General features: G+C 35.5%; 10 protein-coding genes across 19 annotated transcripts; 6 read left to right on the top strand and 4 right to left on the bottom strand.

The window, feature by feature from the left end:
* Window positions 1-8,756: 8,756 nt before the first annotated feature.
* LOC109021703 lies at window positions 8,757-12,368 on the bottom strand. Its single transcript, XM_019004394.1, has 3 exons — window positions 11,475-12,368; window positions 11,184-11,321; window positions 8,757-8,909 (listed from the first exon to the last, which is right to left on the bottom strand). Exons 1-3 carry the CDS (start codon window positions 12,366-12,368, stop codon window positions 8,757-8,759), a joined length of 1,185 nt encoding a protein of 394 aa, XP_018859939.1.
* A 16,851-nt stretch (window positions 12,369-29,219) lies between these two features.
* On the top strand, window positions 29,220-33,421 carry LOC109021705 (metal-nicotianamine transporter YSL1-like). 3 transcript variants are annotated; one of them, XM_035687850.1, is made up of 8 exons: window positions 29,220-29,735; window positions 29,895-30,281; window positions 30,406-30,578; window positions 31,014-31,108; window positions 31,221-31,355; window positions 31,465-31,654; window positions 31,763-31,877; window positions 32,308-33,421. In XM_035687850.1, exons 2-8 carry the CDS (start codon window positions 29,915-29,917, stop codon window positions 33,231-33,233), a joined length of 2,001 nt encoding a protein of 666 aa, XP_035543743.1. In that variant the 5' UTR covers window positions 29,220-29,735; window positions 29,895-29,914; the 3' UTR covers window positions 33,234-33,421. The 3 variants fall into 3 exon arrangements, with proteins under 3 accessions (XP_035543743.1, XP_018859942.1, XP_018859941.1); XM_019004397.2 differs by having other exon boundaries at window positions 29,886-30,281; XM_019004396.2 differs by having other exon boundaries at window positions 29,879-30,281.
* Window positions 33,422-33,691: 270 nt separating this feature from the next.
* Window positions 33,692-46,784, bottom strand: LOC109021706 (protein HLB1-like). Of its 2 annotated transcripts, XM_019004399.2 has the most exons (14): window positions 46,325-46,784; window positions 45,186-45,308; window positions 44,905-44,974; window positions 44,313-44,426; window positions 43,790-43,873; window positions 37,607-37,657; window positions 37,395-37,424; window positions 37,152-37,214; window positions 36,924-36,989; window positions 36,675-36,803; window positions 36,409-36,444; window positions 36,100-36,219; window positions 34,973-35,161; window positions 33,692-34,005 (listed from the first exon to the last, which is right to left on the bottom strand). In XM_019004399.2, the coding sequence occupies exons 1-14, from the start codon at window positions 46,678-46,680 to the stop codon at window positions 33,895-33,897; spliced, it is 1,542 nt and encodes a 513-aa protein (XP_018859944.1). In that variant the 5' UTR covers window positions 46,681-46,784; the 3' UTR covers window positions 33,692-33,894. The 2 variants fall into 2 exon arrangements, with proteins under 2 accessions (XP_018859944.1, XP_035543744.1); XM_035687851.1 differs by lacking the exon at window positions 37,607-37,657 and having other exon boundaries at window positions 46,325-46,737.
* Window positions 46,785-49,539: 2,755 nt separating this feature from the next.
* Window positions 49,540-54,026, bottom strand: LOC109021715 (GTPase-activating protein gyp7-like). 2 transcript variants are annotated; one of them, XM_019004413.2, is made up of 5 exons: window positions 53,162-54,026; window positions 52,193-52,328; window positions 52,009-52,058; window positions 51,247-51,300; window positions 49,540-51,108 (listed from the first exon to the last, which is right to left on the bottom strand). In XM_019004413.2, the coding sequence occupies exons 1-5, from the start codon at window positions 53,356-53,358 to the stop codon at window positions 49,830-49,832; spliced, it is 1,716 nt and encodes a 571-aa protein (XP_018859958.1). In that variant the 5' UTR covers window positions 53,359-54,026; the 3' UTR covers window positions 49,540-49,829. The 2 variants fall into 2 exon arrangements, with proteins under 2 accessions (XP_018859958.1, XP_035543234.1); XM_035687341.1 differs by having other exon boundaries at window positions 53,490-54,008.
* A 13,436-nt stretch (window positions 54,027-67,462) lies between these two features.
* LOC109021701 lies at window positions 67,463-68,369 on the top strand. The gene has a single exon (XM_035687730.1). It carries the CDS (start codon window positions 67,697-67,699, stop codon window positions 68,162-68,164), a length of 468 nt encoding a protein of 155 aa, XP_035543623.1. The 5' UTR covers window positions 67,463-67,696; the 3' UTR covers window positions 68,165-68,369.
* Window positions 68,370-70,079: 1,710 nt separating this feature from the next.
* On the top strand, window positions 70,080-76,426 carry LOC108979798 (embryogenesis-associated protein EMB8-like). Of its 3 annotated transcripts, XM_035687451.1 has the most exons (8): window positions 70,083-70,603; window positions 70,696-70,824; window positions 70,971-71,102; window positions 72,319-72,461; window positions 72,556-72,653; window positions 72,743-72,837; window positions 74,222-74,275; window positions 75,935-76,426. In XM_035687451.1, the coding sequence occupies exons 1-8, from the start codon at window positions 70,163-70,165 to the stop codon at window positions 76,139-76,141; spliced, it is 1,299 nt and encodes a 432-aa protein (XP_035543344.1). In that variant the 5' UTR covers window positions 70,083-70,162; the 3' UTR covers window positions 76,142-76,426. The 3 variants fall into 3 exon arrangements, with proteins under 3 accessions (XP_035543345.1, XP_035543346.1, XP_035543344.1); XM_035687452.1 differs by lacking the exon at window positions 72,319-72,461 and having other exon boundaries at window positions 70,080-70,603; window positions 70,993-71,102; window positions 75,935-76,415; XM_035687453.1 differs by lacking the exons at window positions 74,222-74,275; window positions 75,935-76,426 and adding an exon at window positions 74,125-74,199 and having other exon boundaries at window positions 70,082-70,603.
* A 760-nt stretch (window positions 76,427-77,186) lies between these two features.
* On the top strand, window positions 77,187-83,950 carry LOC108979799 (embryogenesis-associated protein EMB8-like). 4 transcript variants are annotated; one of them, XM_018950562.2, is made up of 8 exons: window positions 77,187-77,712; window positions 77,804-77,932; window positions 78,112-78,243; window positions 80,930-81,072; window positions 81,171-81,268; window positions 81,525-81,619; window positions 82,812-82,865; window positions 83,064-83,948. In XM_018950562.2, exons 1-8 carry the CDS (start codon window positions 77,275-77,277, stop codon window positions 83,286-83,288), a joined length of 1,314 nt encoding a protein of 437 aa, XP_018806107.2. In that variant the 5' UTR covers window positions 77,187-77,274; the 3' UTR covers window positions 83,289-83,948. The 4 variants fall into 4 exon arrangements, with proteins under 4 accessions (XP_018806107.2, XP_035543343.1, XP_035543342.1 ...); XM_035687450.1 differs by having other exon boundaries at window positions 82,756-82,865; window positions 83,064-83,179; XM_018950563.2 differs by having other exon boundaries at window positions 77,627-77,712; window positions 77,808-77,932; window positions 83,064-83,950.
* Window positions 83,951-91,530: 7,580 nt separating this feature from the next.
* On the top strand, window positions 91,531-94,502 carry LOC109016663 (methionine gamma-lyase-like). The gene is made up of 2 exons (XM_018999110.2): window positions 91,531-92,448; window positions 93,682-94,502. Exons 1-2 carry the CDS (start codon window positions 91,671-91,673, stop codon window positions 94,257-94,259), a joined length of 1,356 nt encoding a protein of 451 aa, XP_018854655.2. The 5' UTR covers window positions 91,531-91,670; the 3' UTR covers window positions 94,260-94,502.
* Window positions 94,503-111,775: 17,273 nt separating this feature from the next.
* On the top strand, window positions 111,776-115,309 carry LOC118347698. The gene is made up of 5 exons (XM_035687728.1): window positions 111,776-111,982; window positions 112,115-112,556; window positions 113,059-113,477; window positions 113,568-114,539; window positions 114,695-115,309. The coding sequence occupies exons 1-5, from the start codon at window positions 111,776-111,778 to the stop codon at window positions 115,307-115,309; spliced, it is 2,655 nt and encodes an 884-aa protein (XP_035543621.1).
* Window positions 115,310-119,477: 4,168 nt separating this feature from the next.
* LOC108986127 (cytochrome P450 78A3-like) lies at window positions 119,478-121,770 on the bottom strand. Its single transcript, XM_018958651.2, has 2 exons — window positions 120,751-121,770; window positions 119,478-120,430 (listed from the first exon to the last, which is right to left on the bottom strand). Exons 1-2 carry the CDS (start codon window positions 121,717-121,719, stop codon window positions 119,807-119,809), a joined length of 1,593 nt encoding a protein of 530 aa, XP_018814196.1. The 5' UTR covers window positions 121,720-121,770; the 3' UTR covers window positions 119,478-119,806.
* Window positions 121,771-129,683: the final 7,913 nt, after the last annotated feature.

The raw sequence follows: 129,683 nt of genomic DNA, 5'->3' as shown, positions 1-129,683 counted from the left end.
TAAAATTTATGATATGTTATAAATAATTTGTGATGTTTATTGACAATAAATGTTCATAATTTATTGAAAGTAAAATAATTTGTGAGATTTATGAGTGATCTAAAATGTAGATTAGAATCTTAGATTTGTGATGTTTGCCACGTTGCAAACTAGCTGCTGTGTAATTGACAATTGTGGTATTTTTTGTTCTTTCTTGGTTTTACATGTTAGATGGATTCTTCGTCAAGTCCAATTGATCTCGATTCGAACTCCCAAATACCAAAACCCCCGACTTCAAGTGCCCTTAATAGTAGTAATTGTCAACTTCCTAAGAAACGGAAGGGGAATGATCCGTCAATTGTTTAGGACCATTTAACAAAAGTTGAGGGTTGTTCCGTAGATGATCCTAAGGCTAAGTTTAATTATTGTGGCAAGATATATACTTGCCCCTCGAAGAGGAACGGAACTTCAACCATGCAAAACCATCTATCTTCATGTCCCAAAAATCCTCATAAACGTGGGCCTTTAAATAAATACCAAACAACACTGGCAGGTGAGGTATCCTCAGAGGGGTTTGGAGAGACTGATAATTCTTTAAGAAATCTTGTAACCCATAAATATAGTGAGGAGGCTGTGAGGATGGCGCTTGCGGAGATGGTAATTCTCGATGAATTACCATTTAAAATTGTTGAAGGGCAAGGATTTAAGAAGATGATTTGGTTGTTTGAACCTAGATTTAAAGTGCCATGTCGAGTGACGGTTGCAAGAGATTGTATGAAACTATTTGCATATGAAAAAGCCAAACTTAAAAAAGTTATTTAAAGATGGGGAATGAGGATTTCATTAACTATCGATACGTGGACATTGGTACAAAATCTTAATTATATGTGCCTAACTGCTCATTTCATTGATAGTGATTGGAAATTACAGAAGAAAATCATTCATTTTTGTTTAATCCCTAATCATCGAGGGGATACCATTGGAAAATATGTTGAATCGTGCCTCCTTCATTGGGGCATTGATAAGATATTTACTGTTACTGTTGATAATGCTAGCTCAAATGATACTGCAATTGCATATTTGAGATATTTTTTGACAGAGAATATATTTGAGGGGAAGTATATGCACATGAGATATTGTGCTCATATTCTGAATCTTGTCGTGAATGAGAGTTGTAAGGAGTGTGATGATGCCATTACAATGGTTAGAAATGCGGTTAGATATGTGCCTCCTCCCCTGCAAGATTAGACAAGTTTAAGAGATGTGCAGAAAAAGAAAAAATTGATTGTAAAAAAATATTGTGCCTTGATGTGCAAACCCGATGGAATTCAACTTACATGATGTCAGAGGCTGCTGAGAAATTTGAAAAGGCTTTTAGGCGAATAGAGAGTGAGGACTACAATTTTCTTTTTTACTTTAAGGATGGAAACATTGGGCCTCCTAGAGCTGACGAGTGGGAGACAGTGCGGATTTTTGTGAAATTTTTGAAGATGTTTTATGATGCCACTTGTCGATTTTCTGGTTCTTTACATGTCACGGTAAACACAAGTTTTTTGGAGATTTGTAGGCTCTAAAAAGAGTTGGTTAGACTGTGTAAGAGTGCGAATACTTGTTTGATGAGCATGACCATTAGCATGAGAATGAAATTTGATAAGTATTGGGGTTCATTGGATATGATGAATTTGTTGTTGTTGATTGCAGTTCTCCTTGATCCATGTAGCAAGTTGGAGTTTCTTACTTTTCACTTGAAAATAATTTATGATCACAATTGGGCTGAATATTTGTTGTCGAGGGTGAGACAATTATTATCAGACATGTATGCGGAGTATAATGCTACGTTCGGTTCTTCCTTAAGTACCAGAGAACATATTTCCCCTCCGTCATCTGCCCTTCCAAATGATGCTGAAGACAATTATGAGTCACAACTTTTTTATGAGTGGTTGCTAGCATCGACTGCCTCTGGATCTACAGCTACAAAACAGAGATTGACGTGTATTTATCAGATGGTTGTGAGACATTCAGTCAATCTTTTGACTTGTTGAATTGGTGGAAAGTGAATGAGCCTAACTATCCTATACTTGCGAGAATTGCACGAGATGTGTTAGTCATGCATGTTTCCATGGTTGCATCAAAGTCCGCATTTAGTACGGGAGGTCGTGTACTTGATCCTTTTCGGAGTTCCTTAGCTCCGAGAACTGTTGAGGCACTTATTTGTACTCAGAATTGGTTGCGACATCCGTCAACGCCAATTGATATTCGAGACTCCATGGATAATGTTGAGAGCTTTGTAGTAGAATCTGGTAATGTGTTTTTCTCATTCAATTTCCATATTCATTTATTTTTATAATTTAATTTAATTTTTTTTTCATTATCCTAATTTATTAATATTGATTATTTGGTGTTTCCTTATAGAGTTAGGAGCATCATATATCACAACTATTGATGATTGAAGAGTTGAAGACTGCAATTGAAGAATGAAGATTTTTTGGGTTTTATTCAAGAACAATTGTTATATGTTCTTACTTGCTTAAGACAATTTAGTTTTGTTTGTAATGTGTATTAAACATGATCTAGTGGAGTTTTTATTTATTTATCTACTAATTAGTAATTTAGTATATAAGATAATAAGACTATAAAATATAAATAGTATATATGTACTAGTTATTAGTTACTAATAATATATACATGGCATGATTAAAATTAAAAAGAAATTGTACTAATAATTGCAAAAAGAAATTCTGCAAAAAAAGTCTAAATGTAGATGATCTTGAATAACCAATTGAGCCCAAAAAGAGGTTGAATTGGGTCTTAAAATGGCCCAACAGAGTGGTTCAAACCGGCCCAAAACCGACCAACCGACCTGTAATCGAACCGGCCGATTTTCCCCTAATGATCGGCCAGTTTGGTCTCCCCAGGAAAACCGAACTATCAGTTTCGGTTTGCAAAACCGAACCGATAGTTCGATTTTTCAGCCCTACTTCTAAGTCATCTGGAAGTAATTTGGGCTGGCCTTGGGCCCTTGGGCCCATTAGTTTTCTTTAAAAACAAAAACATCTGGGCTGGGCTATTTGACCCTTTTGTGTTTTTTTTTTTTTAAGAAAAAAAGGTGGTCTGGGCAATTTTCGTGCCCAGCATTGTTTGAGCCCATTTTTTTTAATACAAAATAAAATAAAAAGGGATGAAAGTGGCACCCCTGGCATTCGAACCTAGGAACACCAGTTAAACGAGGGCATTGTGCACCACTTGCAACTTTCCTTTGGTTTAAGTGGGAGTTTTAAATGTATTTATTATACATTTATTTTGTATTATAAAAAGAATTTAATTTTTTTTGCATGATTTAATATATGCTTAGATATATTGTTATATTACATGTGATCTTTTATTTAATGTTTTAGATTAAATGTGATTACATATGAATATATAGTTATATTCATGCTATTTTTTTTTTAATTTCATAATGTTATATTACATGTGATCTTTTATTTAATATTTTAGATTAAATGTGATTACATGTATGTGTGAATTGAACATGTAGATATATGATTATTTTATCATCTATAAATGTTAGGCTTGAATATTTAGACATTAGTCTTCATTAATTTCAATGTTAAAATAGAAAATTTCCACTAAGTAGTTTTAGTTAGAATTGTTAATGTGAATGATAGCTAAAAGAATTGCAGTGACTCCAGTAAGAACTGTAAATGTACTGTATAGCCAAAAGATTATGGTGGTCTCAGCAAGAACTATAAATACATAATATAGCCAAAAGACTATGGTGGCTTCAGTAAGAACTGTAAATGCACTGATGGAACAAGAAAAATGGACTGCAATGGTCTTAAAAAAACCATATTTATAGACTGGACCAACAAGTTTCTGTAGTTTGAGTAGCTATCATTGTAAACTGGCCCAACAGGTTGTTGTAGTCTGAGTAGCTGTCCTTGTAGACTTGCCCAAAAGGTTACTGAGGTTTTATTAGGTTATGTCTTTACATGTGACTAGGTTTAGATGACTACTTAAGATAGTGGGAGTATGGTTGAGATTGAAGAGGATTTGATCTCCCATATTTCTTTTAAATTTGAACGAGAATTAGATTAGAAATTTAATAATTGGATATTATGGCACAAGAGATGATTATGAAGTCTAGCGATTTTTCAATCTTGCGACATGTCTAAATTATTTTTTTTTCTAGCTTGGTTGGACGCGACAGATTTCTTAGGTGTGTGTGTGTAATATCTATTCTTTGTGTATTGTAGTGAAATGACATCCAAGAATATAGTTGTCAATTTAAACAAATGAGAGAAATTTAGATGGGGAGAACTACGACATTTAGCATCGTAAGATTCAATATGTCTTAAATGAGTAAGAGGTCTTAGAGGCCTTATCTCACTTACTGCGCCCGAGGAAAAGGTCTCAGAACAACACAAGAAAGATCATCTAGCCTATATTGAATGGGCCAAGAAGAACCGGTGCGCGCAAATAATCATGTTGAGAAGCATGCAGAATGATCTCATGTGTGAGTTTGAAATCTATGACACTGCCCAAAGCATGTGGCACGTTTTGAAGATGAAGTTTGGGGGGAACTTCAGCCATGAGGTTACATGTATTAACCATGAGGTTTGACTCCTATAAGATGCGCTCTGACTACACGATGAAGCAGCATCTTAGGGCTATGTCGATCATGATCCGCGAACTTGAGGCGGCAGGAAACAACCTGACTGATGAACAACAAGTCCAGGCAGTGATACGATCACTACCGAATTCTTGGGAGAATATGAGCCATAATCTGATGCATAATGAGAATATCAAGGACTTTGATGATGTCTTACGCCACTTGGAGCTAGAGGCTGAGCACCTAGAGTCTGCTAAACCCAAACATTCGACCTATATTGTTGAGTCTGGTTCGCCCAAGGCATCTAGGCCTAAGTGCAAGTAGTCCAAGATATGGGTAGTAGCTGAACAAGTTAAGAAAGTGTCAGAAACTTCTCAGCGTAGCAAGAGGGGCAAGCACAGGAAGAACAAGCCAAAATTAGAGTGATTCAATTGCGGAAAGAAATGCCACTTCGCATAGTCGAAGAAGGTATATTCTGACTTTTCTCGCATTGTTTTTGTAACTAGTCATGTGATGGTTGCTCATTCATATCCTGTATGAACTGTTGATTAAGGAGCGACCGAACACATAACGCGAGATTGAGTAGACTTTGTGAAGTATCGTCGGATTCCAACTGAGAGTCATGATATCAAGGTGGGGAATGGAGCTAGAGTGAAGGTGTTGTGACTTGGTACCTACAAGCTGGACTTGTGGGGTGGTCGCACTCTATTCTTCCACGATGTGTTATACGCTCCCGAGATCCGATGAAACTTATTTTCTGTAGTTACTTTATTAAGACTTAGTTTTCGGATTGTATTTTAAAACAATGGTGTTTCCTTTTATTTGAGCAATGTGTTTTATGGTTATGTTTTTTTTATTAGTCAGTTTTATGATATTAGATTTGGATTATTCAAATATGAATAAGTCTATTATTTTTTTTCTGCATCTGATAATTTGGATTCATATAAATGGCATGCTAGGCTTAGCCATATAGGACAAGATAGAATGACTTGGTTAGCTAGAGAAAGTCTGATATGCAATCTCGCTAAGGTCATCTTGTCCATATGTGAATATTGTCTTATGGGAAAAGTTAAGAGAAAACCATTTGGAAAAGCCACTGGGGCATCTTTTGCATTGCAATTAATCCACTCAGACATCTGTAGTCCAATAAGTGTGAGGGCAAGACACAGAGGTGTCTACTTCATCACATTTATAGATGATTTTTTTACATTATGGTCATGTCTACTTAATCTCTCATAAGTCTGAAGCATTGGAGTGCTTTAGGCGTTTGAGAATCAGCTAGACAAGAGGTTAAAAACTCTAAGAACTGATCAAGGACAAGAATATCTCTTTGAGCAATTTAAAAGGCTCTGTGATGAAAAAGGAATCAAAAGACAGTTGACGATGCCAAGTACATCACAACAAAATGGCATGGCATAAAAGAGAAATCGAATACTACTTGAGATGGTTAGGTCAATGATGACGCAAGCAAACATACCAAACTCTCTCTTTTTAAAAGGCCAGGAGTGTGGGGTGGACTATATATTGCCCCCCTCAGTTGGTTTTTTGGATAATCTGAAATACAAAACTCTCTCTTTTTTTTGTTCTCTCTTGAAATAGTATTTAGGTTGTGGATGTGTTAAGTATTACTCTAGTCTATACTACGTAGTATACTTCACGACACTTGAGATTTGCTAAACTGGATATACTTGTGGAACAACTTGGTAAGCTGTACTTGAGATAGTTTCCACTGTGCTTTCTTATAAAGGTCAAAGACAATATTCCAGCCATAGACAAAGCATATGACAATAAGGGGATCACTACTAGCGAGCGATATGATTAGAGCCATCATGTACATGATGAGCCTAACAGTCACGTACAATACTCATTTTATCAGTTTTCTTTTGAAATTTAAATTTTAAAATTCAAATTTTATAATTTTTAGCATATTAATAACTGAGACATGAAGAAATAAATTTTTTATAAATTTTTCTTAAATTTTTAGCATATTAATAACATTTTTCTTTGTATTTATCCAGACATGGATAAACTTAGTAATTGAAACGGCAGGTTTTGCATCAAGCCATCCCAAGATAATGGTACATTATAGACTAGTGCAGTTTATTCAGAAGTTAGGATGTAGAGAGAGGAATACTTTATAAGATATGGAGAGAGGGAAAATGAGGGTGGGTAATTAGAACTTAGAATCATGCCCAATCATTATCATTCTATACACTTTAGCTTACATTTTGAGTTTTAATGCTCTCCCTCGAGTTGGAGCATATGTGGTATAAACACAGGTAGTGACCAAGAAACTTCAATCAATTATGATGTGCATAAGGACATAGGAAATATATCTGGAACTTGCTCCATAAACTTCACAAAATGTGTAAAAATATTACCGCTCTATATCGTTTCTCAAATTCTCTATCAATATTTATATTCTCAATCATTTAATGAAACATAGATAAGAGGTTAAAATAGATCTAACATCTCACATCTATCAGTATAAATTTGATAGTTTTATTTTTGTAAGAACTTTTTGTAAACCTTACACTTCTCGTAAACAATTTTGTCATAGGAGAATAATCATTCACAAATGTTATAGAGAAATAATATTCATCATGATCAAACTTGTCATCTTCTGTTATACTTGATAATGTGACATATTTCAAAATGGCTTCTTGATATAGAAGATCTGGGTCTAGTGATGCAGATTTGATAGGTTCTACATTAATAGTGTTGGATTACCTCAAGAAGACAGATCAGTATAAATATGGCAATAAACGATAAAAATTCTTTGGATTGAGGCAACATTGTATATATGTTAGTATTTTGGTCATAACTCTAACTATGAGTATTAGAAAAATCATGCATAAGACTCCAATTTGAAAAGCTATTTTCGACATACACGTCATGATCAACACGCTATGCCTGATGGTGCATGTTTTAAGTTTCACCAATCAAAATCAGTCGTATTCCCATTCAAATCGTCAAATTTAAGTTAATTTTTGTCTTTTATGGAAATATTTCACTCACTTTTGAGATTTTTTTTTTACTCCAATTTGGACCAGATTTTTGGCAAGATTTTTATTTTAATACATACTTTTATTTTTATGATATAATTAGATTTTTTTAAAAAAAAAAAACTCATAATCTTGGATTTCCATAGCTATTTGTATGTACATATATATATATATACTACAAGAAAACTGCTTATTTGTGACCAGTTATTTTTAACAAAATGACTATTTCATTCTAAAATTAGTATGTTTTCGTCGTAAATAGTCATTCTCATTACAAATAATTAGTCACAAATACCTGTTTTTCTTATAGCATGTGTCCAGTTTGTAGATTTCATAACGAAACTTCGAATTTTATCCATAACTTTTACTCTCAAAATTTTATTTCTATTTGTATTTTTTAATCTCAACCCCTAATTTTTATTGATTAACCAACCGTCATAATAATTCTAATTTTGTCTGGCATCACTTTTTCTATCAACTACTTAAATGGAAACTATTGAAAATGTGACACATCACGAGTATAATTTAGTATAACTGAGGCAGACTACTGAACTTTGGGTTAAGTTCCTCCGACTGATAAGGTGATGAACACAACGGCCGACGTTAGGATTCCATCTGGCCTACGCGCTCTTAATAATTAGATACGCCTTTGGAGTCCTACCACAACATAACACAATATTAATTTCTTGCATGGTGAGAAATAACTGTAAAGAATAGAAATGGAAATGGAAAACAGAGGTGGAAAAATATAATTTGTATTCAGTAGTCTAAAGTATTACAAAACGTAGCCTTATATACACTTTAATAAAGGTGGAAAAAATAGTTATAAGGTTAGAAATGTATTTTAACTCTAATACACTCTCCTCAAGCTGGAGCATGAATATCAATGAGGCTCAGCTTGGACATCATGGCAGAAAATAGTGGACTGCCTAAAGCTTTGGTAAAGCAGTTAGCTAATTGATTTTTGAAGAAACATGCATTGTACGCAGAAAACCATCTTGAAGCTCATCACAAATAAAATAGCAATCGATTTCGATGTGCTTGGTACGTTCTTGAAATACGGGATTTGAAGCAATATGCAACGCAGCTTTACTATCACAATAGAGAGAAACAATTGTGGAGGTACTTGAAGATCTAAAAGCAACGAGGATAGCCAAACTAATTCACAAACTGTGGAAGCCATTGCTCGATACTCGACTTCTGCAGAGGATCTCGATACTATAGCTTGCTTCTTGGATTTCCATGACACAAGAGAATGCCAAGGAAAATACAAAAACCAGTAAGGGATCGTCTGCTGTCTTGACATCCAGCCCAATCTGAGTCAGTAAAAGCACTCAATTTGAGTGAAGAATTAGTAGAGAAGAAGAGTCCTTGGCCAGGAGCAAATTTCAAGTATTGTAGGACACGATATGCAACATTTAAATGAGGTTGCCGAGGTGAATCCATAAACTGGCTAAGGACATGCACATCAAAGGTAATATCGGGTCTAGTGATTGTAAGATAAAGCAAACAACCAACCAATCTCTATAAACTTTGGCATCCTCAAGAAGAACACCTTCACTTCGAGACAATTTCAAGTTTTGTGCCATGGGAGTCTTAACTGGTTTACTTCCCAAATATCCAGTGTCAAATAATATCTCCAAGGTGTATTTCTTTTGAGAAAGAGATATGCCTTTGGAGCTACGAGCAACTTCAAGTCCCAAAAGAAATTTCAATGGACCAAGATCTTTCAATTTAAATTTATCATCAAGGAACTTCTTGAGAGTGTTCACTGCAGCAACATCATTGCTAGCAATTAATATGTCATCGACATATACTAATACGGCAATAAAAGAAGAGCCTTGTGACCGAGTGAAGAGTGAATAATCAGCTCTTGATTAGACAAAACCATGTTGAATAATGGCGGAGGAAAACTTTGCAAACCACTGCCGGGATGCTTGCTTTAATCCATACAAGGATTTATAGAGCTTGCAAACTCTAGTGTCTCATTTTTCACCAAAACAAAGAGTTGTAGACATATACACCTCTTCTTTCAAGTCACTATGCAAAAAAACATTGTTGACATCTAATTGAATAAGATGCCAACCTTTAGTAGCTGCAATGGCTAATAAGGACTTTACTGTAACCATTTTTGCAACTGGTGAAAAGGTATCGAAAAAATCAATCCCTTCTTATTGAGTAAAACCTTTAGCTACCAGCCTAGCCTTATACCTTTCAAGGCTTCCATCAGACTTAAGTTTGACCTTATATACCCATTTGCATCCAATTGAATGTTTTCCAGGTGGTAGAGTTGTCAATGTCCAAGTCTGATTCTGCTGAAGTACAGTAATCTCTTTTGCCATAGTAGTTCTCCAATGGGGATATTTTACAGCTTGATGATAGAATTTTGGCTCAAAAAGTGATAAAATGGCAAAAGAATATGCTCGGTGTGATGAAGATAATCTAGAATAAGAAATAACATATGAAAGGGAGTATTGCTTACCTGATTCAGGACCAATAAAAGGATGTGAAGATGGGATGGAACAAGCATTAGAAGTTGCCAAATGACAGTGGTAATCCTGCAAGTAGCCAGGTGGTTTGTGTGTTCTCAATGATCTTCTACATGGAGGTAATGAATCTGGTATAGTGGGGACCGGGATAGAGTCGAGAGAGGAAGGAAAAGAAGCATTAAAAGAATGATTATGATTAGAAATATCAGGAATTGGACTAGGAAGGACAACAGACGATGATGGATTCATAAAAGAGAAGTTATCAATGTTATGTGGGATAGATTTGAAAGGAAAAATCTGCTCATGGAATGTAACATCTCTGGAAACAAAAATGGAATGATCATTAAGGTCATACAATTTGTAACCCTTAGAAGCAAGTGGATATCCAAGAAAAATACATCTATGAGCTCGAGGGGCAAATTTAGATTTGTTATGCGCAAGAGTGGAAGCATAACACAGTGAACCAAATACTCTTAAATGAGTATATGATGGTGATTTATGAAAGAGCAACTCATAAGGAGTTTCATTGGAAATAATTAGAGGAGTTCTATTGATTAGATACACGGCAGTGATGATGCAATCACTCCAAAAAATCAATGGAACATTTGATTAAAAAAAAGAGCTCGAGCTACATTTAAAATGTGTTGATACTTCCTTTCAACCACTGAATTCTATTGGGGAGTAGCTACACAGGACAATTGATGGATAATGCCTTTGCTAGAAAATAAATGATGCATAGCAAACTCATTTCCATGATTAGACCTAATGATTTTGATAATAGAGGCAAACTGATTTTCAACCATAGCAGTAAAATATTGTAAATGACTTCGAGCATCAGATTTTGATTTGAACATATAAAGCCAAGTACTATGAGAATAGTCATCCACTACGGTCAAAAAATAATGAAAACCTTCTATGGATGGAGGAGAGAAAGGTCCTGAAATATCAACATGGACAAAAACTACAATGTTTGGGATTATTATTAGAGGTGATAGAAGAGAACTGAGGCAGCAGTTTCATTCGAGATAAGGATGGATGTCCCATCCTTTGATGCCAAATAGAAACATATGCATTATTACAAGCACTAGAAACAGAACTAACAGTATGTGGTTTAACACTGAAAGAATCAACATCGGAAGATACATTTTGAGACACAAAACCATGAACTGGTGGAGGTTGTAGTAGGTATAACCCTTCTTTAGCTTGTCCCCTCCCAATCGTCCTCCAATGTATGAGGTCCTGAATAAAGCATTCATTATGAAGGAAAATAAGACAGCAAGATGAACTGGTTAGCTTGTTGACAGAAATGAGATTAAAGGTATAGGAAGGCACATATAGAACATCATGTAAGATGAGGTTCGTTGATAAGAAAATAGAACCTATATGACTTACATGAGCAGAAGTTCCATTAGGAAGCTTCAGAACAGTGTTGTGTACAGGTTGATATGAAGTGAATAAAGATATGGAGTGGACCATATGATCAGTCGCACCAGTATCAATTATCCAGTCATTATCAGAAAATTGTTTGGAAGGTTTATTGATGGAGGAAAAAACCGAATTATTAAAGGAAAATTTACCTGAGAGATGATCAGGAAGAGATGAGGTAATTGTATTTGCTGCCTGATGAGTAGGAGCAGGATTGAGAAGTGCCAAAAGTTGTTGACACTGTGTATGAGAAAGAGGTAGAGATAAATTGGAATCATTGGAGATTGCTTGGTTAGCATAAGGAGTTGAGGATCTGGCTTTAACACAACATCCTCGTGGATATCCATGAAGTTTAAAGCATTTGTCAACAGTGTGACCTTGCAATCCATAATGAGAACATAGAGGTCTATCCTTTCGAATAGAAGCCCTACTGCCAGCAGAAGGTTTGCCAATACTGCTTGAAGACAAAGCAGCAGAAGGAATGGAAGGGATCATGAAAGATCCGATGTCTCTTTGTCTTTCTTCTTGAAGAATAAGAGATAAAACTTTGTTAATTGGAGGAAGATGATCAATTAACAGAATCTGACCTCGAATGTGAGAGTATCGATCATTTAGTCCTATAAGGAAACACATAACGTAATCTTGCTGTTGGAGATCAGATAGGGATTGTAGAGCACCACATGAACAGGATGGCAATTGTATGTAATTGAGTAACTCATCCCATAATCCTTTCATTTGTGTAAAATATGCACTAACCGTGAGGTTATCTTGAGTAAGACAAGCAATAGTCTTCTGTAATTGGAAGATACGAGGTCCGTTGGCTTGAGAAAATCGATCTTTGAGATCGCACAACATTGCCATTGCAGAATCTTCATAGATCACACTAGCGGCAATTTCTTTGGATAAAGAATTAAGTAGCTAGGACAAGACCATACTATTATATCGAATCCAAGAGGAAAACTGAGAAGAAGAAGTGGAAGGTTTCAAGATGGAGCCATCAACAAATCCGATTTTGTTCTTCGCAGTTAACGCCATTGACATTGATCGACGCCAGGTATGATAGTTCTCATCATTGAGAACTTGTGTTACGAGCAATGTACCTGGACTGTCATCATGATGAAGGAAGAAAGGACTTGAAGAATCTTCATGAGGAGGAGTAAGAGTTGAAGAAACAGATGAATCAGACATTATTGTATTTTGCAAAAGAAATCTTCTGATACCATGTAAAGAACATAAATGGAAATGGAAAATAGAGGTGGAAAAATATAATTTGTATTTAGTAGTCTAAAGTATTACAAAACGTAGCCTTATATACACTTAATAAAGGCAGAAAAAATAGTTATAAGGTTAAAAATGTATTTTAACTCTAATAATAACCACGACGTACTTTGGAGGATGTCGGGAATGTTGATTGTATGATACTTTTGGCAATTTTTGCTACGTACTCCCTTGACAAACAAGCATGCATTGAACCACCTTCATGTTTCAACTAGTTACATATAGTACTATATATCTAGCCAATTGGACCACTCAGATTTTCGTGCACATGACTATAAAATTGGGCCAACCCTGTTAGCTCAAATCTTTGGGTATTGTCATCGATTTGAATAGTAATATTTTAAAATTTCTATTTTCAAATTGATATGCATGTACCTCAAACTTTTGGGTATATTATGTAAGTACTTTTTATTATGTGTTCAACATATAAGTTTGATAATAAAATAATGCATAATATTTGCGCATGTATATATGATGCGATTGATGTAATATAATTTTGCTATACCTAAAGAAAATGTGAATTTGTTCATGAGAAGGAATTAAAAAGCAGGGCTGAAGAAAACCAACGCAATTGGCCGCCATCGATGGGAACCGACCAGCCACATCAAGAACTGGTTGGAACTAGTGGAGAACCGGTTGGAGTGCGATGGAAAATGCAAGGAATCGACATTCAGCGGTTCGGTCCCGATTTGAAGCTAGGCCGGACTGCTAAACCGATCGATAAAATAAAACTATATTTTTTTAATATACACTAATCAAAACGACATTTTTTAAGTGGAACGGCTTCATTTTGCACCTATAAGTATACAAATCATAATAGAAACGACATTGTTTGGTACTAAACCAAACGACGTCGTTTTATTTAACACGAATGGGAAAAAAAAAGTATGTATGAAACGACGCCGTTCCACTTAAACTGAACGGTGTCGTTTCGAGATCAGGTCGTCTTCTTCCCCAGTCACCTTCTCCCCCGCGTTTTACACCTCTTCAACTCTCTCTCTCTCTCTCTCTCTCTCTCTCTCTCTCTCTCTCTCTCTCTCTCTCTCTCTCTCTCCTCTCCAACTCTCTCTCTCTCTTCTACAACTCTCTCTCAGAAGAGTCTATCCACTAGGGAAACCGAACTCCGACCAAGAACCGCAAGAGAACCGCCTTGATCGGTTTCCTCCTCCTCATCAACTGGTTACGGTCGGTTGCTCCACCCAATTTTCTCTCGTCAGTAGGCGTCGGTTTTGCCCAAAAACCATGCCGAAGGGTTCGGTTTTCACCTTTATTAAAAAGGATATCTCATAAAGTCCCTTGGTGACTCCATAGAGGTATAAGCATGCATCGACTAAGGCACTACACCTACTGTAAAGATGAATCAAGGAATGATGCAATCAACATAAGGTTCTCATAAACTCTTTTGAGGGATTTCTTTTTTCTAACAAAAGAGAAGAACGAACTCTATTTTGGACATGTTTTGTATGTATCAAGAGGTCTCATCAGACAACTAGGGTTGGATCAAGGGACCTGCAAACAGACAAATACAGAAGGGAGCTCGGGGCTAGTCAGAGAACCTTCTGATGCTTAAGTTAGTTTCCTTTTTAGGAAGTGTTTTCTTTGCCCTCAAATTCTGTGAGTTTGAACATACCTTGAGTGGGCTTTTATACTAGGTTTGGGGTGTTGTTGTCTCCATTCCCAAGGAGTTGTCCCATCGTGCCCCATGCTTTGTGCATGTGAATCAGTTAGAGGGCGTGATACCCTGGAGGAAATTATTAATGAAGTGTTGAGCTCTCACTTATGTCTCAGCGCCCTCTTAGTCAGGGATGACGAGTCTCATCTTTCTCTTTTCACGGAAAGAGCCATGGTTACTCTTTAGGCACGCATCCCCATAGTTGCCGCTTCATGACCATCATTTAGGTGGCTTCCCAACTTGCTACGGCGGTGCCCACCTTCCTTTCCTTAGTGTATGAGTCATGGTTACCTCTTCCGGACCCTTCCTAGCTGCTATTTTATAGGGACTTGAGGAGTTTGTGTCCCCTCGGCTTGTCTTGGTGGCACCCACCTTCATTTTTCCAGGGGAATGGTGGTTATAGCTTCTCCTACCCGCTTCCTGTAGCCACGTGCTAGTGATGATTCAAGGCAGTTGGCAGGTTAGCACACGTCACCCCTGGCCACTTATGTCGATGTCTTATTACTCTTGGGTCAGGCCGAACGAACCTCTTATTCATGGGACGAGCCCATCAAAAGCTGTTATCTTCACTTTGCCAGACCGATGGGCCTCCTTTGGTCTGTGGGTCCTTGAACTCTTAGGTTGGACCTTTTTTCCCTTTCCATTATCCTGCTAATTCTTATTGAACCAGTTCGATGGAAATTTAATTTTCCCTCTTTTTTTCTTTTCCCCTTCCCTTTTTTACGTTTTTACCCCACTCAGCCTAACGACTAGGCTCCTCAGACCTGTCTTGATGAGTCGTTTGGCTTTCTCGTGTTGCTTTGTATCGTGTGTTTCACAGGATTCAAACCCTTCTGTATCCCCCTTTTGACACATGGGCGTGGAAGGCCAACCGTCACTTCTCCCATATATAAACATGGTTCTACCCTCCTTTCTCCCTTTTACCACAACGTTTTATCTGTATGCTCCAATCTTTCATTCTCTTTGCTCGATTCTCTTCCTCCTCTGTCACTTTTTTCAATCTCCATTTCAATGGCTCCCTAGAAGGCCGTTCAACCCAAAATTCCTGGAGACCTAGATTTGCCCGATGTTCACACCACAGAGCAATTTTACATTAGGTAATAATGGTGTTTAGATGTCACCCTCGAGTTCTTGTTGTCGCTAGCTTCCACCTTTCGCGTCCCTAACACGGTGGTTTTCAAGGCTCCTAGACCACGCAAAGGGGCAGCCGACGACAAGGGTTATGCATTGAAGGTCGCCCTCTTTCCTAGCATGTTCTCCTACAGGTTGAGCCTACCCTACCCTACCCTACCCTTCCCTCGCCTTGTCCGTGACCTGCTAGATCGTCTCGGATTGGCCCATTCTCAACTCCACCCAAGCGCTCGGAGGATCCTGATGTGCTGTTGCGTCCTCTGGCAGGGAGCTTTGTTAGAATAAGACCCAGAGCATGCTGACCTTACAGGCCGTGAATTTCTTCTGACCCATAACCTCATAAAACGTGAGGGGAACATTTGCAGTTTCAGGGCGATGCACGCCCTCGACTCCTTGGAGCAATATTACCGCAAGGTCAAAGACTGGACTTCCAAACTTCTATTTGTTTCCAATTAAGGGTAGGAATTTTTGATCGGACAGGTAAATTGTCATGAGTTCCCTATTCAAATCATATGGGGGGTGGTTCCTGATGATAAAGTGATAAGGCCTAAGGCCTAAGGCCTTTTCTGAAGAGTTACGTGGTATTGCCCTTATCAAAGAATGGATGAAGAATCACCCGTCCGATGTCCTCTCAGAGACTCTTCTTAGGGAGGAAAATATAGAGCATTTTTACCTCCCCTCGGCCACACTGTTTTTGACAAAAGCTCCCCCCCCCCTCCCCAGCTCGGAAGCATTCCCCCAGTCTTCCTCCCTCAGGCAAAGGGAAGAAAACTGTGTAGAGGTTACTAGGGTCGACAATAACCTAGTGTCCCTTGTTCGATTCCCTTTAGGGTAGTCCCCTGTGCTGATTGAGGTACATTAGCCACCACCATCTATGGTAGCTCCTCTATTAGCCCACGCCAAGCGTCCATCAGAGCTGCCAAGGAGGCAAAGGATGGGAGTCCTGCCATCCCTAAAGTACCAGCCGCTTCTCTTTCTGCCGCAATTGTGATCATGGAATCTATCACTGTTGTAGTCCCTATAGTGCCAGTCACACCAATGGGACCACGCAGGATGTCCCAAGGGGTTGAGATGCTCTCAATTCATTTCTATGGGGCCTTCCTGGAACCAGCTCCTCGTCAATCAACTTTGGTAGAGACTCCTCCTGAGGTGAACGTGGAGATGATCCCCTCCCTCCTCTCCGTCCACAACGCACTTCACCTTCGGGGGTCAAGTCTTTGAGGGTGCTGCTGAAGATTGTGCAGGAAGCCTTGACTTAGATGCAGAGAGGGTATCTTCCCCTGAGTCCCCTTGTGCCCAGTCGTTAGAAGAAGACCTCGCTTCTGCCCATGATGCTATCGGGCTTGTTGTGGCTCCTGCTATGGAGCCTGTCGGGAGAGCTTTGGGAGGGGATGAGGTGGAGCCAGGGTTGGATGCGGTTCCTGACCTCGCTGCCAAGAAGACGACTACTCCCCTCTCTCCCTTACCTGTCGCGAGGTCGCCTGCTGCTAGAAGTAAGATCGCCATGGAGTTGAGGACTAAAGGGGAGAGTCTGCGTGGCCCTAGTAAGAGATGGGGGCCACAAAGTTTTGGCAAGGAGCTTCCTACTGTCGTTGAGTGCCATCTTCTTTCCCAACCTGCCATCACTTTTGAAAAGAGTATCGCGAGCGCAGGTGAAGACGTGGAGGCCGCTACTCTACCATCCTTTGAAGAAAGCCCAGTGGAGGCCATTCCTCTCTCCACAGGATCCAAAGCGTGAGCAGCTTGGGTGGAGTCTCTGGAATGAGTGACCAAGTCTTTGATGGAGCTCTTTTCTAAGGACTCTTGCACTTGTTTATATTTTCTGCCATGCTATCAATTATACCCTATATTAACTATTCCTATGTTTGCTTTTGTTAGTGACACGGTGCATCTCGGCTGGTCGCCTTTATCGTGGATGGCCAGGAAGTAGTTGAGTGGGAGAGCCAGACTTTTCGTTCATTGGCATGGAAAGCTTTGCGCTGTGCTCGGGGGGAGAGGGAGGAGAAGGAGTGTCTAGAAATGGATTTGGTGAAGGCCCAGCTCGCTCACAAAAAGACCCAGAAGCAAGTCAAAAAGCGTTATCGCCAGCAAAAGACATTAAAGGCCGAGCTTGCCTTGTCAAAGGAGCGGGTAGAGTTGGCTTGCCATAATGCCCTGACTGAGTCGGAGGCGAGAAGCTCAGCCATGGATTTAGTTGATTACCTGACCACAAAGGTGTCGGATCTTGAGAAATCGCAGAGCCAGTTGAAGGGGGAGAATATTGAGTTGAAGGGCCGAAAAACTTCGAGGCTCAGTTGCTTTAGCAGTTGGATAAAGATCGCTAGTCCCTTTCAGAGGCTTTGAAAGGATGGAAAGATTCTTTTAACGGCTTCCAAGGCCGCTACTAACCGAGAGAAAATGAGGGCTGACCAAGTGTTTGAAGAACTAAGGGGGGCCGAGAAGCAGCTAGCTACTCAGAATGTGGTCATTCGAGATCTATGGAGTGACATGTCTCAAGTTTAGGATGATGTTCCCCGCTTGGAGAGGCAACTGAGGTCGACCATGTTCATTTGCTACAAGCTTGGTTGCACGGATACATTGAAGGCCTCAAGAGGATGCGAGACCACATTCTGGAGAACCCTCAGGTAGACTAGAAAGCCCTCACCCCTGCGAACTCCCTGTAGACCTAGACGTGCTTGAACACGGTTTCACCTTGGGCAGAGAAATGATGCCCGACTCCTTCCCTCCTAACTTTGACACCCCCGATCCTGATCCTAATGCTCTTGATACAGATCCTAATGCTCCTACTCCTTAACTTTTGGTTATGCTTATCTGTTTTTAAAGTTATGTACATTATTTCATTTTCTTGTAAAGAACTCTGTCCGAGTATCTATAGGCATCATTGTGGTCATCTGCTCGTGCTTTGTATACGTTTAACTATCAATAAAATTAACTTTTTCCTTTGTTGCTTGACCTCATATGTTTGTCTCTCTTTTTGTTGTTTTTCCCTTTTCTTTTTCCTTTTTCGGCCTCGTAGATTGAGGCAAGGGATGAGGAAAGTTCGTGGAGACACGACACTTGGCTCCCCTAGTCTTCTCGTCGATCTTGTAGATTGAGCCAATGGATGAGGCAAGTTCGTGGAAGCATGGCACTTAGCTCCCCTAATCTTCCTGTTGACCTTGTAGACTAAGGGAAGGGTCGAGACAAGTAAGTGGAGATATGGTGCTTGGCTCCCATGGTTTTCTCATCGGCCTCATAGACTGAGGCAAGGAATGAGGTAGGTTCGTGGAGACACGGTACTTGGCTCCCCTAATCTGCATATTGGCCTCATAGACTAAGGCGAGGGATGATATAAGTCTATGGAAACACATTACTTTTCTCCCCTAGTCTTCTCGTTGGCCTTGTAGGCTGAGGCAAGTCCGTGGAGACTCTGTACTTGGCTCCTTTGGTCTTCTCGTCGGCCTCACAGATTGATGCAAGGGATGAAGCAAGTTTGTGGAGACACGATACTTGACTTCCTTTGTCTTCTCGTCGGCCTCGTAGACTAAGGCAATGGATGAGGCAAAGTCTGTAGAGACATGGTACTTGGCTCCTCTAGTATTCTTGTTGGAAACATAAAACAAACAAAAGCAAAAATAGAGGTAAATGAGAGATTAAAAGAGTTATCTAATATTTCATTCAACTTGATACATCCGTCTACAATGTTTTCAACTAAAACATTTCCGCAAATGCTCTACACTACAAGGGTGTGGTAACTCTTTTCCTTGTGCATCCTTGAGTCAGTCGGACCCTAGTTGACTACTAGTCGTGACTACGTAAGACCCTCCCCACAGCGAGCCCAGCTTTCCTTCATCCTTGGTCGTCGTTCTCGTCTCTTTAAGCACCAAATCTCCTATTTTAAAAGATTGGGGTTAGACCCGTCGATTAAGGCTCTGCTCCACTTTTCTCTTATGGGCTGCCATCTTCGCCTCTGCCTCCATTCTCCTTTCTTCCAAAAGATTGAGTTCCTCTTTCAACTTGGTGTCGTTGTTTTCCTAATCAACATGCTGGACTCGACACATGGGCATCCCTATCTCTACCGTCAAGACAACCTCTTGCCCATAGGTGAGGGAGAAGGGGGTCTCCCCCGTTGGGGTCTTTAATGTGGTTCGGTAGGCCCAAAGTACTTCTAGAGGCTCCTCGGGCCACAGTCACTTCCTTTCACCTAGCTTCTTCTTGAGGATATTAAGCAAAACCTTGTTAGTAGCCTCGACTTGCCCGTTAGACTTTGGATGTTCTGGTGATGAATATCTTACCTCAATCCCCATCTCCCGACACTAATCATAATAGTGACCACAATCAAATTGCTACCCATTATCCGATTTGATTATCTGGGGAATTCTGAATCTGCACACAACTGCTTTTCATAAAAAACGCATGATGATGTTTGCCGTTATGGACGCCAGGGGTTCTGCTTCCACCATTTTGTGAAGTAATCTTCTACGACCACCCCAAAATTCACCCCACCTTTGCGGGGTGGAAAAGACCTAATCAAGTCAATCCCCACTGCATAAAAGGCCATGGTGATGTGATAGATATCAACTCCTCAGGTGGGTATTGAGGTATCGGGGAGAACTCTTGGCATTTTTGGAAAATTTCTTCCACGTCCTTGAGGGCCCGAGGCCAGTAGTATCTTGCTTTTGTTACCTTGGCCACCAACGATCGTTTGCCAGAATAGTTTCCACACACTCTTTTGTGCACTTTTGCTAATATGTACTATGCTTCCTCCTTTGATACACATCTCAAGAGGGGAGTTGAGTAACCCCGCCAGTATAACACATCGTTCACCAGGGTGAACCGCGCTACTCTGTGTCTAACTTTCTAGCTTCCCCCTTAGCTTCTGGTAACTCGTCGGCCTCTAAATACCTGACCCTCGACACCTGCTGAATTTGAAAGTATCGAAAGTGGGCACTCCTTCTTTCGACTTCCTGTAAATACCTTCTCAGTCTTTCACTTTTCATTGCAAACTCTCCTTTAACCTGATTGACCACAACCTGGGCATCTACTCTCGCCTCTATTTCCTTAGCCCCGAGAGATGCTATGACTATCAACCCGGCCAACAGTGTCTCATACTCTGCTTCATTTTTGGTAGCTTTGAAGGCTAGTCGGATGGCATATTCGTACCCCACTCCTTCATCCAAAACAATATGCACCTCCACTCCCCCTCCAGCCCGGCATGACGAGCCGTCTACAAATACATGCTAGGGCTTTAAGGATGATTCATATTACAGCTCCTCTGGGAACCTAGTAAACTCTGACACAAAGTTTGCCAATACCTTCCCCTTCAAAGTGCTCCTAGGCACATAGTCGATGTCAAATTCACTTAGCTCCATGGCCTAATTGACCAATTGACCTGATACTTCTGGCCGCTGGAGGATTTTCTTTACAGGTGCTTCCGTGAGGATGCGCATGGGTGAGTCTAGAAGTATGGCCATAGTCTCTCGGAAGTGTGGGTGGAGGATCCCTTCCTCGTCAGCCTTTCCAAAGGTGATGACTGGAGTCGTGCACTTTCCCTCCTAGGTCGATGCTCCGCTACATATATCTCCTGAAAGCATGCTTTCCTCACGTGTGCCTTTCTTCCAGAAGATGTCAGCCCTCCTCTGGCTAACGCTACTACAATGGTTCAAATTTCTAGTAATGAAAGGCCCTGACATGGGGGCATTCACGATCGATTGTTTCCAAACCCTCCATCTCTCCTGCCTTCTTGGGATTTCGCTATTCCTTCTTATTCGATCATCCCGGCTTCGACCCTGCTCTTGATTACCTTGTCGATCCTGCCTGTTTGCCCACGGGGAGTCACCCCTTCTTCCACCTAAGGTTTTACATTCTGTTGTGTTGTAGCTAGTAGTCTTGTGAAAATGGCAGTAGCAATTTTCTCCTTCTTACGCTCTTACCTCCTGGGTTTGAAGGTCCTTAGCATCCTCTATCGTCAACGCTGAACGACCATGGCGAGGGCGCACCTTTTGTTGGTAAAGGCCTATGGCGCCCACTCTCTTGCCTATTCTGTCCACCTTTATCAACTGGCTTTGCTTGCGACCGGAGCCTTAGCCTTCTTGTCACCCTATTCAAGGTATATTCTTTTTTAAGGCAGTTAAGGCCCAAAGGATATCTTCTGCATTAATGAACCCGTCAGCCTGGTCCTTGAATTGTCTCAAGGCATTCTACACACCAAATCCGCCATGAATGGACTTCAAGGCCAAATGCCTCCCAAGAGGGCTACAAGTGTGATTTTTTTTGTTTGGGTCATCTATCGTCATACGCTCCTTGTTGAATCTGAACAGGTAAGACATCAAGCTCTCATCCTCCCGCTGCTTGATTTTCAGGAGATAAGCCACCGATCGTCGCCTCTTACAACTGGCCATGAATTGCGTGAAGAAGAGCTGCAACAGATCCTCAAAATGGATAACTGAGTTCGGTGCAAAGGATGCAAACCAGGCTCGTGTCGCCCCTTTCAAGTTCAAAGGGAATGCCCGACATGTGACCTCTCCTAGGAAACCGTGCAGGGTCATGTGTGCCCTAAAGGTGTCTAAATGCTCCGATGGATCTTTAGATCTGTCATACAGGTCTATCTGGAGGACTTTAAACTTTGGCGGTAGTGGCACCGCCATCATGCTTGCACTATAAGGTAGGCCAGTGTTGGCAACCATTTAGTCCACTAAGGAGGATTTTCCTACTCTTCTCGCCATTTCTTGGTACTTATCTTGGAGCTCATGCTTGATTTTTTTTTTATCTCCCTCGTCGTACTCCATTATTACTCTACATGACTCTTCCTCCTGGTTGTAACTTGGCTCTGGGTCTTCCGTTGATCTATGGGGGCTTTCTCGCAAAGTCTCGTTTTCTTTCTGAAGTGCTTCTACCTACAGCATCAACCTTTTCACCAACTCTTCTTTCTCCATCTGTGGTGTGTCCATGGTTATTGATGAGCCCACCAAGCCCAAGCTGCCCCGAAGTGTCTCATTAGTTTGTTAGGATTATCCCATAGACAGAGCCACTGTTTTGGACGTGTTTCGTACGTATCAGGAGGTCTTCTCGGACAGTTGGAGGGTGGATAAAGGAACTTGCAAACATACAAATACAGAAGAGAGCTCGGGGGTGGTCAGGGGACCCTCCGATGCTTAAGTTAGTTTCCTTTTTAGGAAGTGTTTTCTTTGCCTTCAAATTCCATGAGTTTGAACATACCTTGAGTGAGGTTTTATACTAGGTTTGGGATGTTGTTGCTTCCATTTCCAAGGAGTTGTCCCTTTGTGCACGTGAATCATTTAGGGGGTGTGATACCCTGGAGGAAATGATTAATGCGGCGTTGAGCTCTAACTTATGTCTCAACGCCTTCTCAGTCAGGGTCAACGAGTCTCATCTCTCTCTTTTCGCAGGGAGAGCCATGGTTTCTCTTTCAGTACACATCCCCACAGCTGCCATTTCATGAGCATCATTTCAGTGGTTTCTCAGCCTACTACGATGGCCCCCACTTTCCTTAGTGTATGAGTCATAGTTATCTATTATGCACGCTTCCTAGCAATTGTTTTCTAGGGACTTGAGAAGTTTGCGTCCCCTCGGCCTGTCCTGGTGGCACCCACCTTCTTTTTCCTAGGAGAATGGTGGTTATTGCTTCTCCTACACGCTTTCTAGTAGCCACGTGCTAGTGATGATTCAAGGCAGCTGGCAGGTCGGTGCACATTACCCCTAGCCACTTCTGTTGATGTCTCATTACTTTTGGGCTGGGTCGAACGGAATAGTTATAGTTATGACTTAGACAAAACTAATAGGCCTTCTTTGGCCCGTGGGGCTTAAACTCTTGGATTGAGCTTTTTTACTCTCTCCAAACTCTTTTTTGAGGGACTTGTACGGAATAGTTATAGTTATGACTTAGACATCATTGTTCTATTGGGTGATGAATATATATATATATATATATATATATATATTTATATATATATAGTTGTGGTGGCTACAATCTAATTTAATTGGTCTATTTTAAAGTCTCTTGTTTGGATAGTAAAAGTGTTTCATTTTAATATTATAATATTTTTAAATTCTCACACAAAATATAATGATCAATTTAATATTTTTAAATTTTAAAATAATAATAATATTAAAAAATAATATTTTAATAATATTTATTTAAATTTTCTCTAAAATTATTTTACAAACATCAAGTAATTCTGATATTCAAAGTTCTCACAATTTTTACGATTTTTTATCTCAATTCTTATCAATATGGTATTATATATTTAAGAATTTATCATTTAACATTATATTATAAAATAATAAAAAATAAATGATAAATAGATTTTCTGATTTCATTTTCTACTCGCTCCCGTTAAAAAAGTGGCAGGCAAATTACGTGATTGACCGACCTTCACTGCAGAGGGATTCAGATATAGGACTTGGACATCGCAGAAAGGATAAGTGTTGGCGTATATAATTATCGGCTGGAAATCATTTGAAATAATTCACGCACTTTGAAGCATTTATACGTTTTCTGTCTTTTTGTGGTCGATTCTTCTGCATCATCCACAACACCATCTGTCATGTCTTGGGTCCCATCAACGCCGTGCCAGCCACCAGCTTCGCCTTTGAATTTTGATCCATCTTTGCTAGATCGAGGACTCGCCAACCAAAGGTCATCCTTCTTGATTGGTTTTAAAGTTATTCTCTCTTTTATCTTATTCTCATTATTAATCATTATTAATAAGTAAGTGATCGTGATAATTAGTTTTTTTCCCTTAATTAACATATAAAGGAAAACTGAAAAATTAATCAGAAATGTTTCGTACAAATTTTATATAGATAAATTTTGCATAATTTTTTTTTAACGTGTTAGTCTCTTTAATTCTCACTTGAAATCCTTAAATTCAAGCAATAATTTGAGTAAATCTTGATCCAACACATGCAACTCACCAAAATATATAATTCATGACTGACATGAGTAATATTTATGGTGTGTTTATACGTGTGTAGTGATCAATTTGAGTTCTATGTAACATTGGCCTGTTGGGTGGTCTCACGTGTATTGTTTATTCATGTGTGAAAGGTCGAGATCTGAAAATTTCTTATTTTGATGGCAACGCGCATTGTTCAAGGTTGCTTTATACGTGATAAAATATAATTAATAAAATAAAATAAAAATCTATGATCACCCAAGGCTTGTTCGATCTTGTCAACATCCAAGGTCTCCCTCTTTATCTTGTTTTTTTCATGTGGTGCTTTGTGGAGCCTCTAGCTAGTTATTGATGACATTTATGAAAAATGTTTCTAAAAGTGTCTTTTTTAATTATTATATATAATTGTAGAATGTGTAAGAATCATACAGTGATTTTGAAAAAAACAATAAAATTTATTATTTAAAAATTAATCTTATTTTTATGTAGATTTCTTATTTATTTATTTTTTTAAAAATAATTGTGCTGTACTTGTTTATTTATAATTATAATTATTATTTTTCTTTTTATTTTGGGTTAAATTTTGTGAGGTTGAGAGACAACAAAACCGATTTCTGCAAGTTTTCGGTGATGGACGAAAAGGGTTCCGAATAGTGCAAATCTTGTGGGTTAAATTGCGTTACAGCTATCGAAAATGGTCCCGAATTTGGGTCTGAATAGTGCTTTCTTTTTTCTTTTTTTTTTCATGAATTTTTTTAATTATTATAAATATTTTAAAAAAAATAAAAAAAATTACAACATTATTAAAAAATATTTTTTTAATCATTAAATAAAAAATATATATCATTTAGAACACAAATTTAAATCTTAAATTTGAGACCCAAAACATTTCTCTATATTGAGAGTGGGAAATAAAAAGCAAGTAAAGCGGCCAACCGAGAGGAATGGTGGAGGGAAGCCATCCCATCAAATCGGAAGCAAGCAATAATCCTCAAAAGGAAAAGTAAAGGATCCAAATATGATCTTGCAGGGATTGTTTGTATATGGCATGCTGCATGGATGCCAAAGAAACGAAGTCAGCAGCTTCGAAAGCAAGTGGCACATATAGTGGCCTAAAAATCTGCATATATTTCATGAGAACCGTCGGACTAAAAAGTATTAATTCTGTCTTGCATCATTGCATGTACTGGTAACTGGCATTCTCGACCATCCAAGGCCAAGGTATCTTTTTTATTTTATTTTTTTTTATTTTTACTAAATTAATTGAATTGTTATACTTATCATCCATAGACTACATATTTATTATAGAAAAAATAAATTTTAAAAAAAATCCACACAGATGCTGCCACTCGATTTCTTCTGGCCAGGTGTATGCACACGTATGTATATATGCATGCTTTCTAAAAAATTATAGGAAAATCTCAATAAATTTTGTGTATAAGTAGCATTTTCTAGGTCCTATTGAAATTAGAGAAGTTGAGATGTAAATAATAGTATTTTATAGATTTCATTGAGATGGATTTAACTTTTTTAGGCTGAAATAAATTGAACTTTTTAAGTTGAAATGTATGAAGTATATTGAAATGAGTTTAACTTTTTTATGGAAAGTTGAAAAAGTAATGAGTTTCATTAATGATTGGTTTAAGATGTGTTAAGATTGGTTCAACAACCAAACAAATCCTTAAGAAAAGAGTTTTACTACTTTTCATCCTCACACACCACACAACATATTTATTTTTATTTTTTTAAGTTTTTTTTTTTAATTTTAATATTCTTAAACTAATTAAATCATTCTACTCATAGTTCATATACCACACATTTGATAAGAGAAAAAAAATAAAAATAAAAAAGTATAATGTGTGAAGATGATAAATAAATTTTTTCTTAAAAAAAAATACAATGTCTTGAAGGTATATTTGATAGGACCAATATTTCCACCTAAAACCAATGGGAATGTATTCAAGATCAGATTGTAGATCGTGACTTAGTCTAGAATATAATATAAATAGTTAAATCTACTTCTTTTTATTAGTTTAACTTTTTAGAATAAATAGTGATTTCAAATCATGTTATGATCGGAATAAATCTCATGAGTTGAACTCTAACTCTACAGTATATCTAATTTATCAATTAAATATTCTATGTGTTGGCCCGCTCATTAAGAAGTATCATTAAAAAAATTATCATTACAATTTTAAAGGTACCGGATTTAAAAGTCTACAAAATATAGAGAGAAATACAATTTGCTTAGTTAAAGCTTCGTTTGGATCACAAACATCTCTCAACTCATCATTACAACTTTTTCAAATTCTAATATAAAATATAATAAATAATTCAACTTTTTTAAATTCTAAAATAATAATAATATTAAAAAATAATATTCTAACAATATTTTATCATCTCAATTCAACTCAACTCAACTCACTTTAACATCCAAACGCAACCAAAGTGTCTTTCTTTTATCATCCTTGATGTGGTATCAAAATATTGATCGTTTAATACCACATCAAGAAATTGTGAAAAGATAATTAATATTAAAATGCTTCTAAATATAAGTTTTCAAATAGTTAATTAAGTTTTGTGCATAAAATTAATATTTGTTATAAGTTTTTGGAATGCAACAATTAACTGTTAGGGAGCTCACAATTCTTCTTCCCACTCACATTAGTATAGCATCAAATGATTTGAAGATTAATAAAATATATATATAATAATTAATTTTGTAATTATTTAATATCATATCAAACAAAATATAAAAAGATATCGTTGAAACTAATTAAAACACGTCTCTCCATAGATGTTACTTAGATTAGCATACAGCTTGTAAGATCCGAATTCATGTATTTCTGTATACCTTTAAGTCATATCCGTGATTGAAGGTTGCAATTTTGGACGGATTCAGAAATTTCAAGCTGCAATTTTGGACAGCCGGAAAACCAAACTTACTTGATGATGCATTGATGATGATATGTATATCATTCTGTTCCAAATCACCACGGATCATAAAATTGGTGTCAAAGTCGCACACACTGATTGTACTGAATGTGATCTGCATGGCCATTAATATCACCATCTCTGCGCGCATGTGATCTGCATTTCTTCTCGAGATGTCGGCATCCATCCTCTGCAGATATTCCAACCACAACTTGCGACACGCCATACATCCTTGCAAGCCTCTTCTTCTTTCCTGAATTTTGTGGTTAATCATCTCAATCATATATATGTGCATGCTGGTTTGCTGCAGCACCCTTCTTGCTAGCTAGCTGGCAACACCTTCCAAGGTGTGTGGTGTAAATTAGGAATGCTAACTAGTATAAAACTATCTTATAAAAATAACTTCACTTTATAAAAATATCTTCATTTTATATAATGTATTATAAAAAGTATTGTGAAGACTGATATGTGTATCATTAATCGTCTATCTTTTTCTTACTTAAAAATATCTACACAAGCAAGCTAGCAACAATGGATGGACAAAATATCGAGAATTTTTAATATCATCATAGCTCAATTTTCATATTATATTCGTCATGCAATTAGATAGCACATTAAATTATAAGCTTGGGTAGAAAATCAACACGATGATATGGGTATAAAAACTTATTTTATTTTTTTGGAATAATAACTAAATAAACTTTTAAAATTCGAATAGAAATTCAATTAGACGCAAACCATACATGATCCCACTAATCGGGATGGTGTATTTTTTTAGTCTAATATTTGTTTGATCTCCCTCGATCCCGGTCGGGCTCCCCTTTATTTTTGGTCATGTACAGTACACATTTGCATATGCTCCCTACAGTACGAACATCTATAATTATGATAACGTGTACAAATGGCGGCCGAAATATTGAAAGCATAAAATTTGTTATAAAATAGATTTTATATATATATATATATATATATATATCATATCAATTTATAAATTTACTTTTATAAAAAAATTTAACAACACTTTAAATAGGGATTTTTGGGATATTATATATAAATGACAAATCATATCAAGTATATTTTCAACGTTTAATATTATATACAATTATAAATTGCATAAGTATCATGTATTTTTTAAAAAAAATAATAAGATTTATTATTAAAAAATTATTTTTTTAATAAATTTTTTTTAATAAATTATATATATATATATATTTTAAATACATAATACTTATCCGCTCTATGAACACATATATATCATTTTTGAGATAACTTGGGAGAGAATCTCCTTTGACTTTTCGTGACCACAATTTTTCAAGGAACAACTAACAATGTTTTGTAACTTTTGTTGTGTTTTCTTAAAGAATAAATATAGATAAAAATTATTATTAGAAGTATCTATTTTATATACATGATGTGGTATCATCTAGACCATACATCTTTTTAAGTGAGTATTAGAAATAATCAACTAGAAGTAACCACACAATGAATATAAAATATGCACTATTATAATGACTTCTCTCTAACATTACTCTTTCGCAAAATTTCTGGAGGCATCATTTTCTACACTGTCCCACTTGTCTGCAGCCTGCAGCCTGCAGCGTGCGAGGAGGGTCCGAGTTAAATCAACTTCCACACAGAAAGAATCTCTCCTACCCAAACTTATCAATTAATAATTTAATAGCCCGCCTCATGATGGAGGAGAGAGAAAGAAAAATGTCAATGATAAGGTCAGCTTTCTAGTAACACCAATTCTTTGTGAAGTGTAGGCTTCAACAACAATCTGGTTATAAATATAATCATGCATGCATGAGTCAGTACTGCCATGCCCTCCATATCAATTACTTTATACCAAGTTCTTTCCTATGTTCATAAAAAAAAAAAAATGGGTTCTTTTCTATGCATCTTGTTTAGCAAATCTTTCTAATTATTCAGTTGCTTTTGTAGTGCATGCATCAAAAGAAATATATTATAACTGATCAGATATTTGCACAGTTAGGTGTCATTTTGGATGACAAGTTGAGCCCATACTGCTGCTAGTGCCAGCATATGTATATTATCTATAGAAGATATCCTGTCTCATAATTTGAGGGTCATTTGTAAGCTGTGAGCAGTAAATTGGTGGTGGCAGAAAAGACACAGGAGCTAGATTCTGGGGTTCACTAATTCACAGGAAGGTTTTTACTTTCTAATTATGGGTTCCAATTAAGAAGAAGACAAAGAAGTACCAATTGACAACTTGTGCTGATCTATTGCATGATAATTCTATGGTCTACCATTGAAGCTAGCTAGAACAACAGAAGTGCGGAAAGAATCCAGGTGAGTCTATGCATTAAAACAGCATTTCTTCTCATAAATCTGTCATTCTTGTCTCATCATTTTATACTTTGTTTCTAAGTTTCATCCTCTGGGATTATATATGGATTTTTCAAGTAATTTGGATCATCTTTTCACGTCGAAAGGTTTTAGAGAGTGCAGAGATAATTTATCTTGGAGCCATGAACATGGAATTAGAAGCCAAAGAAAAGAAAGAGATTGAAAGAGAAGATTTAGGAGGACAGCCTTTTGAGGAAGTAACTGAGGGGTCGAAGGCAATCCCGCCATGGAGGAACCAAATAACGATAAGGGGATTAGTAGTGAGTGTTATGATTGGCACCATGTACAGTGTGATAGCCATGAAGCTGAACCTCACAACCGGGATAACTCCTAATCTAAATGTTTCTGCTGCTCTTCTTGCTTTCGTATTTGTTCGGACATGGATAAAAGTCCTCGAGAAAGCTGGTTTTGTATCAAAGCCATTCACTCGGCAAGAGAATACAATGATACAAACTTGTTCAGTTGCATGCTATAGCATTGCTGTTGGAGGTTTGAGGCCGCTTTAATATTTCAGATTTTGAAAATTAAATACGCCATTTTTTCCCACTTTTTACTTACTTCCAATAATTTTGATGTAATCTAACAACTCCTCTTCTCTTTTAATGAACTGCAGGTGGATTTGCTTCTTATCTCTTGGGATTAAACAGGAGGACATATCTTTTGGCAGGCGTCAACAATGAGGGGAACTCCCCAAACAATGTTAAGGAACCTGGATTTGGTTGGATGACTGGCTACCTGTTTTTAGTCTGTTTTATTGGCCTTTTCGTCTTAGTTCCTCTAAGGAAGGTATATATATATGATTTCTTGTTGGTGGTAACCAATTAATTCAGTCCTCGTTTGTTTTTGCAGATGAGATGAGATGAGTTGAAATAAAAATTTAATAAAATATTTTTAGAATATATTTTTGTAATATTATTTTTATTTTTAAATTTAAAAAAATTGAATTACTTATTTTATTTTGTGTGTAAATTTAAATAAATTGTAATGATTAGATAAAATGAAATGAAAATAATTGTAAAAACAAACGAGATCTCAATTTCACGAATGATTCAACTCAACAAATTCAGCAAAACCATGATGATTTTTTTTTTAAAAAAAAAAAACATATTCTAGAAAATTATATATGCTATATTATTGAAGTAGAAATTCAATAGATTTGCTTGATCACACTGTTTCTCCTTTTTTGGTCAACGATTTTAGATCTCCTTTTCCATTTTGCAGATAATGATAGTAGACCTCAAATTAACATATCCAAGTGGCATGGCAACTGCGGTACTCATTAATGGATTCCATACTCAGGGGGATAAGATGGCTAAGTACATGACATGATCTTATAAATTTCTAGTATCTATCAATTTCTATGAACAAAAAACCATCTAAAAATCAAAACTCATGAAACTGATCATCAAAGACATGATTAATTTGCAGGAAGCAAGTGCGGGGATTCATGAAATATTTTTCAATCAGTTTCTTTTGGGGCTTCTTTAAGTGGTTCTTCAGTGGTAAAGACGAATGCGGATTCGCACACTTCCCTACTTTTGGATTGCAAGCGTATAAGAAAACGTATGCATGCATGATCTGTTTCTTCCTCTGCTGCTTTTGAGCTGATGATCAACATGTTAATTAGTGATTTTATTTAAATATTTGATCATCGGAAGGATTTAATTTGCAGATTCTACTTCGACTTTAGCGCGACATTTGTTGGAGCTGGCATGATTGTTTCCCATCTCGTTAACTTTTCTTTGCTTCTTGGAGCTGTGCTTTCCTTTGGAGTAATGTGGCCGCTCATTGGTCGGCTTAAAGGAATTTGGTTTTCTGAAAGTTTGGAAGAAAGTGACATGAAAAGTTTATATGGTTACAAGGTCTCACTTTTTCTATCTCATGGACTACTTCTTCTTCTGCTACCAATGGTCGCCAATTTACAGTATTTTTATTTTATTTTTTTTTTTTTTTGGGTTTGTTTTTTGCAGGTTTTTTTATCCGTTGCTTTGATCCTAGGTGATGGTATGTACAATTTCATTAAGATATTGGTATGCACAATCATCGAAATCCGCAGCAGATTAAAGAAGAAGGACCTCGAAATGGGTAATATGAACAGTAGCCTTGGAATTTGCATTTCTACATGTTACTTATAATTGGTTTCCTTAAACCTAGATCCTGGAAAGACTCAAAAGACGCATGATGTGTACGAGGAACCGGCATGTTAGTATGTGTTAATTTTCATAAAAATGTTATTTATAATCTTTGATATGTAAATATGTGTTTATATGAAAAGATAATAATGATAAATCACATGTTGACATATGGTATGGAGACGATAAGTATCACGTGTGAATCTAAATATTAACACATACTCGAACGGTAATAAATACGCATAGTGACACGTGTACAATTTTTTTATATCAGTAATCGAATTCATCAGTGGCTACAATCGTTTAATTGACCATACTAATTTGGTTAGTTAATTAGTTACTTCTTCTAACAATTTCTCTTCTTTTTTTTTTCTCCCATGCAGATGTGTATGGCCAAGAGAAGCCAATTGAAGTAATGAAACGGAACGAGATTTTCATTAGTGAAAACATTCCCATGTGGTTTGCAGCCGTTGGATATGTCATCTTTGCCATCATTTCCATAATTGTGATCCCATTCATGTTTCCTCAACTTAAATGGTACTATGTTGTCGTAGCCTATTTTCTAGCTCCATCTCTGGCATTCTGCAATGCTTATGGAGCTGGACTGACGGACATAAACATGGCCTACAATTACGGGAAAGTGGCACTCTTCGTCTTAGCAGCGTTGACTGGAAAAGAAGATGGCGTGGTGGCTGCGCTTGTTGGGTGTGGACTCGTCAAATCTGTTGTTTCTGTGGCTTGCATTCTGATGCAAGATTTCAAGACTGCCTACTTGACTTGCACTTCCCCCAAAGCAATGTTCTTGAACCAAGCCATTGGCACAGCATTAGGCTGTGTGACGGCTCCCCTTAGCTTCTTCCTTTTTTACAAGGCATTTGATGTGGGAAACCCGGATGGAGAGTTCAAAGCTCCTTATGCCTTGATCTATAGAAACATGGCAATTCTAGGTGTGCAAGGCTTCTCTGCTCTTCCTCGCCACTGCCTGCAAATGTGCTATGGCTTTCTTGCCTTTGCAGTTGGAGTCAATGTGGTGCGCGATATTTCCCCACAGAAGGTCGGAAAATATATGCCGCTTCCAATGGTCATGGCGGTGCCTTTTCTGGTCGGGGCATACTTTGCAATTGATATGTGCATTGGGAGTTTGATTGTTTTTATGTTGCACAAGCTTGATTCTAAGAAGGCCGAGTTGATGGTTCCCGCGATTGCTTCTGGATTGATTTGCGGGGAAGGGCTCTGGACCCTCCCCGCTGCAGTTCTAGCTCTGGCCAAAATAAAACCACCGATCTGCATGAAATTTTTGCATTCCTAGAAAAAGCTTTCGGAGGACTTGGCTGATAGCATTATAGGACGGGGTAATCCCCGACTCAAATTAGTCAATTATAGGTGCAAATAAAATCCTAATAAGCTATGTGCAAGGTGTAGAACGCATTGTATCCATTCTCAAACAACAATAAAAATGCATCGCATCACTCGCTTGTCTTGTGTGATTTCCCTTTATTTCTTTCCCCTTTTTCGGATCCAGGGCACTGCCTCACGAGTTCATCAACTAGCAAGAGTAAAGAAGAGAAATATTGGAGGGAAAAATTTGGTATTTTTCTTCTTATTGGAAAGCATGCTTGAGAATCACGGTTTGATTAAATTATTAATTGTCTAAGCCTTTTTTATTCCTTTGGTCAAATGCTTGGGTCATTGTCAAGAATAACATGGAGGAATGGAACACTGAAATGAGTTAAGGATGGCTTCTCGTTGAATGTCTCAAACGTTCAGTACCTAAAATATGCATGCGCTATATGTCTATCAAACGAAAAGTACAACCAGCTAAATCAGGAAAGCCAAATTGGATTAGGCATGATAATGTCCCAGACTTCTCTAAAATATACAATAGCTTTATTCCAATGAGCCAATTAAATAAAATGAAATGTTAGTCATCTGAACAAAAACATCGCACCGGTGATAAAGATAACAAATGATCAGCTAGTTATGATACCTGCTAGAACATCACTCTTCCTGCGTGCATATATTGTGTAAACTAGACGGATTGCATCAAGCCATCCATCCAAGGATTCCCACGAGTCAGCAACCTGTAGGATCAACAGAAAATATTGAATTAAGACCTTACCATTTGAAAATCCAGTGCTTTGATCCACTTTTCCTACATAATAATTTATGGAGGAACATTAACAAAGAATAGAACAATTGTTCTCATCTCCCTTATCATCTTGCAAATTAGAAAACAGAGTTTTGAGGCCATCATTTGCAGTACAAGATGAATGCAGATTGTTGAGAATGGCACGGACCATAGAGCACAGTTTTATATATATCACAACAGCTCACCTTTTTTTTTATATTTAAAAGAAAAAATCAGATCCATATATTGCCTCGTTATATATTTAAGATACAAAGACCGGTAGTTGAGACAAGTAAGCCCAAACACCAATTGCATCCATGTAGCACACCCCATGTAGGATGAGTGCGCAAGCAAAAAATTTAATTTGCATCAGGAAGGGATGAAATTCAAGTGCCCCCACGGAGTAAATGTCAAAGAAAAATACTATACATCATCCTTTCAGCATTCCTTGATGTGGTATCAAATGATTGATGGACAAGTGAAACATGCCAAATAGTTTTCCAATCATTTAAGGCCACATCATAGGATGATGAGAGTACAATGAATAATAGGATCATGAGTAGCATGTCAAAATCACATAACTTTGTAATAATCTTGACTTAAAATGTTTAATTTGTTACTCCTGGTGTTTAAAACAAAATGTATGAAGAGTTTTAAATCAATTATAGGGTCCTAAAAAGTCATACATTTATACTACAGCTTTATTCATAACCTGCAAATGCTCAAGATAATCTTCATATGGCCAAAATTATCAGGTTTGACACCCACATTAAGTGCTACAAGTTGACATTCAAATTACAGAACTCTTGTTCATAACATGCAAATGCAGACTTGATCTTTAGTCTGGCTAAGAATAATTGGTTTTGAACTTACAATGCAGGAAAACAAAAATGAGTCTGGAAAACAAAAGATAAGCTTACCATGAAAACTGGCCCATTAATTGTATCAATGCAGAGGCCTGCACCAGGTGGCAAAGTCAGATCAGCACATGCTGATACAGAAACTATATCTGGAACATCAATTCTGATGCCCCCTTTGTCATTGTTCACTACATCCCCTGTATTTCCAGAGAGGCTTTGTGGCACTTGTTTTTGCTCAACTTTGTTTACCTGATGAGAGGGATGACAAAGAAACTTCGTTGAGAATAAAGAAACGATGATCCTTCGCCACAGTTTACCAGCCTATCCAAACCAATGTATGTGCAGTGACTAAAGGAAAGTCTAAGCCACAAGTGAGATTTATAATCCAAAAAAGACTAGTCAATATTATAATTGGAGCCCCGCGAATCATTATAGACCGTAAGAACTTCTCCCTCCCGGGTAAGTAGGACTGTTAATTCGGGTTCTGGCCCGGGAACCCGGTTTCAAACCCGGGCCGGAACCCAGACTGGGTTAGACCCGGGCCAGAACCAAGATGAATCCGGATTTTAAATCCGGAACCTGGATTTACAACGCGGTACCTGGGTTTTTTTTTTTTTCAGTTTGAATGTTTTGATGTTTCTTTTTTTTTTTTTTTGTTCCTTTTTAAGTTTTTTTTTTTTTTTTTTTATCTGGAAATTCTTTAAATGCAAATGTACTAGAAAGTAAACTTCTACCTATCAGGAATGCAGAAAATAGAAACCTTACAAAAAAGATGGTAAAAACTTTCAAAAACATTGGTAAAAATGAAGCAGTAACTAGTATGCACGTCAAAAGTGGAAGTATAGTTTGCAAAGTACCTGCTATATGTGCACGCTATATTTAATATGGACCCATGTCTCAGAAGTGAAAATGATAGGAATTCCTGATGCTTAAAATTCAGACAACGAAAAATAATGGAGAGATGGACAACATTTCCAGATCAAAACCTTCAAACTGGAAAAAAAAAAAAAAAAAAGATTCCGGGTTCCAGGCCGGGAAAAAAACCCAGCCCAGATGAACAGTCCTACAGGTAAACTGGGATTCCATTCACCACTCCTCTCATACCATATATGAGGTATTGAAGTATGGTTTTAATATACATAATGTTATTACTTGACAATATAACAAGGAAACAAATCAGCGTTTACCTGAAGAAGCCCTTCATGGTTTAAAACAAATTGGGAACGTTTCCAATCAATATGAGGTGCCACTAGTTTCCCGACAGGCGGTGCTGTCAAGTATCCAACTTTCAGATGCGGCAAAGGTAGCTGTCAATAGTTAATTTCTGTCAATGGTTCCCTCAACCAAACTCATTGAAACATAATAACATATAGAGAGAACCTTACTATCATTCGGACTGAGAAATTCATTTAAATTTTCATTAGGAGTGCTAAATGAACCATTATGAACATACAATCAACCACAACATCAAGAGATAGGGAATGATAACTACTAACCATGGAACGAACCAGCCGCAAGGCACTGCTGTAAACCTAAATAAAACGTCATTAGGTTAGTCAGTGGAAAACTGAAATTGATGTACGCACCTATAAAGCATCAGAAAGCAAGGGCAAAGGAAAAGATAAGACTCTTTAAATCTCACTTCAGATAAGTATTTCTCCGCCCATTTTGGGATTTCACTGCCATGTTTATGTTAGAGTGAACATTTTATTACCTAGGTAAACAAATAATATTGCTAGATACAAAATACAATTATACTTACTGAATAATTTGGTTTCAATGCATGAGCAGCTGCAATGTAGATAGCAGATTGGCTATATAACTCGTTAGGAGAGACTTCTTTAGCATTGTCTGATCCCCCAATTCTTAGTGTGTCCTCTGCTAATCCATACTGCAAATAATGACACCATGAGTTTGGGTTGCACGAGATATAGTGGATACTGAAGACGAACAAATGTACAAATATAAGATCATGGTATCTCAAATATGGAAGGTTAAGTTACCAACTGACCAAAACAGTTCCAAGGTTGTAAATTGCTCGGTGGAAGTCAAACTGCAACCGAATGGCTGCACGAAACTGCATCAGAAGACCAGTCAAACATATCATAATAAAAGAACAAACAGTGGAAACTATTCTTAGGATACAAAGAAAATCTTAGGTCTCAGATGCAAAGTTATATTGCTAGTTGCTCCCATACAGTTACCCAAAAACTCTGATCTTTTCAAATAAGTTTTGTACCTTACTAACTGCAGTTCTTACAATTCTTTGCTTTTCCCGTGCAGGAACAATTGCACTGAGTTCCTAAATTTCACATTAAAAACATAAATCAAATCAAACTTGCCAACTAAACACAGGACATATTTGACAAATTGTTGAAATACTCCTAGAAAATGGAACAAAACAAGAGTAAAATTACATCAGAAAAAATGAAAATAAAAAAAAAAACTAATTATTGAGGAATGCGAATATAACAAAAAGTACCTGCAGAGCAAGACCCCAATTATTGAGTGCCTGAAACAGATTTCAAAAGAGTGAGTACCAAAGAATGCAATGTAAATAATTTCACGAGCTTTGATGCATCAACAAGGGAGAAAAAAGGCAGAAAAATGGAAAGAAAGGAGAAAGGTGAGAATAAAGATGCTGGAGTACCCCATATGAAACCATAAACAACTTAACAATTTCTTCAAAGATACCTGAGGACTGTTCCAATTGAGTTGGATGGCTTTTTCATAGTTTTTTGTTGCCTATAAAACAAAATTTTAAAAAAAAAGTACTGTTTTAATTTCTCTAGTTCTAGAACACAAGGGAAAGAGCATAACAATTAAGGATAAAACGTAGATGGTAGACAAGACAATGAAAATATGGAAGAGGGAATTTGCATCAAGCATCATTAATGCCTTTTAATGTCACAAAGGTCAGCTATTTTTTTTTTTTTATAAGTAAGAGATAAACTTTATTGATGTGAATGAAATAGGCATGTACCTAGTACACAGGAAGTATACAGTTGAACACCTAAATACATTCTATGAGTGATGAACTAAAGATAAGAATTCATGAATATCATCCCCATTTAATACAATAGCTGAAAACCAAAGCAATAAAGTATGCAGAAAAAAATTCTTCAGCTCCATCATTGTTCGTTCCTTGTCTTCAAAGCATCGCATATTCCTTTCCGTCCAAATACACCACATAATACACAACGGAATCATTCTCCAAACTGCTGCCACTTGATGACTGCCCTGCAATTTTCTCCAACAACCCATCAACTCCACCACTCTCCTAGGCATTACCCAAGCCACACCGACCCGTCGAAAAATCTCATCCCACAACCCTCTTGCTACATCACAATGCAGTAAAAGATGATCTACCAATTCTCCATTCTTTCTATACATGTAACACCAATCCAGCACAACACATCCTCTCTTCCTCAAATTGTCCGTGGTCAAGATCTTCCCAAGGGCGGCATTCCAAACAAAGAAAGCAACTCTAGAGGGCACTCGAGACCTCCAGATGTTCCTCCAAGGGAATGAGGTATGGTCCTGTGAAATCAAAATTTTGTAATACGCATTTACTGTGAATTTCTTGTGATCCTGGAACCTCCATTTCAAGCTATCATGTTGCACCATAGTAGACCCTACAGAATGTAGCAAACTGAAAAAATCTGAAACCATAGATAATTCCCAATCATGAATATCTCTATTAAAAAGAATATTCCATTGATGTGAACCATGAGCAAATAATCGCACATCCGCCACAGAAACCTCCTTATTAACTGCAATACGATATAAAGCTGGAAACACCCTTTCCAATGCATGTTCTCCACACCACACATCCCGCCAAAAACTGATTCGGTTACCCTCACCTGCGACAAAACGAATATGATTTACAAAACTAATCCACCCATTCCTTATAAACTTCCATAGCCCCACTCCATGCCCCCCTCTCACTTCTTTAGAACACCAACCACCCCAAGCAACACCATATTTAGCATCTATAGTTTCCCTCCACAAAGAACCCCCTTCCACATGATATCTCCAAAGCCATTTCCCCAACAACACTTTATTAAAAGTTCTCAAATTACACACACCCAACCCCCCGTACTCAACTGGAGAACATACTGTCTTCCAATTAACCAAATGAACTTTCTTCTCCTCCCCTAAGCCTCCCCATAGAAATGCCTTAAAGAGTTTCTCAATCTATTCCCGACCCCTGCAGGCATAGGAAAAAGAGATAAAAAATAAGTGGGAAGGTTTTTGAGGGTACTCTTGATAAGAGTGAGACGACCCCCTTTCGATAGATACACCATTTTCCATCCAGCCAATATTTTCTCTATCTTCTCTACCACCCCATCCCATATAGCTCTACTCTTGAAAGTAGCACCTAACGGAAGACCCAGATATTTCATTGGGAACGAGGACACCCTGCAACCCAGAAGACTTGCTAGATTGCGTATATTAGGGACCACACCCACCGGAACCAACTCAGACTTGTGAAGGTTCACCTTGAGCCCTGATATTGCTTCAAAACAAAGTAGTAATGCACGCAAAGTTTGGACCTGACTCCTATCCGCTTTACAAAACAACAGATTGTCGTCTGCAAAAAGGAGATGTGAAATGATACAAGGGCTACCAGAGCCATTTCCCACCTGAAAACCAGATAAGAAACCCCCACTAACAGTAGCCTGCACCATCTTACTCAATGCCTCCATAACTATGACAAAAAGAAAGGGAGATAACGGATCACCCTGTCGTAATCCCCTCGAGCTATAAAAAAAGCCAGCAGGAGTGCCATTAACTAGCACTGAAAACCGGACCGTTGAAATACAATAACGCATCCAAGAAATCCACCTATCTCCAAAACCACACCTCTTCAACAAATACAAAAGGAAATCCCAGTTCACATGATCATAAGCCTTCTCCATGTCTAGCTTGCAAAGAATACCTGGACTTCCCTCCCTCAATCTAGCATCCAAACACTCATTTGCAATGAGCACCGAATCAAGTATATATCTCTCACGAATAAAAGCGTTCTGAGGCTTGGAGATAATATTTTCCAGCACTGGACTGAGCCGATTAGTAAGGACCTTAGAAATAATCTTATAGACACTGCTAACCAAACTTATTGGGCGAAAATCCTCAATATTCGACGCCCCATATTTCTTAGGAATGAGTGCAATAAAGGTCGCATTAAGTGATTTTTCAAACTTTTGATAAGCATGAAATTCACTGAACACCCTCAAGACATCACCTTTCACCACATCCCAACAAGTTTGGAAGAAACCCATTGAGAAACCATCCGGACCCGGCGCTTTGTCCTTAGCCATACCAGATATGACCTTGAAAATCTCATCTTCCTCAAAGGGTCTCTCCAAGACACTCACAAGCTGCGGATCAATTGCCTCAAACGGTAAGTCATCAAGCTTCGGCCTCCAAGTTGCTGATTCGGTAAGAAGAGTCTCATAATATTGTGCAATATGACTTTCTAAATCATCGGAAGAAGATAGCACTTGAGTACCTGAATGTAACAGCTCAATCGCATTATTACGTCGACGAGAATTAGCCATTTTGTGAAAAAACTTCGTACACCTATCACCCTCTTTCAACCAAAGGGCTCTAGATTTTTGTCGCCATGAAGTCTCTTCTAACAATAAAACCCTTTCCAACTCTGCCACAACCGTTACTTTTCTCAATAACTCCTCATCAGAGGCCCTTCCCAATAATTCCTTACCCTCCAACTCCTGCAACTCCTCCAACAAAATAGACTTTTGATTGTCAGTGTGACCAAAAACTTCCAAGTTCCATTTATTTAGATCTTGCTTTAGAGCCTTCAGCTTTCCTGCAAGAATAAAACTCGGAGTGCCACTAACCTGGTACGAAGTCCACCAAGTTCTCACCATCTCTACAAACCCGTTCACCTTAAGCCACATATTCTCAAACTTGAAATACCGGCGACCCCCATGAATGCCCCCACAATCTAAAAGAATGGGAAAATGGTCTGAACTGACTCTAGCTAACCTTTTCTGACTTACTTCTGGATAGTGGGCTTCCCAAAGCGGCGAGACAAGGAATCTATCAAACTTCGACCAAGCACGGCCGTTAGACCAAGTGTACTCACCCCCCACCAAAGGGAGGTCCATAAGATCCATATCAAAGATGAACTCAGAGAATTCCACCATGGCCTGAGTGTGTCGATGATGCCCCGATCATTCACTAGGAAAACGAATAATGTTAAAATCACCCCCCATGCACCACGGCACATCCCATAAAGAGTGTATTCCCGCCAATTCCTCCCATAACCGTCGTCTATCTCTATCTATGTTGGGACCATAAGACCCTTCAAAAGCCCAAATCCACTCGTCGCTCACATTTTTGAATAACACCGACACTGAGAACTCTCCAACACATTCCTCAATCGCCTCAACCACTCTTTTATCCCACATTAATAACACACCACCTGATGCTCCCTGAGAAGCCAAATAGGACCAACCCATGTAAGAACATCCCCAAATACTACGCACAAATCTTCTATCAATAAAACCCAACTTTGTTTCTTGCAAACATATCACATCACCCTTCCACAATCTCAATAAAGCTTTGATACTAAGACGTTTGTCCCTATCATTGAGACCCCTTACATTCCAAGAAACAATCTTAGGCTTCATTAAAACTTAACTTTCCCCTCCCTTTTGATCTAACCCTTCCACTACTTCCATCCTTAACATCATAATTGATGGAGCATGTTAAGCGTTTAAGTTCTCTATCTTGTTTTGTAGCTGATTTCGAACGACTAGCTTCAATAGCCACAAGGAGGGCCATAAATTGTTCCTCATAACCTCCAAAAGAGACCCCAAAAATTTTCTGTAACTCCTCTACCTTTTTAAAAATCCAATTCGTCGAACAACTCCCATAATCACTGGGAGGGAGTGTACATAGAGGAGTAAGAGCCCCCTCCTCCCCTATACTGTTATTAGGGAACAAAATCAATTCTGAAACACCCAACTTATTTGTTTCGCCACTTAAAACCATATTATTAAAAGGAATATCATCCCCAGAAATTATCTCATCAGGATTACTCATCACCAACAGTGGAGAAACACACGGAACCTCATCAGAAATTTCCCGCGTAACCTCCTCACCCCGTAAGGACTTCTCACTTTCCCACGGACCAGGCTGCTCGTGCACAGCTATAGGATCTTCGACCACCATGCTTAGCTCCGAAGGCCCATTCTCCGCCAAGATCCCTAGAGACGAGGACTCGGAGGTATTTCTCGGACTCTCTACCGCTATCGCTTCCACCAACAACTCCCCCTCCTCTAAATCTTCCCGTCGGAACTTCGTTACCATCACACCAGAGTGGTCGACCGAGGTCGTCAGCCACTTCTGTGCCGGCAGGGTTACCGGTAATGGGCTTATCGGCAAGTTCTGTCTCTGATCCGATATCTCGGGTCCGATAGATTTCCCTGACCCAACTGGAGCCACTGCCCTCCAGGCCTTCACAGTGCCTGCGGCCTGAACCTTGCCAAGGCCCAACTCACTGCCGTTCACAGGGCCTGCGGCCTTCTTGCCTAGGCCCAACACACTGCCATGACCCATTCGAGGCCCATCCTTACGGCCCACCACCTCCTTCAGCTCAGCCTTACCCTTAACGCAGCGTTTTAGGTAGCTGATTTCATCTAACACGCTGCCAACCTTCTCCTCCAAGCCAACTAACATCCTCAAAACACTTTCCTCATTTAACCCCAGCATTCTGCTTTCTTCTCCACCATACCACTGCACGTCTTCAGAATTGGTTACGTCTGACACCACGTCTAATGCAGCGCGATACGGTACCTTCTTCAACACCTCACTGTACGTCCTTGCTCCTCCTGCCCACGATAATGAAGCACCTCCCTCACCTCTGCTCTTCTTTGCAGCAGCAGCAGCTATCTGATGAATGTTTGAAACAGAGGGTGGAGAAATCGCCATTAAAATATCTCCAAGGTTCTTCCACCCCTCCCCCTTCCTTCCTTCTGGAATCACAAGCAATCCTCTCCTCTTATCACGACCAAATTCTGATATGGAGATAAAACTACCATTAAGATTACGACCCTTCCTCACTATTAACACAGTGTCTCCTTTTCTACGAGTTCGCAGAAACTCCTGAGGACCCAATGTTACTGCACATTCCTTCACCATAGAACCCAGCCAACCCAGAGTTTCCCAATCTACTGAAATATATTTCACTCCACGACGACTACTTTCTATAATCCTCCACCACCTAGCATTCTCCTTTCTGAACTCAAAAATCTTCTGATCAATGAATACCTCCTTACACAACCCCATCTAAACCAGCCCACAAACAAGACAACCCTAGTGATTCAGTGATACACTAATCCCCTCAGGGAGGAAAAGCCATTAATGAATCACTACCAACAGAAAGAAAAAAACCACAACAAAAACTGAAACTGTACGGAGAGAAAATATTGTAGAGAGTGGAAGAAATATTTAACAACTATATTTTAGATATACGGTGTAAACTTTTCAACCATACATTCAGGAAGGATATATGTTCAATTAACATATGCAAATAAAATCAAAGATTTAAGGAGATAAGTCTTGATGAATTTATCTTTCACGCCTATGAGAAAACACATCCTGCATTAAGGTCAGCTATTTAGAAAACATTAGAGCGCATGACTACATTCTAATAAGTAGACAATTGTTTTGTATCCTCGTCCCTCGATGCTCAAGTACTCCAACAATAATATCCATATGCAGCTGCCAAAAGTCAGGTTGAAACTACAGCAGCGGGCAAAAAATGCAGAAGGATGGCAAATATCATAACATTATGGAATTCAAAATCAAGCACGACTGATTACTGATATTAGGTAATCAAACCTGCTTCCATAGTTCTTCAGCCTCCTTCGTACGGCCACGAATTTTTGCCCGATCAGATATTGCAATAGCCCAATTATAGAAAGCCTGGAATTAAGAATGACATATTACTTTCACATGAAATATACTATCCAGTATCAATGGAAATTAGACAGACTTATGGAGAATATCATTGGTTTGGTGGGAATTTAAGGAGCCCCAATTTAGCAATACCAATGGCCTTATATCTTACCAGGAAAGGGGGAAATCATAGAGCAAATTCGAGCTATATTTGAACCCCAACTAACCACAGATCAAATGGTAAAAAATACCCACAGATCTGACATAAGTATGAACAAATAACTTTAAAGATCCTCTACCCCCCCGATCCCACCCCAGGGGGGCTCCACCTGCCTCCCTGCCCGTAGTTCCTTAGATGGCGTAGGTGTTCTGGGAGGCTATCATGATTCTTGCTAATATTTACTTCTAAAAATAGTATTACCAGTCATTTAAGAAGATTGACAAGTATAATGTGATGCATCCATACATCATGAAGCGAAGGGCAAAGACGGGTCGCCTCATCATACTTCTTACAAGCTTCCTCAAGCAAGGCATTCTTAGAAGGTGAAGCAGAATCTTGACTAACATTATCTGCACTTTCCTGCAAGCCAAATGAGGTGAAATAAAATGCACCTTGACGCTCTTATAAGTAATTAGAATGCCCTTAAATAACAATATTACAAAAACTCTTTCCATCACAACAAATTGAGAAACTCAAGCATCTTTAAAAAATAATGGGCTGAAATAGCCAAAACGTCAGATATCAATTTTGCGTTCCATATTAAACACCTTTAACTCATTCATTCCAAACAAACATTGTAGGTAAATGATGACCGTCGCAGAAACTTGTCATATCAAAACTTCACACTACAGGAAAATGCTTTTACTTGCTATAATTTATACTATAAAGGCATAAACACTCTTGAAATATATCACTTCATGAATATATTCAAGGTAACAGATAGCCAAGTTATCAGGTTACTACCAAAGCCATCCGGTTGAAGTTTTCATAGAGTGAAAGAATAATAAAATCCATTGACGTCAAAACTTTGAGAAGCAGATGAGACAGTATTTCAGACCTGAAGAACCAATGCCCAATTGTATAGTGCATCATAATCTTCTGGATTTCTCTCTATAGCAGAAGCGTACCTACAAAAGTTGAGTAAAGAATATAACTTTAGAACGGAACTCTAAAAGAGTTTACAATCTTCTTTTTTTTAAACAGATTTTCAAGTCTAAGCAAGTGGTTTAAAACACAGTATAGTTCCCACATACACCCAATTATATCTTTTGTTAAGAGTAAGGCAAAAATTTGACAATACAGAGAGGTTGATGACTAAGAATGATAAGATGACGGTACCTCCTAGCTGCAAATGTAAGAATCCGTTGGCGAGACCGGCCTTCCTCATCTACACCAGTCACACTATTAATTAAGTCCATAGCAGCATTGTTTTGGTCTACATGTTGCTGTGGGCTTTCTTGACTAAACAATCGAAAAGCAAAGAGTTAAAAGGAAATTTTTTGTAAAAGAAAATAAGTACACAGTTATTTTTTCTTCATGCTGATATAGAAGTTACAGAAGAATATCGGCACAGGACAATATTAAAAACAATGTTTCCTTGGTAATTGAAAGGTATTTTGTCTATTTTGAACTTGATATGGAATCAAGTTTCAGGGAACAAAAAAGGATTTTGTGCAGATTCCGTGCATGTAAGATATGAGCGCATAGGTCTGCATAAAAAATGAATAACGAGGAAAGCCACATTGTCTGATGCTGCTAGGAAAAATATGTATATCAACAGAAACATCTGCTAAATGGGTAAATAAACATCAGAACACCCCCATGTGTCATAAATCATGGTTCATGTTAACGTGCCTCTATTCAATCATAGGATGCCCAAGGTAATCAACTTAAATAATGTCACAAAATTCCATTTCTTTCATCAAACTGGTTCGCAAGGAAACAGAATCAAAGGATATTTTTCCAATAGTTCTATCTTCTCGCAAGCAGCAATGTCGTGTCATTGCAAATTCAGGAGGACCTAGAGATTGTACTCCCAAAGTTCTATAATCGATGTCGGGTATACTCAGCTAGACTGAGTGAAGCCTAATTTCAATGAAAAAGGGGTAAAAGCAAGTGAATCAAAACACGGAAACAAATATCAACCAAATTCCAGATTCTGATGAAAACACCAGCGAGTAATATTTAAAAAAATAATGAAATTGCGTTAGCGACGACAATTGAACCACTCTTGAGTACACAGGTAAGATCATGATATATATATATATATATATATATATATATATATATAATGCCTTAAGAGAGAAATTCACTGATTTCACATGATGTAAACCAATTGCCTATAATATTTAGTACATCGCGATCCATTATGGCAGATTTTATGAGCTATATTCAAAGACAAAAAGTGTTAATCCCGCATGTTTTGGTGTTAATTAAAATTAGAAGATGTGTTTAAGCGAATGCGAAAGAGCACTGACCTGTAAGGCGAGGTAGCATCTGGTCCGGTCTCGTCTGGCTCGTCGCCTTTCAATCCACTGAGCAACTCCCTCATCGTGAACGTTCGGCTTCCTTCGTCTTTGCGCAGCTGACGCTCAGTTGAAGCATTCGCTGCTTTGTTATCAGCCTCATTGGATTGGATCGAGCTTTCTTTAAGTTCTTGGGGATCGGGATCTGTATCTGTCGCCACTGGTGGTTCCAGCTTGGGCTCCGGCACTGACTCTGATTCTGCCGGCTCTGTTTCTGGTTCAGGTTGAGCCACTGGCTTTGGTTCCGGCTCCGAAGGTTCTGTTTCGACTCCGTTCTGCAATTCAGATTCCTCGGCGGTCGCGGACATGTTGGTGGGGCCCGGAGAGAGAGCGAGAGATATGTAACTGCTTAACTGGCCAGGGAACCTAACGGGAGCATAGCTTATAACTTGAGGACTATAGATTATTGAGCACAAGTAAATTAGTAATTCTATTAAAAAGTTATTTATTATTTGATAATTATATGTTTAAAATATTTTTTAATAAAATTTATTTGAGAGTAAATTTAAAAAATATAGAAATTATAATTATTTAAATTTTTAAAAATTATGACTATTTTTAAAATTTTTAAAATTATAATTATCTTAAAGTTGTATAGATATTTTTATTTATTGAATAAAATGTGAATTACATTTTGTATTATCTAGAAAAACATAAATAATATTTTTTCTCAAACACACCTTTTAACGTATTTAAAATTAAAAATATTTTAATATGTCACATTCAAACAACCTAATTTTTTATTAAAAAACTTTTTAGACTATTTAAACAATTTCTAAGAGTATTACGGTAATCAACAGCCCTTTATGAACAGTGAAAATATGACAGAATGTTAAAGAAAAATTCTTCTTCACACTCTACTGTGTGAAGAAGCCCCAGCATGTGCTGGGTTGAAAAAAAAAAAAAAAAATTCTTCACAGTGTGCTGCGGCTTCCGGCTATTCCCAACAATTCTCAATGTTAAATGACGTGGTTTGGTCTTTACATAAAAAATAAATCTTTTTATTCTTGTATTCTCAATTTTGATAGTTATGATTTTTTTTTTCTTTTATATATAAAGAGATTTGTTGGTCAATGAATACATTGGCATTGTACTCTTCAAAATTTGATAAATTTATATTTAAAATTATTGTATTGAATTCATCAAATATTAAAATTTAAAATTTTGAACTACAATACATTTTAATTCATCTTCAAATTTAAAGACTCATTATTCACACTCTATAACTATTATTTTATTTACTTAAATTATTATTTTATAATTTTGAACCACAATATATTTAAGTTAAAAAATAATAATTTAAGTATCAAATTAAATTATTGATTAATATATAATTAGTGTAATTATAAAATATGAAAAAAATAAATTAAAAATATTATTAATAAAAAATAATATTATATTATTATTTTGACTAATTTAATAGTTAATCAAATATAAAGTTATGGTTAGGAGAGTTTTGAATTTATAAAAAATATGTATTGTTTATCAAAAAAGCAACATGCCCACATTATCACCAATAGAATTATCCTACGCATTAAAATAAGTAAATATAAAAACCGAAAACTATTTAAAATTAAAGAAAAAAATTGAAAAATTCTAACAGAATGGTCAAAACGATCAAAATTAAGAGTACAAAAAAGTTCATTTTTTAAATTTAGAGAGTAATTTGTCTAAAGGCCAAAATACAAGAACCAATAAACAACTAAGTATATTAACAATTGTTTTAGGTCATTGGAATCCCCCATCGAGTATGGAAATAAAACATAAAAACAACTCAAGTAAATTTGACAATAAACACTTATATATCAGTGTTAAATTTAAGTAGTTCATGATCAAGTTCGAATTTATTTGAAAATAAAAAAATTATTCATAAACGTATAATATAACTCAATGATAGATAGAGATCAACTTATATTTGAATAAAATAGGCTCTGTGTGCAAAGTCTTCAAAGTTCAAACTTGGGTTTTTCACAAGAGAGAGCTTCCTCCTCCTTCTCCTCTTTTTCCATTAATCTACTTTGTCCATGAAGTTATTTTTCCTTCTTTATTTGTTTTATTTCCTCCAAATTTGAAAAAGACAGATCTGTAATTTTTTCAACGTTATCTGAAAGATACGTGCTGGATAAGAAAACTCACAGACCGTCGATACTTTGGAAAGAAGCAATAGTTCCCTAAAAAAATTTGCACGTGATCACGTGCCATCACAAATTTCAGTATCTACTAACTTTGGTCCAAACTATAATTCGTCAATTTTTACGTCTATCTTACTGTTTTTCCTATATTTTTCCAAGATATTCTTAGGTTCAAGGAGTTTAGTTAAAAATTCAAACTGTAGGTGCTCGACCACCCTCATAATGAGTAATGCTACATATAGTCGTTGAATGCGCAAATGTCGTGCAGTTATTTTGAAAAAGAGTGAGGTCCACTATTAAAAAATTAATTTTTTTCATGTAGATCCCATATTTATTCACTTTTTTCAAAGCGACTGCACGACACTTGCACACTCATGACTACAAGTATCATTTCTCCCCTCATAATACCTCGATCGAGGGTGTATACTAGGGTGCAACCAACCTGGCTTTAAGTAAAAGGTTGATTTTTTTTTAATATTAAAAAAAAGGTTTTAAAAAAGGAAATTGATATCTACAATCGAGTGTGCAAGTGCAGCGCATTACCTTTAAAAATTTTGATAAATCTAAAATTTACGTAAAAAAATATTTATTTATTTTTAATTGTAAACTCCATTTTTCTTTAAAGAGAATACGTGCGACTTACATATCTTAAAACTGTATCTAATATTATTCTGCTAAAAAAAAAACTTTTTGAGCTCGAGTATTTTAAGAATTTTATTCTAATCCCAAATTCCCAATTAACATAAAAGCAGAAATGCCCATAAACATGCGAGGATGGTACTAGAATAGAATCAATAATGGCAAAATGATGGGAAAGCATATGTTTATGACAATATGACTACATTTGGGCTTATTTTATCAAGTCAGAAGAACCCACCCTAAAGGTGGGTTTGTAACTCAATTGCTTTTGCTTTGAGAGTCCTCCAAAATCCAAATAGAAACACCAAGATCATGTCTTGGGCCAGGATAGCAGAGCAGCATTGACAGCTTACCACGTAACAAATGCAAACAGAAAATACCAGAGTCCTAGGTTTAAGAAAGTAAGGGAGAGTTAAATAATTCTAAAGAACTAATTCTGCAGTGTTGCCACCATCACCCAAAATGAGTCCCGAGTGCGGGCAACTACACTATAAATCCAACAATTTACTCGCAACAGAAATTGCTCCTCAGACGCTAGAGCATCAAGCAGTTGAAATCAACCTGAAGATCCCTAGGTTTTGAAGGGATCCTCAACAGGACCACAATAAATTAGAAGTTATAAGAGAAGAGTGTGAGTCTGGGGAGGAATGAAAAAAACAAGACGTGAGCATAGGAGACGCGTGTTCCTAAATCTTGTCATGGAGGGTGACTACTAAATCATGAGCATCATCAAGAAGCTTCCAAACATCCAGACGGCCGGCCATGCTGTTGCATTCCTTCATAATTTCGTCCATGCAGCTGTACTTCTCTATTATGAGCTTCCTCCTTTGCAGCACGCAGGCTGCTATCAAGTAAAGCAACAAATCGTCATTAGGAGGGGCTTTCAGCCTTATTCTACCCCAAGCTAACTTGGCAATCCCTGCTCTAATTGCCGCCTGATCAGCCCAGATTACCTCCCACAGGCACAGCGTCTGCTCAAAGCTTAACTCCCTTCGGAAGAGAACCACCACCATCCTGTACACAAAAAAGCAATCCTCAGCTTGAAGCTTCTCCAGGTGCCTGTAGAGATGAATATCCTTGCGCTTGATAATCTTGGAAACAATATTCAGCTGCCTCCGGATTCCCACCTCATCAAGTCGGAAATTATGCCGAGCTTTTTTCATGAAACCCACAAAGCACCAAAAGGCTTCATGGTCCTCCTCAAACACTGTGATTATTGGAGCAAGTAGATCACTCATTCCTTGGCAGTAACCAATCTCAGGATCATAGACTGCATAGGCTTCCAGGATAGCAACCAGGCGAGCAGCATGGAAAACCCTGCATGGCTCCAAGTGATCATAATCCTTCAACCCAGCACTCTCTGCTAACTGGTGAGCTTTGATCTCTGACACTGCAGCCTGAGATGGTGAGTAAATAAACCATTCATCATTTGCCCGCAAAGCATCAAGACGGATGATTCTTTGCCAATTGGCAAAATCTTCAGCTGTGTGGGATTTCGACTTGCTTTCAGCATTAGAGGGAGACTTGTTTTCTGGATCGAAGGCATATGTATTCACCTTGGCAGGCTCATCAAGGCCATTTTCTTCAGATAATTTGGTGGCAAGTAAAGGTTGCATGTCCTCAGGTTCTTCTGAAGAGTCGGAATCAGTCGTCTCCGTGTCTCCGGCAGAGGCATCTTCACAAGTCAGTCCACTCTTATCACCTTCTTCTTCCAAAGATGAATCGTAGGATTGAAGGGCATGACCACAGACAGAATGGCCATCCTCAGCCAATGGGCTTCCTCCCTCAGTCAAAAGGGACCTACTGGCACTGGCCACATCTTCTAAGCTAGGAGAATCTAGAACCTGACTAAAATCCCCACTACCCTCATTGCTGCAGTTCCCAGAAACTTCCTTCAGTTTTAAAGTCTCCTCACTGCATTTTAAAATCTGCAGGCATCGCTTCCGCAGCTTAACATATTCTTTTCTGCATCACAAAGTAAAAAAAGAGTGACAAGGGGAACAAGAGAAGAAGGGGGAGAGAGGGAGTAGAAAACACAAAAAATATGATATTCCAAACATAAAATTTAAGCGTCCTAATGGATTTAATCAATAATGAAAATACCTTTTCTGTATGTTAACCAAATCTCTTTCTTTCTGGGAACTGTTAATGTCATAGCTGTGCACACGAGCATATCAAAGTCAAGACATGAAAGATCTGGAGAAATTTGGCCCTTAAGAAACACCCAGCATTCAGCGCAAGGGAGCAAGAGACCCAATCATAAATCAGTATAAAATAGCAATCTATATGTCTGTTTTCTCCATGAAGAAGGAATTTTGCAATATGTCAATTTACATGGCAACCATAATGGTGAAGCAAATGTTTTTTTTTATAAGTAATGGTGATGAAAATTAGCATGGCCACACAAGTAATTACATAAAAGTCCCCTTAGTTACAACTGCACCTGAATTACCACAAAAAAAAAAAAAGGCTCAGAGAGTCAGAAAATGATTACCTACAGATTCTGGTTCCCAGACTCTCCCGTTTGATAGCAGTAGAGTTCAGGAGTGTATGTCTGTGTGCATGTGTTATAACTTCCTAGTTGATGTATATCCAGATTTTGAGTCTTAAGACAAGAATGGTTAAAGAATCAGGACGAGGGTGGGAAAAGATATCATAAATCAAGCAACTTAAAGTCAGTTATGGATCAAGCAATCCATAGGACCGGGCTAACCTGTGGCTATGACTAACAACATAACAAGAAGTCTCCAAAAGGTAGTAAAATCTATCTTAGTTTCACAATTCAAGAGAGAGGAACAAAAATACCATAATACAAACACGCACAGACATTGTGATACATAAAGGTATTTAGATGGAAATTCTTACACTCCAAGAAGGAAAGGCCAAACCTCCGTTCTAATACTTGGATCAACACCCTGCATCAGAGCATAAGGAATCATATCTTCACAACAGTAACAAATAAAGGGATAAAAATCAGAAGAAACTAAAAAAAATAAAATTGAATTTGAAAGAAGAAAACAAGGTGGTTTGAGAAAATTCGATAGCTTACCCCACCACGAACTTTCTTCAAAAATTTGACCCCACCATCACTGAGCTTTCCCTCTGGTGTAAAGAAACTCTTCCATTGTTTTGGCAGAAGGGTATGTTTTCTTCTCCTACGCGACCAAGGTGATTTAAGACTGGCCCTGGAGAAAGCACAGAATAAATTAGAAACATTAACCAAGTGAAGGAGAAACTGAGGCACAGAATAGCATAAAACATTTATCTGCACCTAAAAACAAGTAAGGTTCATATAAAAAGTAAATGTATGACAGTCATAAAAAAACCCCATTTGCAGGCATAGTAAAGGTGAACGGGGAAGTTGTAAAACTAATCCACCACAGTAATCATTTCGAGCGAGTAAAATAAACTTGTACAAGATTGCACAAATATTAGTTTTGCCACAAAAGCTTATGAGCATGAAAAACAGATTGAATCGCAAAGCAATATTAACTTAGCGACTTTGTCATGACAGTCGGAGCAGAAATACTCAGGAATTCTGATTTTGAAACCCAAACAGTTAATTATTATATGTAAACAGTAATAATGAGGGGTTTTGTGAACAAATTCATAATCAAACACCGAGTTCATTTCCATTATTTTTAGTTATCAGCCTAAAATTTTGCAAAAATGAGGAAAACAAAGACTGAAAAGGAAAAGCTCAATTACAGTCACAATATAGCCCCATCCGCTGGGTAACAAAGAACACGGTCCAAACCTGAAACCACCAATTAAAAAAATATAATTTGAAAAAAAACAGGAGACTGAATCTGAATCTCACAAGATGAGACCGTTTTCCTACTAAGAACTAGTTGAACGGTGGCGCTTTTTAACACTGGAATACAAAACTGCGTACTTTTCAGATCGGGATCTGAAGAGAAAACACTACTCTACAATACATGCTCTGAAATTGATCGAGAAAAAAAGAAAGGGAAAAGAAAAAACTTTGGATTAGGGGAAGAGGAAATTAAGAACTCACCGATCAGTGGAAGTTGATGAGGACGAAGGCGAGGAGGAGGAGTGAGCAACGACTAACAAGACCGATCGCAAATGAACCCACGACGAAGATGACGACGACGACGACGATAGTGAAGAGGAATTTGGCGACGACGAAGGCGGCGAAGAAGTGTGACTTCGCCGTAGGGCTCTCATCAAGTGTTTCTCGTCTGTAAGCATTTATCTGTCTATCTATCTATCTATCTATCTAGTAATTCTTCCAGATTCTGAAACTGAATACGAAATTGGGTTTGATTCTTTCTCATTTCTTTAGGGCTCGGATTTCGATTTCTTGGGGTTTCCCCTTTTACCAAAGAGAGTAGAAGACAGTGGCGGCCAAGGCGATACCGACCATAGCCGTCACTGCGATGGTCAGTCCGACATTGGCAGCCGATAAGCCGAAGCCACTTCCGCCGCTGCTACCTTCAATGAACACGATCCATCTGCTAGTATCAGAGCCGCCACCGGAGGAGAGAAACAGCTTCAACGAGAGGAAGCAACGGGAAAATACCGTGGACAATACCTCTTTCCCGTCTTCGCTCTTCCTCGTCCTCAACAACACCATCACACACACACGAACTGAGGTACCGGGAAACCCAACCACACCTCTCTTTTATCTTACCTAATATCTTCTTCTCTCGCTCTCTCTACAACGGCCTTTTCTAAAGCTCTGCTTGCTTTCCATGAAAGTCAATAAATATAGCAGAAATACTAAAATACTGCTGATTTTATTATATTTTCTGTGACATCCATATCTCTCCCTCCTTCTTGGTAAGCGAATCTCGCTGATTTTTATTTATTTGTTATTTGTTTATTCGGCCTCTCTCTGGGACGGAGAGTGGGAGTGAGAATTTAGAAAGAAATGTAGATCGAAGACGCACACTTTCAGCTTCTGGGCAATGTACGGGCACCTAAACAGTTTGGGCCCGGTCCATTCTTATTATAAAGTATAATTTTATAAATAATATTTTTTTTATAATCATTTTATAAATAATATTACTACTTATAATTCTACTAATAAATCATTATATGATAGTCTATACGAATAATATTAAACCTAAAATTTACTCAAATTTTATTAGTAAACAACCTTTTAACTTTAACGTTAATCGTTGAAAGAGAACTAGTAGTAGATTCAATAAAATTATATTTTGATAAAAATTTAACTAAATTGTATAAAAACTCACTGTAGTAAACCCAATAAAATTACAGTATTTTTAACTTTAATCATTTTCATTGGTCAAATCTGTTGAGTCCAAGTTACTGGCCAAATATTATTTTGGCATAAAAAATTCTCTCTCCCACATGCTATTCGTTTAACTCGAGCTCATAATTTCAGAAAATTCATCTTCATCTCAAAAGCACGAAGCGCCAAATTCTAAACTCAACCACAGAAGGAGATCAATCTCCATCAGTCATCATTTCAATGACGTGGCATCATCTTACTGGAGTGCTTCAAGTTCTAGTTCTGTAATATTATGATTAGTTTATACCAATTTTTTCTTTTAAAATCTAATATCAACGTTAAAAAATTAATATGTACGATATAATAAATATTCAAATTACAATTAGAATTAAAATAAATGAAATTGTCAAAATAAATATTTTAATATAATAGTGATAGATTTGAAGAGTCTGTTATTTGATGTTGTTAAAAAGTGGTTAACTAAATTTATAAAAGTGAATTTTCTAACCAAACTTTGTTGAGTCCATTGAACCCCTACTAATGCTCTAACACTGTTAACATTATTAACAATTAATTCAAGGCATAACTGTAATATCCATCAAATTAACATTGTTAACTTGACTAATAATTAATTTAAGAGAGATCAATATTTATCTCGTCTATAATATTACCGAAGGGTCAACTATCAAGTAACATGTTCGAACAACACTTCTAATGGATTGTAACAATAAGATGAGATGAAATAAGATAAGATAAGATGAAACACTTTTTATATCCAAATGGGACAAATCTTATTGAGTTCTGCTACATACAGTCACTTTTATGTACTCCTTACGCACTCCATTAATTTGATTGGCCAAAACAATTATTTTATATTAAAAAAAATAACACAGTCAATTATATTAGTAGAGTATGCAAAGAATACGCAAAATAACTGTATATAGAAATTTTGTTATTATATATATATATATATATATATATATGTAAAAGGAAAATTCTATACAACATACTACTATCTCACTTTCATCTCACTAAGTAAGATATGGTATATTTATCATCATTAAATGATTATTTATTACATACTTCTTTATCATCTAATGATAATAAATGTATCACATATTATTTAGTATGATCAAAATAAAATAAAAATATAGTGTATAATATTACTCTATATAAAATACATGTCCATTGAAGGCTCTAACGCGGCTTTTGATAACAACATTATTTGTCACAATTACTTATTTAATTAATTATGACAATTTTTTTTCTTATTTTTAGGCAATTTGCCGGATTACTCTCGTTAAAGCTATTGTAAAATTATCACCGGTTCAAAATTAGTAGAGTCGAGATTTAAATCTTAACATATATTCTGATATCGTGTAAAATTATCAATTATTTTAAAAATATTAAACTAATTAAAAAATAAATTTAATTATTTATATTAGATTATTAATATTGATAACTTATGAAACCAAGCAGATAAAAAGATCGAGATCGTGATTGATACAAATGAATGAATGAATTTTGTTATATTATTTACGTTACAATTTTCTACTTTTACTCACTCTAACATAAGCGAGGTTAGGAAAAAGACAACAAAGAAAGCTAAAAGATGAAACAAAAGTCAAAAGGCCTGCATGGGGTAAATAAGATAGGGTTGTAATTTAGTTGGGAGAGGATAGGCCGATTTGATACCACATGGTGATGGGGTACTAATATCATGCGACTGAAACAGCAAGTAAAAGAGCATGGGGGAGACAAAATAATCAATCCTGTCGGACAACATGCCCTTGCTTTGCCCTGATCCAATCTAAAAACAAGTCACATGAAGTGCGAGAATTCCATCTTTATTCTTTTTGGTTTGTGTCTCAACGCCTGTTCCTTTGTTTATTTGGAGCTTCCATTCATTTCCTTGTAACAGCTTCCAAAGCAAATAACTAATAGTTCTTACTCGCATATTTACTTCCCAAAATGGATGATTAAACTGTTGGTATAGCTTTCGATGCCAACAATGCTGTCTGAGCTAGCTTGCAATGAAGAAAGACATCTTGTTGGGAGTTTCGAGCTTGGGAAACTCTAAATACTTGAGTTATATATGCTCCTGATAGATTGAACTTAGTAGACATTAAATTATAGTGCCCAAGAAAATTTTACCTTCTTTCTAAACCTATTATAGTGGTGCGGAGGATGATCTCGACGTGTGTTTACGTTTTTATGTACTGCATTAAATGTTTTTTTATTGATTTCTTTATCTGATCTAGATCTTAACATGCGTGACATCGTATCTTATCTCATCTCATTAAATGCAGTATCTCATATCTTTTCACATTAAATATCTTTGGCCTTTCTGCTTTGCTACATCAAGTGAACCTCCCATTCTTAATGATCATTATAGTTGGACAAGATAACGTGATAGCCTGCTTATCTCACCCCTTATGACTTGCGAGGAGAGTTTGCTTATTCCAATGGTAAAAAACAAAAAACAAAATCTGACTGTTTGGGCAGCCCATTTACCCGAGAGAAAATCAAACATTTCGAGCCAAGTTACTCAAACACGGTAAGATACGAAGAAAGGTTTAAGAAATATAATAAGGGTAATGTTACCTTACAACTCATTTTTTACTCATGTTTTATTATCTAGCTATTTTTATCATTTGAATTTGGATTAAAAATTATAGAATATAATATTCTTGTATAATCTAGAAGAAAATAAATTCGATTAATCAACATAATTATGTAATTTAATTCAAAATAAATTTAATTTTATAAAAATTGACATTTTTTTACTCTAAGTCTAATTTTATAAAATTAAATTTATTTTTTATTAAATTACATGATTACGTTGATTGATTGATTTTTTTTTTTAAAATTATGTAAGAAAATCATATTCTGATATTTTTAATCCATATTTAAATAATAAAAAGAAAAAACAAATTAACTAAATAGTAAAATAGTAATAAATAGTAATACATTACCCATATTATCATATGAGAGTGTTGAAGAATTGATAACTTCAGCAGCATTATCTAGATTTCTTAACATGAGAGAGAATAATAAGAAAGGACAATTGAAGATTGATAATATATGTCTCGACATAACCCTCAGGTCGTGCCGATCTTAGGTCCTTAATCCATCCCAAAGTCGGGTGTAAAAGAAAGAAAGGAAAAAAAAAAAAGAAAAGGAAAACACATGATGATGACCCAAGGGCCCACCAGTCATAATGGATGGGCCCATTGGCAAATCATTAGATTGTTCGTTGGGATAGTTGAGTTGTCCACAATTTCCGCGTACTTTTCTTCTTTTTTCCGGCCCAAGGTCAATCTATATATATATATATATATATGCACAACGGATGCCACTTAGTAACGGTTGGTTGGTTGGTTGGTGGCTTTGGTGCCCACTTTTAGTGATAATTTTAGATTTGAACTTAAAAGCTTGACCAAGTAGAGTGCAACAATTTGAGCCTTTGATATTTGGAATTTGGGTCCATAGCGCCCAACATCGATCTAACATTAGGGTTAGCATGAGAGATGAGAAAATGCAGTGTACAGGGCAGGTTTTATACAGTGAGTCTCATAAACAAGATTATTTCAGAATTTTGTAAATAGTAGTAAAATAATTTAAGTAAGAATATTTTATTTAGTTTTAGAAAATGAGAGAAAAAAATTGAATAAAAAAATTATAAAATTAAAAAACTATTTGAATATAATTTTTTAATATAATTTTTATTTTGAAGTTTATAAAACTTGAATTATTTTTGTGTTTTTTTTTAAGTTTTTAAATTTTAGATTGATTTTGTGCTTGAGTAATGTTTGAAAATGAAATTATGAAAAATTTTAAAAATATATGAATCTAGACCAATGGAAGACTCTAGACTAGAGGGAGCATCATTCTATAAATAAAGAGGAATCCTGTAGAAATTAGGAATTATGTTTTGTAATACTGACTGAATGGAAAGATATCAGAAGTTCATTGAGAACAAAGTAGGGGTTATTAAATATGAATTTGTCTGCGAGCCGAGTGTATTGAAGATAAGAAGTATTGTACATTCAAAGAGATTTTATAAAAATAAATTTATAAACTTATATGATTTTGTATGATATATCAAATATATTTTACAACAAAAAAACACTTTACAATCTAACATATTATAAGAAGGTACATTTGTTTGTAATCTTCGTCTTGTAAGATTTCTTTATGGATCAAACATTTCTCATTAGAGATTAGTTGGCAATAATAACACGTAGCTAAACTTGATGCATATTTCTTTTATATATGGAAGGTTTTTTGAGTGCACTATTTTGTCACGAGTCATCTTTGGTATTTCTTATTTAAAGTTTTTACTTTTAATAAATTTATCATTTTTCTAATTACATGTCTATTGGCTCACAATTTTGTAATCATTGAAATATGTTCATAGAGGTCGAGTCGTGATGTTGTAGTGTCTAGATGCGTGCATTGATTCTAACAATCTGTGGTAGAGCAGGGTGTACGGTGGCACAAAGGCAGCGTAAGGTGGCATGAGGATAGTGTAAGGTGGTCATCCCGACAGCGCAGGGTGGCAGAAAGATTCAAGAGGAAGACTCTGTGTCAGCTCTTGGTGGATTGAAGGGGGTTTACGTAAGAAGAGTGCTAGAGGAAGTAGAGAGTGGAAGAAAGTAGACAATGATGGAAAACTTGGAGAAACAATGGGATAAACTCAGACTAACTGATGAGGAAAAAGTAAACATGGAGTTAGATGAGGATTTACCCGAGGAAATAAGGAGCAAGGGAGAACGTAGTCTGGTTGGAAAATTATGGCTAGAGAGGACGATAAGTCCTGGGGTGATGGAATCTACGATGACCAAAGTTTGGAAACTCAGCAGGGCAGCAAAGTTCTCAGGGGTAGGGAAGAATGTATTTGTCATTACTTTTGCAAACCATGGAGACAACAGAGAGTGTGGGAAGGGAAGCCATGGCTGTTTGACAATCAGTTGGTGGTGTTGAAGGTGTTTGATGGATTCACGCCGCCAATGAAGATTTGTTTTGATCGAGAGGAGCTATGGGTGCATATGTATAACATGCCTCTGGCTTTTATAACCAAACAAAAAGGAGAGAAGGAGATTAATATGGAGACTTTAGTTGCAAGAAGTTCTGACCATAGATCAGTACTATTGAGCTGCTCACATATAGATGTGATTGAATCATATAGAGGCAGAAACTTCAAGTATGAGGCATGGTGGGCTACAGAAACAGAATGTGAGAAACAGGGCTGGAAGCAAGCAGACTTTGGAAGAGGACATTTTGAGAAACTAAAAAGGTCTATTGATGGGTGTATAGGGTCTTTAAAAAGGTGGAGTAGAAATCTATGGAGGAATAAGGTGATAGAGATCAATGAGAAATCTGAGGCTTTAAAACTACTATAGGTGGATGAAGGGAGCCATAATATTACTGAGATAAGGAAAATTCAAAAAGAATTGGAGGGTCTGCTTGAGCAAGAGGATTTGAAGTGGAAAAAAATGGCTAAAAGGCATTGGTACAAACATGGAGATAGAAACACTAAATATTTCCATGATTGTGCCAATCAAAGGAAGAGGAAAAATAGGATTTCTCAAATTTACAATGACAAAGTTGCAAGCTGACCAGTAGAGAGGACATAGAAGAAGCCTTTAATGGTTATTTTGAGAAGCTGTTCCTTTCTTCAGAACCATCTCAAGAGGAGTTAAATGACTGTTTAAGGACATTGAAGTCAACAGTTACTGAGGAGATGAATGAAAGCTTAATAAAAGAGTTCAACAGAGTTGAAATTGAACTGGCCATCAAACAAATGGTCCCATTGAAATCTCTTGGACCAGATGGTTTAGGGGCATGTTTCTATCAGAATCATTGGAATATTGTGGGTGATAAGGTATGTGAAGTTGTCTTGAAGTTCTTAAATGGAGGAATGATAGATAGAATGATGAATTACACCTATATAGCCCTTATTCCCAAAGTTAAAAATCCAGCAGTGGTTAGTGAATATAGATCTATCAGTCTTTGCAACGTGATCTATAAACTTGCCTCTAAAGTCTTGGCCAACAAATTTAAGAATGTATTAGCAGTGGTTATTTCCCCAACATAAAGTGCATTCATTTCAGGAAGGCTGATTGCTGATAACATTATGGTGGCCTATAAGGCACTTTATGCTATGAAGACTAGATTAAAAGGGAAGGTTGGATCTATGGCTATCAAGTTGGACATGTCCAAAGCATATGATAGGATCTCGTGGGGTTACCTAGAGGCTGTTATGAAACAACTTGGATTTTGTGAAAAATGGGTAAATCTTATCATGGAATGTGTATCAACAATGAGCTATTTAGTTTTAATAAATGGTAAGCCAGGGAGGAGAATTATTCCAAGGAGGGGCTTGAGACAAGGGGATCATATCTCCCCTTATTTGTTCTTAGTATGTGCAAAAGGACTGAGTTCCTTGCTTAATTTCTCTTATGCAAGTGGCTTACTAAAGGTGTAACCATGGCTAGAGGGGGCACTAGGATAAATCATTTGCTCTTTGTAGATGATTGTATCCTATTCGGCAGGGCAAAAGGAGAGGAATGGTATAAGCTTATGGATCTATTAAAGGTCTATTAGAGGGCCTCGGGTCAGTTTCTGAACAAAGAAAAAACATCTATTTTCTTTAGCTTAAATACAAAGGCTGAAAACAGGGCTTTAATTTCGAGGCAAGGGGGATCTGTGGCTTGTGGATGCTATGGAAGATATCTTGGTCTACCCTCTATGGTTGGAAGATCAAGATATAACTCATTTAAAAGTATAAAAGATAGGATATGGCAGAAAATCAATTGTTGGAAGAATAAGTTTCTATCACCTGCTGGTAGAGAAGTGCTAATCAAGGCTGTGTTGCAGGCAGTACCTACTTATACAATGAGTGTTTTTAAATTTCCCAAGAACTTGTGTAAAGAGATTAATAACATGCTTTCTAAGTTCTGCTGGGGCAGTACAGATGGGGAAAAGAAGATTCAGTGGCAGAGCTGAGAAAATATAGGGATTCAGAAATTAAAATGAGGCATGAGATTTAGGGATATTGATAGTTTTAATACAACTTTATTGGTCAAACAAGCATGGAGGTTTCTTCAATTCCCTAATTCTTTGGATGCAAATATATTCAGAGAGAAGTATTACAAAGCAAAACACTTGTTGGATGCTAGTTTGAGCTATAATCCCTCCTTAATTTGGAGGAGTATTTAGGGTTCATTAAACCTGCTTAAAGAATGGTTGAGGTGGACATTTAGAAATGGGAAGAGTATCTATGTGTGGGGTCACAAGTGGCTTAACTCTCCATCATCATTCAGGGTTCATTCTCCTGTGAAGATTCTGGACAGCTATGCGAGGGTCTATGATTTATTGAATAAGGATGGGAAGGAGTGGAATGAAGAGCTGGTAAGGGAAGTCTTTATAAAGGAGGAAGCAAAGCTGATTTGTAGCATTAATTTGAGCAAGTTAGGCTCAGATGATAAGATGATTTGGTGGCCTTCTAATAAGAGTTCCTTTACTGTGAGGAGTGCATACTTTGTAGAGCAATGTAGGAAAAGAGCTCATAAAGGTGAAACATCTAGAGAATGTGAAAAGGATAAGAAATGGAAAAGTATATGGGGTTTCAAGGTGCCAGGAGGAATTAAAGCTTTCTTATGGAAATTGGGGAATGACCTATTAGCTACAAAGAAGAATCTGTGGAAGAGGAAATTGGTAGAAACTGTAACTTGCCCTGTCTGTGGTTAAGACGAGGAGATAGCTATGCATGGGGCAATGCATAGCAGCAAGAGATGTATGTGCAGTGTCCTTCAGAGCAGCTTAAAAATGGTCTAGTACAAAAGATAATTTCCTACTGCTCTGGGATAAGTTCATGGATAGGCTGTCTGAAATGGAGTTTGAATTTGCAGCAGTATTAATGTGTATGTTATGGCTAAGAAGAAACTCCTTTATCTTTGAAGATAAATTCAAGGATCCTGAGTGTTTGGTTAAAACAACCAAGCAATACTTGAGGATTTTCGAGATGTTCAAGGGAAAGAGAAGGATCAAGATTTTTTTGGGTGAAATGAGGCAAGAGGGGGTGACAAAGTTAATATTAGGTGGATAAAACCTATACAAGGTTTCATTAAGACCAATTGGGATGCTTCCCTTAGTAAACACATTCTGGGTCTAGGAATAGTCTTGAGAGATGAAAAATGCGATATCATGGCTTGTGCTTGTTACAAAAGAACCCTGTACATGACCCTGTGGAGGCTGAACTATGGCTCTTTGGTATGCAATGGAGTTGTGTAATTCACTTGATTTCAACAAAGTTATTTTAGAAGAAGATGTTGATGTGGTGGTGAAAACAGTTCATAGTGAGGAGGAGAATCTACCCTCTGTTGGCCATATAATCGAAGATGTCAAAACTAATTTGAATGAGAGAAAAGCTTGGAGAGTGCAGCATGTTCAAAGAGAAGAAAATGAAGTGGCTCATTTGTTAGCAAAGAATGCTTTTAAGTTTGACCAATAGAAGATATGAATAGAAGAATGTTCATAGTTTATTGTTTTTCAAGTTTTTAAAGATGTAAACCGTCCTGGTGAAAGTTTAGTTAATTGAAATATACGAGGTTTTTTATTAAAAGAAAAAAAAAAAAGCGTGCGTTGATTATCTGATTCAATCATGGGCTTACATTTTGGACCTTTTGGATTATTTGTATCGATCTTATTTAATAAAATATTTACGGGGCTGCTAGATACTTCACAATTAGTATCAAATACAAATTTGGCGAGTGAAGTTTTGTCTCGAATTTTATAAAAATAAATTTATAAATCGACATAATTTGATAGGACATGTCAGATTATAAAATTATTTTTATTATAAAATAGATATAACAGATCATATTAAAATACATATAAATTTATTTTAATAAAATTTCTTTCGACTGTATCACTCATTGTTTACTAATTATTTGAAGGAAAATGTTGTTCTTTCCGTTGGAGCTCCCGTTAACATTTTTTTATTTTTTTACTTAATGATTAAATAAATGTATTTTAATGATGTAGTAAATTTTTTATTTTTTTAAAAAATATTTAAAAGTGTTAAAAGAAATACATATAAAAAAAATAAAAAATAAAAACATTTGTCATACACTAATGAGAGCTCGCAACGGTGAGCCATGACTATAAAGCCACCCTTATTTGAAACTAACACACCAGCCGGCTAGATTTCATTGGGTAATGATACCCTTCCCTCCCGTTTACAAGTTATTTACAATCGAGTGACATGGCAGCTCTTCTTTTATTTAGGTTAAGTTTAGATAGTGAGTTGAGATGAGATAAATTGAAATAAAAGTTGAAAATTAAATAAAATATTATTATATAATTATTTTTTAATATAATTATTATTTTGAGATTTGTAAAAGTTAAATTATTTATTATATTTTATGTAAAGATTTGTGAAAGTTGTTATGATGAGATGAGTTGAGATTAAGGTCCCGTTTACATTCGGAAAGTGTTTCATCTCATCTCATCATTACAACTTTTCTAAATTTTTACACAAAATATAATAAATAATTCAACTTTTCAAATCTCAAAACAATAATAAAAGTAAAAAGTAAAATATAATAATATTTTTTTTTAACTTTTATCTAAAATCATCTCATCTCATATCTGAATCCAAACCAGCCTTAGAACTCCTCTCAACTTATCTAATCATTATAATTTTCTCAAATTTTCACACAAAATAAAATAAATAATTCAACTTTTTCAAATCTCAAAATAAAAATAATATTAAAAAAATATATTCTAATAATATTTTATTCAACTTTTAACTTTAATCTCAACTCATCTCATCTATGAAAACTAACGAGGTCAGCTCAATCCAAACCGAGCCTAAAGTTGCATTTGGTTGCAAGACTAAGCTGAGCTTAGTCTAATTTTAAATTGAGTCTAACATCCAAATATCTAACTCTCAAATTATTAAACTCATCTCAACTCAAAACCTACTTATACGTGGGACACACAACCTTTTTCAACTTACACATCTTTATACGTGGAACTCACAACATTTTTTAACTTCTCAAAAAAGTATTAAATTCATCTTAACATCCAAACACATTTTAAACTCAGTTTAGATGGACCTCATATAACTTCATCCACTACTCAACTCCAATGTTTTGAATACCGTATCGGCCAAGGCACTGGAACAAAATATTTCGACATCGGTACAGTTTTGGGATAGTCGATATATGAATAAATTATATATAAATATATAAAAATTATATTCTAAAATAATAGTCTATATATGAATAAATTATATATAAATACATATATATAAATTATAAATAGTTTAGTTTGAATTGAGGTGTCAAAAACTAAACTTATAGTTTGAAAAAATGAAAAAAATAAGAAGAAAAAAATTAAAGGTCGAAATATTGACCGGTACGGCCGGTATTTAGGTCGGTACAAAATATATGCAATATTTGGACCAATAGTCAGTACGGCAAATACCAACTATACCAACTAATACGGTATTTAAAATACCGTTTTCTCTGCTTTTAAAATCTTTTTCTCCGCAACAAAACCCAACAAGGCCTTTGAAATTCAAAAATAAAATTTAGTACCTTTCGCGCTCTCTTCCCCCGCTTCGTCTCTCTGGCAGTTCCGTCCATCAGCATCGTTCAGCATCGCCATCTCAAGTGAGTGTCTCTCCCATCATCTATTCTCCGTCTCTCTCTCTCTCTCTCTCTCCACGGGTTTTGACTGAAAATGGTTAAGGGTGGGTTTGGATGTTGAAGTGAGTTGAGTTGAGATGATAAAATATTATTAGAATATTATTGTTTATTATTATTATTGTTTTAAGATTTGAAAAAATTAAATTATTTATTATATTTTATGTTGAGATTTGAAAAAATTATAATGATGAATTGAGATGTGCTCAATTTCCAAACGAAGCCTAACACTTATTGGTTGCAGCCTTCGTTACCGCCATACACACCGCCTGAGACGCCCCTCTCACGTCCAGCTAAGCCTCAATTCGTTGTTCTCTTCCCCCTTGTTTAGGTCAAGCTCGGTTCTGATTCATTCGGCATATGTCCACTTTTTCCTTGATTTGGTTGTGATTGTTGCGTAATTTGGAAACTGATTGTGATTGCAAAGTATTTTTCTCCTTGATCAGTTGGTTGGCTGTTGCATATTTGGCCCTCTACCTCTTTACAATTGAAGCTTTCAACGGAATGCCTTTCCACAAATAAATCTAACTGACCTAAAAAACTACAGCTTTGGATTAAGTTATGTCTAAAAATAGGATATATGGATATTTGAAATGGAAAAACGAAAAGATCTAGGGATTTAATCAAAACCCAGCAATGTTTGGGCCTGAATTTGATTTGGGAATGTGAGATTGATGTCTCCTGTTTTTCTCCAAATTTTCATTGCGCAAGGTCATTGACCACCTTTAATATGAAAAATTACCCTCTATATCCATGATTCCATTATATATATAATGGATTTCTAGCATGTTTAGTGTTCATGAACTAGGTTATTGAAGATATGAACTTATGGTCATTCGATTTAGAATGTGAAAGACTTTAGTTGAACAATTAATATGTTTCTAAATCCATTATAATGCAGGTTTGAGATTTCAGCATCGTTGATGGAGGGATGCTTGGATTATGTGACAGTATTTCAGTTTTTGGTTGAATTGTAATGTGTTGTAGATAAGCACTAAATTAGTTTTTGGTCATGCTATAATAATGTGTACAGTTTAATTTGTTCAAGGATAAAAATTAGTATTTTTGGTCAGGTTGAAAATTAGTTATAATGTGTAGTAGATTAGTTGAAAATTAGTGGCATGTAATAGATAAGTGGAAAATTAGTTGTAATGCATACAGTTTTTGGCCGACTTGTAATGTTTACTATTTAGTTGTAATATGTACTCCAATTAGAGCATTCCCATCCCATAGTCTTTTTCACTAGTTATCCCTAAATTATTATAGGGAAGAATTTAGGAAAAAGCTAATAAATCCCCTCTCACCCTATTCCTTATTTTAGGATTTTGATTTAGGGGATGAATAATAATTCTTTAAATATAGAGAATCACTATTCATTCCCTAAATTATCTTTTATCAATATTTTATTCTAATAAATAAAATAAATTATTTTTTCAATCATCTACACTTTCTCTCATACACATATTTATTATAGTTTTAAATAATAATTTTAAAAATAATTTAAATATTTACTAAAATATAAAAAATTTAAAAAATATTATCATATCTGTAAAAAATAATTTAAATTTTTGTTTAAAATATTCACTAGATTAATACTTCAAAACATAAGAAAAAATATTGAGTAGTTAAGTTTGTAAATGGAAGTGAGAGAAAAAAGTAATAAAGAAAAAATAGAAGAATATTATTTTAATAGAATAGAGAAATGATAGAGAATGAGATGTAGAAAGTTTTTTAAAGATGAGTAAAATTTAGAATAAAATTATAGGAAGTTTTCTTTTTAGCTAAAATTTAGAAAAAAATTTAAGGAATCAGATGAAAATGCTCTTATATTGAAAATGATTATGTAATAGACTTTTCTTTCGAATACCGACTTCATTTATTGGATCTTTATAACAAAGTTAGGTCTCATTTAGATTTAGATATGAGTTGAGATGATTTTAGATGATATGAATCAAATATTATTATAATATTATTTTTAATATTATTATTATTTTAAAATTTGAAAAAGTTGAATTATTTATTATATTTTGTATAAAAATTTAAAAAAATTATAATAATAAAATAAGATAAAATAAATTGTATTTTCAATCCAAACTGAGAATCGCTCATTCTTTCATTTATGAGAAATAATAAATATCAGTCTACTATTTGTTGAAGCCGCCGCACACTCAATAGATTGAGTGAAAAAAAAAAATCTGTATGATGTGTTGCGGCTTCCGGCTGATGCGCAATTCAGGCCTTCATTTATTTCCCTCCCAAATAAAGCACTCTTTTTGGTTGGAAAATTCTATCCGCCACTACCTAAATGGCTAATCCATACTGTGACTTGTCTCGTTATCAAAATAAAAATTCAACTCAAATTTGCCAAACAGTGTGACCTCTACGAAAGTTCTCTTTCCATAGATGAATACAGTACGTACTGTATCTTAATGCACCGCCGCCCAACAAAAGTCGCCCAGCAATTCGGTGAACCACTCTTGAATAATTCAGTTTAGCTCAACCTACAGCCAACGACCTCCGCCCCTTATTTATTCCACCGCATTCGATCGCACAATCCTCAATTCTTCGACGCAAACCGTCACACATCATTTGTCGTGGGCCAAATTAAAGCGCAATGGCAAGCGGCGGCACAGCACGGGATCAGGACGAGCGCGCCGGGGCGGAGATTGTGCATGGGTCGGAAGAGTGCTACCGCCACTCGGTCGAGCTCTTGGCAGAGCTAGGGTTCCCCAGAGGCGTTTTACCGCTGCAGGACCTCGAAGAGTGCGGAAGAGTTCGAGAAACGGGGTTCGTCTGGATGAAACAGAAGGCCCCGTCCGAGCATTTCTTTACTGGGACTAACAGCCGAGTGAGCTATGCCACAGAGGTGACTGCGTACGTGGAGAAGTTGAAGATGAAGAAGATGACCGGAATCAAGAGCAAGCAGGTATTTTTGTGGGTGCCCATTACTGAGATGAGCATGGAAGATGCAGCAAGCAAGAAGATCTATTTCAAAACACCAATGGGGATTGGCAAGTCTTTTCCCATTACAGCCTTCATGACTGAGGAAGAGAAAGCAGAAGTATATGGAGAAGGCAAATAGTACCGATCAATGATGGAAGGAACGAAAAGTACTTCTTCATAATTATTCTGCAGATTTTCTTTTGTTGTTGAATCATCTCTTATTGTTTTTATTTCGTACTTTGTTTCTCTTTTGAATCAGTGTCATTCACCGACTGAATCAATATATTTAAGGTTTCGCTCGATCTTCAGTGGACCGCAATCAATAATCCAATATTTCTTTGTCATTTTGTTCTATATATTGTCCTCGTAACGAAATAGACCACGTCGGTCGATCAGTGTCCTTAATTAATTTGCCCCTACAACTTCAAAGTATTATGGGATGGGAATGTTTGGTTTGTTAGGATAAATATGAACGATTAAGCTACGTTTGGATGATTTCATATTATTTGTGAATAATAATGAATGGTAATGAACTGTTATAAATAATAATAAATTATCTATAAATAATAGTAATCTATTTGTGAATATTAATAAATAGTGAGGCTATTCACTTACCAACCAACCTAAATAATCTATTTCTTTTTATCAATTCAAATATTTAAAATAAATAGTGATTTTATATAATATAAAAAAAAAAGAGTCGGGCTATCTGCTACTTAGAATAGTCCGCTCAATCTGACCGCTAGGCTAAATACAGATTTTTATTTTTATATTTTTTCAACATATTTAAATATTTTTAAAAAATAAAAAATACACTAATATATTAAAAATTACTTTCTTAATCATTAAGTAAAAAAATTAAAAAAAAAATTAAATACAAAAATAGTCAAAATGATAAGATAAAATGAGGAGACAAATTAATATTTACAAAAAATAAAAATAAAAGAGTCGTTACCGACAACATAACCTATAAAAATAAATAAAAAAGACAATAAATCCAATAAATTGATCGTGCGGACTGGCTAGCTACTTCCTTCACTCGCTCGAGAAGATAGCCACAAACAACGGATGATTTGCTGTGCTTCAAATTGTAAATTGAGGAGCTATTTTTAGCCTTGAAAATTCATTTTACCTTACCTTATTATTATAATTTTTTTAAATTTTAAAATAATATTAATATTAAAAATAATATTTTAATAATATTTTATTTAATTAATTTAAAATCATTCAACTCGTATCAATTCATTCCTAAATCCAACCTGAAAATGTAAATGAGCACATGAAGCACTTGTATCCCGGTACGAGGAAACACATGATTAACATATGGATCGTGCTACACTTATCCCGAGGCCTTTTTTTATTATTTTTTATATATTTTTTTAATCTTAAAAAAAAAAGAAATTATCAATATTATTAAAATATACTTTCGTAATTATTAAATAAAAAAATTAAATGGAAATCTACTGTCGGTAGCATTCGACGCATGGCATTATTCTTATAACCTATCTAATCGGCTAGCCAGCAGCCCAAATCACGACATGTGCTTGAAGTTTGGCACTGCTATTCTCTAAACACAGATTAGGGTTATACACGTGCTTAAAGTCAAGTTGCTGGCCAGCAAAAAGCTCGTTTGCTAATGGTTTGAAGTGTATGATATGTATAATAAGCACATGTCGTGATTGGGCTGCTGGCTAGCTGATTATATATGTGAAGAATAATGGTACGTGTTCTTATGCTGGCCTCAAATTAACGTAGGTTTATAAAATTAGTTAGATTTATTTTAAAATAAAAATAATTTTATAATTTAACATTTCACATTAATTTATAAATTTATTTTTATGTAATTAAAAAATATTTTATATAAGAGATACAGACCAAAAACATTTTTTAAATATAAATTATACGGATAACTTATGATAAAATCATTTTTAATTTATTTTATCAATATAGTACTCACGAGTTAATGAAATATAATATTATTGTTAAAAAAATAAGTCTCAAAAGTAGTAAAAATCCGAAGACAATAAACAGTCGATTTCCGGGCGCCAATACAAATGCTTCTGTTGCAACGGGAATTCACTACTTGTAACGGCGGCTGTTCGCTCACCTATAATCCTATTCCTAAAAGCGGCCACCAATGGCGAGAGCCCCACCTCTCAGCCCCTTGTACCACCTTCGACCAATCACGTTCGTACCAACTCAATTACTTTTCCCTTCCCCGATAAGAACCAAACCTCGCAGTATCTCCGGCATACACGTCAGCTCCGCCGCCACCGACGCAATGCCCAGTCACCCTGAGCATCACCCGTCGCTCGAAATCATCGCCGGCGGCGGTGTTGGAGCTCGCGACTCGGTCCTCCTGGCTCTCAAGACCCTGACCCGTCCGTACACCCCGTTTCCAATGATCGGATGGAACCGCCACATGGAGACCATCTTCGCCTCGTTCTTCAGGTCTCTCCCCGACGTCAGGCTCCGACGGGAGTGCCTCCGCACCCAAGATAACGGCTGCGTCGCGCTCGATTGGGTCTCCGGCGACCACCGTCATCTGCCGCCTGAGTCTCCACTCCTCATTTTGCTGGTTCCGTCCCGTTCATAATCAATTTTCTCTCTAATTCAATTAGTTGTTATCCTGAGTTAAAGCTTTTTAGTGGTTTTTATGGATGGTTACAGCCAGGTTTAACAGGAGGGAGCGGGGACTCGTATGTGAGGCATATGTTAGTTCGAGCCAGAAGTAAAGGCTGGCGTGTGGTCGTCTTTAATAGCCGAGGTTGTGGCGATAGCCCTGTCACTACTCCTCAGGTATTACTTTCGATTCGAGATTCTATGGCTTTTGCACTGCACTGTCCAAGCATGGCGCACACAATATATTTAGCAGATTATACATATGAATACTGAGAGGCTTCTATGAAGGTATGTGATCAATTTTTATAAATCTCCTGGTTCAGTTCTATTCGGCTTCGTTTTTAGGAGATATGCGTGAAGTGGTGGAGCATGTTGCTGCTCGGTACCCAAAAGCTAATTTATATGCTGTTGGCTGGTCTCTTGGAGCAAACATTCTTGTTCGATATTTGGGTCAGGTAGGATAACCATATAACTATGTTTTTTTTCCTTCTTTTTGACCATGTCGATTATATACGTCGTGTTTAGCGAAGTGTTCTCCTTGCGATTATTTTTTCGTATCGAGTGTTTTGCTTTCTTTAACTCATTCCTCTTCCATTATTTATGAGTTGATGTGATATCTTGATTCGGGTTTGGAAGGCTTCTGCTTTTTAATTTTGTATGATACAGAGGACCCTGTGCCGGGATAATCTTATTCGTAACATAGGCTAGCCTGTGTTTTGCCACTGTCTTAATTTGTTCTTTTTCCCTTCTAGCTGTGGGTGCGTTTTAGTTGATCTGTCGCGAATAATTGAAACCATTCCATTCATATCTGTTCCATTTCAAAGGTTTTTCAATTTTGAGGTTCTAAGCGACGAGGGAAAAGTCTATAAGGAGATTAGGGTATTGGAAAATCATGTCACTACTTCAGATTTATCATAGTGGTGGTTCATATTTTTTATTGGGACAGTAAATCTGTGATTTTGGGGCATCTGAAGAGTGGAATGTGTTAAGTTAGGATGTTGAATCTTAATTTCAGCTAATTACACTCTGATGTGACCTTGAATGCAACATGTGCTAATGCCACCATCTTTGGGGAGAAGTAATGTTAGAGCATTGGTAATGGTCTAGCCATTGCCAAGTCTAAAATTTGGCTAGAATCTTGATTTTTAGCTATAATATCAATTTTTGACTAGGTGAGTCTACATTGGACTAGCCATTATAAAGTTAAAATAATAATATTATATTATGTTTTTTTTTTTTTTTTTGCAAATACAATTTATATATTTTTTAGATCTTTATGATTTGTAGAAATAATGTGTCTACTCTATCAATCAATAGAAATAATGTGCTTGCCATGCATGTTTTACCATTCAAAGAGAGATGGAAGTGATTAAATAATTAAATATTGCTTTCCATTGTGAATAGTAGCTAGCTATATTTGGAGAGGACTTAAGATTTACTATTCATCAAGTCTTAAGCTTTGGATCATTAGCTAGTCCAATGTAGAGGCCTTTTCTCACATCTAGCTAAAATTTGGACTTGCATTGGCATTTGGCTAGTCCATTGCCAATGCTCTTATCTGGTTGTAGGAGCTACTCTTGGACTGGCTTCTTATTGTTTTCTTCTTTTCACTTGCCTCAAATCTGCTGCTGTACGTGTTTCATATATGTTTTCATCATGTGTGACTTGCAGGAATCTCATACTTGCCATCTTTCTGGTGCTGTGTCACTGTGTAATCCTTTCAATTTGGTCATAGCAGACGAGGACTTTCATAAGGGCTTTAACAATGTCTATGACAAAGCTCTTGCAAGTTCTCTCTGCAAAATTTTCAAAAAGTAACCGCTTGTTATATTGTCCTGATACTTATTTGAACCTCAGTTTGATCTCTTTGATTGTGGAAAGTATCACTTGAAAACTTTTTTTCTGTAGGCATGCTCTTCTATTTGAGGACATGGGTGGTGAATATAATATCCCATTGGCTGCCAATGCAAAGTCTGTTCGGGATTTTGATGAAGGACTAACCCGTGGTATGTGTTTCTTGTACATGGGAGTAAATATTTCGTTAAGGATATAATGATATGTTATGATCTTGCAATACTTTCCACAATTGCTGCAGTTTCATTTGGTTTCAAGTCAGTGGATGACTACTACTCCAATTCAAGTAGTTCAGACTCAATAAAGCATGTTCGCATACCTTTGCTTTGCATTCAGGTAACTAACTTCTTTACCACTACATTTCTACAAGCATATATCTGGAACCTCAGCCGTAACATAGAGCATGTGCATTTCTGGTAGATCATTTTTTGTTTTGCTTTTTTTTCGTCTTTTCGTGCGTGTATAAATTTTGGTGATCAATTTTCTGATAGACAAATACAAAACTCATGCACTTGCATGATTGAGAACCTATGACCTCACCCTCCATCCGTTACATATGGGATGAAAAGGTGCTATTTATTGGTAAGTTGGAATTGCTGGGCCATACAGTTATTGAAGTAGGATATGCCTTTTGAAACCGTGAACTTATGTCAACATAAGAGACAAAGGCACTCAATCTAGATTCATCATTTATTATTATTACAAAGTCTAAGTTTTCTGTAGGTATAATTTCTCCATGGAAATGCATAAGGGAGAACCTGTCATTGCAGTCTGCTGGTAATGCAGAAGAAAGGAAAGTAATATGTTTTGAAGTGTCGAATTGGGTGGCCCCTTAGAGCTGATATCCGTGTCTCTAATCCCATCTTACCTACCGATTGCTTTAAGACTCTCCACCCTCTACTTGTCTAGATAAATAGAGAGGCCTGACAACTTTGAATTTGTTCTTCTGTTTCATTAAATAAAATTCAGCTGAACTGTATCAATGCTCTTTTTTTTTTTTTTTTCCTTATCAAATTCATATTTAATATGCTATTGTGTTGGATTGGCCCAAGCCTTCTTTATGGAAGAAACAAATATCGTTTAAATATTTTAAAAGAGGAATGGAAAGGAATGAAGAGTAAATAACTTCGTTTGGGTGTATAATAAGAATGAATGGCTATGAATACTTTTATAACAACAATACTATTATGCCCCTGCTTTTAAGTTATCTGTTTTCTATTCATAAATTATGCTTTATTGAGATAGACTGTCAAATATCAATTTCACTCGAGAATCATATCAAAATCACCCTAACTCCATAATTTATAAATTTATTTATAATAGATATATACATACTTTTAAGTGGTTTTGGTGAAATGAGGGAGAGGGAGGGAGATGTAGTTTTTTGAAACAATGTGTAGAGCAACATAACTTATTTCATTGAGTCATGTGCTTATAATATAGAAATTAAATTCTTTTAGACATGCATGACCTGAAAGTTATTCCATTAAAAGCATTAGATATTAAAATGTCTTGCAATTGTAGTTCTTACTTCATTGAATCACAAAGTACACACTAATGAGTAAAGGAGAGAGGAAGAAGAATCAAATGCTAGATTTTGAAATGTTTTGGAATGCTTTTTAGGTTTGGATTTCTGAGGCATGAGTTAGACACTTTTAAAAATCATGTTAGGTGATGTTCAGAATGTTCTATTAAGGCTATATATGGGAATGGTTTGCAGGCAGCAAATGATCCAATTGCTCCATCAAGGGGAATTCCCCGTGAAGATATTAAGGTTTGTATGTTGCTCCCTAGTCTCTTGAGACATCTTGTTTAATTTGCTTAGTACTGACTTATGTTGAATCTCTGGAGGTGCAACTTGTTCCTTCTTCCTAAGGTGCCCAACCGCTTTTGCCATGCTTATTTATCCCCTCAACTACACAAAGCCTTTTCCTTGCAGTCTTCATGCCTCCTGCACACTCTTCTTTTCCCTATTTAGCTTCATGCCTTCATCTGGGTCATATTTTATTCAGATCACTTTGGTAAAGAAGTTGCTTTTTGTCTCTTAAAACATATTCTCATTTGATTCACTTAAGACAAATTTATGTCGAAACTCTAAATGTGCGACTTGTTCCTCATTCCTGAGCTGGCCAACCACATTTTTCAAGCTTATTATCAACTTATCTGCACAAGACCCCTTCCTTGTAGTCTTCATGTCTCCTGCACAATGTTGTTATCTCCATTTAGCTTCAAGCCTTCATATGGCCGGGTCATATTTACTTGTAGACCCTGTTTCCAAACATCAGTACATGATCTTTTGACCTATGTCCAATGTACCTCTCTCTCTCTCTCTCGCGCGCGCGCATGCACATGCACATGCAGTTTGGTTTATTACTCTTGGAATGCAGTATTTTAAAATTCCCAAAAGAACTTTTGTTTGGGGGTATAACTATGAAAGGGCCTATTCTAAACTGGCAGAAAGATGATAAAAGTGGTCATGGAAACCTTGGAAAAGCTTCTGCCTGGCATTTAGCCTACCCATGTTGTTTAGATTTAGAGGAGTAAAAGTATAGGCAAAAGGTTGGGGGCTGGGGGTGTATTTGGGTCTTTTCTTGATTAAGTGGAACAAATTTTCTTATAAAATTTTACAGTTTGCTGCATTTGAATCCCCCCATGAATCATGGTTAAGCTCTAGAGGAGAGGAGCTACATAACAATGGGATAAAATGACAGAAAATAGACTTTTGCTGTGGTTTGAAATGTCATGCGTTAAGAACCAGGACTACCACCTTGTTGTTTGCTAAAAACACACATCTCTACCTGTTTATTAAATGTTGGTGGTAATAGTGCCATCACTGCCATGAGATCTGCAAAGACGTGATGGTGTGAGTTTGGTTTCTATGGAGATGACATGAACATTCTATTTTTTTATTTCTATCATTGTTTATACTGATACGAGAAAAAAAATCAATAAAGATTTGATATAATTTCAGAATTTTACACTCTTCAATCACACTGACACATTATCATTTTACAAATTAGCAAATACACTCTAAGACATGTAAATTATCTTAAAATACTCATTGAATATGATAATAGTGCAAAATATAAAATCAATTCATTTTTAGGTTTTTATTATAATATCTCAATGAACTTATAATTTTCACAATTTACCCTTCAATTTTGATGAAATTTATAATTAGGTGGGGGCGGTTTAGGTCACCCATATAAGGGGTATAAGTTTGTTATCCACCCCACCATTTAGTTCTTTTGAAAAGTTTGACTTGATTGACATTTCCCTCCACCATATGAACCTAACCAGGTTCTGGGCTTTCCCACTGCTGTGAATTCAATTGTTGTATCGGTTTCCTCCTCTTCATTTCCTCTCTCTCTCTCTCTCTCTCTCTTTTTAAAAAAATTATTATTATGAAATATATCCATTGCTACTGTTGTAGGAAAATCCAAACTGTTTGTTGATAGTGACGCCCCAGGGTGGCCATCTAGGATGGGTCGCTGGTGTGGGAGCTCCGCTTGGGGCTCCTTGGACTGATCCTGTCGTAATGGATTTCCTTGAGCATTTAGAGAGAGGAGTATCTAAAGGCCTTGCATCTTCAGTAGATTTGCAGCAAACTAGCGATGTACAGAAGGCTTTCACAGGCTAGAAGTGTAGCCAGCTGAGTGCTTGGTATTTATTTATTTGGTGATCAATTGATTGATACATCCTCTTGCGATGATGCTTGTGGTCAATGAAGAAATATCATTGGATTAAGACTATGTCCTCTTGGTATTTCTTTAATAAGACTATGTCATCCAATTCTTTTCCAGTTTCATATTGTTTGTTCAATGGGGGCGTAGCTGACACAACATTGGATTATTATATTAGTCAAAATGCTGGATGTACAAACTGAATTTACAGAAATGAAGGAACTAAACATTTAGTAAGTGAAGTTAGTTATCTGTCGTTTTACCTGCTTGCGTGCTACCTCTCACCTGGACAGCATATCTAAGACAGTGTCGTCCATTGAAAAATTTCATGAAAAAAAGGTTACCTACTAAACTAGTCACCATGTTTTGGTTTTTAGACAGATTGATTTCTAACTTTAAAAAAATGAATTTCTTCATCCACGTGCTCTAAATTTCGGTGGTTTTTTTTTTATCCTTTTATTACACAATCGTTAGACCCATTAACAGAGTCCCTACCATTGCCAATAGACTCATCTAATTCTATATATTTTAATTTAATTTAATTTAATTTAATTTTTGTTAGATTCATATGTTGTCAGCATTGAGTTATAGTGTGAAATCGAGTTGGAATCGTATATATTTATTCAATTCAAACTCAATTAATATAATCAAACTCAATTAATAGAAGAGTGATATTACATGTATTTATAATTTTACTTACACTTTTGAGATTTATTTTATTAATTTTTTTTAAATTTAAAATTCATAATCTTTAATATATCAATAATTAACATATTAAAAAAATAAATTTTGTATAAATTTTTATTAATTACATTTAGCATTTTTAATATTCTGTCGGTGCGAATAGGCCCAATTAAACGTTTTCCACGATGGATGGATCGCGCATGCCATCTTGGATTTGACCGACTGGCTTCTATTTTCAGTTCACACACGGTTTTCAAAGCGCACGCCTTTCACGTTTAAACTTTAAAGTAACGTTCGTCCCTCCACATTGATCCCAACCCTTTGCTTTCTTATTGTTCTATCATCCAATCACCTTCTCTCCCGCCAAAAAAAAACCAGAACAAAAAAGGCACAAAGCTGCCAATTCATGGCGAGAGCTCCCCCTCTCACCCCCTGCCGCCACCTCCATCCTCGACCAATCACAGCCAAACCAACCCAACTACTCTCCCCAATTACAATAACCACTCCTCGCAAAATCTCCTCCGTTCACGTCAGCAGCACCACCTCCGACACCATGACTAGTCGCGGGTACATTCATCCGTCTCTCGAGATCGTCGGCGGTGGCCGACATCGCGACTCGATACTCCAGGATCTGAAGACCCTGGCCCTTCCGTACAATCCGTTTCCTGTGATCGGATGGAACGGCCACGTGGAGACCCTCTTCGCTGCCTTCTTTCGGTCCGTCCCTGACGTAAGGCTCCGCCGTGAGTGCCTCCGTACCGAAGATAACGGGACCGTCGCCCTCGATTGGGTGTCCGGTGACGATCGTTACTTGCCGCGTGACTCTCCGATCCTCATTTTGCTGGTTCCGTCCTTTCTACTCGCTATTTCTATGCTCTATTTGGTTTCGGTTCCTAGTAACCGAGTATTACTGTGCTAATAATGGACGGTCTCAGCCAGGTTTAGCCGGAGGGAGTGGGGACGCGTACGTTAGGCACATGTTGGTTAGAGCCAGAAGCAAAGGTTGGCGTGTGGTCGTCTTCAATAGCCGAGGTTGTGGAAATAGCCCTGTCACCACTCCTCAGGTACTTACTTTTAGCTTGAAGATTAATATTCCATGGCTTTTTTGGCCCTGACCTTGTCCAACTATGGCCTGGAGTCCTGGACAACATATTTGTCAGATTATAAAAACATTCGAATCCTGAGAAGTTTCTTTCTAGTTTCTTCCGAGGTATATGCTATTGATCTTATAATGTTGGTGCAGTTCTATTCATCTTCGTTTTTAGGAGATATGCGTGAAGTAGTGGAGCATGTTGCCACTCGATTTCCAAAAGCTAATTTATATGCTGTTGGTTGGTCGCTTGGGGCCAACATTCTTGTTCAATATTTGGGTCAGGTATAATAATCATGCATTAATTAAACTGTTACCTTGTTTTTGGTTCTGTATGTTTTTTTTTTCTTTTTACCACGTTAATGTCCATATACCTGGTGTATAGCTAAGTGCTCTCAATAAGTTTTATATTCTTGTATCAATTGTTTTTTCTTTCTTTAACTCGTATTGCATCCATGATTAATGACTTATTGGTAAATGCTAATGTTTTGTCTTTGAAGGCTTTACTGCTTTTAATTTTGCATAATGTGATAACAATAATATTAGGCTAGATTATTGCAATGTAAAATTCAGTTATTTTCTGCTCTACTGAGGTCATCAATGCCTCAAGTCTGGATAGCCAGGGGGAATACACACAGCATTTATCTCCATATGCTCTACCTAAGGCTATTCTGGCATTCTCTGTTAGATCATAGGTCAATCTGTGTTGAACTTGCAATGTAAAATGTCAAAAGAATTTGTATTTCGGGAACTTTGTGAAATGTCATAAGCTAGATTTTGAGTTTTAACTTAGAAAATTTTGTTTAAACATCCCCTATGCTATGTTATATTTGGATTTAGGATCCTATACACTTCTTTGTTCTAACCTCATGTATGTAGTGTGAGTTGATTAGAAAAAAAGCCCTCGGTTAATTTCTCCCTCCATCAATATTAACTGATCAAAGCACGCTGTATAGTAGTAATATGTGAAACTGTTAAGTGGAAACTTTTTTGAAAAATAATCTTATTTTTAAAAAATATGAAATTAATTTTTTGAAAAGTGATACATAAATTTTATAATAAAAAAGAGTTTTTATATTTAAAATAATAAAACTGTTATGAAAAAAAAACGTGGTTGCAAACCACCAAGGGTAGCTCAAATTGGGTGACCCTTGTGGTGGTCGAGCTCTTGCCACCACAATGGCCAAGATCAGGCCACTCCCATTTTGGTCGAGCTTTGGCCACCATGAAATGGCCTTTTTTTTTTTTTAACGGTTTTTATTTTTTAAAATACAAACTCTTTTTTACTATAAAAATTGATGTACCTTTTTTAGTGTTATTTCCAAAAAAAAAAAAAGTTTTGCAGTTTTAGAGACTGCCATATGTTTTCAGTTAATACTGACAAAAGGAAAAAAGTGCTCATATGACAAAAGGAACCGTGGGGTCTCTTCCTAATTAACTCGTGGGTAGTGCTACAGCCCCGCTGGAGGCTCCCGTTGGGCGGTAGTATTATTTAATATATATTTTATTTAAATAATTTTTATATAAATTTTTTAATATTTTAAAATATTTTAAAAAAATAAAATAAAATTAAAATATTATTAAGAAAATATTTTTTTAATCCAAAAGTAAAAAAATATATATTAAAAAATACTTTCTTAATCACGAAATAAAATTATTTTACTTCATGATTAAGAAAATATTTTTTAATAATATTATGATTTTTTTAAAAATATTTAAAATAGTCATATTACAGTTCCCGTTGAGTTTAATATGTACTTTTTTATGTGTAATTTTTTAATTTATTTTTTATATAGATTTTTTTTACACTTATAAATATTTTTAAAAAATAAAATAAATTTAAAATATCATTAAAAAATACTTCCTTAATCAGAAAGTAAAAAAAAAATTATTAAAAAACACTTCCTTAATCAGAAAGTAAAAAAAAAAAATCAGAAAGTAAAAAAAAAAAATCATTAAAAAACACTTCCTTAATCAGAAAGTAAAAAAAAAAATCATTAAAAAACACTTCCTTAATCAGAAAGTAAAAAACAAATCATTAAAAAATACTTCCTTAATCAAAAAGTAAAAAAAAAAAAAATACTTCCTTAATCAGAAAGTAAAATACAAATCATTAAATATTAATTTTTATTCTACTTCGTAATTAAGAAAATATTTTTAAATAATATTATAATTTTTATTTTATTTTTTAAAATATTTAAAATTATTAAAAATATCTATATAAAAATAAATTTAAAAAAAATATATAAAAAAATGCTACAGGCCCAGCGGGAGCCCCAGCGGGGCATGTAGCATTTTCCTTAACTCATACCGCATGGTTTATTTCTTATTTCTAAAAAAATATCATATAGGTCCTAATCGAAGTACCCCATGGCACAAAGGGAAACATGATAGATAGTTTTTCAGGAAAACTAAATTAAGCTCAAAAGTGCTCATTTGAGATGGTTCTAGATGTGTTAATAAAATATTATTTTTTAATATTATTATTATTTTAAAATTTAAAAAAATTAAATTATTTATTATATTTTATAATAATTTAAAAAAATTATAATAATAAGATAATATGAATTGACGTGACTTTCGAATACAAACGGAGCTAAAATCTAAACAAGACACACATGCCTCTTGTGACCTCGAGCCCTTTTCGGGGAAGAAAGTCAAAAGGGCACGTTTTGATCTTTTCCCTCTTATCCATTTCTTTTCCTGGCTGGGTCAGGTTTGGGCTTTCAAAGGGTTGAGTTGGGCTCTTGGACTGGGCCATGACAAAGGGTGTTTGATTAAATTATTTAATTTAAGCCAATTTATACTCTCATGTGACCTCGAATGCCGTCGCTGCTAAAGCGTGCATCTTCGGGGAGAGGAATATTATATTTTATTGGTCTCTTGTTCTGATTGTTTTTTGGTTTCTTTTTTCCACTATACTCAATTCTTCTCCTGGTTCATTTGTACTTTTATTATGTGTTACTTGCAGGAATCTCATACTTGCCGCCTTTCTGGTGCCGTATCATTGTGTAATCCTTTCAATGGTCTCCTTACAGATCAGAACCTTCGTAAGGGCTTTAACATTGTCTATGACAAAGCTCTTGCACGTGCTCGCCGTGAAATTTTTAAGAAGTAATCCTTTGTTCTTGCTACTTATTTAAACGTGAGATTGCATGAGGTTGATTTCTATGTTTGCTTGAAGTATCAGCTGAAAATTTTGGTTTTTATAGGCATGCTCTTCTCTTTGAAGACATGGGTGGTGAATATAATATCCCATTGGCTGCCAATGCGAAGACTCTTAGGGAGTTTGACGAAGGACTAACTCGTGGTAGGTGTGTCATACTCCAAATTTAGTATACGAAGTAGAAGAATGGGGTAAAAATGGGGGATTCCATATTGCTTGTGACATTATTTGGGAGGGAGGCATTCTCTAAAGGGTTCCAATTGTGATCTTGAGTACTTTTGAAATATGAGCTTGATGTCACTTGGATTTTCCTTTGAGATGTTACAATGTAATGTGTCTTTTGTACATGAGAATAATTATTCATTTAGGGATATAATCTCCATTTTTTTTAACGTTGCAGTTTCATTTGGTTTCAAGTCAGTGGATGACTACTACTACAATTCTAGCAGTTCAGACTCAATAGAACATGTTCGCATACCTTTGCTCTGTATCCAGGTAACTTTTCCCTCATATCACGCACTTCTAAACAATATTTCATAATCCCAACTTATAATATTAAACACCTCATACAATTATTATATAGCTTTGCTATTTTGACATTTTTTGGTCTACAAATGAGTTCTGTAAAAAATTATAATGTATTCTGGTAAAATTGTAAATAAATTCTTAAAACTTGTGTACCAAATGAGATTGAACCCGTGATCTCACCGTCCACCTTTAACATTATATGATGAGGATATATCCTTTGATCCAAGGATCATGGGCCAATTATAATAGCAAACTCGTAAGGATGTGGAAGGTGGAGATGCCTTTTGAAACAACAAAAATATGTCAACGTAAAGGACCGCTGTACTCGTTTCATATGTTATTCTTATTGCGCAATCTTCAAAGTTTGCAGCAGGACTAGTGTCTTGAAGCGCATGCATAATACACTACCTGGCATCAAATTCTCCCTTTATTATATAGAAAAAACGGGGAAAAAAGGGTCTCGAGTGCCAATTGCCAAATTGGCTTGCCCCTTACAGCTGATATCCATATCTCTAGTACTAGCTTACATACCGTTTGGTTTAGAACTCTCTTATCGGCTAGAGTAATGATAAGGCCTAACAACATGGAGCTGTTTCTTCTATTTCATCATACCAAATTCAGCTGAATAGGCAGACATTTACTCCTTGATATGCAAGAGTTATGCATAAAATAATTCCAAAAAGGATCGAAGAAAATTTGGTTCACAGAATTTTGTTTGTTTCATGGTTTGTGGTTTGTATCGAGGGAGAACGAGAGAATCAAAGTCTTTGCATATAAGTTGTGTGTATATATCAATTGGCATAACTCTCACATAATCTTTGGCAGTCATATGTCTTTCTCATCACAATTGTGTATTTGCTGTTATTACAGACATTTTAAACTGTAGTGATGTAGTTATAACATAGAAATTACAATCTTTAAGATTAAAATGCTTGGTAACTCATAGCACTAATAAGTTAGTTTACTGGGCCACATGTAATGCCTGGAATTACTTACTAATGAGTGAAGGATAAGGAAGGAGATTCAAAATGCTAGTCTTTGAACTGTTTTGGCTTGCTTTTTATATTTGAAATTGGAAGGCGTGAGTTATAGGAATGTTTCAGAATCATTTGGTGAACTGCAGCATGTGCTATCGATTTACTTGTGAATGGGTTTGCAGGCGGCAAATGATCCGATTTGTCCATCTGTGGGAATTCCTCGGGAAGAAATAAAGGTTCGTTTGTTGCTCCTTAGTTTCTTGATCCATACAGTTGTTTCCCTTCCTCCCTTATTTCCAAGTTGTGTTGATCTCTCAAGGTGCAATTTGCTTCTTGTGGTCGAATTTGTTTATTGACTTTACTTTTAACTTCCTGTCTCCTGAACTATCTTGTAATCTTGTATGTATTAAGTATACTGATTGCTGTTGTTACAGGAAAATCCAAACTGTTTGTTGATTATTACACCCAAAGGTGGCCATCTGGGGTGGGTTGCGGGTGTTGAAGCTCTGCGCGGGGCTCCTTGGACTGATCCTGTTGTGATGGATTACCTAGAGCATCTAGAGAGAGGAGCATCCAAAGGCCTTGCATCTTGTAGTAATTCAGTTTGTGAGCAGCAATATGCTGAGCCTGAGGGATTGCTAAGCCTAGAAGTACTGTAGCCGACAGGTGCTTAGCATTCTTCATACACACACACACGTGATATTATTATATCCACTCAAATTTAATCTTGCAATCATGGTCATGTAAATATACATTTAAAAAAGAATAGGATAATGCCATCAAATTCTTTCTACTCCAGGTACTGTCATTGGAGCCTAGCAGACACAAACATCATTGGATTACATATTTGAAATTTGAGGTATAGAATCATGAATTTACAAAAAATGAATGGACTAAAGATATAATAGTCTAGGGAATTGTTCATCTTTAGGTTAAAAACACATCCAAGGGCAGTATATATGCAGATCACATGTTGAAGTATACATTTGCATTTGTTCTGTCAGTGAAATGAAGCAGCAATCCTGTATTTACTATGAGTATTTTTATCAAGAGATTAAACCCGATTTAACACCACGTTCAAATCGATCAGCATTTTATATACTCCTATATAAAATCTTCACCGTCAATGGTGCGATGGACCCTTCTGGCCTGTCCTTATGTGACAAGGAATAACCTAGTGCTTTGTTCGATGCCTATCCTTTTTGGATGTTGAGTTTCTTGTTTTTTCGTTGCATTAACATTGGATTTGGTCTTGGTAGTATATGCTCTCTTAGGTCTAAAGTTTGAACCTTTAGGTGGAAATAATTTTTAGGAGTCACACTTCATCATCGGTGTTAAAACGATGATTTATTTGATTTGTATAATATGAGGCGAGATACAAGAATCATTGATTTAATTGAGTAAATAATATGTTGCATTTGCATAATCTTCAAATTTGGAAAAGAAAATGGATGGAAAAACAATGAATTTTAAAAGATAATCTTACACACATCCTTGCTTACTCTCCACGAAGTAGGTATATTCAATTACAATCCAAATTCAATTGCCCTTCCTATTCAGATATTGCTCTTTAAGAAAAGTAGGCCTGATGATATGGGACAAGATAATAGGGAAGGTTCTAGCCGCCTCCACTCATTGTATGTTTTGGTCAAGGTCACCCCACAGATAACATTAATATTTTCTTGCAAAAGAAAAAGATAATGCCCAATTAGAACTGTTCGAAGGTGACAAGGATACCTGTCTAGATCACATCGAAGAAAATTCCCTGGAATCCATGGTTGGATTATGTTTGGGAAGTGACCCGAAAGATGGGGACTTTGATAGCAAGCCATATTGGAAGTATTGGTTGAATCGAGAAGATTGTGTAATTTTTTTTTTCAAATTAATCTAACTCCTGTAAATTTTCCTCATAAATCTACCAAACTTATCATTTGAGTGCTGCAATACTCACCGCTAAAAGTTATAGTTAGTTATAAGATTTTATTTTATTTTTTTATCTATTTATTTATATATTTTTTAATATTTTTAAATATTTTTTTAAAAAAGAAAAATATTATAATATTATCAAAAAATATTTTCTTAATTGTTAAATAAAAAAAATTAAAAAAGCAAAGGAATAGAATTAAGCGATAAAATGGAGAGAGAAAAGAGTAGTATTATCCTTATCATTCATACGTGGTGTGTCCTTGCCACCTTCTGGGTGGATCTGTTGAGGATATGGCAAATGTGAAATGGATGCGAGCGTGGGGCCCCCCAAGATGATGGTGCTTGGAAATCCCAAAACATACATACCCCACGACGAAATTAAGAAAATCACAATCAGAATCTCTAATAAAAACGTGAATGCCCAACCCAAATGGATGGATTTGGGATGAAATGGTGGTGGGCCCTAGTGTGACAGTGGGGCCTACTGCTTATGTGGAGTTTTCTCAGTGGACAAATCATCCCCCATTCCCAATGTCATCCAAAATCTGAAGAGACATAGTACCTTTTGGATAGTGATGGCATTAAAATAAGGACACGTACACGTATATAATTAAAATAATTAGAAAGAAGAGAAAAGTTATTAACCGCTGGTCAAAAAATTTATTTAATTTTATTTAATGATTAAAAAAATAATTTTAACTGTATTGATATATTTTTTTATTTTTTAAAAATATTTAAATATGTTAAAAAATATTAAAAAAATACAAAACAGTACGCCATCGATAAAAGTGAGACGATATAGTAACCCTACTCACAGAAGAATTATGAATATAGATAATGACGAGGGCCCAATACGAAGGGTCTGTTTGTGGTTTGGAGCAAAAGTTTAAAAAAAAGTTTAAGAAGACGTTTGGATTCGAAGATGAGTTGAGATGACTTGAGATGGATTGTGAATAATAATGAGATGAGTTGTGAATAGTAGTGAGATTTGTGAGTTAAGGTTGCTGAATAGTAATGAATAGTAGTGAGATGAGTTGAGATGAGTTGAGATCTCTTTTTAAAAAAAATTTAATAAAAAAAATTAGATTATTTGAATATTTCATATTAAATTATTTTTAATTTTAAATAAATTAAAAAATACATCTAATTTTTCTTCAAACATATTTTTTTGAATAATATAAAACGTAATTTGAATTTTAAAAAGATTGTCAATTGTCGAAAATATCTATACAATTTTAAGATAATTATAACTTTTTAACTTTTAAGGATATGATTATAATCTTTAAAAATTTAAATAATCGTCATTTTTATATCAAAAAATACTTTTTAAATTTGTTTCAAAATAAACGTAATATGTTTGAAAATACTTTAAACATATGGTTATAAAATAATAAATAATTTTTTAATAATAGAACTTCTTACTTTATAAGTTATAAGTTATATTTTCCACCGCAATCTTATATATGCATAAAGAATATTAAAAAATTGAAAATTTAGGTTGTCCTTTTGATTAATTAATGGACTTTCTAAATTCCAAGTTACAAATAATATAATTAGAATAGGTTTTTAAAAAAATATAGTTAATCACGATATATTATATATATAATTGTTTAATGAAAAAACTGCAGTCAGCATCATCGAATTATAAATGTGATCATTATCACAATAAGGGAGCATAATAAGTAATATAACTTTCTTGTTTGGGCAAACATCGTATGTCTAGGAGATAAACATATTTTTTAATCATTTTTATTGCATGCTGACGTGGTGTTTACACTTGTATGCGTGGTATTGCTGATCAGTCAATAAAACTAACAATGAATTGATGGGTGGGGATGGACTTTGGCTATATCTACGTATACTACAAGAAAAATAAATTTTTATAGTCATTTAATTATGGTGAAAAAATTATTTTATTTTAATTATAAATAATTATTTTATTAAAATTAAATGACCACAAATAAATAATTTTCTTATAGTGATATATTATATGCCATTTTCTTATTCTAGAATTTTGGTATGAGATCATCATGGCTTTGCAACATATTTTTCTTATTGTGTTCTTCTCAATTAATTATAATATAAGCTAGTGCTATGACAGTACTGGCTGATGCGAAAATGAAAAGGACAAGTCATCTTCCAAATATATAAATTAAAGTCGTGAATAACGAAAAACAGCAAGACCTAGCTAGCTAATATCAAAACATAACTCATTGCGTATCTACGAAATTTGGACGGACACGATGAAAATTAAGAGTGGATAAGCAGAAATTAACAAAAAAGAAAGAGAGAGAGAGAGAGATGGGGATTTTTGTGGTGTTGGGTTTCGCTTTATCCAATCGGTCGAGGACAATATTAATTGTACGTGTACGTGTACAAGATAAGTATAGCCGACATGCAGGAACTATATTCACAATAAAGCTGGCTCATGCGTTAATGCATGATGCAATGTTTGAATGTCATGGTCGGAGTCATATATATGTATAATTGATCAGGAAAAAAATATACTAATAATTTTCGAATATCCCATGAAATTATCAACATATATATATATATATATAAAATAAAGAGAAGCACATGATGATGTATTTACCCAAACTTCGAGCCACGTTCTTTCAGATCCTCACAATTCCCACTAATTTGGAAGTCCTAATCGATATGTATAACGTGTGGGATATGACAGAATCCAGCCACTTGGAAACGTTAATTGCAGTGTGAAAAGCTGAATGGTATTTTTCTTTGGGGAGGAAATTAAGGAATTAATAGTTTGACAAGTATTAATGTATATAATAGGCGCTAGAGCTAGAGCTAGTTGCAAGCAAAAATGAATGAAATGTCAACTTTACAAAGAAAACAAGATAAGCTTCGGGTCAGGCCAATTTGGATATTAATTACAAAATGGAAAAGGGCTTCATCCGGGACTATTATATATGCAACATGCATGCTAGCTAATTGGTTTCCATCATCACGAGAATATATAAGACCATGATAGATAGATACAACCACCATTAACGTTTTCTTTTTCTTTTTTCTTTTTTATTTTATTTTTTATAAAAAATGGTATCCTTTCCGAGGATTTGCTCAAGAGGTACAGCGTCATGACTCATGAACAATGGAATCAAAAGTGGATTTTGTTTCAGTTCACACTATCCTCATTTGCACAATTACATTTTTGTCCTCTAATTCCTCATTAAAATTTTCTATTATTCTAATAATAATAAATTTACAAATAATCTAAATTGAAGACTTTGGTTTATTGAACTTTTGTTGAACAAATTAACAACTTAGAATTTTTTTTATGTTTCTTCTTGGATTTAAAAATAATATTATTTTTCGTATAAATATTATTTGAAAAAAAAAATTATCTTCATATTATTTTTCATAGTAATTCATAAAAATAAATCATAGTCATTGGACTAATAATAATAATATTTTCATTTTACAAAATGAAATTATTATTTTTAGGTTTCAATTTATGCATTAGTTTATAATTGGTCTTTAATTTTTCACATTTACTATTTTATTTTTTGTGGTAACACATTTCACATTAATCTATTTGTAATGCATTTTTTAAATTATTATTAAAAGAATTAATAACACTTTTTATCGTTTAAAAATTTATTTTAGTAAGAACATGCTTTTATTTTCTAAGATCGATATTGCAATTCCAAATTTGAAAAGAATAACAATATTATATTTAAGTTCAAAAATTAAAATATTGTCTTAAAATTTAAAGAATAATATTTTATTACTATAGGATATTGTTTAAAAAAATAATTGTCTTTATATTATTTCTCATAATAATGAATCATATTGAATAATACTTTTTAGACTAATATTATTTTATTTTATTTATTTATAAGAAAAATATTATAATTATATTTTTATAAAAAATTATTATTATTATTATTATTATGTACATGTCTAATTGGTCTTATAATGAGTGGAGCAAAATGCATCATGTCCTATTATGATTATCATAGTTGTTGTTCGTTCTAATTGATATGCATCTTAAAATTCATATTTCCCATATAAAAAATGCAGTAGATCTAACTTTCGACTGGGATTACGTTCTTTGCACATAAGCTAGTATGTGTTATATAATATTATGTATATATATAAGATAAAAAAATTACCTTATTAAGTCAGAGGTACTCGTAGCTATATATATATATATATATATATATATATATATATATATATATGTTTTGGAATCTTGGATAAGTGCGTGCATATTGCATATATATGAGGACGATGAGATGACAATGAATGCAAAGAAATCATTAGAATACTATATATACTTGGAATCAGCACCCACAACCACTTTTAATTATATGCCCCGCCCCGACCATCTTCCCCTTAATTACGCTCATGCACATGTGCATGCATGGCAGCCTGAAACGTAGATGATGATCTGATCTGATCCCTTTCTCATGTGATTAATTAACAATGACACGAAGCTCATGATCATGTGCAACCAAATATATGCATGGCTAATGCCCTAGAGTACCAATCTTCATTATAAGCAAAACAACTTTCCTCTAGCTAGCTTGTAGGTGTCACTTACAATATTTATTGTTAACATCTTTTTTGTCATATATAATTGCATAAAAAAATGATCCAATATGTTAATGCATAAATTTGCACAGTGCCTACATCAATGGGTTGCTTGGGGGAGAAATATACTATAATGAGTGATTTTACAATCTCTCATGACCTCCTTACATATCTCACAATATAATGAAAGAATTTATGGAAGATTTTTTGGAGTCACTATTTGCGATGGAGTTTGTACGTATGAAGCTTTTGTGGAGAGCTTTTGGAGAGTGTATGGAGAGTTCGTCTGATTTGTGGGGGATATCCTCATTATATAGATATCTATTTCTTTAGAGTGATAGAGTTCAACTTGCCTTGCAAAACATTTTCTTTTTAAGAGTCTGAATCTCTTTCCTTTTAGGAGTCTGAGTTAACTCGTCATATCTCCTCTTAATTTTTATCTCTTAGTTTGATTTTCGACTTTATCTCGAGGTTAAGTTAGAGGTTGCTGATTTGACTCATACACAATGAATGGAAAAGGACTAGGTACAACTCAATGTGTAATCCTTAGGTCGGATGGACGTTATCCAAATCAAATGGATAATTGTCTATGCGAGTTTCATATATATTGCCTAAAATTCTTGTATAGACATGATTAAATGTTGAAAGATTCCTTTACTGTGTTTATATGTTTTAGAATCGGATAATTCAATTTGGACAGAAAAATAGTGATAACTATCCGTCCCTCATTCCTACCATTGACTATGAGTTCAAATCAATAATGTTACAATTCAATCTGATAATATTAATTTAGTTAAAGGAGAAATATTATTCCAAAAGAAGATGCATATGTTACACATGTACATACATACATTATATTACCTATATATATATATATATAATAATCCATCCATTACATTCATCATATCATGTCGTGATTAAAACCTATCATATAAAACCGAAAAATATTGACACTCCTTAAGTATATGAAACGTTCCCCGTCCCTAATTTCTTGCTAATTTCTAGAAAGATTAGCACGTGCTATTATTCTCGCGAATTAAGGTTAATTAATTATCTAATGACAAAATAAGTATATCGATCTAGCAATAGTATTGTCCTCAAGACCCACGGTTGGATACGGTGACATGCATGTATGGGACAGTAATATGATCACCAAAAACGTGTAATTAAGATATAGAGATATATATCATGCCCAACTCATATATATATATATATATATATGGTAGAGGCTACGAAATTTCGTTAATTAGTTTCATAATCACTTTTGAAAATTGAAAGATGCTAGAAGGTCTGGCTAATAAAAATGTGAAATCATCACTTATCTTAAAATGTTAAGTTGATAAAAAGAGTTAGATTTAATTATTTGTATATATTATATTTACGTTTGGATGTTGAACTGAGTTGAGTTGAGATGATAAAATATTGTTAAAATATTATTTTTTAATATTATTATTATTTTAGAATTTGAAAAAGTTGAATTGTTTATTATATTTTGTATTGGAATTTGAAAAAATTATAATAATGAGTTGAGATGATTTTAAGAACCAAACGAAGCTGGGCCAGACTCATTCTCAATGAGTGACTTAAAACATTGAATATTTAATTAAATGGGGAAGAATGTAGAGTTCGAACAGAATCTCTACTCTGATACCATGTAAAATAATTACTTATCCCAAAAAATGTACGTAAACTGATGCAAAGAAAGAAAGATTTGTTGAGAGAAGCGTGCAAATTTTATTTTATTTTTTATTTATGGAAGAGCATGAGAGGAACAAATTTCTTAATTTGAATCTAGATCTCTAGATTTTTACTCGATCGTCAGATTATATATGTAGAGTAATGAACTTCTACCATAGTCATTCTATATATGGCAATTAAGATCATTGAACACAACTCGATCTCTTCTTTTGTCCTTAAGTACAAGCATGCAAATTATGCAAAGTGATGAGAGGATATTGATCATGAGGACCTGACTATTTGTGTCATAAATATTTGTGACTTGCGCAAGAAGTTTTTCTTTAATTATTTTTTTAATATTGTGATTTTTTAATGGAATGTGATTGGTTTAAACAACAAGTTATTATTAAGCTCCGATACATCCAAGCACAATGATTTTTTTGCATGGCAGGAACTAGGAAGATGAGGTTAACAGACGTGTCGTGAGTAACATCAACGTGCCTGATCATTGATTACATTCTCAGTTTAATTTTCTTTCCCTTAATTTGTGGAGTCCTACCATATCCTCTCTTCTGATTTGAAATGGTCACGTATGAGAAAATCACAGATTATTCTACGTTTGGACTATCGAAACGTGACCAGATTCATTGTACCAATTGATCCCTACGCACACAAAAAAGGTTTATAAATGTCTCAAGTCTATATGGGCCTTGGGCTCAAAACTCTCCATCGTCTTTCCTAAACTTTGCCCATAACCCAACGAACACCTTTTTGTCGTTCTCACAGTCTCTCTTTATTTAAACTTCTCATCCGAAGGCTCCTCCTCAACTCTCTCTCTAGCTCTCAATACCCGTCTGCCATTTGCATCCAAAAGCAAAAACATGGCTGAAACCAAAATCCCAGGCTTGGCCATCTCCGACAAGAAACGTGCCGGGTCCGATGACTTCGATGGCGACAATATCATCAGCGCGAAGAAACAAATGCTGTCTGCGGCATCTACGTGGGATGACCCGGCAGCTGCGTTAGCTGCTGCTCGCCACGAATTCGGCGAGCATGGAGGCGTGAACATGTCCATCGAGGCCTCGGCTACCTTCACTGTGATGGAGCCCGAGACCCTGAGCCGTATGTTCACAGGGGAGCTAGGCCCCGACCGCGACTTCTTCATCTACAGCCGTCACTTCAACCCGACTGTGTTGAATCTTAGCCGTCAGATGGCGGCTTTGGAAGGCACTGAAGCCGCCTATTGCACCTCCAGCGGCATGGCCGCGATATCCTCTGTACTCCTCCAACTCCTCAGCAGTGGAGGCCACGTCGTCGCCTCCACGGTCCTCTACGGCGGGACCCACGCCCTGCTGACCCACTTCCTCCCCAGGGCGTGCAACATTAAGACAACGTTCGTGGACATGAACAATTTGGAATCGGTGAGCAACGCCATCGTCCAAGGCCGAACCAAGGTGCTGTACTTCGAGTCCATCTCGAACCCCACGCTGAGTGTGGCTAACATACCCGAGCTGAGCCGTATAGCACACGAGAAGGGAGTCAAGGTCGTTGTCGACAACACCTTCGCTCCCATGGTGGTCTCGCCTGCTCGGCTCGGCGCCGACGTCGTGATTCACAGTATCACCAAATTCATAAGCGGTGGGGCCGACATTATTGCAGGTAAGCTGCAAGTATTTTTTGGTCTTTCTAATTTTATACCGCACACGTGTCGCGGCATTAGTTCCGTGACAGGTTTGAAATTAATCCATTAAGGGCGTAATAAGCTGCGATAAAATCACGTAGACTTTAAATGACAAGATGTAAAATAAAAATTAAAGATATTAAACTCAATTTCAGTGAAACCTTTTTCCAGTGAGATCCACAAGGCATTTTAGATTCACGTGATCATGGTTAGTTACTTTCACTCGTGAGTGATGTTTTATCGCTCCACTTTGAAAACATGCCACATGTTACATGCAGTCCTTTCTCATGTTCTTTTTTTACTTTTTATTTTTTATTTTTTATTTTTTACGACTAGGAATATCGCAGCATGATGTGTGTCTTCTTTTGTTGGTTTGTGGGCAAAGGCTTAGGATTGATAGTATTTCACTAATATTTATTATTTTATATCTATTATTATTTATTATTATTTAATATTATATTATTTTTTATCATTATTTATAAAATATCTGAAAATCACCTCGCCATCTAAATTTAATGTTAAAAACATACGTGCGTGTGATGTTATAATTTACGGTGGATTGTTGTATGTGATGTTACATTTTGAGGTACCTGGGTCCTAACATGTCTTATCGATTGAGAGTATACTCGAGAGCTTTTAATAGCATATTGTAAAAAAGTGATTTAAAAGGATTGGTTAAAAAAATAATTTTATAAAATTAAAATTATAAATTTATCGTAATTTTTTATTAGATTTATTTTATAATAAAAATAATTTTTTAATCTGATATATCATATTAAATTATAAATTTATTTTTATAAAATCTCTTTTACGTTTAAATTATTTTTATTTATCATGCTCCTTAGACAATCCCGTCACAAGAAAGGTGAGACAATCCCATCCGGGATTATTTTTATAACATGTAGCTTTTTGCTAAAAGAGATCATTCGGGATAACGTTTTACTATTCAAACTTGGATGGCATATTTTTTTGTCTTTACTTTGATGTGTTTTTCCTGGCATGTGCCCATAACCCAATGGAAAAATGTCGTTCTTGTTTTCAATTTTGTCATTGCCAATTATATTAATTAATGTATCATATTTTAAGAGACTTTAGAAAAAGACCATTCATATCACCTAAAGTGCTAATGCATTTTTGTTAATTTGTTTTCTCGGTAAGTGTTAGTGCATACAACATGTATATGAAATTAATATCCCAATGACAATTCACAGGAGCTGTGTGTGGGCCTGCAAGTCTTGTGAACTCCATGATGGACCTCCACCAAGGGACCCTGATGCTTTTGGGGCCTACAATGAACCCCAAAATTGCATTCGAACTATCTGAGAGAATTCCCCACTTGAGCCTAAGAATGAAGGAGCATTGCCACCGAGCACTGGTCTTCGCCACAAGGATGAAGAAGCTGGGCCTTAAGGTCATCTACCCAGGGCTTGAGGACCACCCGCACCACACCCTTTTGAAGTCCTTTGCCAACAAAGACTATGGCTACGGTGGGATTCTTTGCATTGACATGGAGACCGAGGAAAGGGCTAACAGGCTGATGCACCACTTGCAAAATAGCACCCAGTTTGGGTTCCTGGCAGTTAGCCTGGGATATTATGAGACCCTTATGTCCTGCTCAGGCAGTAGCACCAGCAGTGAGATGAATGATGAGGAGAAGGCGCTGGCCCGAATTTCACCAGGGTTGGTGAGGATGTCAGTCGGATACCTTGGGACATTGGAGCAGAGGTGGAGCCAACTCGAGAAGGCGATTTCCAGAATACAGGACTCAGGTTCCTTGAACAAATACTGATATCACCATTTTCTGGAGCCAAGTGCTAAAAATAGTCTGTGTAAGGGTTCTAGCTGTTGGTCGTTGTTCATGTTGGAGTACTGGGTGCTTAACTCCAGTCTAGAATTGTGAATGCTAATATAAATATGTATATTAGCTTTCCTTTGAACAGTACTGTAATGTTTTGCTGGTATATCTGCCTGCATGGAGTACTCTAATGTAATCATCTATGGTATATAATTAATAATCGAGCTTCCCTATACATTTTTTTGTTTTTTTTGCACAATTGAAATGCTGCCGAAGTAATACGATAGCAGGCCATTTATAAGAGTTTTATAATTTATAAACCATCATCCTTCTATCTAGGAAATTGCTCATGTGCACAAGGTCTATTTCCACCATGGCTATACGGCTGCACCACCGTATGGAGATTGAAATGGGAGCTTAACCTATAGTGCTTAAAATAAGAGGCTCCAGGAAAAGGGAAATGCTTATAAGAGCTTAACCTATACTGACCGCTTCTCAGTATTTTACCTGATTGTTCTCAAAAGAAAGAAATGATATGGGTGTCCATGACCCAAATCTTCTGTTGCAAGGCATCAGCCTAAAAAGAAGTGGCTCGGATCATAACTTAATTCAAGTTGACAGCACTGACGTTTAATAACAAGACTGGCCAGCTGAGAACATATATTTAATTTCATTGATAGTTTTGAGAACAATCAACCTCAAATTATTATCTTAAAATGGATCTACCTCCTGCATACATTTTATTACTTGTAGTTTTAATTTCAAGTATACAGATCATAAAATAATCAAGGAATTACCTCATGCATAATCAATATTCAAATCTAGTTTGTTTATATTAAATAAGGTTAATTCAAATTACCTCAAGGAGTGGAATCTTCACAAGTCCGAATCTTTGCTCGTCTTACGGTCCACATCACTTTGTTGTTTGCACCTCTAAGTCATTTAGGAGGCTACTAGAGTCTCCTAAAAAATTTCACGATTCACTCTAGATCTATTGATCATCTAAATCTAGATCTGATCAATAGATCTAAATGGTTGACTTAGGAAATTGTAGAGAGAGATGAAAATTTTTCTTTTGTACGTTTACTTTTTCATTCTACTTCTTTTAATGTACGTAACATTCTTATTTAAAGAGTTTTCTTATGGGTGGTTAACTAACTTCCCTGAAGACATAACATGGGTCATGGGTACCCACTACCAACAGGCAATAGTTGACTTTTCTCATTATTTCGATTATCGAGCAACGTGTATTGTCCTTGTTTAATAGTTTGGAGGCACATCTCAACATGTTTAAGAGCACTGGCATTGGATTATGTATATGCATATGCATCTACATATTTACATAATATGACTTTAAATTGGGTTGCATTGGATTCTGTATATCCAAAAATTTGCATAGTTATGAATAATATTTCTACAAATTTGAAGATGCGCACTGTTCACTCTCCAAATCTTATTTTATTACTTCTCTCGCTCTCTCTCCACACCAACGGATAGAATTTTAGGAAAAAAATTCCTGTGAGTACTAAATGATAGAATTTGTAGTGGTGCTAATTGCAATATATATATATATATAAAATTTAGGAAAAAAATAAATAATAATTTAGATAAAAAATGCATAATTCAATGTGTGAGTTTTTCTTGATATGTAAAATCAATCTTTAAAAGATGTGATTTTACATATGTATATAGAGAAACCAATTCTAGTGCTCTTACTCGTGTGAGGTCATGACATGAGATTGCGCCGATCCTTGGCAGTATTTGCCATACTACTGGATAATGGCTTTAATAATTTGGGCTCTGAGGAGGTAAAAAAGAGCCCACAAGATGATGTGGATTAGGTTTAGTGGCCCACTACACAACTTCTTGTGCGAATTGAGCATCTAAAAGAGATTTATTAATCTCAAATGTTAAATAGTCATCCTCTTCCCCCCCATCTTGGCAAATGAAAGTGTGACCGTATGAGTTGGTTAAGCAGGCGATGCTTCTTAAAATCGTACATGAGAACTCAATTATTGATATTTGGTTCAAGTTCAATTTCGGTTATCAAAGTTTGACGTACGTTTTTGTGTGCCTTGCAAAAGAATATAGAAGTGACTTCGAAAATACTCTGAAAGGGTCTCTCGATGGCTAATACAAAACTTTAGAAAATTAAAAATTAGATCTTTGCATTTAAGAGCTTAAGAAAATGCTTGTTGAAAGAGATTATTGTTTGTCCCTAAATTTGTTGCATATTCGTTTTGTATGTAAAAAGTGTCATGACAAGTGTTGTTGTGTCACATGTCACCATCTAATTGGTGGACCTCTGAGATTAGCAAACCACTTGATCCCTTGTTTTTAGTTGAATATTCATTAACACATACTGTCATTAATTATTAGTTTTATAAGGATGTCCCATAATATTATAAGGGCATGGGGTTAATGAAGCCAAACAGGTGCAAGGGATGCTAACCCTTGTATATATACATTGGACTTTATAAAGTTTTTAGTGACAAAAAAAAAAAAAAATGGAAATAGTGAATCAAGATCTAGGATTCTAGATGGATTTGATGCCTTGGGCATTTTCTCTCGCCCCCAATTCTTTGAATTCATTTCCATGAGTTGGGATTTCAATATTGGACCAAATGGACACTGATATTAGGTATCGACGGTACCTATTTCCTTAAAAATGAAAATATTGGCTATTATCATCATTATCGAACAAGTGCGTCATGTATTTTTTTATACATTTTTTGTTTGTATGTTCTTCATCGTACATTCAATGTTGTGGTCAATAATCAACAAATTAGTCATGAGTTATCCCTAATTAAAAAGATCCCAACTTATATATGAATGGACATAAATTATCACTTGTCTAAAATATTTAAACTGATCATGAGAATATATAAATTTTATTATTTATTTTATGTCTTAACATTCCCTCACTTGTGGGCCAGTCTCCTCTTCAATGAATGATTAACAAGTGAAATATTTAATTAAATGAGGTAGATTGTAGAGTCAAGATTAAATTCAAGACTTCTACTTTGATATTATGTAAAATCACTATTATTGTAAGATAAAACAAAAAATATGATGGAGTACGTTTTGATACCTCACTCACTGAAAGAGTTTGTATATTTATAGAGCTATATCAAGTAGTTTGTTAAAAAATGAATTCAAATTTACAAAAGGAATTCAAATTTACAAGGATATGTAAAACACTATCTTAACAAACTAATTCAAAATTCAAAAATCAATTGTTTACAATTCTGTTTTCATATAGCAGCAGATTCGAGATCTTCTATTTTCTCTATATACTCAATCGAGCTAACATCCCCCTGCAAACTTATGGGAAGCAAGCAAATCATCAGTTTAGACCTTAGGAACTTGAACCTCAATGTTGTATGTCCCTTAGTAAAGATGTTTGCAATTTGATCTTTGTTGAAATATGACAGACTTGAACATCTCTAATTACCACTTTTTCTCTCCCAAAGTGGTAGTCCACTTCAATATGTTTTATTCTAGCATGGAAGACTGGATTAGAAGCTAATGCAATAGCTCCTATATTGTCACACTGAATTACTGGACATCTAGCTAGAATAATGGTTAATTCTCTAAGTAACATTCTCATCCAATAGAGTTCAGTAGTAACTAATGCAAGATACCTGTATTATGCTTCCGTAATTGAACGAGAGACACATTTTACTTTTTAGCACTCCAAGAGACCAAGTTTTTGGCCAAAAAAATTCCATACCCACTACTGCTACGTCTGTCATTTGGATTGTTTGTCCAATCAGAATCACAATATGCATTTATCTCTATGGCTGATGGTGTGTAATAAAGACCATAATCAACTGTCCATTTAAGATATCATAGAACACGTTTGAAGGCTATCCAGTGTCTTTCTCGTGGGGAATGCATAAATTGGAATAAGTGATTAAGAATATAGGAAATATCAAGTCTGGAAATGGTGCAATATTAAAGTGCTCTAACAATCATTCAGTATTTACTTGGATCTTTAAGTAGTAATCTATCTTGAGATGTTAACTTCTTTCTAGAAACTGTTGGAGATGACAATAGTTTTGCTCCAGCTATGTCTATTTTATTCAAAAGATCAGTGATATATTTGCTATGTCGCAAGTGAAGGCCATTGGAATCATGGCATGCTTGAACACCCAAGAAATAAATCAAAATTTTGAGGTCTTTGAGTTGAAATTGTGTGCCAAGTTGAGTAACAAACTGATGTATAGCCTGCTTATTTGATCATGTCACTATAATTTCATCTACGTATACAAGAACAAATAATTGTAAGTTATTCTTTGCAAAAATAAATAGAGATGTATCAACTGATGATTCAAGAAAACCATATTCAATCAGTTGTTGAGAGTCTTTGAAATTAAGCTCTTGGAGCTTGTTTTAGTTCATATAGAGACTTATGTTGTTTGCAAACAAAATCAAGTTGAGATTTATCAATAAATTCCTTTGGTTGCTCCATGAATACCTCTTCATCCAATATGCCATGCAAGAATGCATTAGAGACGTCTAGCTGATGAATAGGCCAGTGGAAATTAACAGCTAGTTCCAAAATTAAACGAATGGTAGAGGGTTTAATTACTGTTGAAAACGTCTCATGATAATCTACTTCATCACGTTGATCAAATCCTTTGACAACTAAACGTGCCTTGTACCTCTCTATGCTCCCATCTTGCTTTCTTTTAATCTTGTATACCCATTTATTTCGAACCATAGGTTGATGAACTGGTCGTGGACATAGTGACCATGTACCATTGGCCATTAATGCATCAAACTCACGTCCTATAGCATCCCTCCATTCAGAGACAGTCACAGCTTGCGTATAACAACTTGGTTCATTTTCATGATAAATAGTGGACAGCACATGAAGTGGATGTTTAGTGGAGTAAAAGGTTTTGAAACCTAGAAACTGTTTTGGCTTAAGCTTACCAGTTTTTGAACGTGTGACAATCGGTTGAACTGGTTGTTGTGGATGCAAGTTGGTAGGCTCATGTTGTGGACATTGAGATAGAAGTGGCTTGTTGGGATCTATAGCAGGATTTTGTGTGGGAGCAGGATTTGGAGATGATGAAGTAGGCTCATTCATGATATTAATGATAGGTTCATGACTTGGAGAATGTGGGAGGTCATCATGACATGAAGATGAAGGTAATTGTGCTTGCTGCATTGCAATATCAGTAAGAATTGGCAATGGAATAGAAGTTTGGAAATTTGAAAATCTTACCAGAAACACTTTGTTCACTTTTGGTTGAGGAGTATGAAACCATATCAACAGTTGGAAAAGAGGTCTCTTCAAAGATAATATTGCGAGAAATGTAAACTCTACCATTAGTTAAGTCTAAACATTTATATCCTTTTTGTTGTCTTGAATATCCTAAAAAAACACATTTTTTACTTTTGAAACAAAATTTATGTTTTTCATATGGTGTAAGTAATGGATAACAACTACATCAAAAAATACGCATGTCACTCTACCTAGAAACAGATTTATGAAGTATATAGAAAAGAGATAGGTTGTTTAGAACCTTTGTTGGTAGTCTATTAATTAAATAAACTACCAATATGTCTTTGGTAAATGTGATTGAGCAAGGAGAGTTAATCTCATTTGTTTGATGTGTCGATGCTTTTTTTCGGCAATACCATTTTGAGGATAAGTATATGGACAAGTTAGGCGATGATATATATAATTTGTACTTAGGAATTGTTTAAATTCATTTGAGAGATATTCACCACCATTGTCTATTTGAAATTGTTTGATTTTGCAAGAAAATACATTTTCAATAAGAGCTTTATATTGCTTGAAAATATTAAGTACATCAGACTTATTAGAGTGGGATATAACCATATGAAACGCGAGAAATCATCAATGAAAATAACAAAAAAACGACATCCACCCGTTGAAGTTATAGGAGACACCCAAACATCAAAATGTACAAGAATTAATGGACCATTTGTCTGTCGTGTGGACCTGTCATATGGAATCTGTTTTGCTTTTCCTAGAGGAAAAGATTAACAGAATGAAGATTTTCTAAAGGATTCAGTACTAGGTAGATGTCCAGACTGAAATAAATTAATTAAGACAAACTCGGAGGGGTGTCCTAGTCAACTATACCATCTATCTTTAGTTGTCTTAGTTCATAGCTTAGTTGCAAAGTATTGCATCTTATTGGAGAAACTCTTGTTGCCAGCTAAAGGATATAGTTCATTCTTAGCTCGACCTTGGAACAAAATTTTGATGGTTTGGTTCTGTTTGATAGAGAAATTATAGCCAATTAGAATAAAATAGCAATCATTATCCAAACAGAATTTGTTGATGGATAATAGATTGACAGATGCATAAGGGCAATGTAAGATATTTTCCAATTGAAATGATTGTTTTTCAAGGAGAATAGAAGTGTGTCCAGTATTTTGAAATGATAAACCTGTGCCATTGCCATCTGTGATCAAGTCTATGCCTTTAAAAGGTTGCTGAGTAGTAAGATTTGCTGTATTACTGGTTATGTGTGCATTAGCCTCACTGTTAGCATACCAGATTTGGTTATCAAGTGTGGCATTTGTTTTAGTTGCAAGTTCTGCAGGAGGAATGCGACCTTGATATGCATAATTGAACCTCTCATAGCAGTCAAGAGGAATGTGATTTGTTTTGCCACAAATCTGACAAGTAGGCCTATTTGATGAAGCACTTTGTGATCGAGAATTGTTTTGTGGTACAGAACTGGAGCCACGATTGTTGAATGCTGCTGGAGCTCGATTTGGTTTGTAATTATTATTTAGACTTGGCTTTTGGAACTTCTTATTAATGTTTGGCACTTTAGACTTGTTAGCAGCAAATGCATAGTGAGTATCTACAGAATTTTGTTGCGAACTTTCTAGTAGGGCCTCAAAGCTAAGTAGTTCAGCTTGAAAATCTTCCAAGATAAGATCATTATCTCGAGTAGCAAGAGTATATGAGGTAATGAATGGAGTGTAACTTACCTTGAAACCTCCTAGTAAGTGAGCAATAAGATCTTGATCATCCATTGGCTTGCCAGCTGCTGCCAATTGATTAGCGAGAGCTTTAGCTTCATCAATATATGCAGTAAATGTTTTATTATCTTGAGAGAAAGTTTGAATCTGTCTCTTAAATAATGCAACCCATGACCTTGAAGCAGATGCAAAGCGAGTATGAAGAGAATCCCAAGTCTGCTTATTAGTGTTAATTCGAAGCAACTAAATTATCTTAAATGGAAGCAAGAATCTAACTTTTAACACAATTATCCTTCCGGAACCATATTACATAAGATGAATTGAGTGCATCTTGAATGGTTTCTTCAGGAGCCTTAATTGTGCCATCAATATGGCCAACAAGATCATGGCTATTAAACTAATTCCCAGTATCATGACTATTGTCCTAATAAACTAATGCTATTTGCTAAGACTATTGTAAAGGACTATCAAGCAGTGCAAGTTTTGGGCAATTCAAACAGACAAGTGCATATCAGAGGTGCAACCTTTCTGAAATGGAAAAAACTAGATTATGGATATGTCAAAATTAATTGGGATGCTTCGTTGGATCAAAAGAGGAAGAAAATGGATATAAGGATTATAATAAGAGATGAGTTTGGGAAGGTCTTATCTGCTGTGTACAATCAGAAAGAATATGTAGAAGAAGCTGTCATTGCAGAATGTCAAGCATTGAGGATAGCATTGGAGCTGTGCAATGATCTTCATTTTCAGAAAGTAAAATTTGAAGGGGATGCAAAGGAGGTCATCATAGCAGTTTGTAGTGAAGAAGAGTTACTAACTTGTTATGGTCCATTAGTAGAAGATGTTAGGTATCATTTTAAGAACAATATTCACTGGTCAATTCAATTTGCTCAAAGAGAGAAAAACATGGTTCATGCATTTTAAGAACAATACTCACTGGTCAATTCAATTTGCTCAAAGAGAGAAAAACATGGTTCATACCTTAGCAAAAAAAGCTTTGATTATAAAAAAGAAAGAAAGTATGGATAGAGGACTTCCCATAATTCATTGTGGGATGCCTAAATAGAGATATCAATTGTTTCGCAAGATATATTAATGAAATTTAGAGGTTCATTAAAAAAAAAAAAAAAAAAAAAGATCATGGCTATTAAGAAAGACCATGAACTGCATACTCCATGCCATAAAATTGGCACCAGTTAGCTTCTCAATAACATGTTAAGAAGTGGTATGAATGTTTGGATTGGGCTGAAGCATATTTTCAGTGTTACTTGAATTGGAAAACATTAGGAAATATCGAAAGTTGCGGAAAGTAATGGATCAGACGTGAGCCGTACGACTGGTTGATACCATGTAAGATAAAACAAAAAATATGATGGAGTAGGTTTTGATACCTTACTCACTAAAAGAGTTTGTATATTTATAGAGCTATATCAAGTAGTTTGTTACAAAAGGAATTCAAATTTACAAAGATATATAAAACACTATCTTAACAAACTAATTCAAAATTCAAAAATCAATTGTTTATAATTCTGTTTTCATAGTGCAGCAGACTCAGGATCTTCTGTTATCTCTACATACTCAGTCAAGCTAACACTAATCCCAAAAGCTTGAAATTGGGAGGGGGAGCAGGGGATATCATTGGTAAATATAAAAAAAACCAGAAGCAACTAATTAAATTCTCCTGTTGAATATTCGGTCAGCAAGATTTGTGTTGAATCTTCCACCCAAATTACAACAATATGAGCCAATATTTGACTGACATTTGAAAGTGGGCATGTATGCAGGTCACCCACCCACAATACAGACACATATTCTAATATTCACAAACTACAATCAATCATGGCCCACCACTTTCATCTCATATTATTGCATTCTAACTTAATTGTTTATTTTAAGGCCATAATATTCTTCTTTCTATTTTTTTTTTATTTTTTATTTTGCAAACTCAATTGTTCACGTCATAGCACCAAAAATTCGATTCTGTGTAGGCCATGGTCTCTAAAATGACTCCATCTTGATTAAAAAAAATTGAACGATCATTTAATTATTTACAGGTACCTACCTTTCAAGAAACTTCAGATCGTACATTTAACTATAAAATTTCAAATTTCAGTATCATGTTTGTGATCACATGATCAGTATGTATTATTGTTTTACACAAAAAGATTATCATTTAGTTCAAAACCGATTCCTCTTAATGCTTCTGATCTATTGATTTCTGCATACTTTATATATTCATGATTCTTTATCTGATGACCATTCCACTTATAATATTTATATGTTTTGAGATTGATCGATCATCCTCTTTTGACTCTAGAAATTAGTGGTGCAAAACGAGTATATAATTAGCTTTAAGGGAGATGATGATCAGTTGATGTACTCTTAGGAAAATGATGAAAAATTAATCATACATGAGGAAATTTTAAGATTTATTAATTATAAATCTATAGCAACTTCGAGGTTTGCTCACTTCAGAAATCAGAAGGAATAATAATATTATACATACAATTTCTCTGAAAAAAAAAGAAAAGAAAAGTTTCAAAGCAATGGGAGAAATATATACATAGTAACATAAGACAATATAAGAAATTAGGACTTTTCAAACGCTCAAAATCGTCACCAAAATTCTCAAAAATCGCCGCAAGAGCTAAAACAAATTGTCAATTACATGAATTATTAAGACATAAATGTAAATAATAAAATCTATTTTTTTTTATCAATTTAAATTTTTAAAACAAGTAGTAATTTAACATAATATTAGAGTAAAAGTCAATTTGAATCTTAACTTTATTCTTTATCAGGTTAATTAAATATTACACATGAATGAGAGTGTTAAAAACATAAATATAAATAATAAAAATTCATATTTTTCCATTAAGTTAAACTTTTAGAATAAATGATGATTTAACATGATGAATATTAACCATGATATATATTAATTACTATTAATTTGTTCGTGCAATTTGTAGTACTACGTACTATATATAAGTAACTATTTATAATGGTCTATATATATATATATATATATATATATATATATATAGCTGTACGTACGTACGTAGTACCATACATTAATCTATATATATACATCTTAATCCGTACTACATAATTTAAATCTTCACAACACTTTCCTAATTAATTAATTTGCAACCACATATGCACCAGCATTATAAAGATAAGATCACGATCTATCGATATTTTCATGCATTCGTGGCATCAGTATGGACACGTATATATGAAGTTAACATTCACGTGTCATATATGTGAAGTTAACATTTGTCGTGATGGCACGGTCCAATCTAGCTTATGCTATATTAATTGGACCCTGCTTTACGACAAATGCATGAAGCTGACCTAAATTAATTAGGATAGTTGGGGTCATGCTAAAAAGTGGATTTTCTTAGAAGTGTAACAAACACAAAAAGATCAAAATAAATTTATAAATTGATATAATTTCATGTGTTCTATTAAATTTATTTTATAATAAAAATAACTTTACAATTTGACATACCATATTAAACTACATTAACTTGTGAGTTTATTTTTTATGCGTGTTTTGTAGCCACAAGGCAACGACGATGCTCCTATACTTGTGAGGGTGGAAGAAAGGGCGGTGAGTTGGCTATGTCACCTCTGATATCAAAGTCAGAACTTTCTAAGGGGAACAAAGTAAGCAAGAAGTTATGAAAAGTTAAAGAGTGATCGAGAGTGCGTAACCCCTTTCTCGTTGTCAGCCTTCCTTTATTTATAGCCTATTTCTCGTAGTATTCTTCTGTCACTGCAATGATCGTATTTTTTCCTTGCGGCAAGACGTTGCATTTAATGCATCTGCTCCTATCAGCTACAGGAGTCCGACCTCAGGGTTGGCCACAACTCCGAGCTGCATTCAATGTAGCCTATCTTATAAGAGACAGGATACATGTGTGGATGTTTCTTATTAATGCTTTGTGATTAGAGCAACCATCGGCTGCCTTCCCCCTTCTTGGGTCCTTGGGTTCGCCTGGTTCTCCCCCTTGCCATTCCTTGGTTTTCCCTGCTATGGATCTTGGGCCTTGGCATGCGTGGGAGACCTGAGCCCAGCCTGTCTGAGTACAAAACTCTCTTTTTATTTACTTTTGTGTAATTTTATTTATTTATTTTTTACTTGATTTGTGATTAATATATGGACTCTTCAATTTCCGGCCTGGACTTTTTTTATTTGGACCCAACTAGGTACCTCTTACAAAACCGATCGACAGCAAGATGATCGATCAATACGTGTAATGTCCATACACGTGCATTTCATGTGTTATCAACGTCTAAGTAGTTGCTTAATTCGTGTTAAGTGATTGTCGTAATTAACCTCAGCAGACAAATATGAAAAGCTTATCACGAAAATACCAGAGTCCATTAACTGCAGTACTTGTCTAAAAGATGATGACTAGTGTGCAATCGTTGATCCACAAGCAAATCAACACGCCAAAAGATCAGCTCTTTGTCGTGCTTTCTTTCTTTAGTTTCCATATGATCTTTCTTTCCTTTAATTGTGTGTGTATACATATATGTGTATTATATATATAAATGAAAATCTAAATCAGAATATAATCATATAAAATATGCGACAAAAACATTTCCTTCAAACGACAAATTGAAAAAAATTGTGGCTGTAAAAAGAAAAAAAAAATAGATTGTGGTAATTGCTCTATGAGTTTTTTAATTATTGTTCCTCTGAGTACATCAATCGTCATGCATTCTCGATAAATGTTTTATATGGTAAAAATTAGAATAATATCTACATATTCTACTTCCTAGTAGGGGTGACAATATTGACATGAGTCATAAATGCAACACAAACACGATACGAAATTAGCAAGTTTGGATTTAATATAAATGGATTTAGGTCAAAACGGATTGACCTGTTAATACACGATCAATAAAAGGTCAATCCACTTAACCTGAAATCAACTCTCAATAATCTGTTTAGATTTTATTTCAAACTTACAATTTTATTATTGTTAAGTTGTAATATTTGTATCTCAATATGCTTATGTTTTTATTGTTAGGATTGTAATTAATTCTGGAACTATGCTCATATTTGTTATTGTAGAGTTTATAATATTGTTTTTATTATAGGTTAAAATTTGATATTTTTTGTTACTAGGTTGTCTTATTATTTTTTCTTTAGATATTATAGTTACTAAGAGCATTAATAGTGGACTCAACAAAATCAAAATTCGGCCAAAGTTTAATTAAATTACACAAAAAGGGGTTGTAGTGGACTCATCAAATGAACATTAATTTTAGCTTTTAATATTTTCACTAGCCAAATTTGTTGAGCCACAGCTGCTAGCCAAAACAAGATTTTGGCATAACAAATGCTCCAGCGTGCTATTCCTTTCGCGTATTTCACTTGAAGCACAATTTCATTTCGTGCTTTTCATTTGCTTTGATCTTCTCCCTCACTCCTGGGCTACGCGACCAATTTTCACAAAGACACTTGAGGCATACGACAGGTAAATCTTGTCTTCTCCCTCACTTACAGGTGACCCACGATTTCATTCCTTTATTTTCATCTTCATCTCCGAATACAAGTAGACCCACGAAGTAGTGCTCTTACCAGCAGATGAACCATTTTGCCCAAATCCCACGCCGTCTTCGTCTGCCACCATTACGGTCCATTGCCTCTTTGTTTCTCTCTCTCTCTCTCTGTTTTTTTTTTCTTTTTTCATAAAATGGAATGTGGATGAAGATGGTTTTTTTTTTCCTGAAATGTGGAAATTAATCTTGTTTGTGATGTTTGGGCCTTTTTTATGGAATTTGGTCTCTTTTGTGAAAAGTATAGGAAAAAAAAGTAGAATTTTGGTAGTTGCTAGTCGGAGTAGATGATGGTGAAGAAGAATTTTGGGCCTTTTTTGTCAACAAGAACACAGCAATAGAAGAACTAGTAGTTGCTAGTCGGAGTAGATGATAGTAGTTTTTTTCAAAATCAACATTTTAATAGAATAATGATAGATTTGTTGAGCTGTTATTTGATGTTGTTGAAAAGTAGCTAACTGAATTTGTAAAAGTGAATTTCCTAGTCAAATTTTGGCCAAAGTTTGTTGAGGACACTACTAGCCCTCTAATAAATATAAATTTTAACTTTTATGTGAAATTATATTAATCAGGTCAAATAAGTTATGCATGTTAGTTCAACTATTTACATAAAACTGGTTGAAATGAGTCGTGTTGAGTTATTTCTAATTATTATTAAACGAGTCAAAATGAATAACATGACACAATCCGTTATTTAAATGAGTATGAATAGAATTTGCAAGTTTGACATGTTTAGCTTAACAGGTCGGGGGATCATGTTCGAGTTGACGCATATAGTCGAATGTTCCTAACTCGACACAACACGAACACCCGTAAACATGAATTACAACCCCTACTATCTTCAATCGCATTAGAGAGAACCAAACACATTTACACCAAGGGGTACGTAACCCATCTAATTTGCTCCAATTTATAGCCCACTGCTATTTAGCCAAGCCGTGCATAAGCGCCTCCCTTTACTACAATATATATCGAGAATATATATGTTGGGTGATATATTGTTGGATGCAAATATGGTTAGAAAAATTATATTTCCAAGCTGATGTATAGAGCATATTTAGTAAAATAATTATATTGTATAACCGAAACCGACCGAGAACCTCTTTTTGTGGGAGAAAATCGGCCGAAACCGAACGTGTAAGGGGGTAAAATCGCTCGAACCAGTTGCTGGCCAGTTCACGGTCGGTTTATCAGTTTACAGCAGACTTTGCCGGTGTGAAAAGATAAACATCTAATTGTGAAGAGACTACAATTTCAAGTGAGAACAAAGTTACAAAAATTGAAAATCATACCTAAAAAAAAAAAACCGACGTGCGGCAGACTTTGTAGGCTGTGGGGATTTATTTTAAGACGCGGTGGACTCCGTGAGGGATGGAATTGGAGTGGGATTATAAACACCGGAGTTGCGTCGTTTGCCGGAGGCTGGAACTGGAGGTGAAGGTGGAAGGCTGGAGAGTGGAGGTTGCGAAGTGCGAACTACGAACTGCGAAGTGAACGAAGTCGAGAAGAAGAAGAGGGAAGCAGGGGTGTTTAAACCCTAGGATGAAATGGCACCGTTTGGCTTAGGCCAAGCGGTGCCGTTTCATTTAGTTTTTTTTTTTTAAACTACAGACTCTAAATGATGCCGTTTCACTTATTTTAGTGAAACGACGTCGTTTTAGATAGGTATAATTTTTTTAAAAAAAATATACATATGGGGTCGGCCGGTTCATCGGTTTAACACAGGGTCAAACCGCTGCCGAACTGACCCACGTCGGTTTTGAAGAAATTATACCGCTAGCAGACCGGTTCCTTGCCGGTTTCGGCCAGTTTCGAGCTCCGGCGGCCGGTCTGAGTTAGTCCCGATCAGTTTCTGGTTTCTTGTACAGCCCTATTATGTTATACGCACCAACTTAAAAATAAAATAACTCATATGCATTTAAATTAATTATTTTGGATTAATATTTTGAGTACAAATTAACCAATCTATTTGGATGCGTCGACCATATTGTGCGGGATCAAAGATTCCAAAGATGACTTTTTTTTTTTAAGCAAGTAATTGAACTTCATTAATATTAGAAAATATATTACATGATGACGGGGTGGGGATCCCAACAAATACCCTATTACAATAACTATAGTGCAAAGATGATGAAAAAAAGGAAAAAAAAATGATTTTAGTACCAATTTCTTGGTTTCTACGTTTACCCTACAAAGAGGGTTCTGTTTTAAAAGACAGTCTGTTGGTAAACCACTTTTGGAGGTGGTGTAAGTGGGTGCACTATAGTCAATTGTCTTGAGATAGTTTTTGGAGAGACTCTTAGTCTCTTTTTCAAGATTATCGATTAAGGAAAATGATAATATAGTAGGAACATTGATATCGGAATGACAGATCTGCAGAGGAACAAAAGTCTTCTTGTGCCTATGTATTGGTGTGTGGGCATAGCGCTGGTGGTTTGGAGGTGAGGTGGGTTCCGATCTGAAAGATCGGGAGGTAGGGGATCCACTGGGTACTGTGCATATTGTCGACGTAGGTGTCGTGATAAGGCGGCGCATGAAGCCCACGCGCGGAAACAAATCGTTCGTGTGGGTCACGTGCTGACCTTTTTGGTGCGATTCTGCATTGTCCCTATAGATCGTCGACTGAGGAGTTGCATGGTGGGGTGCTTGTCGATTGATAATGGCCAGCGTGTGATAGATATGAGAAAAATTGAAACAGTAGAAAGAAGAGGGGAAAAAACTACTAGGAAAGTATATTCATACCTAAATAGCAGAAATGAAAAAGAAAAAAAAAAAAAAAAATAAAAGCTATCACGAAGATAAGCATGAGTTGTAATAAATTATTCTTCTCTCTTTTCTCTCTAGAGAAGAGGTGAAGTGCGAAGGGTGCGCGAGTGGCACGTAAGGACGGTTATAACAAACTTGGGCTTTGGGGGGACAATGAAGAGAGGTTTTTAAGTGGAAACAGAGACAAAAGGGAAAGGACAGTGGTGGTGCACGGAGGTGGCTACGGAGGTAGAAATTTTTTCTAGGGTTGTTTGGTAGGTTTTGAGAGAAAAATTTTTTGTACGGGTCTCGCATGGAGGGTTTGGAGGAGAAATGGAAGGGTTTTAGGTTGAGGGAGGAAGAGTAGGTCGACATTGTACTTGAGGCGGACCCATCGGCGGAGCTAGTGAGCAAAGAACAGAGAAGTTTGCTCGGGAAGCTGTGTTCCTTAAGATCAATCAGCAAAGAGGTGCTTGGTTTGACATTTGCAAAGGTTGGCGAATCAGTAAGGCTGCGAAGTTTACTGAGGTAAGACCGAATGTTTTTGCCATTATTTTTGAAACAATAGATGATAAAATGAGAGTGTGGTCTAGAAGGCCTTGGTTGTTTGACAATCAGGTGCTGGTTCTTAAGGAGTTTGAGGGCTATACCCCTCTTCATAGGATAAATTTTAATACAGAGAGTTTTTAGTTGCGTATCCATGAGTTGCCCCTTTCTTGTATGACAAAAACCATAGCTGAACAAATAGGAGGTTCGGTGGGGGAGGTGGAGGATGTAGAAGTCCAGGAAGATGGGAGTGGGTGGGGAAGTTTTCTTAGAGTCCAGGTTCATCTGAACCTGACCAAGCCTCTAGCTAGAAGGAGAACTGTGAAATTGAGAGGTTGTAGTCTTTGGGTTCCTTTTACTTACGAGAAGATGCCAAAGATATGTTTCTCATGTGGTAGCATAGTGCATGGAGTGGAGGGTTGCAGTAGTGATAGGACTAGTGGGGAGGGGTCTGAAGAATAGTATGGTTCTTGGATGAGGGCAAAACAGATGCAAAAACCAAAGGCTTATAATGGTGGTACGTGGAGGAAAGAGGAGGGTGATAATGGGGAAAGTAAGGAAGAGAAGAAAAATCAAAATGAAGAGGAGAATAGTGACAATGAAGGTAATCTTGAGAGAAATGTCTTAGCAGAAAAAATGGGGGAGGTGAATAATAGGGAGAGTGTGGTGATGGTGGAGAGTAGAGGGAAGGAGGTGAGGAAGGAAAATAGGAAGGATGAAGGGGTAAAATATAAAAATGTGGAGGGAAGAGGGCTGGGAAGATCACTTTCAGAGGAGGGGCAGGTGTGTGAGATGAGGGTTGAAGTTAATATTGAGAAGAAGGGGATGGAGAGTGATAAAAAGGAAGGGATGAGGGTGGAACAAACAAAAAAGAGAGGGGCGTGGAAAAGAAAGGCTAGAGCAAAAGGAAAACAGATGGAGTCTCATTCCCAAGATTCTGTTCAGAAGAAAAGAGAGGGTGATGGTCAGGTGGAAGAGGAGAGGGAATGCTTGAGGAAAAAAGGGAGATGGGTCAGGGAAGAAGTTTTGGATGTAGTGGCAGTGGCTGATTCTCAGCCCCACCAATCATTATGAAAATCTTTAACTGGAACTGTCGAGGGTTGGGGAACTCTCGAACAGTTCAAGATTTCTGCAATATGGCAGAGAAAAATAAACCCAACTTAGTTTTTATAATGGAAACTAAGTCTTTGAAAAATAGATTGGAATTTATAAAAAGAAGGTTACACATGGAGGGCTGTTTTGTGGTTGAAGCAATGGGGAAAAGTGGAGGATTGGTTCTGTTTTGGGATTTAAAAGTGAGGGTGGAATTAGAAAATTATTCCCAAAGACACATTAATGTGAGGATAGAGGATGACGGGGAGAAGGAATGGTTATTAACCTGTTTCTATGGGCATCTTGAAACTACAAAAAGAAAGGATTCTTGGCAGCTACTAAAGTCATTCAAACCAGTTGGTGATGGAGGGTGGTGTATAGTGGGGGATTTCAACGAGATTCTTACTAATGATGAGAAATGGGAGGGAAGAGAAAGGCCAGAAAATCAAATGGAGCTATTCAGATCAGTCATGCATGAAGGTAATCTTTTCGATTTGGGTTGGAAAGGGGAAAAGTTCACTTGAAGTAATTCTCATAGGGATGATTCTTTTACTAAGGAAAGATTGGACAGGGCAATGGCCAATTCAGTTTGGTCCAATCTTTATAAAGATACATGGGTGGAGGTGATGGCAACAAGAACATCTGATCATAAACCTTTACTAATGCATATCTTGAAGATGAAAGGCAAGAGAGGGGAAAGGAAGATGGGGTTTAAGTATGAGGCTGGCTGGGCATTAGAAAAAGATTGTGAGAGGATCATAAAGAAAGTGTGGGAGAAGAAAGTAACAGCAGAACCTCAAGAAAGCTTAGTGATGAGTTTATTACATAAAAGTAGTGTAGCTCTATAGAGTTGGAAGAAAAAAAATAGGCTGGGAGGTGACAAGGAGATAGAAGCTAATACTAAGCTGTTACAGGAATTACAAAAGGAGGAAACTGGCAGTAACATAGAGGAGATAAGAAGGGTTAAAGAAAAGTTGAATTTACTCTTGGAAATGGAAGACCTTAAATGGAAACAAAGGGCTAAATGCAATTGGTATAAGTATGGGGATAAGAATACGAAATATTTCCATGATTGTGCCAATCAAAGAAGGAAAAAGAACCTCATTAGTTCAGTGTATGATGAAAATAAAAGAAGAATGGAGGGTTTTTCAGATGTGGAAGCAACTTTTAGAGGTTATTTTGAAAGTCTGGTTCAGTCCTCAGCACCTAGTAAGGAAGACATAGATGAATGTTTGGTAGGGATGGAAGCAAAGGTTACGGCTGAAATGAATGACTCTTTGATGAAAAGGTTCTCTAGAGTAGAAGTGGAAGAGGCTTTAATGCAAATGGCTCCTTTAAAAGCTCCTGGTCCTGATGGTTTTGGACCATGTTTTTATCAAAATCATTGGGAAGTAGTCTCTGAGGAAGTGTGTAGAGCAGCACTATAAATTCTGAATGGTAATCCCATGGATCCCTCTTTAAACTTTACCCATATAGCCTTAATTCCTAAGTGCAAAGACCCTAAGAAAGTTAGTGAGTATAGACCTATAAGCCTTTGCAACGTTATGTATAAAATAGTTTCTAAAACTATTTCCAATAGGCTTAAAAAGGTGCTGTAAGTTATAATTTCTCCTACCCAAAGTGCATTTCTGCCAGAAAGATTGATAAATGACAACATTATGGTGGTTTATGAATTGTTACATTCTATGAAATCCAGAAAAAAAGGGGAAGGTGGGTAACATGGCCATTAAGTTAGACATGTCAAAAGCATATGATAGAGTAGAATGGGTCTTCCTAGAGGCTGTGATGCAGTGATTGGGTTTCAATGAGAAATGGGTGGAGTTGATTATGGGTTGTGTGAAATCTGTCTCATTCTCAGTGCTCATTAACGGCTTTCATGGCCTTAAATTCTGGCCAAAAAGGGGGTTGAGACAAGGGGATCCTTTGTCACCCTACCTTTTCATTATCTGTGCCGAAGGTCTGAGCAACATTCTGAATTTTTATGAAAAACAGAAGCTTACGAGGGGAGTGCAAGTGACTAGAGGGGGCAGTAGCATTAACCACTTGCTATTTGCAGATGACTGCATCCTTTTTGGAAGAGCAAAGCTAGAAGAGTGGCATAGGATCCAAGAGGTGTTAAAAAATTATGAGAAAGCCTCGGGGCAATTTCTTAATAAGGAAAAGACTTCTTTATTCTTTAGTAGCAACACAAGGGAAGGGGATAGAAGGGTGATAGTGGATGCTGGAAATTCCATAGCCTGTGGCAGCTATGAGAAATACCTAGGTCTGCCCACTCTTGTGGGAAGATCAAAATAAAATACTTTCAGATTTATTAAGGAGAGAATTTGGCAGAAAATTTCAAACTGGAAAAACCACTTTCTATCTCAGGCTGGAAAAGAAATTCTTATTAAAGCAGTTCTCCAGGCAATCCCAACCTATACTATGTCAGTTTTTAAACTCCCTAAACGGCTATGTCGTGATATTAATTTGTTGCTTTCAAGATTCTGGTGGGTTAATCAGCAGGGAGAAAGTAGTATTTGTTGGAGGAAATGGGAAAAGATGGGGAAGCAGAAGAGTAAGGGGGGTTTAGGTTTCAGGGATGTGGAATCTTTTAACATGGCTCTTTTAGCCAAGCAAGGTTGGAGATTGATAAAGAACCCTATGTCTTTAGCAGCAAGAGTTTTTAAAGAGAAATACTTTAGACAATCAAATTTTATGGATGCAAAGTTAAACTCTCAACCATCTTTGATCTGGCGAAGCATTTGGCAGGCAAGGGAGTTAGTGAAGGATGGTGTGAGATGGAGAGTGGGGGATGGCAGCAAGATTAAAATATGGGGAGAGAAGTGGTTACCTTCTCCCTCATCTTTTTCTATACAGTCACCTATTTCTGTTTTGCAGGCAGAGGCAAAAGTGGAAGAATTAATTGATAAACAAAAGGGAGAATGGAGAGAAGATTTGATTCGAACAATGTTTTCTTTCAATGAAGCTGAGCAGATTTTGAGTATCCCTTTGAGTAGAGGATTGGTTCAAGACAAATTGTTTTGGGGTTCATCCAAAATAGGTGAGTTCTCTGTGGGAAGCGCTTATTTCCTGCAGTTAGATAGATTAAAAAGTCTACAAGGAGAAAGTTCAAGAGAAGGATCCAAGGATGAGAAATGGAGTATCATTTGGAACCTCACGGTGCCTAATTCAGTAAAAATTTTTCTGTGGAAGGTGGGAAACAACTTATTGCCAACAAAGGAGAATTTGTTTAAAAGAAAGATAGTGACTGAAAAATCATGCACAATCTGTTTTGCAGAGTCTGAAACTATTATGCATGCTATTTGGGAATGCCCAGCAGCTAATGACATTTGGGCAGATGTAAGTTTTGGAGTTCAAAAATTGAATAGAGCAGAAACAGATTTTATGCTACTATGGGTGAAGTTGATCAATAAGCTGAGCAAGGAGCAATTAGAATTGGTGGCAGTGATGTTCAGAAGACAATGGCTAAGAAGAAATATGTTTGTGTTTGAAAGAAAGATCGTTTCCCCAAAACAGTACTGCAGAAGGCCAGTGAACCCTTAGTAGAATATAAGGCTGCCCAAGCTCTTCTACAACAGACAAAGCAAAGCCAAGTAAGAGGAAGGGGTGATCTGAAATGGGAAAAACCAGCTGCTGGTTTAGTGAAGATAAATTGGGATGCTTCCTTGGATGTGAAGGATAGAAGAATGGGAGTAGGAATTATTATTAGGGATGAGGAAGGGGAAGCTCTAGTGGCTGTTTGTGATCAAAAAGAACATGTTGACAATCCAATGGTGGCAGAGAGTTATGCGTTGAGAGTGGCTCTAGATGTGTGTGGTGAACTTAACATTCAAAGGGCAATATTTGAAGGGGATGCAAAATCAGTCATTACGGCAGTTCATAGGGAAGCTGAGGATCTCTCTTTGGTGGGATTTATAGTGGAAGATATTAAATTTTCTTTTCATAGGAGGCCTGATTGGCAATTACTTTTTGTTTTTAGAGAGAAAAACATTATAGCACACATTTTAGCTGGGAAAGCTTTGAGTTTTAAAGAAAAAATAGTTTGGATAGATGAGATGCCAGATTTTATTGTTGAAGATCTGGAAAGAGATAGAATTTGTATTTCTTGATTTATTTTTAATGAAATGTTGAGGTTTTATTTAAAAAAAAAAAAAAAAAAAGAAGATAAGCATGAGTTTTTTCTTGGGAGAAGTCTGACCTTCTCTTTCTAAAAAGCAGATCTGACCGTGATATGAGAAATCTTGTAATTGGAGAGAATGGCGATTGGTTTTCTGAGTTTTCAAAAGCTAGCTGATGTCTGTCATGTTCTCTCTCTCTCCCTCCCCTTTTATTTTCCTTTCTTTTGAGAATATGTTTGTATATACAATAATTAATGTATAGGACTGGCAGCTAGCTGCAAATTATACTAGGTATGAAATAAAAATGTACGTACATGAGTACTTTTAACTATATATTCCCAGTTAATATTTGGGTAGCAAACTTCTTTATACTCCCCATTAATGCATATATATATATATAATTTTATTTATCATTCTTACATATTACATATTATATTTTTTTTATTTTTCTCTTATTAAATATGTGGTATATAGATAATAAGTAGAAGAATTTAATAAGTTTAAGAAAAATAAAATTAATAAAAAATTTTTAAAAAAAAAAAGTGTAGTGTGTGATGTATAAAAATAATGAGTAGCAAAACTCTCTCTCTATATATATATATATATATATATATATATATATATATATATATATATATATATGCCTCAAATTAAAATAATCCGTCATGTTGCTTTCTCTTTTCGTCAATTTTTCATTTCTTATGAGAATATTATCCTTTCGAGTCTTTTAATTAACAAATATACATTATTTCGTATAATACGATTATTGCATTGTGGTCCCAAACTTAGGTCCAGTTTGGATTGTAAGATGGTATCATTTTATCTCATATCAACATCAAAACGTACATCATAAATACAAACACTTTAATTCCAAATTTTTAATTTTTTATCTAATCATTATAATTTTCTCAAACTTTCAAACAAAATATAAAAAATAATTCAATTTTTTTAAATACTAAAATAAAAATAATATCAAAAAATATAATTATAACAATATTTTAACTTTATAATATTTTTATTCAATTTTTTCTCTTCATTTTCAAAATCTTATAAAATATCTTAACTCAAATTATTTTACTACTATTCATAAATTATTTTTCATTATTATTTATAAATTTTTTATCTCAACATCCAAACTAGACAGTAATACCATGCCATGCAATCCATTTTAGAGATAAAAAAGAAAAATCAATACTTAAAAAGATAACGTACGAAAGGAAAAGGGATTATGCTAGCTAGGGCCAAGATCAATATTTAATAATCCTTTTGACTGGTTATAAAAAAATAATTCATCACAAGAGCTAGCTAGGGCAGCATGAGATTAAAAGAATAAATAACATGGACGATCGAACCTAGATAATTTCCTTCAAAAAAAAAAAAAAAAAAAGAACGTAGCTATATAATTAAAGTAATTTGTCAGTTTTGAAAATTTGAAAGCTTCGTATTGCTTGTATACATGATGACCTTTTACATAAAGTACTACTGAAATGTACGTATTAATGGATATTTCGAATTACAAGCATTCTTAAATGACCAAAAATGGAGGTTTTTTTCTGATCTTCTCTCAAGATCGAATAAACACTAGTTATATAAATATATAATATTATACACGACCAATTACTGAATCAGCTAGCTAGTGACGTCGTATTTGAAAACTTGAGTTGTCTCATGATCATCTAGACATGCGTCACCAGTTTAGTCAGGATATATTTGAATCTCAATAACAAATTATAGGGTACGTAGTGAGAGTGTCACGCCCAGCTTTGATGGCTGTGTGTGTCTATATATTAAAAACATGAACGATTAAAATGAAGTATCAAAACGAGATAGTATAGAAGCATTATTCAAATAAAAAAAGCGAAAAGCAAATCCAGCAGGTAATTGTAAGAAATCCTATTCTTTAGCTAATTAAATATTATCCTTCTTAACCACACTATTTATTAATTAAATAAATTTAGGGGTTTTCCCAGAAACATGTAGATGATCGTACGTCACTGATCGATGCCTAATCACGTTGGATTTCCCGATAAAATTTATTAGTTGACCTATATATCGCTAATTTACAAAGATTTTAATTTTTAATTTTTTATATAGGGAAGTTGGAAGTTTCGAATCCAGTTTTTTTATTTTAAAAAATAAGCCTATCATAAGCTCTTAGCCGCAAAGATTTTAATGAATTAAATACCCCGGCCTAGCCTGATCATTCATGGACGTACAAAAAATGAAAACGAAGGGCTTGGTGTGCATTCGATCGACACCCTATCGACATGATCAAGAGTTCATGTTCGACACATGCAAAATTTTTGTTTGTCCCACTTTCAACAGTTTTTTTTTTTTTTTTGAAACTGTGTATCTTTTACGGCGAGGTAGGAGATGAGCTTGTTCTAATCAATTAATTAAACATTACAAAAAAATTATTTTTTGATGACAAGCTATTTTTTCATGTTAAAATTATACTTTTTGTTAAAATACATTTATTTTTATTATTATTAGTTATTCTCGTTGTAAATAATTCGTCACATATATTATTTTTTTTATAATATATAAATTTTATGAAAAATGTCGCCGTGCAAGACAATTACGTATTGTCGTACTATACATGAGACGTACTTTTAAGTGGTTTTAATTAATCCGAACGTGGGGTTTCACTCATGTTGAACTTTTGTGAAGGCCGGTACTAGCCAGCCATGATCAGTCTTAAAAAAAACGACGAATTATTTCACCCCTAATTAACAAGTAATTAAGAGTGATCGATCTGGTGAGGTTGTCAGCTGGTCTCAATAGGGTTTAAACTTATCATGTCATGTCTCGATACACACACACACATGTATATATATATATATATATATATATACACACACATACGTACATTATATATAGATGCTTTATATATCCCACGGCCGGATTCTATATATATATATAGTTTGACGACAATTTAATGGCTTCAATATTAATTACACTTCTTGATCAACTGTAATTCAACTGATCATGTGCTACAATGACTTGATCAACTAGATTTATCTCATACTAAAACGAAAGTACTACTAGTTAAAAGTAGCCAAGTTAATTTTATAGAAATGATAGTTACAAACGTGAGTGTGCAAGTACCATTTAATTATTTAAAAAAAATAAAATAAATATGAGACCCACATGAAAAAATAATAATTTTTTAATAATAAATCTCATTATTTTTTAAAATAACTGTATGACGCTTACGTATTCTACGATTACACGTAGCATTATTCTAATTTTATATATATACGCCTGCCGTAATTGTGACATGACACACGTACACATGATACATCACGCGCGGTTGAAGGCTATCGATGTATATTTAATTCAAGAAAATTATATTAAAAGTACTAAATAGATAGATCATCGTCATTATTTTATAAGAGGCCGGACACTTTCTAATTGACAGAGACCAAGTAGAATTTAATTATTTAAGATGAATGGAACGTCTTAAGTAGTACTACAATACTATAACTAATTAATTAATTCGGTTCTTAAAATCATTAGTGAATTCAGTAGTACTACAATACTATAACTAATGATCTATTCATTTATACCTATGTATCATTGTACACGTACGTTGCAGTACTTAATTAATAGTCCTGATGATCAAGATAATGGGTCAATTAATGAGGTAATTTGAATCCATTAATTTGTTGAGATAAAGACACAAAAAGAATCTACATCTCATGTATATATATATACACGATCGTCAGTTTCCACCAGGCCGCCGGATTAAAATAAACAACAGGCGAGAATCTTCAATATATATGATCATGAGGAGGGAAAAAAGAATTCCATATCGAAGAATATTATATTAAATCAACAGACAAAATCATGTTTGTTATTTAATGTGGGTTGATGCTATTATACTCGTAGAACGTCTCATTAATTAATGTAAATCTGATTAACATCACCACGCATATATCATTAGCAATTAACAAGTACACATGACATGCATATATATATATATATATGTTTAATTTGGTTTTTCCCCATATATATATATATATATATGTATGATCTGCAAATAAATAAGCTGTTCTTTTATCCGGCCATGTCGTCTTGATATTGAAAGTAATTTAAGAGAGAGAAAAAAAGAAAGAGAAGAGAGAGAGAACAGAAAAAGAAAATAAAAGGGAGAAAGGAAAGAAACAGTAATTTTAAACTTTCATTGCTCTAACTTAATTAATACTGGGAGATTACACATACATAAACGTTTACTTCACAGGTAAATATATTTAAGTAGTACTGATGCTGAAAGGAAATAATTAAACAGAGCACATGACATTGACGCTAAAATAAGCCTGCAACCTCATCCAAATGGCCGATCACTAACAGAGACATGCGGAGGCGGCTTAATTAAGATATTTTTTTAAACGACCAGCTGCATATATATTTATATATATATATATATATATATATGTTTTGTATACAATATAGAAGTAATTCTGTGAATTGTGGCGTTTTGATTTCTTATAATCTGCGCCTTGGTTCCACTTTCACAGTAAGAGGGTTTGCCATTTCACACGACAGCTTTAACACCTCGCTGAGATCCACCGGGTTGTGATCCGATTGCACCCACTCAAATTCATTCAACAAAGTTGCCACCCAAAAGGTCACCGTTGTCAAACCCAATGCCTTTCCGGGGCATGTCCTACGACCCGATCCGAATGGTGCAAGCCTGAGGTCGGACCCCAGCACAGAGAACTCCACGTCAGTAGCATCAGTGCACACGAACCTCTCTGGCATAAACTCTAGTGGGTCCGTCCACAGCTGTGGGTCTCTTGTTATTGCCCACATATTTACCATGGCTGTGGTCCCTGCAGGCACGTCATATCCATCGACTATAGTATCCGTGACCGAGAGCCGGGCCCACGATAGAAGTGGGCCTGGTGGGTGGAGCCTCAGAACTTCCTTCACGACCGCCGGCAGGTAAACCATTGATTGGATGTCTGATTCGTTCAACGGCCGCGATCTTCCGACGACCCTATCGAGCTCTTCATGCACTTTTAATTGGATGTGAGGGTGGAGTACCATTCTCGCTAGTATCCACTCTATCAAAACCGCCACAGTATCAGTTCCTCTGAATATCATCTCCTGTATTAATTAAGAAAACACCATTAAGCAACTGATTATTAGCACTATTCAATAACAAGTACCATATGTGTGTGTCTTTTTTTTTTTTTTGAAAGAATATGTGTGTGTCTTTAAGTGAGTGAAGCTTTACCTCCATATAGAAGCCACACTGTTTTAGCTTCTATAACATATGAACGTTTCTTTTCATATCATATCTTACATGCATGCCTTTCTTTTTCCTCAGCAAACATACATATTATTTTATAGGTAGGGAACAGAAAATATGCAGATAGAATTGTATACGCATGTTTGTTTTTGTAATAGGCCAGTCTTTTGCTTACCCAAAGCACGGCGACCATATCCTGGTCCGATAATTTATCAGGCCCTTGAAGAGAGAGAAGAACATCCACAAAAGCATGGTTTCTTTGGCCAGTTTGGGCTCTATGCTCTTGGATAATCCGGTTCACAAACTGGTTCACTTTAGGAGTCAGTCTAGAGCATCTGAACCTGATTTTCTGAAGGTCGAGCCCTGCAAGCCAAGGAAGGTGGTCCGACATGTTGAGCTTCCCCAGCAGCTCGTAACCTTCTTGCACAAGCTGACCCAGTACGTTGCTTTCGCTGTTCGATGGCTCGAGCTGATAGTTTCGTCCGAACACCGAGCACATCATGTTGTTAAGCGAAGCTCGCTTCAGTATCTGGCGGACAGAGAACTCTCGGCCGGGACGACATGCAATCTTGGATACCATTTGAGCTGCGATTTCGAACCTCTGAGACTCTGAAGCGTTGATTTGTTTGGGGCAGAAGAGATGAGTGGCAGCGATTCTCCTCAGTGTTCGCCAGTAAACTCCGTAAGGAGCGAAGCCAATAGCTCTGTTGAACATTAGCCTGTACGCAGACTCTTTCACCGGACGATCGGCGAAGACTGAGCTGTTGAGGATCTCTTTAGCTACATCGGGGTTGCATGTTATGATGAAGCGGGTTTCCCCAAGACTATAAGCCATGAGCCGCTTAGCTCCAAGCAACTCGGCAGCTGCAGCGAGCTTGTGGTGAGCCAGGTTAGCCATAAGGTTCACGCTTCCCAGCACCGGGAACCCTCGTGGCCCTGGTATTTTCTTCGCTTTGGTCTTATTTGATATTTTCCACCAATATTTTCCCCATGCAGGACCTCCGGGGTAAGCCCAGTAGCACAAAGCCAAGGCCAGCCAAGCCATGCAGATAAAAACGAAAAGAAAAAGGGTGTTTGGGGAAGAGAAAGCTTTGCATTTGGAAGCGAGAGCCAAAACCCACAAGGTATCAACCTGTGTTTTCATGGTGGAAATTGGAGACAGAGATTTAAGACAGACCAAGAAATATGTGCGCGTTTCCTTATTTGGGTTAAACCATGAAGTAGTCGTTTGGTTTATATAGAGTGTCAAAGGAACGGTTCGGGATCTCAAGTGTAACCGTTAAAGTAACGGGTGAGTTACTGACCACATAACGGAAGAAAAAAAAAATTATGGCAATTATGGAAATAACGGCGTGCGCCGCCCTGGCCTTGTAACGGAAAGGAAGTGGTCTCGGGCCCCCACGCTTATTTAAAACGCGTGGTATATACCTTATCGCTTTGATGAGAGAATTAAAGACCAATATGAGGAGCCCTCCTAAGCTAATAAAATCTAAATTGGGTCCTTCAACTACCTTTATGAAAGCATCTAATCTCCATAAATATCCTCTTACTTCTTAAATAGATTTAAATATGTCCAATTGGACAAATAAGAAAATGACACTTAAAATAGATTATACAACTCTGATGACAGTGACTATTTAAATAAGAATAGTATTACGTATACTTAAAGGTTTACTTACATTTTTATTTAAGATTCATTTTGTTAGTTTTCTTTTGAAATTTAAATTTTAAATTTTAAATTTTATGATTTTTAATGTATCAATAACTGACATATAGAGAAGTAAGTTTTTTATAAATTTTTCTTAAGTATATTTAATATTTTCCTTAAATAACTAGGAAAATATATAAAGAAGGAGAAGAAGAATAAGAAAAGAGGAAGGACTAAAGGAATGGTGATCATGGTCCATGCGACCATATGCTATATATATAGCATGGATGAAACTGGAACTTTTACTTGGGCGGGTTAAACACAATCTTTAAATAAAATCTAAAAAAATGAGAATTTTAACTAATGATTTATGTCGAATATCATGCATGTATCATGTATGTTAGTATTGCTTATATACAAACGTTAGTGTGATACTGTTGTATTAATAGAAAGAGTACGTAAAAGATAAAATATTATATAAAGGTTAGGAAAATGCTAGTCTGCTCCATCAATACCACACGACCTTATCGCTTGACGTGGCATGCCATGTGGTTAGTAATTAAAAAAAGAAGAAGAGAAACACGAAATGAAAAATGAAACCGAACTCTTCTTTTGTCAAATGAGAAAAGAAACTGAGCTCATTCAAAATCCTAAACTGAGCTCTTGGTGACGAGCGAGTGATTGCCAAACACAAAAACAAAACAAAAAGGACCTAGGACTATGATTTACAAAGAATGTTTTTTGCTTTTTTGATCAGAGAAGATTAGAGAGAGATAGAGATAGAGAGATCAAAATCCAAATTTGGTGTTGGAGGTTTTAAGAGTGAGTTGTACTTAAGAGTGACCCTCGACGGCTTGAAGGAGCTTCTGATACTCTGAGAGAGAGAAAGAACAAGCGCATGTTGGGTAATGGGGTTTCAGAGATCCTTCTCCGACTCGATTTTGTCCTTTTTCTTCTTCTTTTTTAATAATTATGTGACATGACACGAGGGATAAGGTTGAGCAGTTAAGAGGGAGCATCACAGTAGCACATGAACCCTAAAAGTTATTACAAGAAATGTAAAGATATGAATCTCAGGTTAACACTTAGGTAATAATAGAAAAGAATATCTAATGACCTACCAGGATTTTTTATTACTTATTATTGATTTTGAACAATTCATACTCTAAGGGCATGCATGGATAATAATATGAGATGAGAAAATATGATAATTTTATAAATAGTAATGAAATTATTTGAATTAAGATGGAGGGAGCAACACAATAGCATATTAGCATGGCCCTAAAGGTTATTACAAAAAAAGTAAAGACATGAATCTCGGGTAAACAGTTAGATAATAATAGAAAATAGATCATCTAACTACCAACAAGGATTTTTTAACGCTTATTATTGATGTCGTACATGCTCTAGGGGCATGCATGGATAATGAGATGAGATTGGAAAATATGATATTATTTCTGTGAATAGTATGTGAAATGGTTTGAGTTAGTTGTTTTATTATGTTTAGAAAAAAGAGAAAAAAATTAAATAAAAATATTATAAAGTTAAAAAATTATTTGAATATAAATTTTTAATAGAATCTTTGTTTTAAAATAAAAAAAAGTTATATTATTTTTTATGTTTTGTTTGAAAATTTTAAAAAATTGTATAGATTAATTTTATATTTGGATAATAATTACGTAATGAGTAGATGGAAAAGTTAAAAAATTAAAATTTAAAAATATTTTATTTTTAAAAGATATTTGTAAAGTAAATTATGAGAAATTTTAAAATAAGATAAGAACTTTCATCTCTGTTGCCAAACAAGGCCGCTTCGTGAAGCATTAAAAAACGAAAGGCACGTAGCACGGATTCAATAAGTAGGCCAGAATTTAGAAAGTCAAAACATATAACGTATCAAAGGAATGATAATTTACGAAACGATCTAATGAAAATAAGTATGAATTAAACTCCTTACGATTAACATGAATTATTTTCCTTTCCTAGTTGACAAATTGATTGCCAAACAAGGTCTAAATTACTTGCTTCTTTAAGCGTTGAAAAATGGAAGACACATTGCATGGGTTCAATAAGTACGCCAGGATTTAGAAAGTCAAAACATACTAATTTATCAAAGGAATGATAATTTACAAAACCACACAATGAAAATAAGTATGAAAATCCTTAAGATTAGCATGAATTATTTTCCTTAATTTCCTAGTTGACCTACTAGAGTAAGATTTTTCTTTATATTGGTAAGACAAATCGGTGATGTGAGAAAGCTATATATATTAAAAAAATAAGTATAATTATAATTGTTTTTAAAAAAATATTCGACTTGATTTTTGAAAAAATGAATTAGCTTAATCCCCGAAGTTAACAAGCACGCACATAAACTGGAGAGTAGCTTTTGGGCGAGGATTTTAAGTAAGTAAAAACATGAAACGAGTGGTGAGGTTCGGAACACAGTACACACGCGTCCGGACAAGAGGCATGCAGGAGGGTGATGGGTATCGTGTCCGTGTCCCTTCCTCCCTGCCAATTGGTACTTTGTAAAAGTCATCCCCAAAGCACAGCGCAGTGATCCCCCGGCGCGGGGGCCCCCCGCCTGTCTCATTTTACTTCTCCAAATGTGTGACAAGTGAGCTTTCCCGCGGACCGAAGCACCTGCATGATTACTTTTTTAATTTCTTAGATCTGCAAATTCGTATCGAAGCCGACGTCTCATTAGCCTTTGTCTCCATCAAAGTTCCCTTCGTTTTAGGGTCTAATTGTCATCACAATGTCTGAATCAAGTACTACAATATATATAAATATATATATATATATTAACGCCACAGCATACTCCAAAATTTAGGATGACGATGCCACATATATACTTGGGTCCCACTTTTTGTAGCCCTCATTTTTTAGAGTCATCACAATTAATTTAGAGATAAATTAAAGACATGAAAGAGAATGTAATCAGTATAATTTTATATTAATCGCTGCTCATTGAAAGAGTGGCAGACGAGAAGAGGAAGGAGAGAGGATGCATTAATTTACTTTGTTTGAACTAATTATTTTAGATTAATGTTATTCATTATTCTAATTTTTATTATTATTTCATCATTTTATGATGTATTATTAGGTAATTAAAAATTATTTATTATATTTTATTTATAAACTTATCATCTAATACCACATTATAGAATGATAAGAATATGATAAAAATTAAGATGATGAATAGATTTTTTTATTATTTTAACCTTATTTTTTTTTATTTATAAATTGTTCTTATAAAATCCTTCACTTAGGCAAAATTAATTCATATAAATGGGCTTGATGATTTTTATTTGCCGCAACCTTTTGACTGGCTAATAAAACTAGTGCACCTAGCTAGTTCCTTGTATTGAAAGATGTTCACACATTTATTTATTTATTTTTCTTTAGGCATGCTGTAAATGATTCTACTTGAAGACCTTTTCTATCTGGGACTAGTCATGGCGCTCCTTCTCCTTGATGAAGCATTTTTTTTAATACTAGTTCATATTTTATAATATAATTTTTCTATGCATAAGTCACTATTCATCCCACACCCCTATACCTGATAGTTTTTTTTTTTAGAGTATGTGATGTTTTTCATAAGGTGTATGCACGAGGTGTGGATTAGTGAATAATGATTGATGAGAATAATTATTCTTTAAAATATTGAACATTAATTTGGTCCTACTTTTTAATCATTCCAAACTTTGTTAATGGAACATTAATAATTAATTATATTCAAATGTCTCATTAATGCTACACTCAAATAAAAGATCAGCCAAGCTAGCTAGGCTTCGATATTGCTGGCCAGCTAAAATGGCCAAAACTTTACAAATTTTAATTAGGACAAAAAGGCATGCATCATGTGCCATAGAGTTCGTAACGCCATAGAACAAATTCACAGAAAAAAAAAAAAAGCAGCACTGAGACCTATTTCTCATGTGTGCATGTATTGGCATGCATGCCCTTAAAGATGAGGAATATAGAGATCAGAATACAAGTATCATTCAAAACATCGTTCAGAAGATTAGTACTCATTCGGTAGTACCAATGCAAACGTAATCGGATAACATGAGTACACTTTAATCACTCGTTAAAAAAAACTAAGATACGTTTCTATGGAGACATATATAGGTGACGAATCCCGAAAGCAAAATCGTCTGGCATGCATAGGCCGCTAGCTGCCAACAGTACTCTTCAATAAAATAAGTGCAAGTGCTACGAGAGAATCAAATACTTCTTAATTATTTGCTTATTGGTTTTATTATATATATGCATGTGGATTGATCGAGCTAGCAACATTAATTATATATGCATGATTAATTCAAGTCTTAATTCCCAGTTGGCATAACAGGCTCGAGAGATAAAACATATGACAATGTTGTTTTTCACCTTGATTTATATTATTTTTAGTCATACCAACAGGCCGTGTTGCACTATAGATATTTTAAGTATTTTTATTTATTTAAATGATAATTATAAGAAATCATTTAATTAAATACTATGCCACATTAACAGTATGATTGAGAACGACAAATTTAATACAAAGATCAGTAGCAATATTAGATTTATTAAACGTATACATGTAACATCACTTGTTTAATTAATTATTTCATTATATATGCAAATTGTAGTCTAAGCTATGCTAGTAGCTAGCTATAATATTCCAATGGTGCATATTATATATAATATCTTAAAACTATAAATTAAAGCACGACCACAAACACACAGAATCTATACTGTGTACTGCTTTGGTGACATAAAAACAATGAATATGTACTTGTTTTAGCTTCCGATTCTTTCTTGTATGAGAAACTAGCTTGTACTGAACATGCATGCTGGAGTACTGGTTGCTTTCTTCAGCTTTGAATTCATGAATATGGTCTTACAATTTGCACAAATTGATGATGTTTCACCTTTCCAAATCATTCTAATTTTACCAATGTTTGACGATTTTTTTTTTTTATGAGAAATTGACGTTATTCATTTATTAGAGAAGAGTTATATTTATGATCGGATACAAATAGGAAAATTCCAGGATTTTATAACCTCTATAGACAAAATATTCAAGAGATGATCTTCTTTTTTTTTTTTTTTTTTTTTTAAAACTAAACAAAAGGAAACAACAATGAAAGCAAAAACATAGATATGAAAATGACGGAGTAGATCTAAACTGTAACCACTACAAGAAAATGAGCATTTGTGATTAATTATTTACAATGAAAACAGACTCATTTTGACTGAAAATAATCATATTTACAAGAAATAACTGGTCACAGATAATTAATTTTCTTGTAGTGAATGTCGATGATTATGACAAAGTGCATAAATTTTGCGCATATATATATATATATGTTTACTACTCCATTAATTTTTATTCATGTATGTGCATATTCAATTAATTTTGAGAAGTATTGAAATTACATAGAAATTATGTCTGGACTCTGGATTCAGAAACTTTGCTGACTACATACATACGTACATATATATATATATATATATATATATCCACCTTTATTTAATTTCATTAGTCCAGGAACTTTCATGGTTACTTCTCCTTTGCTAGCTCTGTGCATGCAGCTTGCTGATTGAAGATACATACATACATACATAAATACATATATATATATATATATATTGTGTTGGTCATTTTGATATTTTACAATTAAATTAACATTAATTAATGTTGCGTGCTGGCCACATGTATGGCGTAAACTCAACTGAGAATCTTGAATCAAGCTTTCAATTGGTGAGAAAATATACACTAATTTATTAAAGAGCAGTACTACGTACGAGTATTTGAGTTGACAAATAAATCTAATCTAATATAGTAATATATGCACGACTGTGAAAGCATTATTTATAATTTCTATGGAGCTCCATGCATGTCATCTTTTTCTCCATGATTTTGACTTAATTTTTATAACCTAATTTCCAAATATTAATACTAGGATTTTATATATAATATATATTTTCCGAATCATGTATGTAATTAATTGCATGCATGGGTTTTTTGAGGGAAGGGAAAATATCCTATAATATCGTCCGTGCGTGTGGATATAAGTACTAATTAATGAGAATTAATTCAAACATTTATTTATGGTAATTTTTTTTTTTTAATTTCCTCATGACTTGGACATGAATATTAATGTACGACGGATGGATGTAATAAACTCGCATGCATATCCTGATGATCAAGTACTTGGACATGAATATTTCCTGTACAATGGTTATTTGATAGTTTCTTAATTGTGGCAGTGATTACCACATACATTGCTGTTACATTTTTCCAGTTATAATATAGAATTTTCCATCTTTTCCCGGTCCAATAAAATACAGGACAGATATTAAAGTTCTACTTTCTTATAACATTCAAGCAGGACAGATACTAAAGTTCTACTTTCTTATAACATTCAAGGGCTAGTATGTTGGTTAAGATTTCCAAGTATGGAATGAACATCCAAATCTTAATAAATACCATTGCAAACATCATGTCCAATGCAACATGCATTCAAGGGATAAAAGCAAATGATAGAAAGTTGAATCTCATTAATCTCAAATCTCTGCTTGGATGAGGATAGAAAATTCCCAGCTTAACCCAGCCAATCAGAACAATTAGACATAGTCCAGTTGGAGTCTGAACTTTTCTTGTCGGTACAATTACTCAAAATTTTGAACTGTATCTACGGATTCAGGCCAGAATGAGTCCAAAAGAATTTTTTTCTATTTAAGAGTTTCATATGTATAAACTTTTTACACCACTTGCAGTCTGTTTGCAATAACTATCCATCCTTTTGGTACATTACAATTATAATGCCTAAATTTAAACATGTTTCAACATATATGTCATAATATTAGAAAGAAAATGACATCACACATCAATCTGTTGCACTCTTACTAGCGTTAAAGTCCTGTTGTTAACTTTTGATATCATACATCAAAATGATCACAACCCCTAGTGTCATAGGATCCTGTTGTAACTTTGAACCTAAGTCACTCTTACTATCAATTAAATTGAAAATATGTATTCAGGGATTTATAAAATTGAAAAAAGAAATTACAGAATCTGTCCCTAAACAGATTCAAGTGATAAACAATGTAAAGGGAAACTGTAGCACCAATGTTGGATGCTTCATAGCAGCATAAAAATTACAAATTGTAAACAGCACAGTACTACAATCCGTACAGAAACTCAATACCAAAAGAAAAAAGAACAACAACAACAATAGATGCACAAAACCATTTCCCAAGGTCTCTTTTTCTTGGTCCTCCACGCACCACTCAGAAAAATTAGGAAATATGATAAAATAAGATGCATTTCTAAAAGGTTTAAAAAGTAGCATACCGAGATCATTCTGCTGATTACTCTCATCAATATCCTTAAAGCAAACATTATACAAGGAGGACCACATATCCTACATATTCCTCGTAGAAACATTATACAAGGAAGACCATAT

This window comes from Juglans regia, chromosome 2 (genome assembly GCF_001411555.2).
Source record: "Juglans regia cultivar Chandler chromosome 2, Walnut 2.0, whole genome shotgun sequence".
Lineage (NCBI taxonomy): Eukaryota > Viridiplantae > Streptophyta > Magnoliopsida > Fagales > Juglandaceae > Juglans > Juglans regia.
The sequence above is the reverse complement of the archived record's forward strand: the minus strand, read 5'-3'. Positions and strand labels throughout refer to the sequence as shown.

Coding starts and splice junctions, on each gene's coding strand:
- LOC109021715 (XM_035687341.1), bottom strand. CDS start 53,743: ATGGTGTTGTTGAGGACGAGGAAGAGCGAAGACGGGAAAGAGGTATTG. Junction 52,329..53,489: donor ACTGTCTTCTACTCTCTTTG/GTAAAAGGGGAA, acceptor TGCTTTCTCCAG/GGCCAGTCTTAAATCACCTT. Junction 51,301..52,008: donor TGGCCTTTCCTTCTTGGAGT/GTAAGAATTTCC, acceptor TCGTGTGCACAG/CTATGACATTAACAGTTCCC.
- LOC108979799 (XM_018950562.2), top strand. CDS start 77,275: ATGGCGAGAGCTCCCCCTCTCACCCCCTGCCGCCACCTCCATCCTCGA. Junction 78,244..80,929: donor TTGTTCAATATTTGGGTCAG/GTATAATAATCA, acceptor TGTTACTTGCAG/GAATCTCATACTTGCCGCCT. Junction 81,620..82,811: donor TACCTTTGCTCTGTATCCAG/GTAACTTTTCCC, acceptor ATGGGTTTGCAG/GCGGCAAATGATCCGATTTG.
- LOC108986127 (XM_018958651.2), bottom strand. CDS start 121,719: ATGAAAACACAGGTTGATACCTTGTGGGTTTTGGCTCTCGCTTCCAAA. Junction 120,431..120,750: donor ATATGGTCGCCGTGCTTTGG/GTAAGCAAAAGA, acceptor TAATTAATACAG/GAGATGATATTCAGAGGAAC.
- LOC109021705 (XM_035687850.1), top strand. CDS start 29,915: ATGAACATGGAATTAGAAGCCAAAGAAAAGAAAGAGATTGAAAGAGAA. Junction 31,655..31,762: donor AAAGTTTATATGGTTACAAG/GTCTCACTTTTT, acceptor TGTTTTTTGCAG/GTTTTTTTATCCGTTGCTTT. Junction 31,878..32,307: donor GAAGAAGGACCTCGAAATGG/GTAATATGAACA, acceptor TCTCCCATGCAG/ATGTGTATGGCCAAGAGAAG.
- LOC109016663 (XM_018999110.2), top strand. CDS start 91,671: ATGGCTGAAACCAAAATCCCAGGCTTGGCCATCTCCGACAAGAAACGT. Junction 92,449..93,681: donor TGGGGCCGACATTATTGCAG/GTAAGCTGCAAG, acceptor GACAATTCACAG/GAGCTGTGTGTGGGCCTGCA.
- LOC109021701 (XM_035687730.1), top strand. CDS start 67,697: ATGGCAAGCGGCGGCACAGCACGGGATCAGGACGAGCGCGCCGGGGCG.
- LOC109021703 (XM_019004394.1), bottom strand. CDS start 12,368: ATGGCAATGTTGTGCGATCTCAAAGATCGATTTTCTCAAGCCAACGGA. Junction 11,322..11,474: donor CTAATGGAACTTCTGCTCAT/GTAAGTCATATA, acceptor TGCTTTATTCAG/GACCTCATACATTGGAGGAC. Junction 8,910..11,183: donor TCAGTGTTAAACCACATACT/GTTAGTTCTGTT, acceptor TTACTGACTCAG/ATTGGGCTGGATGTCAAGAC.
- LOC118347698 (XM_035687728.1), top strand. CDS start 111,776: ATGGCCAATTCAGTTTGGTCCAATCTTTATAAAGATACATGGGTGGAG. Junction 111,983..112,114: donor AGAAAGTGTGGGAGAAGAAA/GTAACAGCAGAA, acceptor AAGCTGTTACAG/GAATTACAAAAGGAGGAAAC. Junction 114,540..114,694: donor CTAATGACATTTGGGCAGAT/GTAAGTTTTGGA, acceptor TGTGTTTGAAAG/AAAGATCGTTTCCCCAAAAC.
- LOC108979798 (XM_035687451.1), top strand. CDS start 70,163: ATGGCGAGAGCCCCACCTCTCAGCCCCTTGTACCACCTTCGACCAATC. Junction 72,838..74,221: donor TACCTTTGCTTTGCATTCAG/GTAACTAACTTC, acceptor AATGGTTTGCAG/GCAGCAAATGATCCAATTGC. Junction 74,276..75,934: donor TTCCCCGTGAAGATATTAAG/GTTTGTATGTTG, acceptor CTACTGTTGTAG/GAAAATCCAAACTGTTTGTT.
- LOC109021706 (XM_019004399.2), bottom strand. CDS start 46,680: ATGTCCGCGACCGCCGAGGAATCTGAATTGCAGAACGGAGTCGAAACA. Junction 37,425..37,606: donor TCAATTGGAACAGTCCTCAG/GTATCTTTGAAG, acceptor AATCTGTTTCAG/GCACTCAATAATTGGGGTCT. Junction 37,215..37,394: donor ATTGGGGTCTTGCTCTGCAG/GTACTTTTTGTT, acceptor TGTGAAATTTAG/GAACTCAGTGCAATTGTTCC.